Below are 134,568 nucleotides of genomic sequence, written 5' to 3' on the forward strand. Positions count from 1 at the left end.
AGGATTCTGATCATAGGGTTTGTTGCATTCATAAAGAGATGCAGGGAAAGTGCTTTAAGAAAGTGGTGAAAAATGTGTTCATGTTGCAAATACTTAAATAGATTACTAAACTGTGTTAGTAAAATGTTGAATAATATAATTTCTGTAAAATAATGACATGAAAAATCTATTGTGGAAGATGGAGGCACTGTGCTTATCACATAGTTTTTGGTAGATGTACTTTATTGAGCAGATCTTAATTTGGATTAACAAGATTGTATCATAATTGTACCATAATATTTTATTCTCAGCATTTTGCAGCAGTCTTTTGCTGCTGAGAGCGATTAGAGAGACAGAGGAGTTACACCTGTGTCGACCCCCGCTGGTTGCTAAAGGGAGTTAAGTGTGTTTGACTCAGAGTTGATCAAAGCCTGGCTGCCGGGCAGCATGCCCTTGCAGTACTCTGGTTCTTGCCTTCCATCTTGTTCATCTCGGTAGTGAAGCTGCTGCTCAGAGCAGAGCGTAGAAGACAGGAGAACTGTGGGGGGCGGGTGGGGTCTTGCTGACAGCGTCTTTATCTGCAACAGAGTGTAGTTCAACTGGAATGAGGTTTTAGATGTCAGCTGTTGAAGAGTTAATTGAAAGAAGGTAAAAATCATTACAGTTTTTTTTAAAGGGCTGGAAGACCTGTATGACTGTAGTGACTGAAAGAATAATGTTCAGTAAAACCACAGCTGTTAATTCATATTAACCTGGAAATGGTGAACAAAATATTTAATTTATACACTAGCATCATAAGTTGGAAGATAATCAAGCTTTTTCCTTTCATGTGGCCTATTTTGGGCTTTTAATGTTCTGTACATGTGGAACAATACATACCCGTATTTCCTCAAAGCTACACAAATCAATATTTTCATATTAACAGTGGCTCAAATATTTTTGTGTGATATAACAAGGGTCACTCATCATGCCAAACCCACAAAGAATTGTCACCCAAATAAGCTGTCAGAGTTACATAATGCTTCATGGAGTAGTGTAGCATCTTTCAGTTGAACGTTTTGCTTTTGTCCCAACACTCTCACCAACCTTGGTCCCATCTGCAATTATCATTATCATTATTAGTAGTAGTAGCAGTAGTCGTGGTAGTAGTAGTAGTAGTAGTGGTTAGTGGTAGTAGTATTTTTGCCCACTGCAGACTCCTGGTCAATATTTTATAGATTTCATCTTATTCTCTTTATTTAAAATTTAAACCTGTAGCAGCTTTTCTCACTTAGAATATATTTTACATGTTTTTATTGAAAATGTACTCATTTTTATATTAATTAGGACTACTTAATTTTGTGTATATTTCTGACTGCAAACCTACTTGGCATTAAAGCTGATGTGTTAAACCAGCTGTAAACTATCTGCTGAGCACCACACAGCAGACACACAAAGGTAGTGACTTGCTGGTGAACATAGTAGAGCATTTAGCAGATATTTCTCAGCTCTAAAAGCAGAGTGTCAACTGGATATATAAATAGATATCCCACATTAGCACCTTTATAAGGTGATGATATGTCAATGTTTTCAGCTTGTTGCCCTCAATTTGCCAGACACAACAATACAGATTCAAGCGTTATTAAAGTTAGAGGAAATAAAATACCTTGTCAGTGTAAAAAATTGACAAAAGTTGTTTTATTATGATATGCTATTTTTATGTATGTTCCCAAAATATTTATTTAATTTATATAGCCGTTCATGAAGTTAAGTCTACCGTGATCTAATTAATCAGGAGATGACGCAAAATTCCTTTCAAGCATGTAGAATAAACTACGGTGGCAGCGAGACTCTATCCTGGCACACCATATGGTTTGTTACAATGAACCATCTGAGAAGTCGTCCTTGGAAACTGTTTGGAAAAGGGCATGCACTTTGAAAAGCAGGTGAATGGATGAACCATCTGTCTATCACCGTCCATTACCATCTTACCTTGTGAGGTACCTGGATTTGCAAGATCACGCGAGAATCCTTATAGGACACTGATTGGTCCAAAACACCGGTGGTTCGGACACAAGCTCATACTTGAAGCCTGACAAGATGGATTCTTGCGTGATCCCATGAATCTTGCAAATCCAGCTGCTTTGCAAGGGAAGTAAACCTTGCAAAAAATGCAAAGGTCATTCTCTAGATCCAGTGTTTGGTTTGTCCGTTCTGGACGGGCTCGGTGGAAGAGAACCGACTTGCTCTGTGGAAGAGAACCGACTTCCTACGTAGATATAAAGAGCTCATTCTAAGCAAAAACACAACAATTCTTATTTTCATGTGACTATACACTGAATAAAACATACTTATGAATATTATATTCCCTTGTATTCCAATCTTACACACTGGTCCTTTAAACAAAGCAGAGAAAATATGTAACAGTCCTTCACTGAGCCCATTTATAGAGACATTACCCACCAGAGTGGTAGAGCCGGGAATAAGTACAAAATAATTAGGTGGACACAAAGATAAAAACTAAGGAGGCTAATGGTCCCATTCAGAAGGATCCATTGATGAACTTACAATACCTAATCAATGGGGTTTCTTCATATAGCCTCTATATTGTGTTGTGGTCAATAATGTAAATTGGCTATGACAATACCATCCAAATTATGTTGTCAGTCATATTGATGACTATGCTAGATGCTGTTGCCCTCAACTATAAAAGAACAAAAAGGAAGAATGTAGTAATTGCAGGTGGTCTGTTGAGACCCTTAAAAAGACTCACGGTCAATTATCCCCTGAATAGTAATCATAAAGAAAGAACGACACAACAGCAAACACTACAGTAGGTGTGTTTATCGGTGTATTCACATTTTGTAAAAGTCATTTAACCTTTCACCTCCAGGCAATTATGAATAGTGTAATCAATGCTATCGATCGCTGTCGTTAGCTCTGTATTAATTGGACTTGTCAAAAGGCATAATCCTGGTTACCGTGTGGCTGTGTCTGCCCAGGAGAGGTTATCATCAGGGATCAGAGCTGGATGGTAATGAGGGTGTATGGGCACAATAGATAATGCCAGAGAGGTGTGTGTGTGTGTGTGTGTGTGTGTGTGTGTGTGTGTGTGTGTGTGTGTGTGTGTGTGTGTGTGTGCGTGCGTGCGTGCGTGCGTGCGTGCGTGCGTGCGTGCGTGCGTGCGTGCGTGCGTGTAAGGGACACAGTTGTGTTGTGTGTGTTCATGTGTGGTGTGGAGGTACACTGGGAGTAATGTGTGTGTGTGTGTGGAATTTTAATGACGTCACCACCTACTGCAGAGTAAAGTATTGTTCTCAAACACAGTATATCCTCTTTACCCCTTCCCTTCTTTGTGTCTGTGTATGTTTGTGTGTGTGTGTGTGGGTGGGTGGTTATGCTTTTATTAATCATCTTTTAGGGATAAAAAATAAGCTTATACAGTCACATAAAGGAGCATTATGTCCAAAAGCTTGTACCCATAAGATAACACATTATTATTAACACATAGCAGCAAATCAATATTTTTTCTGCCGACACTGGATCACATGACTATTTGTGTCACAGATAATTATCACCTGACTGCAGTTCTCCTCAGTTCTTTGGAGCTTTACAGTACCTTTCAAGCTCATTATTTTGTTTTTTTGGGGCCTGCAACTTTACTGTTTTATTTCATTCCAGCGCTCTCATCAGCATTTTTTTCAGAGGCAACTGTTTTCAGCATAAAAGCACTGATAAACCCACTATACACTACATGCTCAGCACTAAATCGATGGCAGAATAAATTAGAGACTAGCTAGTGAAAACTATTATTTAGTTTAGAATATTTAGCTGCTAAAGAGAGATATTTGGACTTACATTTATCAGATGTCCAAAAGCATGACTTAAATGTTATTTATCGCAATGTTAAATTCTAATGTGTCTGTTGGATTTATAAATAGGCAACTATTTCCCAAGAAAGTCACTGTAAAGCTGTTTTGATAAAGGGCTGCATATACCTTAATGGTCTAAATATATAAAACAGGTATTTTTGAAAGTGGCTTTGTCTTATATTCTTGGTCTAGACTTTTATATGTCAATATACATTTACAACAACAGATGATACCAACAATCTGTAAAACGAGTGTTCCCTTCTTGACTGAAGCTAGCCACTGTAACTCCCAACTAGCCTACAGTGCCAGGGGGCCTAAAAGATGGAGAGTGTTCGTCTTGAATAAAGTGGCTCAAAAAAAGGCCAAATTAACCAACAACTGCTTAACGTTAACATTACAAATGTGTTCGTCAATTCGACTAGTTCATTGTCTCTCCTCTGCTCCGCTGAGCTCCATATCTGTATGAAAGGGCAGCTCCACCTTCTCTGAAACAGAAGATAGAAGAGCAACTCAGCATGGCTATAAGTGACAGCAATACTTAGAAGAGAGTCTCACACTCATTTATGGTCGTGCTGAGTCTCTCCTCCTCTCTGTGTGTGTGCTCAGCAGCTCAGAGGTAAAGTCAACTACACTTATTACATTACTTTAAGTGCAATAAAGGTTTTTCAAGTAAAAAGCAGTAAGATTGATTTAATTAAAAGGTTTTTTTTTAACATGAGTCTTGAAAAAATAGGAAGTTGTCTTATAATTGGGGTTGTCTAATATTTGGGTCAATATGATACAATCTACTCATCTATCCATCTCAATTTTTTAGTTTTGTTGTGTTTATGTTGTATATTATTATATTATTTTCTTATGTGTATATTATTTATTTTTCTGCCCCCAAATGGCCAAAAAATCAGGTATTGTAGGTTTAAGGTTGACATGAGTTTAAGGAAAGGACATGGTTGGGGTTATGGTTGAGGTTGTGGCAAGAGAACAGAGAATGAATCAAAGTGAATATAATGTCCAAAGACAGTCTACAACCCACCTCTACAGTGTTGACTGTGCGAGCTGACAGTAGTGCAACAACAGAGGAGGGAGTATCAACCACATACACATACTACACACACAGTGAGGAAAAGGGAGAAATATGTACACATAGTAATTTTCTTTTTCAGTTGCAGTCAGTTATGGATTGATACTGTAATCATATAGGCTGTCTCTTGCTGTTGTTATGTCTTATAGGCTCAAAAATCATATAATTTATTGCTTTGTGGTATTTTATTCAAGCCGTTAGATAATCCACAGGTTGAGGCACAGCTGATATAGAGTACATACTCTTCTGTCACTTTATTGAATTAACTGAGCTGAAAACCATTTCATCTTCAGGCTTTGGTGTTGCAAAGCTCTCATTTTCTGTACATACACCAACAAATATCTCTCCTTCTCTCTCTCTCTCTCTCTCTCTCTCTCTCTCTCTCTCTCTCTCTCTCTCTCTCTCTCTCTCTCTCTCTCCCCTCTCTCTCTCTCTCCCTCTCTCTATCCCCCCCCCCCTCTCTCTCTCTCTCTCTCTCTCTCTCTCTCTCTCTCTCTCTCTCTCTCTCTCCCTCTCTCCATCCCTCTCTCTCTCTCTCTCCCTCTCTCTCTCTTCTCTCTATTCTTCCTGCTCTGGCTGGTTCACACACACACACACACACACACACACACACACACACACACACACACACACACACACACACGCATACACATACACATAAAATAGCACGTACATGTCTGAAATTTGATCAGGTGTCCAACCCCAGCTTCAGCTGCGGGGTCTTAAAATCAGCTCTAACCATCCATCATGCTTTATAGCACATCATACATTATGGCCTGACAAAAGACAGAGAGAGATGGAGAGAAAGAGGGAAATTCTGAGACAGCTATGGGGGCGGGGGGAGTATTAAAAAGAGCAAAACAGAAAAGCAGAGAGACATTGGGAGGGGGGGGGAGAGAAAGAAGGAAAAAAATGAGGAGGGGGGAAAAAAAGCATCAACCTTTTCTAATCAATACCCATTTCCCGGGGCTGTCATGTTGTTGCGAGAGTGGCTGTTGCATTACCAAACAGAGAGCGTCTAATCCTAAATAAAATATCACCTTCAATCCAAACCATCCCATTCATCTTCATTTAACAAACGCTCAGCTTTTGGCAATACCTTTTATGCACCCTCTTTGCCATAGTCAGAATGAATATGTCAGCATGACAGCGCCTGGCACCTGCATACAGGAATATTTCTCTACAAAAAGACACTTGACTGTTAGTGGCGTTGTTGCTCTGCACAACTCAGATGAGTGATTCCATAGGGGTGGATTGCAATGTGTGAATTGAATTTTAGGGGTTATGAGTCATATTGGGTGGGGGGTGGTGGTGGTGCATGACTATGAAATAAATCCAAAGAAAGAAAAGTGTGTTTAGTGAGGCTTTTTACGCAGGGCTTTCCAGTGAGTGGGAGTATGCTGTCAACAGAGAAAGAAAACCGCATTGTAAGACGCACACAAATGTGTATATATGTGTGTGCGTGCTGTAAGTGTCGTAATGATGCTAAATCAGCTTAAAAATCAGTTTGTGCGTACGTCTGCGCATGTGTCTGTTCGTGCATATCCACTCCTTTAAATAAGTCTAGACTGACAGCTGACCTTATCAGCAGAAAGCAGGGCCTAATTTGCGTGATGATAACTCTGAGAAAAAATGTGAACGCACAAATTGGCTCTCTTCTGTTCCCCTCTGCTCTCCTTTCTTCCTCCTCTTTCTGTCTGTCATGAGTCTATGGACGGCATTAAGTAAATCATCTTCTGTGTATCAAATGATAAAAGAACAGTGTAATGTCATTACTGATGTGCTGCTTGTTTCCCACGGCTCTCTGTCAATGGTCTCTCAGTTGTCTTAGTGTACGAGAAAGGCTAAGGACTGCATCTAGTACATGCAGTCTTTTCTCTGTATTTTGGCCTCTGACCAAAGTTAGTCAGCTGTCAAAAACAACCTCCAGACTGGATAAATGTGAGAACACCAGCCTTGCATTTTAGTGTTCGTGGGGAAAAGAAAAACAAGTCAGCATAGCCATTCGAACAGCACAGGTGTTGTCATTAACCTTTATTTGTTTCTTCTGATTGAGGTCTTAGTGCAGCAGCAGAGGAATTACCTGGTAAGCAGGTAGCATTTATGAGCCATGATCAATGCACTAATTTATGCGCTTTCAATTTTCTGACAACAGAAACACATGTAAATAGAGCACAACTAAATCATCAGTTTAGCTTTAGTGTAATATAGGTTATTATGGAGAGCAGGAGGGGACATAACAGAGGTTTAGCCGACTGAGAGTTGGCAGAGACAGCAGGTTATGTCTGTCCCACTCTATTTTTTGCGATTTGTTGTTTACTGACTGAAAGAGGAAAGAGAAGCTACAGCGTGAATAGAGATCTTCATGAAAACAATCTGAGAATGTGAATGTGTATGCACTTGCACATTTTCATTCATAAATTCTTTTCAAATTTTAGTTCCGTGTGGATGGTCTTCAAAAGAAAGAAAGCAAGAAAGACAAGGAAAAAGAAAAAGAAGTTTCTTTCTATGGGAAAGGTCTCATGTCATCCCATTTGTCTGTCTTTGCCCTCTCCTCCTCTCGTGGCATCCTGACGCTCTGTGCTCTGATCTGTGGAGCCGTGACAGAGGTCTGATCCTCAGAGCTGCATCTCCACTTCAAACACTGAGGCAAATGACCCTCTACAGCACGCCAGGGTAGCACACAGGATTATATGCATACAGGCAGACACACACACACACACACACACACACACACACACACACACACAAACTATATGAGTGCTTGGGATGTCTTAACTCGTCCTTTGGGTCTGCCTGAGATGTCATCTCCTCCAGCAGCTGCTAACAGTCCATTTCAGCCTCTAACCCTGCCTGGGGCCAGCGCCTTACAGTGGAGTACTAATGATCTCTTTGCTTCAGTCTGTCTCTCCTCTCCTTCTCCATCCATCCATCCATCGGTCTCATTTCTCACTGCCTCTGTAACTATATATCTCCTTCATTTACTGTACTGTCTTTCCTTTTGATCGAATCTCTGTTTGTAAGCATGCCTGTCAGTACCTGCACCTGTTTAGTATTCTCATTTGTGAGCATGTCCGTAATTGTGGCTGTGCATTTGCCGCTGAGCACATCTTTGTAAACCCAATGTCCATTAACATTGTATTTACTATCTCTGTATCATTAAGAACTGCAGACATGTGTCCTAGTAAAAGACCAGGACATAAACTGAAGTGATACTGCTCTGGTCAGACTCACATTATTCTCTGTTCTATTTCCATGGCTGCCTGCGAGCCTAAAAGCCTTCATAAATTACACTGTTATTTGGGTCAAACCTCTGTTAGTACGCGTGTGGCTGATTTAGAGCCTGACTGCCTATCCTTACCTCTGTGTTTGTGCTCCGTGTGTGTGTGTGTGTGTGTGTGTGTGTGTGTGTGTGTGTATGTGTGTGTGTGTGTGTGTGTGTGTGTGTGTGTGTGTGTGTTTCCAACCATACACACACACACATGCACACACAAGTTCTGTCACAAGTGACATAAACAATATAACTTAATTCATATCACCCAGAGAATGGCAAAGATTTAGACAGACGGAAAGGCCTAAAACGTTTCTATATTTTTTGCGAATAGACCACAAGTTGAGTCAGCACACTTTTTTAGTAACCCATCTTGTGTGGTCGCACATCAGCTATCACACTGTGTGTGGCTGTGTGCTAACGGCATGGATAGCGGTCGTGAAGAGTGTGTGCATGTGCGTGCATGTGCTGGTGTGCCTCCAAAGTTGTGCTTAGTTTTCCATGACATTTTTACAAACCATATGATTGTGGTTTTACACTACAAAAACCCATCAACTGGTTTGCTCCTTAACCTGTAATTTAGATGTCCTGCTGGTTTTCCCACAATACTTCCAAAGTTTATTTTCTCTTGTTCTCCCCAAGCAAGTCTAACTACTGTGTTTGTGTGACTTTGTTTAAGTGTTTATTCAATTGAATGGAACTGAATTGCAAAACAATCTGTATACGGTTTGCAAAAATGGTTTTATCTGAAAATGTTATATTTAGTATTTCTAAAAAAAACCTAAAAATAAAACAAAAAAACCCTAGTCTGCCTATCTATCGTCATTTTTAAAAGGAACATTATTTTTTGTTACTTTTAACTTTAGTAGATGGGTCACAGATTCTTGTATCCACTCTAAAAACAATGATAAGGTGAATATTTAAAGATTTGCACCCATTTTAAACTCCTTGCCAAATTGTGTTTGTACTTATTTGAATAATCCACAGTATAAAAACCTTTCTTAACCGCACTCAAAAAACTCAGTAATTCATGGAAATCACATTTAAAAAGTGTTTTTTTCCCCATGACTCAACATACACATCCAATAAGAGATACATTACATACATTCAATCCCCAAGTGACCAATATTCATTATATATTTCAATTTGATGCAAGTACATTTTCCAAAAGGTCTTAGTCATTTTGAAATGAAAGGCAATAAGAAATGGAACAAATTTATCCAAGTATTGAAAACCAAATGAATATTTTCAAGTGCCTCATATGGTCCAATAGAGAGTGTAATGTCTTAGATAGGTTATTGACCTTTGACCACCAAAAATCGTCCTCATCAACATCAACTCATTGACCAGCCTGTCACACGTAATGGTCCATCTCTCATTTTGTACTGCTCTAATTCTTTTGTCTTTCTCAGAGAAATCAGTGCTGGCTACTTGTTATAAATAAATACTACTTCTACTATTACATCTTTCGGAGGTCTTTCCACTTCTTTGCACCTTGTGAACATTCCTTATTTGTACCATGTAATTTGAAAAACACACCCACGCTGGAATACACGCCCACCACCACCACTCACCCATCCTTTGCTTTTTCCTGTCACTGGTTATATCCCCAGAGGCCACCACCAATCAATGCCAAGTAGACATGTCCACTTGTCAATAGCAACTATTATGTAGATGACACATGGATCTGGAGGACGATGATCACGCAGTGAAGACAGGGTAGTCTTATTATAGTAAAAATGGAGCAGAAGTAGAAGTCCACACTTTTTATTATAAAGACTCTTCCTATGATTTAGAAATATGTCCTCTCAGCTTTTCTAAATCGCTCATATGGTTTAGCAATCTGTGCTCTAGTTATAGCCAGAATAATACCACAATATGGAGGCATTTCTAATTTTAACCTGCAGTACATTGGCACAGATTATCTAAGTCTTCATTCTGTTTTTGTGGGACTTTCAGTTTCAAGTCATTCCAGTCCACCACTAATATACTCTGATCTTTCCATATACATTTTAAGAGACCCCCCTTATCTTTGGAATAGAAAATAGAATTTTCACCCCCAGATATTGACAGTTGAAACCCTCCTCATGAAGTATTGTGTAATTGGAATGCTGGTATTAAATTAATATTGTCATTATACAGTACACATAGATTATGTCTTACAGAAAGATGTTTTAGTTTAATTCTTGACTTGAAAAATCAACAGTTTCTTTTTTTGTTTGTTTATTGTTTCTTTAAAAATTACATCTATGTTACAATTTATTTGGATAAACACATACATTTTGCAACAATACCTATTACAACAGGCCTCCTTGAGCGAGACACTGAACCACAGTTTCTCCTGATGGTTTGGCCTGATCCTTGGATAGTTGCACTGCTACCCTTAGTGCGAGTGTTTGTGTGTGTGTTTGTGTGTGTGTGTGTGTGTGTGTGTGTGTGTGTGTGTGTATGTGTGTGTGTGGGTGAATGTATGCATGTATGTGAATGAGAGGCACATTGTAAAGTGCACAAGACAAATTCCAAGTATATTTTCTATCTACAAAAAGATTTCTCTTACCGATAGAAGTGGCACAACTTCTGACAACACAAAATGCATTGTTTCTACTGGATCTATTGTATATTTATACAGTATATGCAACAGTTGTACTATTGCAGCCTTTTTTTTTAGATTTAAGACATGTAACCAGATTTGCTAAATAATGGACAGAAATGAGAAACAAAGCACGAGAAAAGAAAAGTAGCAGATGTTGAAAACAAAGAATAGGATGATGAAAAGACCTTGAATATGCAGACTGATGCTCAAAATAAAACCACACTGTTTTGAAGCTTTGATGTTACACAAAAACTGTGTAGATGTTAACCACAGAAAGATGTATTTTCACCAGCCAAACCACATTACTAATGGGTTACATAATGCAGATGGTTCGTTGCAGTTTCTACACCTCCATTTGGTTTTGAAAACATTTCCTATGGATCCACCAACATTAAAACATCTCCCCCTGGCCCACCATCAGCACATAGAGGGGGGTTGGTTACTGCGGTTTCTAGGCTTTTCCCCGTAACATCAAAGCTTGATTGATGGCATTTAAAGAGCTGCGTTTGATTATACCGGATAGGACACACACAAACACTTGGTGCGTACAAAAGAACACATGTACACTGCAACATGCGCAGAAAATCATGCAACATACTGCAATCAGCTGTCACACATTGTACATAAAGGGATTTCACAGAGAGGCAGAGGTAGTACATCACTGAGTAGGAAGATATTAGCAGTGTGTTTACACTTAAATAAATAAGGCTCCTATATGAGTTACTGAAAAATATACTGCGTGTTTGTGTGATTTATGGACCAGCAGATGTGGCCTTGGTATGTTACTCTAAATTTAGATCTTCATCATCTTTATTCCATCGATAGAGAGCAAGATTTGAGCAAGAGCAAGTTTGCCTTTGGTCAGAGTCCCACTTGAGTCTTCCAATAGCAGTTCAGCATGTCATGTCTGCCAGGCATTAAGCAGTGATTTCCACATCTGTAAGGGATTATGTGGTCAATAATATCTCAGTCCCAGCGACCCCTCTGAGTTTTTCTTCACCTACTTTTTTTTGGCTCAAACATTATTTATCCTTCTATCCTCTCATTCTGTTCATCCTCTATCTGCTTCTGGTTCATTTCTAAACCTGTTCCTGATTTTAAGGTGATGATAGCTGTCAAATATATGTAGTATTATTACTGGTTTTCTTTTCGTGGTTATCCATTTGACTTAGATAAAACAGTATTTGGAAATTCTTTTTAGCAGATTTTGTTGCCAATCTGAAAAGCATCTCAAGCTCTTTTTCCACTAAATTCCCTTCTCCCTTTCACGCAGATTTGAGCTGTACCGATTCAGTAAACTCTACCCAACTGGTACCAAATGCATGTTAAAACAAATGCCAAGTACTGTTTCCACATACAATCAGACCCAGGTGTTTGTTATTTTTGTCATTTCTCCATTCTTCTCTCATTTTTTTGTTATCTGTTCAGCAAAAAAATGGCACAGATCAAATCACAGTTCTGTCAACATCCATTTTCCGCTGCATTCACAAAAAAGCACACACACATACACAGACCATGATGCAGACTTATTGTACACACAGGGTGGCGTCTCATTCCTGTGGCTGATGAGAGCAGGCATGATGGGAGTGAGGCATGTAATGTGATTTATAGAGCTGGACTCACTTTTCAAATTCAATCAGGAACTTTGATTACTGATGAAAATTTGAGACAGGAAATCGCTTTGATAGCAAACTAAAACCTCATGAGACAGAAGAGCACTGATGTGTGCACGTGTGTGTGGACTGGGAAACACTGAGCCCATCTGAACTGGGACATATATTTGATTAGAAAGGACACACGCAATGCAATCAAGAGCGACAAAGCAGGAACTCCAGGAAAATTTAGCCAGTGTCTGATGAAATCTCTCCCCTGGTTCTGATGTTATCTACTTCTCTCTGTGTTTTTTTTGTCTCCATTGTTGATACTCACACCGCTCACACACTCACAGGCACAAGCATCAATTTTGGTCTCACAAGGATTATGAACACACAAACATTCACACAGTTATGGAGGCACGCACACTCACACACACATGTACACGTATGGCTGACCTTACAGAGGTCATGGTGGATCTATGGATGTTTGGTCTCTTGTGTTATTTTAATGTCTGTGTTGTTGCACATGAGGGGACACTCAAACCCACACCTGACAGCATGACAGAGGGGCCCAATTACCATTCCCATGGGAGTGCGTGTGTGTGTGTGTGTGTGTGTGTGTGTGTGTGTGTGTGTGTGTGTGTGTGTGTGTGTGTGTGTGTGTGTGTGTGTGTGTGTGTGTGTGTGTGTGTGTGTGTGTGTGTGTGTGTGTGTGTGTGTGTGTGTGTGTGAGGGAGAGAGAGTGCAGAGAGGAGGAACATAAAGAAAGGCAGATATACTGTATATAGAGGGAACGAGAGACAGGATGCTTGTGTATGTATGTGATACAAACATGACAGGCTCATCAGTCACCAATGGCCTTTTTAAGTGTTCTCCATAGGGACAACTGACCTTTTCACATGATGCCAATAGCAGCTGTATGATGAATCAATTGCCTTAGCCTTTGGCTCCCAGTAACCTCCATGTTATCCAGAGAAAATATGTGAGATGACATTCTCCCTGTTGAGACACCTAGAGACAAAAGCCCAAACTTATGGATTGGCCTTTAATAGTGAAAGAAAACCCAGTGCTGATATCAGTGAGGCAGAACAAAGTGATGGACCTCTAAGAGAGAGGCTGCATGCGGAGAACACTTTAGGGATGTGGATGGATAGATGGATGTAGGTTGGAGAAATTAGAAAGCTATGAGAAGAGGGAAAAGTAAGGGTTCGGGGAGATAATGGGGTAGTCGAGATCAGAGTACTACCACAAGCTTTCTGCCTGTCTGCACAGGATGGATAGGAGAAAAGGGGGAATGCATGAGGCCAGCAGAGATTAGGAGGAGGGCAGGAGGAGGAAGAGATACTGAAGGTACTGAGGAAATGCAGAACAGGCACTGATTTTGTGTGAGTGTGTGTGTGTGTGTGTGTGTGTGTGTGTGTGTGTGTGTGTGTGTGTGTGTGTGTGTGTGTGTGTGTGTGTGTGTGTGTGTGTGTGTGTGAAAGAGAGAGAGAGAGAGTGATAGGGGAATATGGATCCTAATATGATGGGCTAAATGAGGTGTAATGGTAGTAACATAGAGTGACAGCAACTGGGCCAGTGCATTAAGGGGTTAACCAAGGCCAGGAGTCACTGACCTTCCCCCTCCCCTGAGACAGAATTATCTCTCAGTATGGGATACACAGACCGCACACACACACACACACACACACACACACACACACACACACACACACACTGATAATGAAGATGTGGTTGCAGGATGGCCATATTTTTCCATTCAAGAATGTTATGATGGGAATTTCACATCGGCTATCACCATTCAGAGCTAGGGACAAATGAGACTACCTTTGAATTTCCCAGTTATGCAGTGCATGTCTGGTCAGACACTCACCAAAACAAAATATGATACCTTCAGGCTTTGTAACACAGCAAATAATAATTGAGGTCCTAATATTACTTTCCTGTAAAGGTTCCTTGAATTTTATACAGTCATATTCTGTAAGTCCTGTTGTAATTGTACAATGGAAGTTGAATTGTGCAAGTAAATGTGTGTGTGTGTGTGTGTGTGTGTGTGTGTGTGTGTGTGTGTGTGTGTGTGTGTGTGTGTGTGTGTGTGTGTGTGTGTGTGTGTGTGTGTGTGTGTGTGTGTGTGTGTGTGTGTGTGTGTGTGTGTGTGTGTGTGTGTGTGTGTGCGTTAGAGAATGTGTGAAAGAAAAAGACACGGCAGGCTTCAGGTGAGAAATTAGAAATATTAGCATATTTATTACAGCAACATGAAAGACATTAGAATGCCTACACCCTTTACAACAAGCAACGCAGAGGAATCTGGCATGGGGGCAAATAAGCATTGTATGGTGGCGAGAGAGAGAGAGAGAGAGAGAGAGAGAGAGAGAGAGAGAGATAGATAGAGAGAGAGAGAGAGAGAGAGAGAGAGAGAGAGAGAGAGAGAGAGAGAGAGAGAGAGAGAGAGAGAGAGAGAGAGAGAGAGAGGAGGAGAGAAAGAGACGGAGAGATGAAAGTCTTGAATGAGAATCACTCATGAACATTCACAATACAGACCTGGTGGGGAATGGAGGACAAACACTGTGTTTGAGATCAAGCAAACCAACACACATAGCTAACTTTGATAGAGTGAATAGTGACAGAAAACCTGGTATTTTGAGGGCTGGAATAAAAGTGGGGGTATGACTTCCAAACTCTTGAGTGGGAGTGTTGAACAAGCTTGTAAAAAAACCTGCAGTTTACCCATATTTTGCACGATACTTCATATTGTAACCAAATTATGCAACCAAATATATCAAATTGTAAGCCAATCCCATCCATGATATGCATATTGTTTTGATCAGTAAGTATCGTATTACTCAAATAAATAATGATAATACTGTCAATTTCCCCATTAACTTGTATGGGCCATCAGGTTTAAGAATGATTATTATACTCTCAGAACAAAATTACTTTCTGCTACCTATACTATTCAAAAGTGAAGGTGCAACTGGAGGGAGTCTCTGGGATATTACAAAACCAGGGTGTTGATGTGAGGTCATCTTAAGAACACAGATAAATACCTGTACATACACTTTACTCCTAATATCGCCTCTGTAGGGCAACAGAAAAGAATGATAGCTCAGAAAATAAGGCATCTAAAAGGCCAGCGGTCAAGGGTAGTCCGCTAGAGTGAAATCATAGAGTTAGCAAGAGTAGAATGTACTCACTTTAAGGTTCTTTTAACCTGTTAATTAAAGTCTCAATTATTCTTAAATTGTTTTCAGCATATTAGACAATATAGCAAAGTGTTTTGGCAAGGACAAATATATCTTTATCATGTTTGTTTAGCTGTGAATGTACCTGTATGCTTTCTGTGTATTGAAACATATTATTTGTCATTACTTTAGCATTTCTGAAACAATAGGACAAAAAAACCCAAGTAAAAAGGCTCATTATGCTGCCTTCTAGTGCAGTGGTATAATTTCATCCATAAGTAACAAAATGACAGAATGTACGACTATTTTGATCATGTGTTTCATACACTTTCTGTAATAAAACATTTGTTTCGGTTAAGTGTTCCTTGATGTGAAAAAGATTGAGAACCACTGTTATAGTGGTTTAAAAGTTCACCCTGGCCCCCTCCCAAATGATCTCAGTTATTATTGGTAAATCTGTCAAGCTTTCCTTTCAATGATGGCACATATTACAATTTACAATAAGAAAAGAAGATTTTCCTGTCGAAAGAACACTGGGTCTTTGATTTCAGATAGATTAAAGCTAGCCAGGACCATCAATTTTGCCAGCTATTTTACTAGCGGCACTTTAGCTAGCTAGCTAGCTAAGCCAGTTAAGCTAGTATTAACAGCATGAGTTGGTTGAAAACTTTTGTTTCCAGCTAACATGTTTTAAAATGAAAAGTGGTCTTAAAAACGCACTTGATTGGCTATACACATCTTGTGCTAAAAGATGGAGGATATAGCCTACAAGTCCCAGGCAGAAAGTTGCTGATGATCTGTGTTGAAGTCATGACAATGAACGAAACATTGTTCTTGTATAGTTGTATAGAGTTAGTCCTAGTATTATCAGAATGTTGAAGAGTATTTTTTTAACATATGATCCTATTTGGCTTAGAGCAGACAGACACTGTTAAATTAATTCCGTAAACTTTTACTCTTCTATTTTGGTTTTGGAAAAGGCATAAAAGGCTAAAAAAGTATCCCTATTACAACATGTGGGGAAATCCAAAGCTAGTGCCTAGTTACAGTTGTTATGCTATGACTGACAATCGCTATTTGGGAAACGGATTTAGCAAACTGTCAATTTGTGATGGTAGTGGATAGAAATTTGAGCTTGACATCTCTTGATAATTTATAAAAGTTGCGTTAGGGTTTGTAGTGACTTTTTATGGTGGATATTCAAAGTAAGCCAGTGTATCAATAAGGAAAGTCCATTCTACTCATTCTAACTCTATGGTAGAAACTGCAGTCACTGTCACCCATCTATCAAAGCTGAAGCTTTGCAACCATGCTACATTCCTTTGTTCAGACCAATGAATCACCTCCCTTCACTTTTATGACCCGCCCCTGAACGAGTACTCAGAAATCTCTTTTTCACAATAAAAGTACATCATAGTCATCATCATCGTTATCATTACAAACATTCTAACATTGGAAATCAACACTGTACATATTTTACACTATGATACAATCATATATACTGTACTTTATGCCACTGTTGGTCCTATAGAGTACCACATATATTAAAACTGAGTTTGGGAATACACTAAAAGCAGGTTCAGTGCCATTAATGCAGTGCACGAAAAGAGGGTCCCATCATATCTAACCTTGTAATTAATGTGATAAGTAGCAGTTTCCATCTGGCAGAGATAAACCAACAAACCAATGTATTTGCTTTTTTGCTGTAAACATTGCTTTATAAATGTATCTTATGGGTGTTGCTTTGAAATGAGGGATGCTTGAAATAGGTTGACGTGACTGATAACAAGAAAGTGAGACAGTATATGACACATAAATCATCTTTTTTTAAAGTAAAATTTACCCTCTCATAGTGACACAGCTGTAAAAATCAACACTGCTTATATTTAATCTTTCTGAAAAGTCCATTGCCATAATCCTTATTACTTTTAGAGACTATTTGGACAAAACACTGTAATTACTGTGACTGACCTTGTGTAACCATCAAGCCATGGAGACTGATGAAAGGAAAGAGTATAGGAAGAATGGTGGTATGTTGCCCAGATGAACTTTTCATGGTCACTGTACATGGCACAACACTGGAAAATCAGTAACACGTTCTTAACAGTGTCAAGTCTATCATGACCTTTGCATCACCTTTGCTCTACACAAAACACTATAACTTTCTTAACACACCTGAAACATGGGAAGGCTAACTCTTTGGCTGAAATATTCCTAACAACATCAGTCTGAATAGATAAGGTTGTTTGAAATAGACAGTCAGTTATGGAAGAGTAAAAATGTCTCTGTGCTAACTGCACCTTAAGCAGTTTCTGCTGTTTCTTTGCACATAGTTTCATCATAAGTGCAAGCAAACTAGCAAATGTGCGCTGGGTGTAGTTGCTATGGAAGTGTGTCTGAGAGCAGTGGCTAGGGAAGCCCTTGTCCTGGTCCAATACACAATTTTAAACAAATCATACTTCCATCCTACACAAGCTATCAAAATCTACACCCTTCTCTATCTCTAAAGGTCCAGTTTTTCTTTCCCACTCACCCTACACATTCATGTCATCCAGAATCTCAGCTCTTTCATTGGCTTTCTGTAAACAGAGCAATGGAAGGGGCCATACATGTACTAGGTAATAACTCCTATTACAGTTGAGCAATATAAACCTCACCACCAATACAAACATTAGGTCCATCTCTACGGTTGTGGGGCACACAGCCCCTATAAACATATATCTACACATATACATATCTTCTGATCCTTTTCTAACTCTTCAAGGTGAAAACTCAAAACAGAAGCAAGAAGACAGTAAAAACCAACTGTACACCTCACAGACAGTGATGATAATTATATTCTAATTTGTTTTTTTGTCATTCTTTTGTTAAAAATCTCTTTTTTTCTTTTGTTGAGCTGATATGATGTGAAATGGGCGGGGATGCTCTAGATGTGGCCTTGTTGCTGGACTTGTCTCTCTGTAGCTCCATAATGGTGGTTGTGCTGCTGGGACTCAGTGCTAAAGCCGGTAGTGCCCATCGAGGATGGGAAGAATGGTGAAACTGCGAGAAGGTGAAGGAGTCAAGCGTCCATGTTGTCTCCATCTCAGTGTGTCTCAAAATCAATGGAGGCCCAAGCACAGAGTATCCATTACAACTCCATTTCAGCGGGAAACTCTTCACAGGAGTATCCATTTTGGCTCTGTCTCACTGTGTGTTAATGTGGAAACTGTTATACTTGGACATGCGTCCCTTGGGTCTGCAGGCCCTGCACACTGGATAAAATCTTCTTCTGGTGGCCGGCCAGAGTGACACCCATCTTAGTCAGTTCACTACAAGGAAAACAGAAAAAAAATGCATATATTATTTATTGGTAAGAGGGGGAAAAAATCCACATTGCCCTTCAAATGCCAAGCAACTGCTGATGTTTCACGTCCTGTGTAAATTCCATTGTTTAATTTCAAATGAAACTCGAATGGGATGTAATGCGTCTTTTACTGACAATCTTGACCTTTGGAGTGTTTCGTTTAACAGGGATGAGCGGTGAGACACCAGTCCTTTGTACCTGACACTTATGTAGAGAATTGCGTCCAAGCTGACATATCCAGAACTGGAAAAGTTCTCCTTATACTGGCCCATCTTGATGGCCTCCAACCACTCATCCACTGTGCTCACATTGAACTCTGGGGTGGACGGGTCCTCCCTGCTGGAATACAAAGCACACTCACAACTCAATAAAGTTTTGGCCTGTTGAGTGGCTAAATAGCAGTATTTGACTTGTGCGTAGGTCAATTGTTTGTACTTGGAACTTGGGCATTAATAATAATTTAAAAAACTGTCAACAGTACACTTAAGGAGCCAGTTAATGCTCATTTATGGTACTGGATCTGTATTTGGACAGAATAGCTTTAATTTTATAGCAACCGCAGCATGACAGACTCAAATCCACTGTGAAAAGAAAACATAAACCCTAAACTTTAGACCTACCCATTAGTGCTAAGTATGATTGATGAATTTTCCCCTCAGTGGCCCCCCACAGCACCAGCCCACATGGCTTTACTTGCTGAACCCTTAGATTTGTGTCACCTTATATTTGCTTGCTAGCTATTGTTAGAAATGATCTCTGTGTTTATTCATTTGCATACATAATCTTAGTATACCCCTTTCATATGCAGGACTAATTCCATCTGCACCTACAAACAATGCAGTGTACGCCATGTAAAGACTCTTCTTTCTGGTCACGTCTACAGTATGTAGGCCCTTGTTAGTAATGCTTTTGAGCTTTTCTTGTCTTTTCAGTGATGGGATTTGTTTTTTTCTATCTTCTTTCTGCTCTGAAAGTGGCTGAAACATTTTATTGCACTCTTCATTATCTGGTCTGGTTCTGAACTGTAGCTACATGCCTTAAGTGTAAAATGTAAATGTAAAAATAATGATATTCTATGGATGTGCGTATTGCAATTGGCGAGGCAGGAAGTCAAGACTAAATGTGAGACTCTGGATATGCAATCTTACAACCCTATATTCAAACCTTTTCATCCACCAAAAAATATGTGAGGTTACTAAAAGAATTGTAATTGTCTACATTTCACAATTTTCTAAAATGAATATAAATCTAAAGCAGTGATTATATCTTCAATGCCAATGGATTAGATCCCATAATCTAATCCAAATATCCAAGGACTACACCCATGTGTCAGTGAATGTGTTGAAATTCACAGATTAATTTATAGCTTTCTCCCACTGACCATACTGAGCTGTTGGCCAGCTCTCTGAGGCTGGCTGGATTTCTGATGAGCTTGTCCAGGATTGTGACAATCTGTCCAAACTTTGGCCTTTCACTGCGACCCTTCTCCCAGCAATCCAACATCAGCTGGTGCAACACCACCGGACAATCCATCGGAGCAGGAAGACGGTAACCCTCCTCTATTGCTTTGATCACCTGTGGGGAGACAGGCAAATATCAGGTTCTGTCATCAGTGCAAGAAAGAGAAATACAACTTAATAGTTAAAAATTGAGCTGAAGAGTGAAAAACAGAAGGGTTTGAGATTTGCAGGCGTTGTATCTGCCATATTTTATAGCATGCACTATATCTAACAGCTCAACACTGCTTAATGCTGCAACCCCTGTTTTTTTCTCTACTTTTGTTGTTTGAGGAATGATCTTATAATCCTTGCTGATACAAGAAGACTGACTGACTTAAATGACGGTTAACACTGTGACTGAAACATCGTGCATGTGTGTGTGTGACTCACATCCTGGTTGGACATCTCCCAGTAGGGTCTCTCTCCATATGAAATCACCTCCCACATGACGATACCGTAACTCCACACATCACTGGCTGAGGTGAACTTCCTGTAGGCTATAGCCTCAGGAGCTGTCCATCTGATGGGGATCTTCCCTCCCTGTGGATGGTTCACAACACAGTCAATACATTCTTGGCATGTTGAATATGTCAGTCTGAACTTGCTGCAGTAATAGTGTAAATATTGAAAGGCTGTTTTATTAGTAGAATTCTGGCTAAGCGCTGTAATAAATCAAAATAAAAAAGTACTGCAGAGATGGCTGGTGCAGTGCCGCTATCAAGAACAGAGCACGTGAGATTACACACCAACTTGCGCTCACAAGACAGAGTTACTTTTTCCCTGGTGCTTATTCTTGCACTTCTCTTTCTTCTGCCATCAATTTCCTTCCTCTCCTTTCATGCTGCTCATTTTTATGCCTTTGTTGTTGACGCACAGATCAAACGGATTGCATAAAGTCCACTTTATTGACACACTAGGCAGTAAGATACCCTCTGCCCTCTCTCCCTCTCACACACACATACACACCATACCTCTATAGGGCTCCCTTCAGCTTTTTAACATGCGGCAGCTGCCTCTGCACTACCAAGCATTCCCCATCTCCGCTTGGTCAAAGTTAAATCAAAGACAAAGCTGCCAAGTTACTCGTCACTGTACTTTTGTTTCCCCCACCCCTCTGTCCACTGCTACCCCATCATCTTTTTTTCCCTCCCTAACTGCTCTCACTGGATCCTTCCCCCTGCCGTCCCCTATTCTCTCTCTCTCTCTCTTTCTCTCTCTCTCTCTTTCTCTCTCTCTCTCTCTCTCTCCTTCTCTCTCTGTCTCTCTCTCTCTCTCTCTCTCTCTCTCTCTCTCTCTCTCTCTCTCTCTCTCTCTCTCTCTCTCTCTCTCTCTCTCTCTCTCTCTCTCTCTCTCTCTCTCTCTCTCTCTCTCTCTCAGCCTCCCTCGATCTCAGTCTTATTTGATATCCACTCCCTTTTCTCTGTCTCTTCCCCATCTCCGCCTCGGCCTCTCCCTTTCTTCCTTTCTCCCCCCTCCTCGCATGCCTGCAGCTCTCCATCTAGGCCTCCTGACATCAGTGGGTGTGTGTGTGTGTGATTGCAATAGAGCAGTCAGCCGCTGATACACTCCTCCCAGGGCAATGATAATGCCATATTAAAAATAACATCCCCAACACTTCCTATGAATATGAATAATGCCATCTCCTCGTGGGCATTTTAGATGAATTACTCCGCAGTGGTTTAACTCATTGACGTTTGAGTTTCTTCTGTGCTGTGCGAAAGGATGGCGATGTTACCAAATACATTTAAAATTTGACTACATGTAGGCAAAATCATGAAGGGGGAGGGTTCAAATGCATTCAAATTTGAACAGTGCTTAGTTTAGTAAACTTCAACTGTTTATAGACCTACTGTACAATGTTATACAGTGTTGGAGCTTTATGCTTTTATATATCTATTGTCAACCAGTTTTTTTCCTTTCTGACACCTGAGTGGGTCCAAATGGTCTAACTTTAAGCTCTGATCACATGTGGCCATGACCCTCAAAGGAGAAACATTTAGTGAGGTGAGATCGAATGTGTGAAGTCAGAAGGTAAAATGATATGTATGGCTGCTCTTCTACTTTTTGTGGCCGCTTGTTAATTGGCACATCCCTCGATATTTCTCTCACTATTTTTGGGGTGAGTTTGGGTTGACCATATTTTGTGGAGGTTCTAATTATCCTCACGTCTGTGTCAGATTGGGTGAGGTAATGTAGAGGTTGATAAACTGTACTGTAATTGGAGAACATTTGTATGACAGCTGCAGCCTGTGTGTGTGTCTTACCCTTGTAGTGTAGGCAGCCTCAGGGTCGTCCTCTAGAACTCGACTCAGGCCAAAGTCAGACACCTTACACACGAGGTTGCTGTTGACCAGGATGTTTCGAGCTGCCAGATCTCTGTGAACGTAACTCATGTCTGACAGGTACTTCATACCTGAGGCGATGCCACGCAGCATGCCAACCAGCTGGATTACCGTGAACTGGCCGTCATGTTTCTGCAGGGAGAGACAAGGAGAAAGATTAATTAATACGCAGTACACAGTTTAAATGCTGACAGTAACCTGCATCGTGATTAGTGCCAGGTCCTTCAACAACTTCTCCTGGAAGCACAGATTCAAACCAAGAGTCAGGCATCTTTGATGGCAGCAATCCACGATTCTGAAATGTCCCTGAGCAAGACGCTGAATCCCTTCCAGCTCCTGTTAACCTTGCATTTTGACCTCTCTCTGGAGGGTGGCAGGCAAAAAGATGAATTTCTCCTCCCAGGGATCAATGGAGGATCACAAACAAATCCTGCTTGCAGAAGATTGGATCTGACAGCGCAGACAAAACTTTCCTCTCTAATACTGACCGTGTGCCCAAGCAGAGCTCACTGGATTTCAGATTTGAGCTGTCTTTGGCTGAGAGCAGAGCCTGTTGATCGATGACAGTCCAGCTCACCTTCCTCTGCCAATTATTTCTGCCCTGGGCCAACGGTCCCCGTTAAAAACCCATCCATGTTATCAGTCACCCTCTCTCCTTTATGTCATCTCTCCTTCCCTCTGTCTCTTGGTTCTCTCCATCTATCTCTGTCTCTCTCCTTAGCCTCTGCCTCTAAGAGAGAACTCTGTATTACTTTGATTCTGTCCCCATCTACCTATCTATCTTCTTTCATCTTTCTGCATCTGTGACCCCCACCCCCCTTCCTCCATCATTCTTTCTCCTCTCTCTCTCTCTCTCTCTCTCTCTCTCTCTCTCTCTCTCTCTCTCTCTCTCTCTCTCTCTCTCTCTCTCTCTCTCTCTCTCTCTCTCTCTCTATCTCTCTCTCTCTCTCTCTCTTTCTCTCTCTCTCTGTCCCTCACTCCCTCAGCAGCTGTGGAGTAAGTTAATTAGCCGGTGGTTTTGTGAGATGCTGATTGATTGGACTGTCTAACAAACCTACAGACTTCCTCTATCAATCTGCCCACCACGTAGCATTGCCAGTAAAAAGGAGGAAGGGTGGGCAGGGCAGACAAAGAGAGAGGAGACAAATGCAGGGCAGAGAGGTTAGAAAAGGAGACTAAGGGGACAAATGAAAGGGTGAAGATAAAAAATTAGAATTTTTGGAGGAGAAACTTAATTGAATAATGGAAAATAGGGAAAACTGGGGGTGAGATGGAAATGGACAGACTAAGAGAGGAAGAGCTTCCCTGAAAGACTGGTGGTTTCTTTATTTCTCAGGGATGGGTGCTTAGTAAATGGTCAGCATAATTAAAGACACATATGGATTGCAGGAGTACAGATCAGCTGTAAAAAACATAAATCAGATTCCATAATTATATTGAGGCACTGTGGACACTTGTTATGACCATCATTACAATATATACTGTAACATACAACATGCATATAACTGTGTGTGTGATTTTGTGAAAGTGTGTGTGTGGTGTGTGTGTTTCAGGACATTATGCTTTGGCCATTTTTAGCCCATCAGTTTTCATTTAATTTTGCCTCAGTGTTCCTGATGGGATTGGTGTCTATTTATCGATGGGCCCATCATCACAGGGTTAATGGCTCTGGAGCACTTCAGTGATTTTACTGGCTGACAAACAACTCTGAATATGAATCAGGGGGACTTTCAACATGAGGCACACAGGGGCCGCATCAATCCATTCATCTGGGTATGTGCCAAACCCAATTCAAGGCTCTTCAGCTAAACCAATACTTTTGCATACATTTGCAAGCTCTGCTACATATTTTTTATGAAGATAAATTGATCACAAATCACACATTTATCAAATATAACATTATATTTTTGCCTTCTGAATCTGCTTTTAAGTGAAGAACTGCATTTGTGCACATAATTGACTTTTTCATAAACGCACCAAAACCTCCTGTCAATTTAAAGAAAAGGCAGTCTATTTCTGAAATGAGCTAAATACGTCTGCAGCTTGGTAATATGTTTCAGAGGATGACCTCAATGACTAATTCTTTAAAAACATCAATGTAATGACATAGTCAGTGACAGGCCCCACTAACTCTTGTCATGTTGTCAATTTCAGTAGCAAAGCAATACCTCTCCAGCAGTCCTTTGATTTTAACATTTGTCCACTGATAATTTATTCAGCAATTACTTTGAGTAAAATCTGCTCTTCAAGACTTACTTTTATAATACTCTGGCCTGGATTTAAACTCTTTGTTTCTTCAGTAGTCTTTTATTTAATAAACTAATCCCTTTATAGAAATCTTGTTAGAAACGTGTTTCAATATTCATTCATAATGAGGGTGATTTGTTTTACAAAATAATACACTTTCTTTGTTTATCAGCTGTCTGCCGCTGTTTTCTGCTCTAGGATTATGAAAAGACCCATAATCAAACATCATGTGATGTCAAGTGTGGAGAGATCATGCATCCATAGTGCTTCTATTATTATACTTCTCTTTTTATACTTGGTGAAGCAAAGGTTCAGTGTCTAAGTATATGTCATGAATATATCAGAACTCTGAATATATCAGAACTTGCTTTCTCTGTGTATGTATATTGATGCAGGGTGCAAAATTAATTCCTACTAGTGGCAGTCCAAATTTTACCAGCCACTCAATAGATTACCATTGTTTTTTGAGTGGTAGCTGGTGCTAATTTTATGCCCTGTTGATGGCACATTTCTTTCAACTTGGATACATGTTGGACAGGACACAAACCAGTGGTGGTACCAATATATATATATCAAACTGATATATTTAAGTCAGTTTATTTTTAGGGATATTTAAGTGCTCGGTGGACTCAGTAAAATTTGTATAGATTGAATTCTCCAGCTTTGACAGATGAAAGACAGTTTCATCCAGGTGCCTTTATGTATTTTAAAAAGAATGTCCCCTCAACTACAGCAGTTTGGGGGAAATTAAATTTACAATTTCAAACACATTACAGCTGGGACACCAATTTTCACATGGCCCTTTGTAAGGAGTTATGGCCCTGACCTTGATGGGATGTGAGCATTGTGTTCTTTCCAGCTGAGCCAGGTAGCCGTGACTCACCTTGAGGAAAGTGTCCAGAGATCCGTTTTCCATGAATTCTGTTATGATCATCACTGGCTTACCTACAAAGAGACATAACAGGGCAGCTGTTAGTGGGGCAGAATTACAGGGAAGAAAGACACAAACTATAAAGCCATGAGGACAGAGTAGTGTAGTCCACAGCTGTGACCAGCAGCCTTCCTCTCTGTCTCCCTGCCTCTCTGGGGGATAACATGGCATGTCGTCATCAGTCACACTGACAGCTTCTAATCAGCCCTCTCCATAAACGCCAGGAGATAATTAGAATGGACCAATCCACCAGAATATGTGTGTGTGTGTATATGGGGGGCCTCCTGAGATCTCATGAATACTAATCAGCCTCAAGGGGAAGGGGGTTGTGGTTGGATCGCTGTGCACCTGCACCTGCAAGAGTGTGTGTTTGCGTGCATGTGTGAGATGGAGGGATGGTTGACTGACAGGCCATGCGCACTACAGTCCCCTGCATGGCATCTGGTGGGGCTTACAAATGATTAACAAAGTACATGCAATCACATGTATACATGCACACACACATGCACATGCGTGCACACATACACATGCACAAAAACAGCAGTTGTCCCTGTTTTACAGGGTTCTCCCTACACAGGGTGGTAGGTACAACCACCTACAGCTGAGCTTTGCCAATCACAGACACACTGAGAAAAAAACCTAGGAGTGAGGTTAAGACAGCATGAGAGGGGGAGAGAGAAATAGATGAGGTGGAGACAAAAGTCCATTTTCTTAAAGAATGCCCAAAATATGATTGGAGTAGACATGAACATTTTCCAAATTCCAGACTTTCTTTCCCTTTCAAGAGAAGCGTTCACTAAAAATGTCTTAATTAAATCTTTAACTTCTCTGTCATGTCTTTCTTTCTTTTGATAAGTCCAAAAATATTTTTTTTCTTTTCTTTGTTTTTAATAACTAGTTTAACTCCACATACGCTATGACCCTGTTTACACCTGGCATTAACATCTGTCTCGTGTGATCTGATTACTAGTGGACAGCCGAGACACATTGCTGTTCACACCTGTCTCTGTTAAACTGACCAATTGTGTCCAGATTTTGTTGCTGTCTATGTCACTTTTGCTGGAAGGTCAAAGGGTCCTGCTCACATGTATTACGTCAATCAGACAAGCACCAGATTTGTTTCTAGTGTGGGCTAAAGAACTATGAAAAATGTGTCAAGAGCTAATATACATGTACGGGCTACTCCAACTGTTCAGATTACTCTAGCCACGTAGATCTGTGCTCATCTCCATTCTTTCAACCCTTTTAATAACTGCCACGTCCTGCATTGATGATGTATTTCTATGTTGCATCCTTGCCAGGGGTGCATTAGCATTTACATTACAAAAGATATGTGATCAAATGTGTCCCAGACCACCTCGGCAAGTGGTTTGAGTGATTGGATCACAATGCGTTTTGGTGGTCCTTTACACATATATTTAGTGCTGTCCACTTGTGATTGGATCAACTGAGAAGCATGTTAATGCCAGGTGTAAACAGTTAGGGGATTTCTAAATGCACGATAGTTGCTTGAACGATGGCAAAAATGGCCACTAACAACCCCTACATTTTGTCAAGGACGCACCTCATCGGAAATGATGCTCTCCCCCCTCTTCTCCTCTGTGGTCAATTGCATGTCGGCGCCCCAATATAAACGTCTGCCCTAAAGACTTTGGATTGGTTTTGCAATGCAGGGTTGTTTTTTTAACTCCAATTGTTTCCACCCAGTTTTAACAATGAAACCTGGGGCATTGTCCTCAGTATCTATGAGTGTAGCAACTTGGGAGTCTAATATTTATATATTAATTGCCTTACACTATTTATAACGCATGTTTTTTGATCAAAGACATCATGACAAAAAAGTGTCCTTGGGTTGAATTGGGGGGTTATAGAGTTATAAGGGAACTAAAGGAGAGAGGGTTGAGCTTGAGGGTTTTAAGATAAGAGGGGGAGGTGTGTTGTACCAGAGGAGAAGGAAAGGAGAGAAGGGAAGATGAGGAGGGAAGGAGAGGAGAGGAAGAGGGGTCAAAAGCTTGTCAAGGAAAGGCAGGAACAACACCACGAGACCTACAGTGAGATTGTAGGTAAAGACAGCAATACATCACCTTAAATGAATTCACTATCTCACTGCAGCAAACACACACACACACACACACACACACACACACACACACACACACACACACACACACACACACACACACACACAAACAGAGTCGCCTGGTCTCTGGTGGTGGTGTCTTCTTTGACAGTAACATTAGTCTCAGGGATAAAAGTGAAAGAGAATTGGATTTTCTTCTGCTGGGGGTGAGGATTGCTGGTCGCATTTATCTCCACACGAAGCCTGTGCTGTGTGTGGTGCATTGCTCTGTGTGTGTGTGTGTGTGTGTGCGTGTGCGTGCGTGCGTGCGTGCGTGCGTGCGTGCGTGCGTGCGTGTGTGAGAGAGGGCTGGTTTTAGGGCATGGCAAGTGGGAAGGGCATGATGATGGCTGGCTGATTTCAGCTCTGATCAGAGGTGGACAACATGTGCGTGCTTTTGTGTCTGTATATGTTCTACCACAGCGACTGATAAAACAGTTGATGCGATTGATCCTGACTGAAAGGGGGTCTGACTCTTCACAGCTCTCCATCCACCTGTGAGTGCTGGCGTGTCTTATTATAGATCCTGTGAATGCATGTATGTTATTCTTAGGGTATACAGAACGAGTATGCTTACGCTCATCTAAATGTCATATTCTACAAAGTAGACAGCCATGAAATGGAAAAAAGCTCTGAAAACCAATTGTGTTTGAGCTCATCTTTAGTTGTGTGCTGTGTGTGTGTGTGTGTGTGTGTGTGTGTGTGTGTGTGTGTGTGTGTGTGTGTGTGTGTGTGTGTGTGTGTGTGTGTGTGTGTGTGTGTGTGTGTGTGTGTGTGTGTGTGCGTGAGCATAAGTCCATGTTTGTTGCCAGTGAAGGAGAATATAACCTGAAGGCTTGCATTTTTAGATGCAGTCAAGAGAGAAGCACAATGAAACACATTCATTGTGTTTCTTTGACTTAGGTGACCATATGAGCATGGCATGCACTCGCACACGCACACACACACACACACACACACACACACACACACACACACACACACACACACACACACTTCACTATAGCCATCATCTGGTCACCTGCCATACAGAATTATCCCTGTAACTCTGAAAGATAACAGAGGTTACCAATAAAACCGACCACACGCACTCAGGCGCTTTATATTAGCTCTTTCCGTCTCTTTTTTGTCAGGTGCCTGTGCAAACACACACACACACACACACACACTCACACTCACACTCAAAAACACAATGTACCCTTTTCATTTCTTGTTGCAACTTTATTGCACGCTATCCACATTGCAAACACACACGCACCCGCAGGCGGGATGATGGAGCCTCTCGAGCTCGTCATGGAGCTCCACTCCGCCAAACATCCACAAGCGCTCCTCAATTTCCTCCTGAAAGCACATAATTAACTAATCACATTCATATTCATTCAAATTTATCGCCTTTCATCGCCTTCAGAAATAACACAGCCATTCCACGGAGCTAAAAAACACCTCGCAGAGTATGGATGTGTGCGCACAGATTGGGTATTGATGTTCTGCCAGGTGGAGTGTGTTATGGAATGGATCAGAGACAAGTTTGCTCTTTTTACAGCTCTTCATTAAGTAGAGAGTAGAAAGTGTTGCCACTCTTTACCTGAGGATAAAGCTAGCATCATCAAGACCATGAATGTGTGCATGTGTGAATTTGTGTAGAATGAATTTGTATGAAAGTGACAGAGACAACGTATATACAGTGTATCTGTTAAATTACATTATGAGAGTCTGTATACATCTGGACAATTACATTATGAGTGGCTATCTGTGTTTGCGCCAGTGGGCCACATTACCACATTATTGAATGAGGCGGCATAAGGTACAAACGAGAAAATGAAATAACTGCTGTATTGATTAATGTTAAGGGTCTGAACTAAATGATACAATGCTTTTAACACAGGGCAGATCTCTGTTCTGGGAAGCGCCATGTGAGGGTGTGGGGGGGTGCGGCGAAAACTGAGAGACAGAAACTCAATAACCTTATCTCGTCTTTTCACCTCTCCTCCCCCTCTTCGCTTTCTCATCTCCTCTCATTTCCTCATGTTTGTCTCCTCGCCCCTCTTTCCTTCAAATCTCTTCACACATCTTCCCAGTCGCCCTCATTTGTTCTTAAGTCCCATCATCTCTCATTTCCTCGCTCTTGTATCCTATCGCATCCATTCCCCGCACCTTCCACCCCCAACCCCTCCATCCTTCACCCGTCGTCACCTTCCCTCTCTATACTTTCCCCTCCTGCTTCTCCTCTTCCTCGTTTGTCTCTGCGGTTGCAATCTACAGATCTGCATATGTATTCAAAACATGAATAAGTTCAAACAACATTGAAACAATTATTGTTCTGCGCACAAAGACACACAGTTAAAACTAATCACTAGTTTCTTCAAACAGAAGACGGGCCGGAAAAAGACTGTGTGCGGTTTTGCCAGTGTGAACAGCACCTTTGTGGAGCAGCTTTGTGAGTGTGTGTATGTGTGTGTGTGCGTGCGTGCGTGTGCGCGATATGGGCAGATGAGATGGAGTTTGGTAATTGAGGGTTTTCCAAATGAGCCGATTGTTGTAGCGATTGTAAAACACATAAAGGACGGATGGATAAAATGAGGGACGGGGGAGATGAAGGGAAGATAAGGGGATAGATGGGAGAAGGGGGGGGGGATTGCTTCACTTTCCTGATGTGTAGAGAGACAGATAGAGAAAAGAAAGATTTTTTGCATGTGGCGCTCTAATTAGCATGACAATAGCCACAATCAGGTGACAAACAGCAGAGTAGGTTATTAGAGTGGCACATGGCAGGGGCTGAAGGCTTATGAGGTTTTAAGCAGAGAGGACACACACAAACACTCCTACACATACCCCACACAAAATACATCTGTGAAAAATTGGAGTAAATACAACTACAACAACTGTCTTCATCGATAACCCCCATTGCTAAAACTACCAAGTTGTATCACCCTGCAGCTACTAGTAAGACTTGTATCATGTTGTGTGTTACTCTATTTGTATGACTATAGCTCTTATTATAAGTGCTACAAAAAGTAGTTTTTTTTTATCAACATCAACAAAAAACACTAATAGTACTAGATACCACAGTTATGTTGTAGGGTTGAAACAATTTGTTCATTCATTGATGTTCATTAATTTTCTGCAGCTGAGCAGTAGAAAATTAGTTGGCAACTATATTTTAATAAGCAAATATCCCCAACATTCCCCATAGTTCCAGCTGCAAAATATTGAAGATTGCTGCTTTTCTTTGTTATGTATCTTTGTGAATTAAATAGGTGAATATTTTTAGGTTTTGTCTTGTTCATTGGAAAAAAACAAGCTATTTGAAAATTCGGCTTTCCGAAATAGTAATAGGCCTTGTCACCTTTTTGACATTTTATAGACCAAATGATGAATCATTTAATTGCAGAATTAATGGCAGATTAATTGTTAATGAAAAAAAATTATTAGTTGCAGCCCTATTGCGTTTTTACGATGTGTAACACAACGTTTTTATGCAGTAGGCTTGAGTATACAACATACAATACAGCAGTATGAGAAGTAATGATACTGTCAGAATGGAGGAACTGTAGTAGTAGCACACATGTATTTTGCACACCCAGATGCCCTGGAAGCAATAAATAAAACACTACGATGTTACTATTTTAAGCTCAGAAGAAAGCATGTTGTTGTAAAGAAATAAGTGCTTCATATCAATCATTCTTATGTGTACCTGCTTACAATTATATATGAGACACTGTCTAATGTGCTTATACGTTGGACTTCCTATTGCTACAACTGATTTTAATAGTATTGCAAATGCTAATACTACCACCTCTACTACTACTACAACAGCAGAACTGTGACAACAGCAATTACTTCTAGTACTACTCCAAGAAATACTTCTCCCACCAACACTAAATTCGACTGCTACTTACACCAAAACAAGCCAATCCAGCGCACCTGAGCCCAGAGCAGGCAGGGTCAGTCTGCTGATTAGACTGAGGGCAGTGTGAAGGGACCAGCTGGTGCCAGAGTAAAAAAGGCCTGAAGGAATTATTGACCCATCTCAACTCTCACCCCCCCCCACTGACACACACACACACACCACACACACACACACCCTGGGCTGTGACCTGTGAAATTACTGCTCCGCCGGTGAGATTTGTATCTGAGGGGCTCTATCAGCTTCTCAATGTGCCGTGAAGACAGGTGAGAAGGGAGATACAAAGAAACGCATGTAAAGGTAGACAGGCACTCATTACAAGCACACTGAAAATAGAAACAACATGCATATTTTTATATTCATATAACAAAGGAAAGTAAATAATATTGTGTTAAAGGAAGTTAAGCCAATTTCTTCTATCAACTTTGCTATTGTCATCTGTCACAAAATGTCAAGAATTTGGCAGTAATTCTTGAATTTATTCTGATATTGTTTAATCAGGATAGTGCGTGCCACTGAAAAAGAAAGTGCCATAATTGCATGTCTTCTTGTCAGACTAAAAAAACACATTTGATTTAGTTTGTTGCTGTAGCACTTCTACAAACTGCCTCAATCCTGCTAACCAAAGGTCACAGTTAACATCAAGCGTTATTTAGACGAAGAGAGAGAGAGAAGAGAGAGAGAGAGAGAGAGAGAGAGAGAGAGAGAGAGAGAGAGAGAGAGAGAGAGGGGAGGGAGGGAGAGAGAGAGAGAGAGAGAGAGAGAGAAAGGAAATGAATAATAAATGCAGTGGGGTCTCATTCTTAATATGCATGCTGCTGAATATTCATGAGGCTAAAAACACATCCAATTAACTTTATGAATTATTAATATTCATGATAAAAGCCTATGCATATGCATTTGCTCCTTTGTTGTTGGCCTAAGTGCCACTGAGCACCGGTGTGTGGTGGACTGAACATCTTTTGTGTCTGTGACAGAAAGAGAGAAGGGGGGTGGCTAAGATGGGGGGGGGGGGGGGGGGGCTGCCTGCATGCATGTTTACAATTCTGTCTTTGTACTGACTGTCTCTGTCTTCCTTTTGCTTTTCTGTAGATCTCTCACAAACATCTGCATAACAAGGTGTCAGACCAGAGGAGGAACAGAGCAGCGGCACTGATAAACATGAACAGGAGGGGGTTCTGAAACTACTTCCACGCAAAGCAGGTCATTTTGAAAACCCTGTTCAGGTTTGACAATGACATGCATCCACACATGTTTTCAGGTAGCTTTTGCAAAGATCTCCGTACAAAAGCGACAGGTAAATCTGTTCTTCTCTGTTCTATTTATGTGCGTGAACTATGCGTGGTGGCTGCTGTGTCGATGCCACAGCAGAGTTACTTTGCAGTCTCAGCTGACTGAATGCTCACTCAGTCCCCTCCTACTCTCCATTACCTACTTCTTGTCCAAAACAGCCAAACTCACAGTTTAATAGTACTCATCTTCATATTTTTCAAGCAAATAACACAGATTTGATTGTAGGCCATAAATGCTACAAGTTAACCAGACACTCAAGCACTGCTTTGCTGAGACAGATCCGTATTTTATTATTGCTAAGTTGTCTCATAAAATGAACATATATACAGCTTAGTTACAATACTTATATTGAGTGATTGGCTATATTAACGATATTAAGAGTGGGTTACATTTGAGGGAACTTCATCCTATTAACATTATTGCCACACTGCCCCCATCTAGGCTAATGACATCATTTTCCACCAAATTCTGAGGCTGGTGTCAGATTCATACACTTGAGAGACCGTTTTCAAAAACCTCAATTTTTGGGTACAAAAAATGTTACATGTGACCATGAAGAAGCTTTTTCAGATGTTGCGGGCTCAATGTGGATCTACTCTGTGACTGAGTGAAAAGGGCCAAAGAAAAGAAGAGCACTAGAGGCAGAGAAGAGGAGACCAGGATTGACTGAATGAGACAGAGAAGTGAGGGAATAAGAAAGAGAGAGACGAACAGGGAGAGACTGAATGAGAAGATTGGATGGACACTGACTGAGAGAGAAAACAGGAGCGTGATATGTGGATATGAGACGAAAGAAGGATAGATGGGGAGAAAAAGAGAAAGACAGAGAGTGATGGAGAGAGCGAGGGCCAGAGATAACGAATCAGCTATCTTGTTGAACCAGGCCTGTGTCTATCTCACCTACAGCACATGAACACACACTCCCGCTCTAATTGTCTAACACAATAATGTGAAGTAAACAAGTGGACGTTTGAGAGGCAGCCAGTCGCCATTCACGTGCATATGGCTGTACGTCATCAATGCGTTACCATGGTAATGGAGCTTCTATCTGATCCAGGGTCAACTCTTATTAACATCAACAGCAGCTCTGCTGTGTGTCACACAGGTGTGTGGCAGACACAAACACACACACACACACACTCTTACTATAGTGCACATATAGAGAAGGGAAAGTGTATGATTACACAAACAATCAAACACATAATACACCCACACATGCAAAATGAAGTAAGGTTTTTACTCATCACTCACATCTTGTCACAACACCCTCCAGCCTGATAATGTTCGGATGGTCAAACTGTCCCATGATGGAGGCTTCAGACAGGAAGTCCCTCCTCTGTTTGTCAGAGTATCCCGCCTTCAGACTCTTGATGGCCACGTAGATCTCCCTCTTTCCCTGAACACGCAGCCGACCCACTGCACACCTCCCCAAACTCTCCTACACACACAAACACACAACAAAGCATGATCAAACTATTAATATGGCTGACAAAAGAGAGTATCTGTTTCGTCAGATCTAATATTGACTCTAAATTGCATCCGGATTATCTTCAATACAGTAACATTACATTTTCCAGATGTTACTTAAATGTTTAATCCATAGTTTCCAAGAAAAACAGTCCTTTCACACCTCATATGGATACTAAAATATTATTTTAGATTACATTTGAATCATTTCTATTAAGTTTATTTGTATGTAGGCGACTGCAGTTTTTATTGCCAACTCACCACCGCCGATAACTCTCTCTATGCGAATATTGGATGCATCGATCTCTTTGGCAAAGTCCCTGACAGCCTGGTTGGGGTCTTCGTAGGTGTGAGGATGAATGTATGTCCTGCTGCCGGGAAGCTTGACTGTAGGAGCAGAAATGTAGAGAAATATGGAGAGAAAGAAAAGATGAATGCCCTTACTATATTTCTTAAATGCACTTGAATGTATGAGCTAATGTAGGGTATGGGATTACAAAATCTTCAAAAAAGAAGTTCACAGTAGCAATATAATAGAAAAATGTTCTCCCATAGCTGACACTCATATCTGCAGTGTGAATGCATGTTGAAATGAGAGCTTGAGCGTGGGTGCTCTGTTTGAGTGACATTACAAAATGATTACATAATTAAACACATAACTACTTTGTTTGCAATGGTGTTAAAATGACTCATAATTTTAAAAGGAACCCATAAGGAGCCTCATTCTGCCAGCAAACATTTGTGCAAGAACTGTGAAACAATACAGTTTATTTAGATAAAAACTCTGCAAAGTTGGAGACTTGTATAGCTGCATGCTGTGAGTTCTTATCTAAAGGCATATGTAGAGTAAATAAGCGGGAATATTGTATGTGATTAAACAGTCATTTTCAGGGTGTTTGCTCCTGGCGTGTTAATATGTAATAAATCTAATATAATGTGATAAAATATTCCTCCTTCTGTGTGTTGTTTATATCTTTAAATGCTGGCAGTGAGGTGATTTATTGCATGTGGGCGTGATGTTTAGGTTTAATTTATGTGTCAAACGGGGTGCTTACATGAGCACAAACTTAACCAAGACATGCAACAAAACTTAGACCACTTAATTCTAACTAAACAAAATGCTCTACATTTGTATACATGATAATACATTTAGGAATGATGGCATAATTGCAGCTCATGATAACAAACTGACACAATCCCAGTTTTTGATTGTGACAAATTGTGTCTTAGTGTGTGTTTGTGTTTACCTCGGCCGTGCTGGAACTGCATCTTCTCTTCATCAGGGTCCTGCTTGGCTTTGATGTATCCACAATGCCTGAAAAAGAAATGCACACCTGGGTTATTATCCTATATATAAACCTAAACACGCAGCACAGACTGCTTTTCCGACACACAGACACTAGTACAGTGAATTCATAACTCGTCTGTGGAAGTCCACATTCTTTTTGTCAAGTGTTTGGTTGCTACATTGAATTTATGATATTTCCAGGAAAATCCCATACTACTTTGGGTACAGCCAATAGCTTGTGTGCATGAACAACTAGATATTTCATTTTGTCTCCACATACCCCCCTCTTATGTAAAAGACAGGCTTGCAGGAAAAAAACAAACTATTCCTCTTTTTGTCTGCTTCTAGTTGTCAGTTCCACACTTCCCTCTAAGCTGTTAAGCTGGAGGTTGAGTGAATGAGTTTGTGTGTGTCTATAGAGGCTATCGCAGAACCACACATTAATGTACCCCTTTTTACCCTTTCATGGACCCCTCTGGCCATTAACCACTGCCTCCAAATTTACTACTCACACACAAAACTACACATCTCTACCCTTTACCCAACCCCCCTGTGCACTCACTCAGATGCAGCCTGCGGCATGGGTCAGACCAACGATCAAGAGAAAATATTGATGAATTGATCAACTCAATCCTGCCGTCCAGCTGTGAGGAAGTGTTAAACTTATTCTGTTTTACAGACCTTGTGGGGCAATGACGCTAGTGTGTGTGTGTGTGTGTGTGTGTGTGTGTGTGTGTGTGTGTGTGTGTGTGTGTGTGTGTGTGTTTGCCTGTGTGAGCAGTGTTGCCATGTTTCTATCGGTGTATTTTCTCTCCACTTTGTTGTATTTCACCCTCAAACACTGCATTACAGCCCTAATCACCCATAACACTGTCTGTGACATTTACTGCTCTTTTGAATTCAGATTTTAGTCCAAAAAACATAAAATGTAAAAGCTGTTTCATATAATGAGGTACTAAACACGTCATAAATACTGCATGGCCTCCTCTCCTCTCTATGAGATTGGAATGAAAGAGTGCTGCACAGGTATAGCAGCAACCAGTCTGCCCATCATGAGGACAAATTGATCTGGGCTGAGAGCCAAGGGTAACTGGGAATCTGAAGCAGACTGTGTGTGATTTAAAGAAGCAATAGAGAGGGGGCCAGAAGGAAAAAGGAGACTGAGCAAAATAACAAGCAAATATTTGATAAAGAAAAAGAAGAGGAGAAATGAGATAAAGACAAAACATACAAAAACGATAAAAGAGATACACTAAGAAATAAATACAATTGAGCATGCGAATGAGAGACAAAGAGAGACAGAAGTGGAGAAAGGTGCTAGCCTCAGTTAATCTCAGTAATTTGGTGTTTAATCCTTGTGTTGATTTTACACAGCTGAATGCATGGTATAACCCAGACATCAATAGGCTGTCTTGGGAATACACACACAGGCACATAAGGGGTAGAGACTAGTTGCTGGTATTTGGGGATAAAGAGGAGGGGGCATAATGTTCTTATAAAAGTGGGGGCCCCACCTGGTTATCAGCTGGGCTCAAGCCAGTCAAACACCAAGGGACTATCATTACCCCATTGACACACACTCACACACTCACACACACACATAGTGCTTTGGGGCATGTGGCTAGAGCATATGGGGAATGGGGACATGGGTCACACCTTTGCTCCAACTGTGATAATCCCATGGGTCACACACACACACACACACACACACACACACACACACACACACACACACACACACACACACTGCAAAACCGGCGTTGAAAACACTTCTCCATCATTGCTGGATGCGTATCTGTATTAGTGTGTGTATGTGTCTCCACGGGTGCATGGCTGCATATGTGAGAGTGTGTGTGTCTGATGGGAAATGAACACATTTCCATAGTAATTACAGAGCAACTAATTTCTCCTCTCCAGTTAGAGGTGTCATGAATCATTAGCGCTGCAGTCTTAAACATGGCACAAAATCTGACATGGCTGTGGCTTTTGTTTTCCCCTGACAGCTGTGTCTGGTGTGTGTATTTGAGATAGATATTTTATTTAATACCTTCGACTAAATGCAACTGATCTGTAATTCGTCTATGAAAGGCACCGCAACTTGACTCAGGAGGATAATGTGAAAGCCATTTTCCAGCACCACAGGTGTTCTTTTAATAATTTGTTGTTTACTGAGTTTCCCATTTGAAAAAATGAACAAACTACATTGCATTGATTAATTAGTTGTCATGGGGTAATCAAGGATTTCATATACATAAACATACAGTATTTAATTTACAATACTGACAATCTTGAGCTAGAACAGAGTTTATAAAAAGAAAGTACACATACACTAGTTACTTCTTTACACTGCTACACTGCTGCACTGCAGCGTGAAGTTAACACTATCTGTCACTGTGAGAGAAATCATTGTTCCATTTAGCTGCCATCCAACCACACTGCGCTCTGCCATTTCACATAGTAAATACACCTCCCACACACACATTGCTGTATTTTAATGCAGATTTAAAGTGCACACACCTGCACCATTCACCTGCACCAATCACCTGCACCGTATAATGTTCGATAACATAACTGAACAGTGCCACTTACATTATCCATTCTCTTTAATCATACATAGCTTTTCACATATCCTTACTCCCCATAGCAGTATTATGCCTAACTTTCCCAGGCCCATGTTCCTTTCTTTTTTTCTCCATCTCTAACATTCTTAAGTCAGTCTTTTAGGTCTGTGAACCACACTATCCTCAGGCTTCCTGGGAGTTTTTCTTTTTTTAAATGGTGTGTCCCGAGGGCAGAACCATCTCAACCAGCTCAGCCAGCTCTACTGTGCCCTCAGTTCTGTCCCCTAGTCCTGTCTTGAATTATGACATGACTGGCACAGCCAAAAGGTGTCGTCTTTCACATCGCTGGACAATCCCCTGTTCTATCTTCACTTCATAGGACCAAGAAGATGTTTCCCTCAGTATTTCAGCCATCGAGCCCCATTCAGTCCCACTTCTCACTCTGACTATGTCATTCTCTGCTAGTGATGGCAGTAGTCTAGCAGACTCGTAGTTCCTTCTCTATTTTATCCAGTATTTTCTCCTTCCTTGCCCCAGCTTTGTGGTCCCCTCCCAATAGATTTTACTGTTGTGGTAAGGGGAGTGCTCAATTTCCTGTTCTTGAGTAGTTCTGCTGGGGACCTCCCACACTCTAGCAGTGTTGCTTTGTAGTCATATTTATCTCCTGGAAAAACAGACAGTATTCTTCACTGTCCAATTGTTTGCATTTATATATTGCCATTTTTCAAATGCTCGGAATTTCCTTGGTGCGAGGATGTTGCCATAGAAGCCACTGCTTCATAGTTGTCTTTATTGTCTTCATCCGATGTGACAGTATTGAGAACATCCAGTGCTGCACATTCTGAAATGGTTAGCAACAATGCTATCTCCCTCTTACTGGCGTGTTTGTTTGCATCGCCACCTATGCCAAACTTTGCTTAAAAACATTCCAGCTTTCGGCTACATAGTCACTCACTGCCAACTCAGCTGTTTCACGAATTGCATCCATCTTTCAACAGTTTATGTATTAGCAAAAGGACACCACTCCTTATAACGTGTTTTGAAGCAACTTTGAGAAAAATGTACTTATACACTACAGACTGGAGCGCCCTCTTCAGGCACTACATAAAACAACATATCAACACACACACACACACACACACCTTAATGGACTGCGATATCACTATCACACCCGAGCTCTCACCTTTCTCTCTGTCTCTCTCTGTTCCACTTCAGTGAGGACAACAGGCTATCCCTGTCCTCCAAAGCCACACTCTCCACATTTGCATATCAATTTACTTTTTAATATAATACTCTGTCACTCGAGACCCATTTGTCATTCTGCTAGCAAGCTTCCACCTTCATAGAGCTCCATCCATATGTTATGGCCACAGTAGCCCCTCCCCCATTTTCCTCTCTCTTCCTCTCATTCCCCCCCTTGCTGCTTTTTATCTCTCTGGAGTGTTATATTCTTTCCTAATTCTTTCTTTAAGTGAAAACATTCCCTTGTCCAATAACCTACATATCTCATTCTTTCATTTCATTTTTCCATCCATTTATCCACTCTACATAAACTCCCTCCTCTGCTCTCTTTTTCTCTGAGGTTGTGCTGTTTTTTTCTTTTTCTTTTTTTTCTTTTTTATAGAAATAGTTGACACAAGGAGCTGGAAAGAGAAATAAAGAGAGGGAGACGGAGATGGAAAAAGAGAGTGCTGACAGGCAAGAACGCACAATGGGGGTCCAAGCCTGCATACCAACTAACAAGCAATCAGATGGAGGGCAAAGGCGAGGGGAGAAGGGAAGGCATGCCATAGGAATAGAAACCCAAAGGGTAACATAAGGGATGTGGATAAAAAGAGGGGTGGGGCAGTGTTTGCACTGCAACAAGGGCAGAAGATGAAGAAGAAGAGAACAAGGAGACATTATGAAAAGGAAGAGTCCTAAGTGAGTGAGTGCATGTGCAGGAGAGAAGACCATAGAAACACAAAGGAATGGATTAAGACGGAAAGTGGAACAACAAAGTAACAGTAATATCAGCACATAGCTTCCCCTAAAAGATAAAAGACAAAGGATAAGAGAGTTGATGGACAGATTAAGAGCAGATGAAGAGAAGCGTGTCAGTCAACAGTATTGCTGCTAGACATGTCCTGAGAGAGAAAAAGAAAGTATGGCATATATATAGTATAGGATCTCAACCCTTATAACCACACTGCAAAAGTAAACTGAGGCCAGTCCAGCAAATGAGCTTTATATTCTTCTTCAAAATGTTAATGCCATCGTCTGATTTTTTTCTACGAATATATTCCTGTTCATGACCACAGGAAACCCGGAGTCTATGCCTGCGTTCATTAGCCAAAAAGAATCATGGGAACACCCCGGGCTGGTCGCCAGTCCATCACAAGACACAGATAGAAGAGATGAACACCGTCATGTTTACTCGAAGAGACAATTTGGAGTATTCAGTCAACTTGATATTGGGAGGAAACCAAGGAATCCAAAGGTCAACCTAAATGAACATGGAGTGATTACAAAATACAGATCAGCTTTCTGTCAGGTGATAGTGCTGACTGTAGATGCTGCACAAATATCACAGTTAGAGCTATTAAAATAGTGAATTTGGAATGAATATGTATAGTTTGCTTTACAGCTGTGACATACATTTTATGTCTTTATATACCAATCTGGTAATGTAAAATGCTCTACTTCGCATTGTTGTGTCTAATATGTTTTTGTACATTGTAAAAATCCTTAAAATGACATATTTTCCTTCCTAATTAAAAATTCCCAAATCTATTAATACACAAATATTGTTCATTTCAAAAGCTTAACTACTGGGCCCAAGATGTCTCCTACTTCACTGAAAACCCATTCTCAGTGTACGAGCACTGCAGGTTTCAAGTTTCCACTACATTACACTAATGTAAGTTGTTTTTTACTGTTAATCTAATTATTGCACACTTGCCTTTTTAGCTTGGCCTCAAAAGTGTGTATCCTGCATTTAATCTTGAATCTTGAGACCTAAAGATAATGGCTGTACTGTTGTCTGATAGCTACTTGGCAGGTAAAAATGTAAATGGCTCACGTCCTACATGAAAACATATTGTGAATCAGCCCACTGATCTAATCTTTATGATGAATTGTAAAATGTGCGTCAAAACGGTTCTCCTCATTTCTCTGATATTGTCACTGTTTTGCCAAGTCTTAACTTATTGGTCTATTAGCCTTGGGCTCAATTTCTGCTTCCATTTCCTGTTAAGTCTGACTCCAGGCTATACAGAGAGAGAGGGAGACAACAGCATCCACTGTGCTGATTTGTACTTCCTCTGATAATTAAATCCAGCACTCAATGATTCTCTTGTCATTTTTTGTTTTCTGAAGCTACAGCTTGCAGTGTGGAATTAGAGAATGACCCCAGTCAGATCACACATATGCCACTGTATTTTCTAATATATATAATATCTAAAGCCAGAACATCCTGCACTCCACAAAAAAGTTATCTTATCAGAACTGTCGGCTGAGTCACCGGAGTCCTGATCTTATCCAGAGATGGAAAGAGGGACAGGAAGAAACATGTATGGGAGTGAGAGGTAGATAGGCTGACAAATTGAGGGATTGTGAGAACAGCAAACAAGACTTGTATGTATATCACTGAACCATGTATGAAACATGATTGATACAGGAAGTGGCAACATGTGGTGACCAAACCCCCAGGAAGTGTACCAGACTTTGACTGAAGCCAATCGGCCGTGTTCAAAATCACATACTAAAGTACTGCCTACTACATACTCAATCAGTATGTACTGCTTACTGCCTACTAAATAAAAAATTAAGTATGCCAATACCAACAGACTGTTAACACTAAAGTATGACTCTATCAATCGCTACAACTGGTTTAACCCAGCCAGCGGCCCCTTCACGTCTCCGAAAACGTCACTACAAATTTCCAAACAGACCTAATTTGGATAAGCTGACCACATATTGGGAATCTAAATGGTTACTTTCTTGCTGCCAGTTAGTGCAAAATGCATTCTGGGATACTTAACTTCAGCGACCGATGGTATAACTTCAGTCAGTCAGTCAGTTACGGATGCATTTGTAGGGCTGGCCCTGCTGTTGAGGCCCAGCAAAAAAAGCAAGATGGAAGAGACAGGGGAAGGAGGAGGGAAAGAAGAGAAAAAACTACAGAGGGCCAGTATAGTAAAAGAAAAGGAGTAGGAGGCAAGGGGAGATCAAACGAGGGCAAACTTTGGCAGGACAGAATAAAAAGCTTGATTATGCTCTAAAGTCAGAGAGGTTAAAGAAAAGAGAGATTGGGGTGAATATGGATGGTGGGATAACCTTGAAACAGAGTGAGGCATGTGTAAATGTATAAGACGGAACAAAGACAAACAAAGGTGGGTGTGTGTGTACGCGTGTGTGGACATGATTGTGTTAGTGACAATCAGAGACAAAGAGAGACAGAGTCTGTGTGTGTGTTTGTCTTCATGTAAGTCAATAACCTTGGACTGATGTTAACCTGAGATGTGAGGAGAGCTAATAAAGTGTGTGTAGTTCTGAGCTGCGTTGTATCGCCTAGTTTGTTTTATATGACTGGCAACATTTTATAGGATTAGACGCAGGCTGCTGGCTGGAAGATGGGAGTAGAGAATGATACACTCCGGGACAAGGAAGAGTCAGAGGGGATCTGATACACACGTACAAACAACAGTCATTCCATCCTTTCCATCTTTCCCTTTGGTCTCCTTCCTTTCCTTTCCTTTCCTTTCCTTTCCTCTCCTCTCCTCTTTCATTTCCTGTCTCTCCACATTATTTTCCCACTGCTAATCAGAATGACTAGAAAAATGAAATCAGTAAATCATTAGTCACCCCTCCGGCATGACACAATGAAATGACACAACTATCCCTCTCTTTCCTCGCCTCACACATACAAACACACATACTGATAAACTCATGCACACACACACACACACACACACACCCTGCTGTGGATATCTGCGCTCGTCATTACTCATGATAATGGTGATTCCATTTAATATCAAGCTATTAAATAAAATATAATTACTGGGAATGAAATCAATGGATAAAATTCACTCTCATAATTTCTCAGCAAAATTAAGCCTTGCACACTACCTGAAAATGTGTTTACTGCCTGGGTGCTAATAAACTATGAGGTTTATAAAAACTGATGTGGATAATTAATTAAGAGTCAAAACACCATGACAAAAAACAAAGTCTAGAAGAAAAAGAAAGTCTGGGTGCTCTAACCAAGCGTTCAAATGAGTAAGATTTCCTCTTCTGGCCCTCTCTCCATCTTGTCCCGCGATTGGCATCGGCTCAGTACTCTCTGACCACGGTGTAAAAAGATTTACTCAGCTTGGGCTAATTATTAGGAAGGGGAAATGATTAGCTGAAGAGTTATGACTAATAAATCTGTCTATGTTTCATTAACACCCTGTTTGGAAACATTTCATTTAGCTGCCGCTCATTAAAGAGAGTGGTAATGGAAAGGAAAGGAAGTAAGAAGGAGAGAGGTGGGAGAGAAGCAGCATAGAGTCGAAGGAGAGGTCTGGGGCTGGGCTGCGGTAATTGGTGTAATGTAGCAGAATTTTTAACAACGTGGTGAAAAGGTCAAATGAGAGAGAGTGAGAGCAAAAGCAGAAGAGCATGTCATCTGTATTGTTAAGTTAAGTGTATCTTTATTTTTTTTTGTGGAGATCAGTGTGAAAATAATTCCCCTAATGATGTTACTACACCGACACAACTTGATTAGGCCGTGATTGTAATATGTGTGCCCATGTGTGTGTGTGCGTGTGTGTGTGTGAGTCCAACAAATGTATTGAAATGTGCTATAAATTTGAAAAACTCCATCCGAAAAACCAGTTTTTTAATTTGTCTGATGTTTATAGGACATTTGATCAATCCCACTGCAACATCTGCTCATTTGCATAATGTCTGTGTGAAATAGTTTCGCACCTGCGGCAACGAGCTGCTATTATTGCAGTGTTTGTAGCTACTTTCTAGGCATTCTGCAGACAAAGCTGTATTCGGCTGCACCCTACAGCTTAATTGCATTAAACGAAAGCACCAGCGTCCAAGCAACACACACAAATGTCTAATGACTTCACACACATACACACATCATCGTCACATATAAGTACACGTGCACCTCCTCACACTGGCCTGTTTTGTTTCAGATTGGTGTACACAGAATCTCTTGGCTGCTAAATCATTATTAGTGCTATTATCAAGCAAACAGATCAACACCACCAACAGGGAAGGGAGTGCATACAAATTCACCATAAGTACCATTTGGCAAACATGGGTCTATAATTTGTGCCTTTGTTCCTGTTTTTCCTCGACAGTATCTGTTATTGTTATTCAAAACCAAGCATTTGATTTTTTTTTATGCTTAATACCCACATCCAAGCTACAAAAAGAAAAAGAAAAAATCCTCACCAATTTTCTTACTCCTAGTCTTTGGTGTTTTTAATTTCAATTTCTCACAACTTCTTTGAAATAAAAGAAAGCACACACATACAAAAAACACAAACACACACACACACACACACACACACACACACACACACACACACAAACACACACACACAAATAACATTTTCAAGCTGTGATACAGTCAATTACTGTAGTTCTTCAGTAACAAGTCTGTTTCTCTCACCACCTCCTAACTGCACTCCTGCCTCTATCAGCGGCATGTTTTCATCAGCTTCCCCTTTTCACACTTCCTCTCCCCCTTTTGTGTCATTAAGTTTTTAAGAACAACCCTAGGCTGCACAACAGATGCTGCGGAGGTAAAAGAGCTTACGCGCACAAACATGCACATCAACAGGACCTGCTATTGTGTTAAAAAGGTAGAGCTGCTACCGCTCTCTATTAGCGAGACTGAGAGGTCTTTCTGCTAGAATCAGCCACATTATAATGACATCTCACTTTCCTCTGTGTCTTTCTGTCTACTTCTTTCACTCTTTATTATTCAAAACTGTCCTCAGAATGGCCCTTTTTCTGCTTACATTGGTTGGAGAGAAAACTAGGCTCGTAGGATCCGTCTCTGGAAAGTGAACACACAATATAGCTTTTTTTTCTCTTCTTTTTTTGTCAGGGATAAAAAAACAAAACCACCCTGCAAGATGGTGATCAAGTCGATCTTACCTCCACAACACAAAAATAACAAGATCTTTGACAAAAAGCATCAGTAAATAACTGTACATCTTCTATTCTCTAAGTATCCACTAAATAACAGCTTATTATTTTAGGATTTTGCAGACATTTTCCTTAACAGATTGCGGTCCTTGACTCCCTGCTGAATATCCCCAACTCTGACAACAGATGTACTCCATGAAGACAGACTTTAAGACTCACAGCAGATGAGACTGCTTAAAAAAAAACACAGGCATCACATAGATGAAACAACTTCACACTGACTTCTCACCACAACTCCCATATTAAAAACATGAACGTAGAAAAACACACGGGAATCTGGCACATAACCAAACCCTGTAGCTATTCAGAAAAGGAGATGGTTGTAAGGCTGGAAAATCATTAGACTGCAGACAAAACAGAAGCACGCACACACAGATGCTGGAAGGCAGAAGCTGTAACATGTTTAACAAGGAGTGAGAGAAAGTATGGACCGAAGGGGAGAGCACTTTTTGAGTGAAAGGCCATCTGCTGAATCCATGGTTATGCCAGTTGCTTGCTAGCTTCCCATCGCTCGCACCTGCCAGCCTGCCAAAGCACCCTCAGGAGTACAAAAGCACCAACTTCACACACAAACACACACTATCGCACGCATGTACACGCCGGGCAATAATGGCACGCACACAGCAATAACTGGTGTGATTTGTCAGAGCCGTGCTGCGTCTGAGGAGCTTTCAACGTTTTTCCATGTTTTCTCTCCTGCGGTAACAATAGCATAACAGCACTTTATTAAATGAGAACAGGACAGAACAGAATGGCGTGCAATTCAGCCTGTTTATGAGGCTTAGCTGTTCAGCAGCCTGCCAGCAACGGCTGCAGGCAGTGTGGGTGTGTGCAACTGTGAGCGACAGAAAGACAGTGAGACTGTACTGTCATACATTGTTATTTTATGGTTCCATGATAAACCTTCTATCCGGCTTCTATAAATGTGGTGAGGATTGGGGGATTCAATAGGTGAACTAGGTGTAAAACAAGAACAAAAAGGTACTTCTAACCAGTCAACTGATTATTGGGGAAATGATTTAAACAGCTGACATTTAGGGGGGGGCGAAAGTCTTACAAATGTCTGGTGGGAAATCATTCCAACCCTGGCTGACTCTCAGTGTCAATTTCAATTCAAATTTAATCATTCAGTCCACACTGAACTGGTCTCAGCAAATACACTGGATTCTCGATACATTACGGAGGGGGAAGGTTTCATCCAAATGTAAATTTCAAGAATGGAACAGGAAATGAAAGTCAGAGAGCCAAAGGACAGGCAAAATGAAGAGAAAAGCAGATGCAGAGAGAGTGGAATGAGAGTAGGGACTGAAAGAGGAAGAGACTTGGGGTTGATTGACAGATTAGATTGGAAGTTCAATAGATGAAAAGGAGGAGGTATGGACAACACAAGAAGAGAGCGAGCAATCCTTATTTTTAGATTCTCTCCCAATTCTTCCAAAACCTGAAGGATGACATTCCTATTGCACCTAACAGTGCAATTGCCCACCCACCACCTCTCCTACGCTTCCTCTTCCTCCTCTACCTTTTCATCTTTTGCTCCTAACCCTACTCCCTTCTTCCCATTGCACTGCTGGTTCTCCTCCTCCCTCCATCAGTCTCCTTCTCTCTCCATCTCACTCAAGCTTCCTCCTCTTTCTCTCTATCTTTCACACCATCTCCAAATGTAGCTCTCTGGTGGTGCAAACATACTTCAGATGTTCTTCCTCCCCTCCCCTCCCCTCCCCTCCTTGCTGCAGTCTGTCATTCCTACTGCCTATCTAATACGTTCTCATTTTATCCTCCACTTCTGTCTCTCCTTCACCTAACTTCTGTCCATCTTTCTCCCCCATGAGCTCTCACTCTCTCCTGCTCTTGTCTCTCTAGTGATGTAGCTCTGATCCTAGCTTCACTCCCCAGTTACAAACACGGTACACACTCCACCTATGCACACGTGCACACACTTGTTTTGACAGATGTACAGAATGCTGTTTAATAGAAAACAGTAATCAACACTACTTCCTCCCAAGCGTTCCCACTTCTAAATGGAAGAAAGATAGATAGAGACAGAGGAAGAGAGAGAGGGACCTGGAATTGATGGCGGTGCATCGACCCCTCTGTAAAACCTAGTTAACACCTCCCCAGCCTGTGAAACCTGATTAGTTGAGTGTATGTGTGAGTGTGTGTTTCTGTCATCATGTGGGTACATTACACACTATGTTTAAAAGGTTGTTTTGCTTCTTACACGCACAACCTCAGAATTCCCCTCTGATTAAAAATATGTTGATGTGAACTCATGAGCGTTTTCTCATTCACTTGCCGTGGTGTGTGTGTGTGTGTGTGTGTGTGTGTGTGTGTGTGTGTGTGTGTTTGTGTGTGTGTGTGTGTGTGTGTGTGTCTGTGTGTGTGTGTGTGTGTGTGTGTGTGTGTGTGTGTGTGTGTGTCTGTGTGTGTGTGTGTGTGTGCTAAACAGGACAGTCTCCACTGATTACATCCCTCCTAGTCAATAGTGAATAGAGCACTCAGCCTGATAAGCAATCACCTGAATCAATACTAATGTTTTTAGTGTGTGTATATTAGTGTGTGCCTGTTTGCATGTGTGTCTGTGTGTGTGTGTGTGTGTGTAGCTCTTAACATGTTGCTAATCTAGTTGGAGCTTATAGAGGATAAACATTTAGTTACAGGCACGGTAAATCACAGATGCATGTCATCCCTTTTTCTCCTATCCTGCTCCTGCTCTGGTCCCTTTCTTCTCCCCCGAAAGACCTCTCTTCTAACTCCAGTCCTTTCATCTTCTCGTCTCTCACCAATCAGCATTCTTTTATTTTTCTTTCTCCCTCTCATCTCCTTCTTCTCTTTGGTCTTCTCTGAGACAGAGCATTAACAGTTGCCTAACCTTCAAAGAGAGTGATCATAGGGAGTCCTTGCTCCTCACATACACAATAACAAAGCCATTAGTTTGGCTTTGGCAGCAGTATAAATGTCAAAGTTGAAGTAAAGTACTTCTTAGACTTGCTCTGCATGAGCTATTGCCTTCCTATTGAGACGGCGAAGACACAAACCTCGCAACAGGACAACCTTAGACGTTGCACTCAAAGCTCAGTTGGTTTCAACTTAAACCATCTTTATTGTTGCTTCTATAATGCACCACCAGTGAGATTGTCAGTGGTGTAACCTAAAAGGTGGCCAATGACAGATTAGGTTAAGGCTCGTCATATTCTATAATATTGTTACTATCAACAAATCCAGAGAAAAGACCAAAATCTATTGACTTCTCCAGCGTGTCTGTGGTGCTCAGCCACAAGCCCACTGGTTCCCACTGAAGACATAAATATTTAAAGAACTGATCACAAATGTTTCATTTAAAAAAGGCAGAAACATTTCCTAAAACAGCCTGGCACTGTAGCTTTTAAAAGTGTTACTCAAACATAAGCATATAGTGCATTTGCTGGGGATTATTTTCAGTTGCGGATTTGGTGTGCTACTGAGTATTTACAGCAGCAGGACAGAGTATGTGAGACTGACTTAAAATAAACTACAATCCCCATGTTTATAATAATAAATTAAGTAATAAAAGAAAAAGTCACCCACTGCAAATGTGTGACTCTTTTATGTGTTTTTATAGTTTATGGACAACATTGGAGATCTGTGGAACAGAGGAAAAGCTATATCAAACTTTGGCTACACAGATTTGTTGATAAAAAAATAAAATAAAAAAGATTACCAGACTTATCCATAAAAATCATACCACGATATTAGCAGGACATTAAATGCAAATCCTCCATTCTGTATTTACATAATTCCCAATCAGCCTTTGTAAGGCTCTTTGTCTATAGCCCTGCTCTGTGGTCGCCTCCCCACATTATATTATATATAGATCATACATTTGATCATGTGTAGAGGACCTTAGTATATCTTCTTTTTGACCTTACCTTCCACTGACAACGAAGCAAGTCACCAGGAAGATGAGGAGAACGATTCCCCCAGCAATGGACACAGCCAGAATGGTGGACTGGTTAGGGTCCCCAATAGCCAAAACATCTAAATAGGAGACAGAAGGAACACAGTAGATCAATAAACAGAGGAGAATGCAAAGAAGCTGTTTTCGAAGGGACAAAATGAGGGATGAAAAGTCAGCAAGACAGACAGTGTGTGTGGTGGAAGAAAGCAGAGAGAGAGAATGAAATATGATAGCAATAGAAAAGGGGATAAAAGACAGGTTGAAGGAGAGGGAAAAAGAGAGAGCGGCAAACGCGTAAAAGTGAGAGAGGGAGGTGGATGGAATAGTAAGTGAGGTCCTTGATGAAAAGCGCTCTCCCTCGCTGCATTGCCTATGAGGGTATGAGAGTGGACGTGAAAGCCATTCCCATTCGGCTGCGCTGTCCAAATTGATATGTTAACATTGCACATAACAAGGCTACTGCCGAGAACTTTCTGCAAAGATGCATCGATTTTTACGCCACACCAATCGAGCCATTACTCAAAACAAATACCCCATTTATCTGGCTTAGCTAAGCATGAGTAGACATGTGTGTCTCTGTGTGTACGTATATATAAATGTGTGTGTATGCTGGAGAGGCAAATGAATGCCCCTAGGCAGGCACAGATAAGCATTGATCCCCTATTACATTTACAGGCACACACATACACACCCTTCTTTAACAATCAATAGAATTGATCTGATTAGATAACCTTGATAAGATTACTTTTGGGTCAGCTGCTTTTGGCAAATCTTACATTTTGCAGCACTGGACTTGACTGTGAACCTCCTACATGAAGTTTCAACAGCAGCTCTATATACCAGTGAGCTCCATAATTATGAATGAGGACAACGTTTAGGCACATACATGTCATATTCCAGATGTTTGTCGCAGGATAGGAATAGAAATCCAGCTTTGAATGACATTTATTGATTTTTGAATGATTAGTAGGCTAATGTGTGCCTGTTTTATGCTACACAATCTATAGCACAGTACTATACATTAACTGATTTATCCCACTCTGCCAGCTTGTTTAGGAATCAATATTCACTTTGAAGAGCACATTATGGGGCCTCTAAAGCAGAAATCGTAGACCATAATGAAGTGATAATGAAAGTAGGTGACAGTGTACAAAGTAGAAAAGGAAGAGTGACAGAGAGTTCGAAAACATTATGCATCATAGTATGCCCAGAGCTGTCTGTGAGGCCTGGCCTCAGTGGACTGGATTGAACCTGGCATAGATTTTTGTTTTGTGCTTTCTCCTCTCCTTTCCCAATGTCTAAGTACAGAATACATTTGTAAAATAAGTGCTCACTCTCTTTTAAATAGAAAAGGTAAACAAACTCTGCTCAGCACAGATCACTTGTGTTATAGTTGAGTTGCCAGTGAGGAGAGTTAAAATCAATCTGATAATATGACGCATCCAGGCAGTAAGTAAATATAAATGAATCCACTGAACGGGTAAATAATTAACTTCAGATTTTGCTCTAGTGGTCGGTGAAGTTAAAGTTCTGTGTGTCTGGATTACCCATACAACTTCAATGTTGGGTTTCCTCTTTTATATATATATATATATATATAACATTTTAAAAAACTACTTCACAGTGAATACAAGGTTGCTGTTTCCTTTTCTTTTTTCTTCTTTGAGAAGTTAGTATTCCAGGATACTTTCAAGCAGCTGGTTGAGATACGTGGATGACAACCCATGTGGCTGCTGAGGTTTCTCTGTCTGACAACAGAAGTGAAGAAGCCATCCGGATGAAAAGTGAGCAGTTTTATAACCATCCGGTGGATTGATTCATACTGCAGGGGGGATGAATCAGACTCTTACTACACTGTGATATAATATGTCACTACTGTTTGCTCTGCAGTTAATCTTTGTCTTTCTTGATTACCTGCTCTTTTTTAATTTGGATTGATTTTAACACTGAGATTTGTGTTTGAAGTGCTGGTATGCAACTATTTTTAGTGCAGTCAGTGGATAATTTAAAGAAGAGAAAAATAGATTAAAAAATAACAATGTTGAAAAATAAAAAGAATTCTCATCTCAAGTAAACAAAAATGTATTAAAATGTCTTTACCTTCGTGGCTGGTCTCCAGTTCAATTTCTCCACCGTAGCTCCCGTAGCCCCCATCTGTTCGAGCCCTGACCCTGAACACGTAGGTGGTCCCTGGCTTCAGCCCATCCACTGTCATCATGTTGGAGCGAGTCTTTAAAACTGTGTAGTTCTGCTCCCGCTGATTCTTAAGTGGAGGAAAATGAAAGAGAAGGAAAGAAGTAAATACTAAGTTCAGTCGATAATATTACATTTCAGAGAAATAAAGTGGATAAAAAGGTTGAAAATATAGCTAAACTAGATGGGTTAATATAGAAAGCAATGGACTGTGGTATCGAGACAGAAAAAAATTGGAAAATAATAGAAACCTCAAATTGTTGAATTTATACGTCTCCAGGGGTCACATTCACCTCACTAAGTTTTCATTTGTTCATCATTGAACCATTTGGTCACATTTATACATGAGCATCTGTCAAGCCTCAAATCTTAACATCTCTACACTTTGGGACAATATGTGGTTACTACAGGCTCGCCACGCTTCGTTCCTCGACCACCTTGTAGGTGCATGTGTGTGTGTGCACGTAGACGTGTGTGTGTAGGAGGATGAATAAAAAATAAGTGTGTCTGTCAGTAAGCTGATTCCCTGCAGAGAGGCTGATACTCTACCTAATGGAAGACACTCTACAACATGGATTAACGCTATTTTACAGCTAATGCCTGCCAACAGACGCACGCACACACACACACACACACACATGGAGAGACAGAGGCTTAATTTCATCACTTTGGCTGTATTTTACGAGGTTTGTTCAACAGATGTGTGGCTAATTGGCTTGGTGTGAGCAGTAGGGGAGACATGAGGGTTATATTATAAGATAGAGAGATTGAAAGATAGCGATGTACAGACATGCCCTAGGGCTAAACCCATACATTATAAGCCCAGACAATGTGTAGATGAAGAGAAAAAGAGGAGCGGAGAGAAATGTGTTGAGTTAAAAAAAAAACTTTTAAAGGGGTACTCCACGTATTGTGCTTAATGGAATAGTAAAACATTTTGGGTAAAAAAATGCTTGTTCGCTTCCTTGTTGAGTGTGAGATGATGAGATCGATACCACTCTCATGTGTGTACCTTAAATATAAAGCTACTGTCAGCAGAAGGTTAGCTTAGCTGAGGGGAAAGTCGACCTATAAGGCTCAGCCTGAGGGTAACAAAATCTGCCTTTCAGCACCTCTAAAACTCAGTAATTAACACATTACATCTCCGTTGTGTAATCTGTTCAAAACCAAACTGTAAAAAAAGAAAACTGACTTTTAAAATAAACCATTACTTTGGCATCTTCTTATAGCAATTCATCCAGTCATTGTTAAGATATTTAAGTCTGGACCAAGGTAGTGGCGCAACCAAACAATAGACCATCAGCCACTAGCATGGCTAAAAATCAAAGCAGTGTATATCTTGACTCATAATTCTAATGTTGTGTTAAGCTCCAAATATATTGGCTCTTACACTTCCCATAATGCAACTTGATATCAGCTTTCATTAGACCTTCTGTCTTTTAAACGCTCATGTCTTTTAAACTGCTCATTTTAAACACAGTCTCCGAAAGGTTTAAAATTTGACATAACATGCCCCTTTAAAAATGAGTGATTTTAATATGTGTGTGTGTGCGTGCGTGTGTGTGTCTGTGCGTTTGTGCGTGTGTGTGTCACCTTCTCATAGTAGATGACCTCATACTCCACTATCGCTCCGTTGGGTCTCTCTGGACCCTGCCAGGCCAAAGTCACACTGTCCTTGCTCCGCCTCTCCTTCAACACTACACTCACTGTGGAAAAACAAAGAACAAGAGGGGATAGCATGAAAAACAAAGAGAGAGTAAAGTTCAACGAGATGTTAGAAATAAGGCATTGAAAGGTAGAGAGCGCGTGGGCCGTGGGAGTGAAGAGAGGAGATGGATACCTACTGTGCTATAACTAGACCTACATTTGTGCCATATCATTTTGATAATGAGAGCTAACAAGGTGTTTCATACATGTGTGATTGCAGCATTTTACAATGTGTGTGTGTGTGTATGGTGCACAATCTGCTCATGTTATCAATGTGCAAACCCCAAACCCTGCGACTTCTCACATCGGGGTGCATGCTCATGTGGGTTGAAAGTGAATGTTTGCTTGGGCTTTTGTACGTGACAGTTGAGAATAGTGTGTATGGCATGTCAAGATCTTAATGAGGTTAACAACCTCCTACACCCCTTTCACCCCCCCCCCCCCCCCCCCCCTCCTGCTATTACACACACACATCCGTAGTACAAGGCCTATTAGTCATCACCAACCTGTCACGTGCACTTCTATTGCACACATTTCCCACAGTCTCATACTGTGAAAGATGTACATATGATTATGTATGTCAGGCAGAGGTGTCATTTTGTGGTATCCGACTGATGCTGCCTGATACTACTACTCTCGTTCAGGCTGATGAATGTGTTCTTTCCTGTATGATTCTGTTTTCTTAATAGACTTAAAAAGAGAATATCCTTGAACACCTGCAGTATCCTTTCTTCTCAACTTTTTACTACAATTTACATCTGAAATTGCCCCACTTCACTCAAATATTGTGCAGTGACAGACCTTTCTCTGTCAACAAATACAGATTTATTGACTTGAATTACATGTTACATCAGATCCTGTTTTTATTGAGTCATTATTTATAACATATTCATGTATTGCTTGTGCATGGATTGGGGTGGTGTGCGGGGGGGTTGGAATGTTTTTGTGTTTTTATTATGTGAAGCACTTTGTGTTACATAGCTATGTATGAAAAGTGCTATACATATTAAGTCTGATTGATTGATTGATGTTTGGATTTAGATGTTTTTGAGCTGTGACTTTAACCACTACATGTGTGTGTTTTTATATTCATCACGACACTCACCTGTCTGTGATGTGGTGATGTTGATCACTACTGTTCCTCTGGGTGTGGGGCTTAAGTCTGACACACCATTCTGGCTCTCAATGGTAAAGCTGTAGTTGGAGTCTGGCTGCAGGTCGGTGACCAGCACCGTAGCTGATGACAGACCAAATTGTCTGGGCACAAAATGGACGCTGCTACCGCAGGGCGTGCACTTTTTGCCATCGCCTATGCACTTCCTGCAGTGGAGGCTGTAGGTGATGTCTCCCCGCCCTCCTGTGTCTCTGGGCGGTGACCACTCCAGGGTGACACAGGTCTCGTTCACTGTGGAGATGGAGTTTTCTGGAGCAGATGGAGGACCTGAGGGAAGGACAAGGCATAGTTGTGTTTGTGTGCACTGGTTGTGCTGCACAGTGCTCCCTGGATAAGTCACAGTATATCCACTACTGAACATCTGCACCACCCAAGCTCATGAAATATTGACTGACAAATATTATTTTGTCCCCCATATGTACATTTTCTGAACATGCATTGTCTTCATGTTCATTACCAAATTAATTGCAGTTTATGTTTAGAATAGAACCCACATTGATTAATTAAAAATGAATTAACTGACTCCAGCTAGAGGGTAGACACTTAGCGCTCGATTAATGAATTGCTTTATAATGGACAGTGATTAAAAGAGCCTGGCTGATAGTAAATGTAACGGTATGACAATAATATATATAATAATAGACTTCCAAAGTTTAAACCCATCTTTAAAGAGGTTTCACACAATGTTAAATAGTCGACTGCTTGACTGCAGGGAGGATTTTAGTATGTAAAGTTACTGATACTCTCTCAAGCTGCACTGCAGATGATAAATAGTGAGTGGACAATGATCTATAGAAAGTGCCTGGAGTAATTTTCTCATGAGTCAGGTATATTTCATGATTTAGAGCAGTTAATATTACTCTGAACTTGAGCTGAAATGATTAGTGTATGGCAGAGGCAGAGTCCAAAAAGCGTGTCAGTAATCAATTTCAAAGAAGCAGAGATGCAGCATATGTAGCTGTAACATACTGTAGATCTGTAAGAAGCATTATATCTCTAAATAAGCCTGAGAGGTGCTACTGTGCCCCTTTTATACCGATTCTCACTCTCTGAGACTGAATAGTTATTTCATTGTGTATGCTAATCATGAAAAGACACTAGAAAAAATAAGTGACTCCATATGACACTCCATAGTCACTAGCGTGTGTGTGTGTGTGTGTGTGTGTGTGTGTGTGTGTGTGTGTGTGTGTGTGTGTGTGTGTGTGTGTGTGTGTGTGTGTGTGTGTGTGTGTGTGTGTGAATGGTATGAATGAGGAGAACTGAGCCAACCATAAGTGAAGTAACCAGCAGTTTGGGAGCATATTTCAGGGGCCCTAATCCAAATTTTGGAATTATAACAATTTGACAGTGATCATACACCCCTCATTTCTCTACTGGCTACGTGAAACATACTCCTTCATGCGTAAGCTGTTAGCCTCACTCTCTGATTTGTTTTGATTGCTCTCCCTTACTGTTTTAGGATTTAATGAAGTCTGTTGCTTTTTAAAGCCACAGTTCATGAGAACTGAACAACTCCTGCTGTTGTTTCACATTAAAACCTTCCACCTTCACATCAGCAGACCCCTTTATATGGGCATTCAACCCATTCACCCCATTCCCAGTGACCAAAAACAATGCTAGAGTCTGTGTTGGTGGGAACATGTTGCTTCAGTGAGATTTTGAAACACAATCCAGGAAGTCCAGTTTAAGTAACAGGTTTATCAGTTTTGAAGGTTTATGAAATGCCAAAAATGTTCATAATACTATGATACTACTCTGGAAAGTTATCATGACAGCCATTATTTGACCTTTTTATAACTGTGGAGTAAACAGTAGACATTTGCCATTTAAGTGCATTGAAATGAATCTGGTAGTTTTGTTTTCTTCGTGCAGTGCTGTGGTCTTTCTGAACACAGCCTTATTGTGAAGCAGTTACAGGAAGTGCTAGCATTGTCACCAAAGTTAACAACCATCCTTTAACTACTTTTTCAACAATTAAGTGCATCATCATTCAGGTATTTTTCATATCAGTTTCAAATATTGTCAGAAAAGGACACACAAGCCTCTAAACACATATCCATGGTAAGACTTTAAATGCCATTCTTTCCTTCTTGTATGGAAGCCTCTCATATGGGAAACCACTGATTATTGTTGCTTACTTCACAGCATGGTGCTGGCATCTCAACCATATGGAAATTTAGCAGTGTGTGCTCATTCAGCCTGATATCTCATCATGTCCTGCCTGAGCTGCTAGCCCCAGGGAGCCCCTGCTAAAGCCTGAGACTTTCCTGATTAGCCTTCCCAGTGGCGAGCCTCTCAGAAGTGCAGGACGGATGGTGGAAAACTGGGCTTGGGAGGTGGAGGCCATGCTGGGGATAATTGGGGCTGTCTGTCATAAATCTGCTAAAAGGGTGTGCTGACTGATCCCACTAATTCTGCCTTTTTCTTTTCTCCATCCCCCACTTCTTTATGCTACACTTAACCATCCATCACCATCATTTTTCCTGATCGGCCTTTTATGACATTTAGATTATATGCCTCTGATAGTCCACTATTTCCCCCGCTGTTCTATTCTTTGCCTGTGTCTTAAATGTCATTCTCCATGTATCTCAATGACTAATTCTTTCACCTTTTCTCCTTATTTTCCCTCTCCACCCGCCTCAGTACTCTACACCATTCAGGAGAGGATGTGTGTGTGCGTGTCTGTCCATACATATGTGAGTGAACCGTTACTCATTTCCAGCTGATAACACCTGTCACATCTCACCTGCTACAACGATTAATGAGTGTAATCTACCATAACCTGATAGAGTCTGTGTGTGTGAGACAAGGAATGAGGAATATCATCAGATTTCTACCAGAGTATCACCCGTATCACCTGTCTCATCTGAGATATTTGAGGGCCCTAACCAGGCAGCAAACAGACATGGATTTGTGTGTGTCACATGTATGTGTATCTCTAGTGTTGTGTAAACCAATAGCAGTTGAGGAAAAGGAAAATGCACAGATGGGTTATAGATAAGAAACATAAATGAATAGAAAGCTACCATGCAAGTACTTATTAGAACAAACCAATTAAATGAAATGTAATCCAATCATTGTAGCTTAAAGCTGTTTTATAACATAAAAGTGAATATGCAACATGCTAGGAAATTGACTGATCTGCATAATTGTGTGTGTGGCAAATAAGATGTGTAAATGTTTTAATTTTTTCGCCAGTGTTTTTATCACTCACGTGTGCAGGCCATGGAACGAGGGTCAGTCTCGGCACGGTAGAAGCCTTTCTCACAAATGCACTCAATGGCTTGTTCCTGCGGGGATGAGCTGTGAGGAGGACATTTGGTGCAGTAGGCCTCCGTGGCCGAGGCCTTGTAGGTACCAGGTCTGCATGCTGGAGAGAGGACACAGATAAATTCAGTGTTAAATGAGGTATCACTGCAAGCACAGATGCTCTACATGCCGGTCAATAATCATCAATCATAAAAACTCAGCTTTTAAAAGGTTTCGGTACAAATGCTCCAGCACTTGAAGTACTATATAACGAAAAACATCATCGCGAGAACAATCAGGGTCATCATAACACATTACAACAACATTTAAATATGATCTTAACAACATTTAAAGAAGACCTTATTTAAATGTTGTAATGTGCTGTATGATTATGTTGATGAAGGCCATAAGCCCAAATGTGTCCATCTGACAAAAAAGGTATCATGAATTTGAACCCTTTCCTTCTCTACGCTCCTTAGAAGTAGGTTAAGTTGTGCCAGAAATCCCTACTCTGCTACAAATGCTTTAATGTATCAAGTCAGGTCCCAGTCATAGTTTTAGCTGTCGTTTCCGTCATTTCACTAACCAAAGGAATTCCTGAGATCTGGGAACAAGGCAACATTGCTAAAAAATAGTCAGATGGTGCCAGAAACACCTACATTGGAAGAAGAGTCTGTAATAAAAATCGATCAAAGTTTACGAACTGCGTTCAGCTCTAGCCCACCAAACCTACTTTAGTGTGTGTGCACACATGCATTTTCTGTGCAAAGAGGAAGGATCACAGACATTTCAGGTGCACTGACATTCAGTTTTATCTCCCATTAGGTGGTTTGTCTGCTTGTTTTAGCAATGTTGCCACGTTTCATAGATCTTTGCAATTAGCTTGATGAGTACATTGGTACTATAATTGATTGAACAAGATGGGCAAGACTACAAAACTAAGTCCCAGGTTGTAATAAACCAGAATTATAGCTTAACCCTGTGTGGAAATAGAGGAGAATCAGAAGAAAGTGTATTAAAAAAAACAAGACTGACACAAGGAGTTACAACAGAGGTGAACAAAACTGATAAGATGTGCCGTGCAGCACCTATGGCAAAGAACAAAAAAACAAAGTTTGATATAATACACTGTGACATTAGGTTTACGTGCAATGCTTTTACATCAGACTGTAGGCCTGTATAACCACAGGGTCATACAGTACGATAACAGTGCAACAGCAGATCAACTGTCATTTGTGTTATATAAGCATTACATCTCCAGGCAACCAGGGGAACAAAAATACACAACACAGTCACAGTAATAGTCACAACAACCTAATATGACTATTTCTACGGCTGTTACAGTGGCTGCATGTTAGTCATTATGTGGAATCATAAAACTGGGGAGGGAAAACTGCTACTGCTCAACAGGAACAGCCTGCTGAAATAGACTGGGGACTTGAATGATTTCCCTTTTGCATCCTAGGCAGTAAAATGGAATTCCTGACTTTCCCTTTGGTAATCTGAATATAGATTACGCATCTATTTATTTATACATTCATAGGCCTGGTATTCCCATCCTCGTAAGCCTTTTCTGCCACGGTGGTAAATAGCATTACAGTATACAAAACCCCATGTAAGGAAACTGAGGGTGTCTGAAATGCAATTCAATAGATGCCTCATATGTGTATTTGTGTGTGTGTGTGTGTGTGTGTGTGTGTGTGTGTGTGTGTGTGTGTGTGAATAGGTTGGATCAATGATGCGATAGAGTCCGCCAGGTCCTGATTGCATGTTCGTGTGCTGCACGCTTGTGTGTGAGAGGGTGTTAAGTATGCTGCAAGTGTGTGCGTGAGCGTTTGTGTGCGCCCGCTTGATTGCTTGTGCTGGTGGTGAAGGTCATGGATTTAATCAAGCTACACGTCACACGTCCCAGAAAAGCTGTAAATTATCACACACACGCGTGCCACACACATCCATTCAAAGACTCATATTTATATATATATTTAACGCAGTGGTTATCCCGCTGCTAGAGGAGTGGAAAAGTGGCCTAAAAGTAGTGTGATTTCTCACAGTGGAGGTAAGTTCTTCCACCTGGACGCTGTGCTTGCTTGCATACAGATAGTATTTTTAGGCAAATCATTCATCATATGGGGGCAAAGTCCACTAGCACAATCCCCAAAGGTATTGAGAGAATGGTGAAAAGGGATGTGTGTGTATGTGTGTAGGTGTGAAAGAAAGAAAAAGAAAGAAAGGGAGGGTAAGGAAAGGACAGGGAGTGATAATTCTCAAAGGGTTTCTGCTCTCTTTCCTCCTTCCTGTCAACTTCCAAGGTAATGGGTGCCCATGTACTGTGCTGGTGACTGTGTGTGTGAATGTGTATGTATGTGTGTGTTTCTGTTGGCTGGACTGTAGGAGCAGGGTGGAAAAGCAGCTTTTCTCCGGGGACATTTCATCCGGAGAGTCCTGGCTCCGGGCGCTGGCCAGCCACAGAGGCACAAAGGACCCCGGCGCTAGAGGACACACAGGGCGCCCCATGCCAGGCCTGGCGTCCCGACAATTGCCTGATCAGAAACTTAGAACAAGAATGGCGGCTTGGCCGCTTTAAGTGGAGCTTCCTTCTCCTGCTCTGCTGTTTTCTGCTCTGCTCTTCCACCTCCCGTTTTTCTTTCTCTCTCAAAGTCTCTTTTTCCCTCTCTCCAAAATGTTCTTGCCTCTTTTTTTTTTTTTTCTTGAGCTACTCCCGGTGCCTGCCCCATGGGAAACATGTGACTTGATTTGGTTCCCTTATGATTAATGCTTTACCATAGATATGAAAAAGAGACAGGCAGTAAGACAGTGCTCACATAAACATGCAGCAGACACACAGGAGAGAAAACGTTTATACACAAAAACTATGTTGCACAACTATGAACTAACTCCAAATTTGGATCATTTTCAAAGCAGCAGTTGACAATACTGTACAAAGGGTCTGTGTATATGTGTGAGATGTGTGTGTGTGTTTGTGTTTTTCTTCTAAAGACAAAGAGTGGCCTCAGATCCAGTGTCTTATTAAATATTCATCCGGTCACCAGAGAGACTCTGTGTATTTATGCCAATCGATAGCTCTTAGATATGATATAGTACTGCTACTCAAGACACACCCTCAGTCACCACGCACTGATTGAGAAGGGAACAGCCCATCTGTGTCCTCTGGGAAAAAAAACTATACACTACAGTATGAGCTGATTGAGTTCCATTCTGCTCAATTATATATTAAATTCTACTCTTTTTACGGTGGCAACTACTGATTATTTTCAGATTAATCGATTATAAAATTAAATAAGTCTGTTACACTTTCCCAAACCCCAGGAATATGACTTTAAAGCTGCACTTATCAATATATTTATATTTACAATGGGTCAAGTGATATGTTATGTAAAATGGGTCATGCATAAGTGACATATCTACAGAGAAATGTCACTTTTTTAGCATGCTTCAGCTAATTGTTTTGATTTTAAAGGTTGCAACTTTACAGTCTTGGTTCACTCTCATCCCAGTCATCAGCCACATTTCAAGCCAGAACAGGTTTTTCATTTATTTTTCAGCTAAAAGCTCTGATGAACCCATCGTACACGAGCTGTCCAGCAACGAGCTGGTTGAGACTGAAACAGGGCAAAAACGGGAGTAAATATTAAAACTTAAATTCATCAGTTGACCAGTAATGTTAACAATAAAGTTGCTCTGTGTCAGTGGGCAACAGGCAAGTGTTTGCCACCACAGGCATATGAACTATATATGGTCATAAAATGTTGTGTTTAGGGCTTTTGCTCGATAAATTACATAAAAGTGATTATAAAAGAACATTATTAACTTTCTGCCATTTGACAAATGGATTTTCACTCTTTTCAAACACTTCAGATTTACTCTATAGCATGAAATCAAAGTTATATATTCATACAAGCCTTTACAGTTCATTTTTTATTATACTATTAAGGGGTATGTAAATTACAAACCTGACTGAGCGCTAAAGTTAACTAACATACTGAACAAAAGTATGGCTCTTTTGTTAATCTTGTGATGTAAACTGTGATAAACGACACTTTAGATTTCTGTAATCAGAGAAATTTAGCCGCATTTATGTGTGAATGACGTTTAGGGGTTACTTGTGTGAGTGACAGAATTTGCTAAATGTACTGGAAAAGTTCAAGAAATGGATTCTGTTAATGTTTGAAAGGCTCTGTACAGATTTACACACAAATGCACACAAAGAAATACAACCCCAATATCTCACAGTCATAGTCATTACATTCTGATTACATTCAACCAGACAGGCGACTCGGTACGTAGGCAGAATCACATCAGCTCCACTTTTCTGAAACAAACACTTCCTCTGCCTGGCTGTGTGCCTTCTCCTCTCCTCCACTTTCCATTCTGATTTGTTCCTGCTAGTTTAACTGTTAATTGCTCTGTTCTTTTTCTTTCTGTCGCACTTGGTTCAAGTCAAACATTGGCTTCCCGCCGGCTTTACCATAAAGGACAGAAAGGACAGAAAGAGGAGAAAACTCTGTGTGTGTGTGTGTGTGTGTGTGTGTGTGTGTGTGTGTGTGTGTGTGTGTGTGTGTGTGTGTGTGTGTGTGTGTGTGTGTGTGTGTGTGTGTGTGTGTGTGTGTGTTTTTTTTTTTTGAGGGGGAAGTTGTGTAAAGCTTGCTTGGCCCACGGGAGATGAGCTCCATAATGGTCACCATGGCAACAGGCTTTCAAGATGGAACCCTTCTAGTACCCCTCGAGTGCCACAGCTCCTGGAGCACAGAGCAGCCTGTGTGTATGTATGTGTGTGTGTGTGTGTTTGTGTGTGTGTGTGTGTGTGTATGTGTGTATGTGTGTGTGTGTAGGCTATCCAGGCGTTAGTTGAGGCCAGCTACTTAAAAATTGATACATCAAGCGTCAGTGGAGAAATGTGACGAGATTGAGTCTGACGTCCTTTACGGCCACTGAGGTCGCATCTGTATGTGTGTGTTTGTGTGTGTTTGTGCTCATGTGTACATACCCGTGAAAAATGCTTACAGTCGAATTGACATGTCCTCATGCTAAACAAACTTAGGGAACAAGTTCAAACAGAGCAATATATCTTCTGTATAGAAGAAAATATGCATATTTAGGTGCAAATAATCACTGATTGATACTTTACAATAGCATGGATGTTAATGTGGACAGGTAATTTCAGTTAATTTACTTTACATTTACTGCAAGTAAAGCAAAGTGCATATTTTAAAAGCTGCAGAAGAACACGACAAACATGAGTTTATTAACTGAAACTGATTGTGTCGTCAATAATTTCCCTCATTGATGAGTGAAGTAATATGTGCAGGTGTGTTTGTGCACAGTATGATATACTATTTACGGTGCAGAGAGCATAGCAAAGTGCATCAGTGTGTGTGTGTGTGTGTGTGTGTGTGTGTGTGTGTGTGTGTGTGTGTGTGTGTGTGTGTGTGTGTGTGTGTGTGTGTGTGTGTGTGTGTGTGTGTGTGTCGGTGTGTGTCGGTGTGTGTCGGTGTGTGTCGGTGTGTGGTATTGAGGTTTGTAGGAAATAGAGATGTTAGCATCAGAATCCAGCCTCCTGCTGAGACCCTCTAATCCTTCATCAGAGTTCATAACAACACCACAATATTGTCATTACTACTAATCCTGTAAAACACACATAAACAAACAATTCCTGAGCTTGTTTGCACCTACTGTATACATCAGATCTTCTGTCTTTGTTTTCTGATCTAAAAATATGAGCATTATAGATCATTTTATAGTCAGATATAAGTCACATGTTCACAGGATACTAAATCTGCTCAACTGCAATTTCTGACTATGATGACAACAACAAGAAACACAACACAAGAAAAATACCCATACAGTACATTCTTACATAATGTACCAAATATTAGGGGAATACATTTTGATCGACTTACATACTACATAAGAAGTGGACGCAGAAATTAAAATCTTTGGTCTCTCCCAGTTGACTCCATACGCATGGATTATGTTAAGTGATGCCAAGAGACTATCATTATCTCAGCAGTCAGAAAATGACAGCCATTACAGTAAATGGTTAGTAATAAAGTTCTTTTTGTGGACGTTTGATAAAATGTACAAAAATATTGCAGAAACAAATGACCTACAGTACCAGTTATAAGTTAGGTCACAATTTCTCATATAAGTGAATGGGAAGGCATGTCCAAAATTTTAACTGATAGAATAATTTCTATACTTACAAGTCTATTTACATACAGGTTTGTGATGCAAAGTGACTAAAAAGGACAATAAATGTACTATACTGTGGCATGCCTAAATTAGACTGGTATTGACTCAAAACTGGGCACTAGCACTTTGGATGTTTGCCTCCCAGTGCTCTGTAATGCAGTGGAAGGTAAACACACCTGAACTAACTTTATTTCAAGCTTTGACAACTGATTCCAATATTTTTGTATACTCAACGCTGTTGTATTTGATCCTGTTTAGGTTAGAGTTTCAGAGATTCAATGTTTTCCCATCAGAATTGTATTCCTGGCAGGGAGGAAAAGGCTGTGAAAAGCATTTATATCAAGATATGGGTCATACTGCTGTCTGAAAAAAAGGAAAGCCTTAAGAGAAAACATAACTGCATAACTACAGTAAATTGATACATAACACATGCACAAATAAAATAATGTACGTTGTAAGCTCCTTTGATATGTGTAGACTTAAATTAGCATACACATATACAATGTTTGATGTGGGTAAGAGGAAATTCTCCCAGATGTCATAAAGTATGTAACCCTGAGGAAGAAGAAAAAAGATGTTAAATGTGCTTCAAATTTAACTCTGTATATTCTGACTGCCTTATTTGTCTCCAAGTAGACAAGTTTCATACCCATTCAAGCCATTCTCATACACTTGTGTTCATCACATACAAAAGGTAATCTTACCAATAAGACGATGTCCTGAAGATTATTATGTACCCCTTTAAAGTGCAGATACTGTATGGCAGCAATTACTTTTGCCTGCAAGGGACTTCTGTTAGAGAAAGACTACGCAGGATCACATGGTTGCAGAGCGGATGAGAGATATGAGCTGTGTCCAGACAGAAGACATAGGGCTCTGTGATTGACACCTTAGGACAGACCCTTACTGTGTTTATGGCATCTTATGAATTCTCCAACACACACACATGCGTGCGCACACACAGATACATGGTCAGGCCGGATATGAAATGGTTTGTGATGTCCAGTACATGAAGCACATGAGCACACTCAGGCTACTTTCTGATCTACTCTCTGTCCTCTGGATATCAGCCAATTACTGAGAGCGGCCATGGGGAACCACGGGATGAAGCACATCCTCTTCCTCATTCTGTCCATCACAGTCTTTCCATATTTCTCTTTCTCTGTTTTTCTCTCTCCCATATAGCTCTCTTTTTGCCCTCCTGTCTATTTCAATTTTTCTGTCTCTTTCCTGTTTCTTTTTCACCATCTTTACTTTAGTGTCTCTATTTGTGTGTGTATGTGTGTGTGTGTGTGTGTGTGTGTGTGTGTGTATGTGTGTGTGTGTGTGTGTGTGTGTGTGTGTGTGTGTGTGTGTGTGTGTTTATGTGTTTATGTTGTGTCCGTGTGTGTGTGTGTGTGTGTGTTTGTGTATGACTCTGTCTTGTATGTGTGTCTTATTTCCCAGTGGGCTGTCTGTCATACGTTGACCCTGACCTTCTCCAGAGCTCCTGCACAAATATTTACTCTCTCACTGACAGGCAGACACACACACACACACACACACACACACACACACACACACACACACACACACACACACACACACACACACACACAAGGAAAGAAAGCAAGCTCAATTTCAGTGCAATTAAAGCAAACACACATCTACACACACACTTTTCTAGTGGTAACCCAAGATGATGGCTCACTAATTTTGAGCCAGGCCTGGAGTCTAAAAACAGATTAAATAGATACCAGGTGCATGTGTGTTTCTGTATGAGGGGTCATGGGCGAGGGATAGCGCGCATTAGAGAGAGAGAGAGAAAGAGAGAGAGACAGAGAGAGAGAGAGAGCATGACAGGCCAATAGAAGGAGTCTGTTGGGAGTTAACTTCACAGTCTGAATAACTTATTCTTCTGTCTGTCTGCTTTGCTATCAAGATAAAAGGCCAGAAGAACACAAAGTATCACCTTCTTTTAAACAGAACCAGTAAGAAGCTCGCACATACACACACACACACACACACACACACACACACACACACACACACACACACACACACACACACACACACACACACACACACACACACACACAAAGGTCATGTCTACATACACAGATTAAACCATCACTAAAACTAAACACACACTCTCTTTCCAGGTACACACATAGCTTAAAAATCTTCTATAAAACCCAACACACATAGCTTGAACACACAATAAACACACATACAGCAGTAAACGTGCCCACATCGGCCGGCCCCGTGACCGGCAGAGTGTGTGTAGGAGGAGCTGTGCACCTCCTTTCCTCGCCCACGTTATTTTCAGTTCATCACTCTCAATAATTCATTCTCTCAGGCGGAGGAGGAATAGAGAGCCCCGTGCCTTATTCTCTGTGTCAGTCGCACACACACTCACACGACCATGCGCGCACACGCAGATGTACCTGTCAAGTGGGAGGCCATATTCTAGCTGTCTTTCATCTGTTAGTGGGCAGTGGCTGATTTTGTCAGCTGACTTTACAGCAAATTGGTGGTAGCAGGAAAATCTACACTTGCAAAATATGTGGTATTCTCATTTGCTGGTTAAGAGAAGAATAGTCAGGGGTTTATAAAAAAAACACTTGAGATTACTGCCTCACTCAAGGTAAAACTGAGTAAAACTAAATATGATGTGTGAGTGTTTCCATGTCTATATTGTATATTTTATGTAGTATACGCATTGTTAATGAACGTGTGTATTTACATGTGTGTAACCTCAAATGTCATCTTCCACTTGACTGACAGTTTTACCTTGTTAATAATGAAGTATTCCATAAATAGTACCTTCCCTTACACACCTCCTTGACTTTCCTGCACTCATTCAGCACAGTGCAGGAAGTCAAGTGTGTCGCACACAAAAGAATCCCCTCTCGGGAAAATTGCCACAGTGTGTCCCTTTTGTGCTCTCCATAATAAAATCTGCACAGTTCAGGACCACAGGAGCTTTTCATCTGACAAATATATATCGACGAAACAATTAGATCTATGGGCAGATCTGCTTATGATGCAGCCTTGAAAGATAACGACACTCGCAGACCTCAGTGATGCTCTGTAAGCACTGTTATTGCTGGATTTATGTTTCTATTTTTGGCTTAATTTATTTTCAGCTATAGAAAATGATCAAAAATGTTTACATACAGAGAGCTAAATCTGACTTCATTTCCTAAAATGTGCACATTTTTGTATTTTGTTTTATTGTAACTGACAGAAGAAGCAATACTTTTTCTCTCTGCTAATAATGCATCAATGAATAAAAATGGTAAAATCAACTTTCAATCTTTGTTTTCCTGAAAAGTACATTCCAGAACATATGAGCACAAAAAGCCAAATGTGCTAAAGTAAATCTTTTTAGCTAGTAGGTATATTTATCACTTTGAGTCACAGAAAATGTCCCATATATATATATATACCTGTAGTACTGCAGCAGCTTGTCTAAACAACCACATTTTCCAAATGAAACAATCTGTCACATCTCCCAACAGGTTCTGTGTAAACCTTCTTTGTTCCATCCAACACTGGAGCTGAAAAGTCTATTTGAATTCTGAATGGTTTCTCTTGGCCGTGGAACAATAGTGCAGCTGTACTGCATACGAAAGCAGCAACAAATTGGACTTCGACGGCGATCTGTACATCGTGTTTGGAGCTGAGCAATAACGCCTGTGCAACGCTGGCCCAATCAGTCTGACAGGCTGATCGTACATCTGGAAGCCATCCATAAACTAGAAAGAGAGAGGGAGGGGATAAGGGGAAGGGTCAATGGCTGCCTTCCTGTTCCTGTGTTTCCTGTTCAGCAGACCCGTCTGGCTGCCTGCATGCCTGCTCTGCTCTACACACACACACACACACACACACACACACACACACACACACACACACACACACACACACACACACACCTTTCTTGAAAGCCTTTAGATCTTAAATGGAGCAAACTCAACACTGACTCAATAAATGTGAAAATTATGAAAATCAACTTTCCCATGAGTGCACACATGTTTATCCCTGACTGGAACTCCACCACATATGGAACACGGCCAATTAATGGCAACTGTACCCTGAGGAGACACACTCCCCTCTACACCTCTCTCCTCTCTACCCCACGTCTGTAGGGAATAGTGCTATTTAAGGACGTGAGGAGTTGAAACATGCGTTAACAGTTTCTCAGTCCTTGGCCTGCTTTTCCTCTTTCTCTCTCAGGATTTGTTCACACAGCTCAACCCAATGCACCAGACTCAGCTTAGCCACTAGGTCCTGTCTCCCAAAGCCACCTTAATGTCCAGGGCTTCGTTGTGGCTAACACTTCAGGAGTGCAAAACACCGTCTTGGTGCTAAGGTGGCTTTTGGCATCTCAGCTTATGTCTGGCAAGTGATCCGCTACAGCGAGAGGAGCTGTGCTGGGAGGCTCAGTGTGAATAGACATTATCTGGGTCAGTACTGTGTGGCTATGTAGATGGGGACTATGGTGTGTAGAGGGTATAGCGAGCGCCTAAGCCTTTGTGATTTTGTGTCATTTATTCAGACACAAAGGAGAGGAGATGAGAAAGAGAAGAAGAGGGAAAGGGATGGAGTTTAGGGGGACATGTGAGCGAGAGGAGATAAAGGCGAATAAAAGCGAAATGAAGGAAAAGGTGGCTGTCATTATCCAAATAAATGAAAAGTGAAGTCAGACAGACAGACAAGTCGAACAGTGGAAGACACACACTTACACAGACAGGTAGAAGGACAGATGACTGGCCTTTAGTTGGCTCATATATCCGTTTGTCCTTTAAGAACATCTGACCAGTAATAATACCCTGCTGCCTGACACTTCAACAGCTTAATGCCTTAATGCTTGCAGCAGTGTACATACACTCACATGCATACACATTGTGTGTGCTTTATACACACAAACATCTCTTGACTTGCTGTCTAAATCCTTCTGTTAGCCGCCCACTCCCTGCCTACCCACACCTTCGTGCTCTCAAGCTCCCTAAGCTGCCACAAGGAGAAGAGCAAAGAAATGAGAGAACTGTCTGTGTATGCGTGCGAGCGTTTGTGTCTGTGTGTGTCTGTGTGTGTGAACATACTACATGCAGGAGGGAGCCCTTGACCTTCAAAAGTCTGTATGTGATCAACATAAAAATGCTCACTTTACCGACTGCCTCGACTGTCCACATCACACACACATGCGCACACAAACACTCCTGCTGTAAGGATAGAGGCAGAGATCGGTCTCTGTGTTGGAGAGGCAATAAAGAAAGGCAGGTTCCCTACTGAGCTTTCAACACACACACACACACACACACCCCTACGCGCACACACACCTACGCGCACACACTGCGCTCTGTAAATGAGCTTAATCTCTTTCACAGGTGTGAAGATTAGCCTTTCCCTACATCTGTTCCCTGCTCAAACCTTTCATTATGAACAGGGGCTGGAATCCTCTTATGAGATATAAAGTGTGAAAGTGTATTGTGTGCCGTGTTTATGTGTGTGTGTGCATGTAGTCTCTTTTAAATGTGCATGCTTGAGCTTGGTCATAGTCTTCCTTTCATTATAACCATCTGAGTGCATATCTTGATGAAGCTGTTACAACACATGTATCATATAACTTACATTTATCACTACAGAATGTACGTTTTCTCGGGGAGAACAAACAAAGGCTTCTATTTTTTTAACCGTAAATCCTTTCCTGCTGGGTTGTGGTCAGAGCCAGGTCTGATCGACTAAACGGCTGAGCAGCAGGCCTTTGATCGCTCCTCCTCGCTGGGCAGACAGAGCCGAATTCCCCTTCACAGCTTGAGCAATGTTTCCAAATATATCAAACTATTCTGAAACATTGTACAGGCCTTAGTTATCCCTCCCAAAAGTTATGATCTCATAGTCATGGTCAAACGGGGTTTAGAGTGTGTAAGGGGATAAAGCAGCGTGATGTTTGCCTGGCTTTTGTACATGGCTATGCCTTAAAGGAATAGTTCAACATTGTGGCTATTTTAAGGCGAGCAACAGTTTATCCATCTGCACACTTCTGTGCAGCATCTCCAGCTATAGCACGGGATGCCAGATATTTGTATGGTCGGTGAGCACCAGTTTTTGTTTTGGTCTCTTTCCAGGCATGATGGTACTAAACCTGGCATCCTCATTGTGATGATAAGACTTCAGGATGCTACACACTGTTGCTTTGCCTGGATATTAATTGCCAAGAAATACATACAAGCTCCCTCTAAAACCACAAACAGTCATGAGACATGTTAATAAGTCATCTTTAGAGGTATTGATGGATTTTTTTTTTTAACCTTTGACAGGGCAAGGATAACAGTTTCCCCCTGGGCTAATCATCCAGTGCCGTACTTAGCATACAGACATGAGAGTGCTCTTTTAATCTCATCCCTGAAAGAAAGCAAGTAAGTGTATTTCCCAAAAACTGCTGACCTGAACTGTTCCTTTAAACTGTTTTTTTGTTGTTGTTTTTTTCAAGTCTGGAAATCTTTGAGTTGAAGCCCATTGTGTTGGCATCAACAGTGTTCCAAATCAACACATACTGTAGTTAACAATTCCCACCGGATCAGAGGGACATTGGACTTGTTCCTAAGTGATTCACACTTGGATTCTGGTCCAATTTGAGAAGTGAAAAGAACAGCGGGAGAGCGAAGATAAATCAGTGCAAGGATGTGTGGTGTGACTTTGAAAAGTTCCTCTTGCAAACGAAGTTCTTGCTCCGTATTGGCAGCATCAAACAAACGAAATGAAGAAGAAGAAGAAAGGAGGAAGAGGACCATTAGACAGGTGTAGCCGACAGACAGACTAACATGTCATGCTGACCTATATTACTTTTGCCCGCTGAGAAAGAGAGGAGAGATGAGAGCAAGAGAACTTGTGTCGAGGTGACAGGTGTCTGTCCTTCTCAACTCCGTCTCCTCCATCTCTCAGGCATCTGAGGCAGTAATTGGTGCTGTCAGACATACAGAGAAGGAGAGAACACACACACACACACACACACACAAACTCACACAGAGTCACAGCTACACACACACACACACACACACTCCTGCCCTTCAGCATGCACCCCCAGGGTTTAAAGCAGGAGAGGTTTGAGAGGAGTATTCACTACATCCCCTACCAGCTGTGAGACAGAGAGACAGCAGGACAAGGCAAGGGAGCACGATGTGGAAATGGATGGGGTAGGAGGAGGAAACAGTGGCAGATAGAAACAGAGAAGGGAAATCAGAGATAGAATGCACAAGAGACAAAGATACGGAGAGAAAAGAAAGCATGAGAGTGAAAGAGGCGGGGGGCTTCGGATACACAGGCCGAGGCCTCTGCATGGGGTAGAAAGAGATGGAGGAGAAGTGACATGGGCGTGCAAATGTATGTGACGGAGAGGCAGGGTGGAAGAGAGAGAGGGAAGGAGAGAGTGTGTGTTTGAATAAGGGAGAGAGAGAGAGAGAGAGAGAGATTATGTAACTCCACTGGTGACAAAGCGGATGAGTATGAATTCATGTGATTGAGCAGCAAAGCCACTGTCATAGGAGCAGCAGTGTGTTTAGTGCATGCCTCAGTACACAGGAAAACAAAGTGAATGAAACAGCACTAAGACACATAAAGGAAAAAGGGAAATATGTAATATGAGGCAAGGTTAATAGGATAAGTCCGGTGATATTCAATATTTTTCTTACTGCCAACAAATTCCATTAAAAGACCAACAGCATTTGTCTGCCTTGCCAAAGCCTGATATGCTGTATTCTTCTGTGCCTTAAACCACCATGGTCAAAAACTATTAAAAAAATATATTAATAGGTCACAGTGGTGGACTGAATGATATATTCCTCATTTACAATAAACATGCATTGTAGTTTATTTTGTCAAATCTTTTGGCATCATAAACAATCATTAGTAAAGCAATTATGGCTGAAAAATGAAGCAATTATGGCTGAAAAGTGAAGCAAAAATGTCTTAATCATTTCTTAAAAATATATAAATATATATATATATGTCAGCTGAACATGCAGAAATGCAAATGTACTTTTCTGTGTAGTTGAAAATTATAGCCAAGCATACAATTAAATGTGGGGAATTAGTATTCACTTATAGGTTCACATGGACCTCTGTCATTTTTTCCAGCCATTAAGAGCAGGTCCTTTCCAATTACTTGGTTCTTCTTTAAAACACAAATATAACTTTCTTACTTGCTACGTCTTCCGTCTCAGAACATTGTCTCTATCTACTTTGTAATTAGTGTCTTCCAGGAAAAGTTCATGGAAATTATTAAACTAACTAAATTACTACCTAATTTACTTTGTCCTTTCTGAGATTGAAATATATTTATGACGTGCCTTATAAGATTTACATATTCAGAAGAAACAAATGGGTTTGGGGCTGACAGACAGGGTAGGTAGAGAAAGACTTACACATTGTTTGCTCATATAGTTGTCACTTTATAGGATTTATTGACAGTAAGAACAATTAGTTGCTTCTATCACAACCAGGTTTGTTGGTGCTTGTGTTTCTCAAAATAAGACAACATGACACACAAATCTGTTTCTCCTGTTACACATTCTGCTCCTGCTCACTCTGCTTGTACTGACAGATATTACGGCCTCTTTCTGTGTGAGCAATTCAGCAGATCTAATCCAGTGTCCAACATTAACAACATCAAAACATACACATTTTTAAACACATTTTGCACCTCACTTTAGGGAGTACGAAACGTGGGGTGGGAAAATAAAAATAGAGAAAGATGAACCCATGATCTATAAATGTTTAACGAGGGCAGACAGAGGAGATGACGGCAAGAAGGAGAAAGAGGAGAGAGACAGTAAGAAAAATGGAGAGGTGAAAACGGAAGACAGTGTCAGATGGTTGAGGAGCAAAATGGGGGGCTTGTTGGGGGAGAGAGGAGAAGAACAGTCCCATTATAGAAGCAGACACCAGAGCAAGGTTAGAAAATAGCAGAGAGGAGGGGAGAGAGTTGAAGATTGAGGGGGAAAAAGGCTGTAATTGGAGGTGTCTGGTGTTTGTCTAACACAGAAAGGCTAGTAATGATTCCATTAGCGCCTCACACCAAGAGAGAGAGAGAGAAAGAGAGATAGAGATAGAGATAGAGACGGGGACACCAAGAGAGAGACAGAGAGAGGGAGAGAGAATGGGAGTCAGAGATAGAGAACAAGGGTGACATGGAGACAAATAGAGGAGGCTAGAGGGGCAAAAACACCAGTGGAATATTCATACAGAACATTAGAACGAAACAACAATGAGAATCAGAGCAGCTTAATTGGAGAAAAGAAAGAAAACAAGCACGCACAAAAAGAACAAGAGAAAGAGAATTCAAGGTGCCCATTAAAAGGCTTGTTCACCTGCACGATGATGATAATTACAAATGCCCCTCCAGTCCTATCCCTGTCTCTCTCCCCCACCTCACCCCTTCATCTCTTTGTGTGACAGCAAACGAGAGAGGGTGATTTAAATGCATTAGCAGAGTGTGTTTTCCCTATGGAAGACCTTCAGACTGTGTCAGGGCAGGAACCTTTTGTTTGGCGCTGACGCCGAGCGCTGAGAGGACTCTTTAAAAGCCTGGCCCCTGTTCTCTCAGGGACACATTAAAGCGCAACGCACTGGGTTGTTGTACTTCTCTGTGTCCTCTCATGTCTTTGTTAAAAGCAGGCTGATTACAGATGCAGTTACATTAGCTGGCTAAGTGAAATTTTGACAAGGGAAGGGAACAATATCAGAACGGAGGCACATACAGATGAGATAGCACAGGCAGGTAATTTTAACCAAAGAAGCTGGTTTGCGGGGTATGAATTTGGCATTTTTTCACAAACAAAAAAATATGACTCGGGAAAGAAAAACGCAAATTCTCCTCCTGCATGAGGAGGAAATTTGATTGCTATGCAAATCCGTCTTGAGATCCCACAAAAATGTGTTTCTTAATACTGAGTAGGTGGCGCAGACAACCCTGCAGCAGAGAAACTTCAATTCACCACAAAGGAATTAAAATCTTTTGGAAAATGCTAGTTGATTGTTTCCAGAATAATTGCTAAATATGCCTCGAAATGAAGTGAAACCAAAAACCTGGCTTCTCTTCCTTTGTCACAGACTTTGGACACCTGTTTTTCCTGCACACACACACGCAGACACACACAAGCACATGCATCCACATTTGTACTGACCATAACTTATTGTACCAGATGAGGGACACATATATTTCCCGACCCCTGACCTCAGACTGTCAATAAGACATTATTACTTCTGCATACAACTACCGCACACATGCACTCAATCACATACACACAAGCATAGTGTTATTGAGTTAAAGCTAGCTTGTTAAACGCGCTTACATTGCTGTATTTATTCTCTGCGGAGAGATAAGACTCAGGGAGCAGACTGATAAGGTCATAGAGATCATAGAGGTCAACTGCTTTGCTGCGTCAGGCTGACTTTAAATAAAGTTTTAATACAGGGAATGTTACGGAGGCCTGCCAACTGTGGGTAGTGAAATCATTGCTGTGATGACCTGTCAAACAACTAACAACTGCGTGTCATTTTACGAGACAGACATGTAGCTCAACAGTCGGCTTTTCATGATTGAGATGCAGCCAGACTTCTGCCACAATCTGTGCATATTACCAGATTGCAAACTGCACAGTACAGCTTGTTCTTGTTCACTTCTCTTTTAGGCCCAACTGCCAAGTTTTCGAAGACAGTCTGCAGGCCTCCTCTGTGGGGACAACTCCGGTGCAGGCTCCGCTCTCAGGGCAGCTCTACTGTCAGGACAGGAAATGCCACCAAAATAAAACAAAGCGCACAAAACGATACCTCCGCTGTCAGGAAAAAAACCCACAGAACTATCGGCTGTCATGGCAAAAACATGTTGCTGTTTTAATGTGATTTTGTTAATGATGTATATAACATAATTCAACCAATGCAGTAACGTTATAGTGTCCTATGAATTATTTAAATGTAGCAATATATCTGTCAACATACAATAAAGTGATGGACTGCCAATATAACTATTCATATTGATTCAATAATTAGTTTTAGCAGTAGTATTAAAAATATCGAATGTATTGATTTATTCTTTCAACATAACACATAGTGGAAACATTATCAGAAGAAAAGAAACAGCTAGACTCAAGTGAGTTGTGCATGAAGACCAAACCATATTTAAATTAGTGACTCATGTGGGGAGATATTTCTTATGTAACTACCCATTACTTCAAAATTTAAAATAATAATTTTTAATGACATTTTATTACCTTAAATTCTGAAAATCATAATTAAGACTTTTTAAGGAAAACTTTTTCTGTAGGTAACTCAAAACAGTGTATTTCCAGTATTTAATCCATAGTAATATTGAGAAAATACTATTCTCATGTTTCCCATGAATTCTCCCATTTTCTGTAAATACTATGTGTAAGATACCAAGTGTGCAAGAGAAGTAAGAGTTGGAGTTAATGCTGAGTCACAATGCTTTACTGGCACTTAGCCTACAACTAACTCTCTGCTAACATTGATGCAGTACAGTAACTGAATGCACAGAGGCCAACTACAGAAGCCTACACAAGTCACATAGAGCACAGCTCACAACAACAATACATTACACTACTTTTAAAAAAATATTTCTTTGATGTAGTTATTAAATCAACTAAATATAAATTTAAACCAAACGGACCACAATCACGTTGTCACCGCTGTGCTATATACGGCTCTTGAAAACAACCGAGGGCATGTCTGGCATGTTTTTCTACAGTTTTTAATGTGAGGGGGGGAAAAAACGACACGTTATATCCTGTCCTATTTTCTGTCCTGACAGTGGAGCTGCTCTCAAAGCGGAGCCTGCACCAGAACCATCGCCACAGAGGAGACCTGCAGGCAGGCCCCTCTCAAGTTTTCCAGCCGTCTTGGCTGCTGCTTCTCCAAAACAACTGAAATTGCATTATGTGCACCAATTCCAAGTTTGCAGTGATGAATATCTATGATTCCATTTTCGTTTTGAGGAGGAAGTGAGCCCGTGGGGACAGGTGACGGCGTGAGTCTAATATGGCTAGCTCACTCAAATGCATGCACTCGCAGTATGTACACACACAGATAGCACACACACTGTACGCACACAATCTGTGGAGTTTTACGACTCAATAATCTGCTTCCTAAAGCATACCTTTTCCTCCTTTCCTACAACACAAACACACATCAATAAGCACTCTCTCGCACACACTCTCACACTCATACTGCTCTCCTCTACTCAGCAGGGAAAATGAGATATTCAGCTCTGTCAAACACACACACTCAAAACAAAAAAGAAAAGAAAGAGATGCCTCAAAGCAACTCCTACCCTTTTCTCTGCAAGAATTGTCCTTGCCGTGTTGGGAGCTGAATAAAAGTCACTCGAAGTGATGACACCCACACTGACACACACAAAGTCACACATACACACTCAAAAAGTGCATCAGTAACCTAAATACACAAAAGTCATACCATCCTCAGTTTCACAACAGAAACGTGGAGTGCAGAAATGCCTCTGCACATGCACATTCCAGAAAGATTCACAGGCATGGGCAGATGCACACAGACAGACACACACACACACACACACACACACACACACACACACACACACACACACACACACACACACACACACACACACACACATATCACATATCACATATTCACATCTTAGAGCAGAACAGATATATTGCTGTGTTTTGTCTAGGAGCTCTTCATTAAGCTGTCAGGGAATCTCACTGTGTACTTCTTTCACTTCAGAAGGCCAACCTTTTATGAGACCTGTGCATTACACTGATACACACTATGGAATATGCACTCAAATGTCTCTCTGTCTGTCTCTCTCTCACGCACACAAACACACATTCCCACACATACCCTGGGACCCCCACCCCACTCACATTGGCAGATGTCCTTGTTCTCCTCGAAGCCTGGTTTACACACACACCTCCCGATGGGAACCAGCCAGCCTCCATCTGCGCTGCAGTACATCTTGGGAGCCTCAAACTCCTCGGAGGCATTCACACACACACCGTGGACCTCCACCAGCGCTGTGTCTCCGCCAGTTATTGTGTCGGGAAACTCGGCCAAGTTAAGCACAGTGAAGGGACACTTCTTATAGAAGACCCTGACAGAGACCAAGGCGATGCAGGCGCCCAGGTCCTGGAAGGCCAGGTAGAAACCTTTTTTACTCAGGTTGCTGATGTCCCGCACCTCTGTGTTCAGCTTCATCACACGGTCACCAACGTCCACCTATAGCCAGGAGATGTTTTACATGTGTTAGTTTGGTTGAATAGGAGCAGCACAGATAATGTTAATATCAAGTCAGAAAAGGATTCTGGCAAAATGCTGTCAGAAATTCAGCTGCATTTAAAAAAACATAAATTATCATATCCTCAAAACAATTTTGCAAGGAATTTGAATAAGATATATAAGTTTTGTTCTGGCAATTTTGTCTTTTTAAAGAGCACAAACTCGTTCGTTGTCTTTCTGATAGTTTATTCAGTCGTCTGCAGACGGACTCCTTGCTGTCTCAAGCATAGAGATGGCACGAATGAAGTCCAGAGCAGAGGAAATTGTCATATTATATACATATATATTATATATATAAATATAACCCATATTCAAAACTTGATTTATTTTCTAAGTATAAAAAATACATTATAAGAACTAGACAGCCTGGGGAAGATTTTGACTTATTGTTCCTAATTCACTTTATTTGAGAGTAGTAGTCAGAGAGGAAACAGTCCCCAGGCTAGGAAAAAAAAGTGGATATAAGAACTGGTGACATTAATATTAATTAAATGTCAATTGGAAATGTATTAGGTTATTTTGTATTCCCTCATTCCCAGTTTTATATAATGTTTATTATGTGTGTAAGTATGCAGAGTATGTGCATGTGTTATCTCATGCTCTGTGTGTGCATGCGTATGTCCCTGTGTGTGTGCGTGCATGTGTGTCCATACCTGTGTAAAGCTCTCATCTGCAGCAATGGTGTCAATCTTGACATACTGACTTTCTTTGATGAACCACACATTGGCATTGTTGGACTCGTAGTAGTACATGTTGAATGTCTGTAAAACAAATAGTGTTCGTCAACTTCAGGACTGTTATGAAAAGCTATCAGACAGAGCACCATAACGCACAGTAAAGCAAAACACATAAAAGAGAATCCATCCAATGTAAAATTTTAACAAGGCCCCCACAGCTCTCTCACTATTCCATTGCTTCTCCTCAAATCTCAGTCCATCTGTCTCGATGGCCAGTCAGCAACACTCTCAGCAGTTCCATGAAAGCGCAGCAGCTCTATATTGGCTTATGTTATCTCCACTACTCATTCTACAGATGTAATGACAGTGAAAGGGTGCAGGGGGCAGGCAAAGTGGAGAGATATGAATACAGAAGAGCAGTGATATCAGGCTAACATGAACGACTGGGGCACAGTAAAAACTATATCAGAAGTTAAAATATACAAGAAGCCACAAAGGAAGCCTCTAGAGCATCATTTGTTTTATTCTGCAGCTTCTCTCTCATGTCAATTTTTCCCCGCCTCTTCCCTAGTTATCTCTACCACAGCCATCAACATCTCTGTATGTGTGGGTGTGCAATTGTGTTGAGTGTGTACTGAATGGAAAAGTAAAAAAAAAACCAATACATTCACTTATGTTAAAAAAAAAATGTTTCATTTGGTCTTGTAAAGGGAAAACAGCAAAAGCAAACAATAGAGCATGATTGTATCAAATAAAAAAAGGAGATCAGGCAGGTTTAATTGAAAATGTGGAGAAGCATTATTCAATTTAATTTGCTGATTTTGTTAATTAAATCATCAAATGAGCTGATTAGATAAATAATATCAGTTACTATAATCTGTACTGACTCTCTCCAGTTTCTACCTCTACCATTTAAAAAAATCAAACCTACTCCTGTGCTATTGATCTCCAAAATAAACAAATGTGTCTTTTTTACTCGCCTCCCCTTAAAAAGGAATTCAAAGAGTGCACAGCCACACAACAGCACAGATGGAGCCGGCTAGCCGTCAATGGCCTGCTCACCGGGAGGGTTTAAACATGCACACTAGTTGCAAGAACATTTGTTATGTAGCAACTACCATGCTGCCTGTGTGTTAAAAAGCTTGTGTTATCCTGTGTGGTGCAGACCTCTTTGCAGGTACCAGGGACCCCGGGCAGACTGTTACAGTCCCTCAGGGTGAACTTGATCTCGATGTAGACTCGCTGCGCTCCTTCCCGGCTGATGTGACGCGTCCTCAGCCAGTTGTTCTGGTTAGCCTCCATGACGTTACACACCTGGTAGGTCCTCATCGGGGTGTTCCTCTCATCCATCACACTAATCTCCTCCCACTGAGAATGAAAAGGAAGAGGTGGAAAAAGAAGGTTTATTGCAACATGTTTATTTTATTGTACTATTGATTTGGGATCTTCCGGCCTTTATCAGATGTCTTTTGTTTTTTTAGATGAGCAAGAAAAAGAAGTGGGACTAAAAGGAAGGAAGATGGTAGAAAGCAGGGAAGCAGATTGAGAGGGTGAGTAAAGATAGAGGAAGAGTGTAAAAAGAAAGGAGGGAAGGAATTACCTGTTTAAGAAAGTCATAAAAAAGTGGGGAGGTGCAAAAGGAGAAAATAGGTGACAGGGATGGTGGAGGAAGAGAGAGTGAAAGATGGATAGCATAAAGGACAGAGTGAGTGAAAAAAGGTGAGAAACTGAGAAATCCACATTTCAAATCAAATACCAAGTGGCTGGCTTGACAACAGCATCACTTAGCTTTAAGATAATCTTATTTCATTGCTAGTCAATGGACAAAGGAGATCTCAGTGCAAAGATTGCTTATGGGAAACTGGGCCCAGGTTCAATGAACTGTGGTCTAGCACAAACCAACCCTGAGCCTGCATGTTCTGTCTGGGTGAGTGTGAGTGATGATCTGTGTCAAGATGACTGAAGGACTGTCTTTGTCTATGCTGCACGTGTGCATAGAGTGAGCGTATTTTTCTAAAGTGAATGCACAATTTAGCGCTTAAGAGGAAGAAGTGTGTGTATATGTGTGTGTATATGGGACAGAGAGAGAGAGCGAGAAGGAGTAGGTAGGACAGAGCTACTTTGTCTCCCGTCATCTGCTACCATCTGTTTCCACTTCTGACTAAGGCAGTAATTGAGAACACTTCTCGCATGAGCAGGAAAACATTGCTATCTACATACACACACACACACACACACACACACACACACACACACACACACACACACACACACACACACACACACGCACACACACAAATAGAAAGAACATTTCTATTCTTTAAAGAAAAGGAAAATAAACCAATGTGGTTTCAGTGACTCAAGATATCTGATCCATTGAACACGAAGCTAACTGGATTTTCTTGGACACACACACACACACACACACACACACACACACACACACACACACACACACACACACACACACTAGATGAGTCCTAGTTTGTGGTGAGGGATAAGAGGACCACCATCTTTGTTCTGAGCTCCTGTCATCATCTTAAGACTGAAGCTTTAAGCTCCGTAGTGATGAGCACATATCACCTTACAGTAGTCCGATCATGCAAACACATAATGCATACACATAGTATGAACACGTGTGTATATACACACACACACCTGCATGCACTAAAACATGCATACACACACTTACACACACACACAGTGTCCTACAATTTAAATGAAAGGTGAATGGTGGATGATCTGAGAGGCAAAGACATAGACAGAGAGAGAGAGAGAAAGGCCAGACCAATAACAAGCAACAAAAGCAGTAATAAAAGGCTAAGAAACTTTCAGACAGACTCCATGCTAAGGTTTTACTCTTGAGGTTAAATTGATGTGACGGCCCAACAACCCGGCAAAAGCTTGACGCATTTCACCTCTGAGTCCTGAGCACTAAAACAGATCCACATAAAAACCCACATTCTCACACAGACTCGCGCACACTCTCCAGCTCTCTCGCACACTCAGATGCTTTTAATCTCCACAGCCTTTACTGAAATGTCAACCGTGTATGAATTGGAGCTTGAACAAAACCAACTCTCTCTTGATCCTGACCCAGCAATCCTTCAACTACAGAAACAGAGACAAAGGAGACGAAGAAATGTGAGGAGGAGAAGAAGAAGAAGGAGAAGAAGAAGAGGAGAAGAAGACGAGGAGGAGGATGCAGAAGATTGTTTAAGCTGCTACACTCAGTTGACACAAATGTCCCTGGCAGCCAGTTAAAAGTTTGAAGGGTACATATAAAGGATATATCTCTGACATTGTGCATGCAGAACTGAGAGTCATTGTGTTCAACTGCAGTCGATTCAATTAAAAGAACAAAACAAGAGACAGAAAAGGAAAGGGAGAGAGGAGGGGAGAGAGAGGAATGAATGTTGGTAAATTATAGGCACGCCTGGCAGCTAAATAGACCCATCTGTGCGGAGCTGAGACCAGTCGGACATCACAGGACGGGCACACACACACACCCCGCACACACAGAAAGCTGAGTCCCTGGGGAGTGGTGATTAAAGCCTTTATGGGAATAGTCATTGAGGGATAAAGAGGGCTTTATGATGTCTTTGTTTATTTCTTTGTAGGCAGAGTTTGGAGTGGCTGGATTACTGCCACTTCCTAGTGAGCGACTTATTTCCCTAGTTGGCGAGCCTGTTCATTGTCACTTTTTCCTGGTGTAAAGCACAGGTGTGTCTGTGAACATGAAAACAACCTGCCTGCCTCTATATTTGCTATTGATACGCTTGCCGCCTGAGGGAAAATCGACCAAAAGGCGCAACTGGGAAAATGTTTGGATAGGCTGAAGAGTTTAAGCTCTCTTTCCTGCTCTTTCAATTGTCAGCACACATGCACACACATATAAAACTGTTGCCAGTGGTGTGTTGGTTCATTCTGAACACTAATTAAAATTCAGAACGAAACCCCTCCTGCCTGAACCCTCAATCAGCACAGCCAATCAGCACAGAGCCCACTTGATTGCTTTGAAGTGAAGCAGAGATGTCAGATCAGGGTTTAAGTTCAACCATTCACCAGCTTAACATAATATCCCTCCTGCAATCATCTGATGGGTACACCTACAAGGACGTAATTGGCCTCCAAACTTTGGAACAAGCTCTGGCTTAGTGTAAGGATTCAGTGTGAGAGGAGAGGGAAAATAAGAGATGAGAAGATGAAGAAAGAGGAGGAGGAGGGGGGTGGGGGAGCAATGAAGGCTGAGGTCTTCTTTGGCAGAGAAGAGATGCTGTGGGGCCTCCCATTTTTAACCATCATTAAGACGTATCTGTTTTGTGTCCCTCAAGAGGAACACCCTCGCCCGGTGACAGAAGTGGGTCGCTCCACTCAGTCTCAGGGACATCCGGCCCTGCACGGCTTGGATTAAGCATGACCTGTGGGGGTCAAGTGTGTTTTTGGACTAATTCAGGTAGACAGTAGTTTTGGACTGGTGGGAATTGCTTCTTGCTGACACCAATCCCAAGGTTTAAAGATCAAAGGTCAACTAGATAATCCCCTTTATATGAAACATAAGACCTTCTCACAGCCCTGGCACCTTTCCTCTCTCAGTCTCAATCACTGTCCTCTCACTCTCTACCCTTGTTTTTTCTCCTTTAGATGAAATTATTGTACCATTTCCATTAATAAGCCCTTTCCGCTTTAATATTGAGACTTGTATATGTGTGTATATATATATATATATAAACAAACAAGACCAGCAGGTTCTACTGGCATTTTTTATTATGTATGCCACAAATTTGCTGGATTGTTTTTCAGCACCAGAGGAGATTCTTTATTATCACAAAACAATACTTGTTGCCTCTGTCTATCCAGGAATATCAAGTAGTAGCTTCTCTTGTGTGGCAATAGGCAATTAGCCTCATGAAGCCAAAATACATCTTACAAAATCAGAGAATAAATTCAAGAAAACAGCCAAACAATAAGAATAAGTTGTACTGGCTGAGCACATAGCGTGATTCAGCAGGCAGGAATGTGTGTAGATAATGACACAACTTTCCTCTGCTTCAATTGTTGTGAGGGTTGTGATGTTTTTTTCAAAGCAAATTCAGAAACCAATTTGGTTGATAGTTTATCTGATGTGAAACAGAGCCAAATACTATTTACCATGCTGTCAATTCTTATAGTAATTATACCAGGGTGTCACAATAAATTGGCAATGTTATATTGATTTTTAAAAACAGGTACAAATAGCAGGATCTTCTATTATTCGTGTCAGTTCACGTCTGACAGTTTGATTATGTCACTTTGAATTGCTTTGTTTTTCTTTAAGCCAGTCTGTCTTCTAGCCATTAGAAGCAGGAGCAGCTGTTTATTTCATACAATTTAGCCTTCTGTGTTTGTCTTTTAAACTGACAATGATTAGACAAAGGAAGAGTAGGGAGGTCCATGTTTATCTAAGAGAAGGTTACATCACCATCATGTACTACAAGACTAAATGACAATGACCATGAAAGCAAAGACTCCACGAGCTTTATCCAATTCCATCATTTCCTTAGATAAAGCAGTTAATGAAGCTTGTGCCAACAGTAAAGAAACTCAAAGAAAACACTTTGATACTCTGTGAACAAGACTCTATTTGTAGTATTACATGATAGACGAGTTGAGTGGAGGCACATAGAGCTGCTCTTGAAATGTCTACTTCATTATTCCAAGTGCTATTTCAAACAAAATAAGTTCTACGTTTTCTGTCTTGAATTTCTGTACACACTCAGTGAAGCCATGTCAGAACTCCACTGTGATGACAGTTCATAAAAAAGATATACAGGACAGGGACACATTTGTTTGAGGGTAAACTAACAACAAATGTTCCTTTCCGGGCCATGATTGAGTCACCATAAACTGAACCATATTTTCAATAAAAGTAATCTGTGCACTCTTTGGTTTTCAAAATTAGATTGAACCTTATGGCTCAGCCACAGATGGAACACATTCTGTTTTCTATAAGGACCTCAGCGAAGAGAGAAAAAAAACATACACAAACATACACAATATGGCCACACAATCAGTGCGTTTCAGTTAAGTGAACTTGATATCCTTGATTGCTTGAGAAAACAACCTTAGTTTGCTCTGCTCACTTCAGCTGCCTCTCTCTGCTGCGCAAAACCATGAAACCATGTGTGGCATCCTGCAATTTGACACACTGATGCTGAATAGTGGAGAGGAAGTGTGACTCAAGGGGAAATAGAATTCATTCAGTGCCATTCAACAGCTCCTGCGCTAGAGTGACATACAGAACCTGCTCCTATTTCTTTATTGAATGCACTTCATCGTTCTTCCTCTCTGCGCTCTCAACCTCTTCCTTTCCTCTCACTTCTCTGTTGTCTTTTTCTGATGCATGGTGGCTGCACTCCAGACTCCCTTGGTCCCTATACCTGCAAAAGCCTGGTTACGCAACCCTGCGCACACACATGCAAATAACACCCAACTTTGTACGCACCATCTCTTCTTACGTAAGAATATTTACCCCTCCACCCCGTCCCTTCACTCTGTACCGAAAATCACAACCCGTAATAAATGGAGGCTCCAGTGCCACAGCATTTTCAGCGCAGCGGAAATAATTTGTAAATTCCCCCTGCAGACTCCCGATTTAGCAAGGAGTACTCAAGAACCCGGTGCTCTCTAAAATACACACTCCACTGCTGCTGCTAGCTCCGAGTCCTTGCTCGTTCCCTGAATATGAAACATGTCAACAAAACCCGCTAGTTGTGATCAGATTTATATTTATAAAGAGAGGATGATTTTTGTGGGTGTGTAAGTGTGTGTTGTGCTGCATATACTCACCCCCTCATTAGGATAAGCCTCCCAGCCCAGGTCAGCCAAGGCTGACATGGAGTCCAGCAACGTAACTGCAAGAGCACAGAAGAGAGAAAAATAAACACATCAGTACACACTCACTGAAAAACCCCTTTATAATGTTTTCCATTTACAGTGTAGAAATATTGTTTTCTTGAATGCACCACATAAACCTTCCATATAAAAACTCCAAGATGTGTTCATGTTTTATACTACATGGGTGTCTTTTGTTGTGTTGGAGTACGACAGCAGTGAAATCACAAGCAGTGGTAAACCTATAATTTCAGCTTTAAGATTACTATGGTTGTGCTGCAGCTGTTATGGTTCAAGGGATAGAAAGTCAGTCAGTGAATCTGAAACTGCAACAGGCCCCCCCGAAGCAAGAGAATGTCTTAGATTTACATTATATAGCTGAAAAAAGTTTGTAGTTTGTGTTCATAAAAGATTTTTTAAAAAGCCTATAGTTAGGTTGTATTCAAGTTGGTTATGACAGCTTCCAATGCTGACAAGTTTTCATGCCACATAAAACGTATCAAAAATGTTTACAAAAACTGCAGCACAATCTTCTACATTCATCTTCAGTGTGTTCCAAACTGTCGCAAATATGGCACCGCTATTGTCTTTTCATCTCATGCACAACTCTGTCAAGCGCACAGACAGACATGCATTGGTTTGTACAAGTGTTCATCACACAGCTGTTCCATTGGTCAGAACCACTTTATCCAAACTCCGTCATGGGCTTGAAGTGGTTTATGCTCGATTATGCTGCAGGAGTGGTTAGAGAAGGATATTTTGATACTTCTCTCAAGACTTCCAGAAACCCATTATGAGTGATTTGAATCCAAGCTGAGCATATATACTGTTTTCCTTCAAAGGGTGAATTCCCCCTTATCACAAAAAACAAAAACATTTTCAGACAGGACTCATGTCAGGTTTTAACCAGTTATTTCAACATTACATGCTTTTTTTGATTGGTGTATGCTCTGGACCAGATCTGTGCATGATTTTACATTTGGCTCTTAATTAAACATTTTTTCTGTTTAATATATTTGTGTGACAGGAGGAATTGGAGGGAAGATACAGGAAGGTTTAAATGAAAGGTGAAGAGAGGAAGGTGGTAGGTTGACCAGCAAGGGGCATAATGAAAACCTGCTCAGATTCTAGAGTAAGGTTTTTCACCTGTGTGTGTGTGTGTGTGTGTGTGTGTGTGTGTGTGTGTGTGTGTGTGTGTGTGTGTGTGTGTGTGTGTGTGTGTGTGTGTGTCTTCTTGTTGAGGCTTGGCCCAGTCAGGTCCTAATCAAGCCCTCAACACCGCTGACCATCAATATTTAATCAGTATCCATCTGCAGAGACGGCTGCTTCTCTCTTTCTTCTCTCTCTCAGTCGCACATATTGTGGTTCTACCAGGTTATCCTCCCACTATCGAAATCTTTGAACCTATGCCTTCAGTCCACAGCTCAGACATCTAAGTTGCTGATCTGACACAATTTAAACTGAACGCGTCACTAAAAAGCAGCACATTTACATATTGCCTCCAGTTTTTATAAGGTAGCTGCACTGACCTACAAAAACTATTCAAAAGTAAAAAGAAAACAGTTTGTCCTCCCGAATAGAAATGAGAGTAGAAAAGTGTAGGTTTCTGTTTACAGGTCCCTCTGTGTATCCATACTGCCTGCAGGTATAACAAAGGGCCTGTAAAATTGGTCCAACCTCCACTTTTCATATCTCTCTCTTTGTCTTCCTCTCGCACCCATGCTGTTCATCAGCTCTAACTTAATCGCAGCTATTCTCCCCATCTCAGCAACCCGTGACAACAGGGAGGTATGTCATGCTGTATAAGCGCGTGTATATGCGCGTATATGCGCGCATAATGGCACACTCATCTGCGTGTAGCTGCACGCAGCATTGTGTGTCTGCGTGAGAAAACAGCTACAGAGAAAATAGTGCACATGGTATAATGAAATACAGATGGAGAGGGTCTGCTGAGCAAAGCCAAAGAGAGATAGAGAGAGACAAAAAAAGGGATGGGAAAGAAACTGTGGAGGAGAGGTGCTGAGAAGCAAAAGGTCAGAGGTAGCCTCCAGCCCGTGTGTGTATTGAGACAGACTGAAGAGGACCATTTAGACTGCTTTCCTGAGTTCACGGGCATTTGAGTGGCGTACAGAAATAGGACATAATAGTATAATAATGTGTGATTTTAGGACCCACTGGGGAGTCACGCACACTCATATCTCTGTACAGAGACAAAAGCTACCCATAAACAGGGTTTGTAGAATTTAGAAAAATTGTCTGTTGATAGTTGAATAGCTGATATTTCTGATAGAACCATGATAGGTTTAAAGGATGCACAAAAAATACTAAAAATCCCACATATTTTCTCACTTACTCCCACCATCTCTGACCATGCAGGTAGTCTTGTTCTTATTTGTCCATATTATAGTCAAATATTTGCCTCTGAGATTTCTGCCTGGACCCCAAAACAATGAGTGACATGAGTGGTATGGTTGCTGTTTAAAACATTGGAGAATTCAATTTAAATTAATTATCTGTGATATTGAAACTACTTCCTACGAAATACATTGTTTCCTTAGGGGCATGTTTTCAGTGGGTGTGCTAATGTGAAGATTTATAAATCTTCAGATTAGTACACCCACGCACAGACAAGTGATATAAATATCACTCGTCTGTGCGTGGAGGTAGCTCACCTACAGTAGCTTAGCATAAAAATTGGAATCAGGGGAAACAGCCTGGTACTGTCAAAAGTTAAGAAATACACCAACCAACACTTCAACAGCTCATAATTAAAATACTGTATCTTGTTCATTCTGTCTGATAGCAAACCGAAATCTAAAAAAGACAAATTTGAGTTTTATATGCTATAACTATTTCTTAGCTAGGCTAATCACCTCCTGTTTCCTGCTCTATAACTGATGCACAGACATGAGAATGGTATTGATCTTCCCATCTAACTCTCTGAAGGAAAATGAATAACTTTATTTCCAAAAATGTTGAATTATTCTTTTATATGGTACTTTCCAAAATTGTGAAGCCCACAAATGATATTTCATCACCCCATTGTATTGTGTTAGAGGCAGAAATCTCAGAAACAGCCACTGTGTCTGAAAACCAAAACTATTTTCATGGCTCAATACTGCTACTTTTTTGTGATACTTCTCATAACAGGGAAACATGCTTTACAGTAACCTAATTAAGACAATATGTTACCGAGGCCACTAATGTTTCTAAAGCCATTTTACAGCCCACTGGGAAAACTCACACGTACATAAACCTACACATCGATACTTTTTCTCCTTCCCTCACACCTCCTGTCAATATTACTTATCACTTCCAATCAATGACTGAACTCATCAATTATGTATTAGCTATAGCTTCCTGTCTGCTGACATAGGCAGAATGTGTGAGTGTACCTGTGTGTGCGTTTGTGTGGCAAAGATGAGGAGAACAACAGAAAAATTACGAACATATAACATTTTTCCTTAAACAACACAAAGCCACACCTCTGTCTAAACGGTCTGTTTCAAAATGCTCTCTCCCTTGCTCTTCCTCTTTATCTGTCTTTCTCCAGGGATTTGGCTAAATTGTGTGTGTGTGAAATCTAAGCCTGGGCCAGGCCTGCTTTGGTCCGGAATAAAAACACCAAGCTCATCACTCAGGCCAGGCTCATGTTCGATCTAATGACCAGTCTCGCTCTCTCTTTCCTTTCTCTCTCTCTCTCTCTCTCCCTCTCTCTCTCTCTGTCTCTCTCTCACACACACACACACACACACACATGCATAAATATTCACACGCACACCAAATATCCACACTAATCAGCTGTTAAACATGACATTTCATACTCACAGTGGAGCACCTTCCAAATTTGATCACTCAGTAACACCATGGAAACAAAACTCTACCTGCTGTCATGGCTCTCTCAAGCCTTTCTACCTAAAAATACAACTTCCATGCACACACAAACAAATCCACACACACGCAAGCTCTCTCTGATTTTCCGTAAGCTTTCATCACAATCCATACACATACACATGTGACCTGATAATTGTGAGAGTTGTTTGGTTACAGGGAGACATGCTCTCTTATTGATTTTCAGCATCAAACTGTGAGGTTTACATTCTGTGAGTGAAACATGAGGAGGAGGAGGAGGGGTGGGGAATATGTGTAGATCAGAAATTCCTGTACAAATGCAGTAAAATGCTCAAATTATAACTACTTATAAAACCCTGTACAGAAACACCAAGTATTTTTCAATCTCTTTCTCTTTGTCTTTTCATCTCCTTCTGTGTCTATTTTTCTTTTCACTTCTGTTTCCTCCCTCTGGGGTCTCTCTCTCTCTCTCTCTCTCTCTCTCTCTCTCTCTCTCTCTCTCTCTCTCTCTCTCTCTCTTTTTTTTTTCCCCCTCTTTCTCTCTCTTTCCTTTCCTGTTAACATTTCTCTGCCGCTCTTTCTCTCTGGTCTGTATCCACTGCTTCAGCAAGGCTGCAAGAAGCTGTGATCCACCTGCCAAGAATCAAACGGCGCTGCCAACAGCCAGACTGGCACACAAAGAGACCAGGATGCTTACACACACTCACACACATACACACACACACACACACAAACTGACACACATACATTAAGAGGGTTCCAGTGCCACAAAGAAAAAGACTGCACAATAAGACCACCACACAGATTCAATATAAAGTACAATATGTGAGTTTATAATGAGTTCATTAGATCATTTATGCTAAGCACACAAAATATTACACCATATTCAACGTGCTGATACTACATACAAGTCACTGTTTTTGGCTTTTATCTTTAAAAATACCCATATTCTTTAAAAGAAGCACATTCACTTAGGTTTTATTTCCCCAAACACCAAAAAGGTGTTTTTCCTGTTGCAAGAAACTGCTGATCAGCACATTTTACAGTGATCAAAGTCCTCTAGTGACAAACACGGCTTAAAATCTTCTAGTGATACTAAATGAAGAGAAAAATTCAAATAATCTTTTTTAATATTGAAAATAAATAGAAATTAATTTCTGGCAGGGGGGGGGGGGGGGGGGGGGGACTATAGTATCGAATTGTTATATACAAATTTGCCTCGTTTTGCATTTCATTCTTGAGTTTATCAGAGAGAGTCATTAATCTTTTTAAAGACAACAACAAAGACAAATAAAACTGGCGAAAAGAAAATACATAATGCAATTTTATGCTCTAGTAGGAAAAAGCTTTGCAGTTTGCTCACGATAACATACTGCACTCAAACACACCCCTCTGCAATAAATAAAACAGCTATACAACTGTATAACACACACAGACACACACAAGCACACACACACATGATATCGAAGTATTAGTGCCGCGCCACACACACACAGACCTTCCCCTGCTTCCACTCCACTGAGAGTGCAGTTCATCCAGCGAGAGTGTTGTCAGGGCAACAAACAGGCCGATGGAGAGCAGGATGAAGGAGTACGAAGAGTTGAGCTCTGAACTTTAGGAACAAACGGGCGTCGTAGCCACACTGCTACACACCCACCCATGCTATCTTTTCATCAGTCCTCCATCATCTCATCCACAACCCACCAGAGGTTCTCAATCAGTCATCTCCTCTTGTTTTCTCTCTCCATCTGCGCTCTCATCCCTTGTTCATCTCATTTTATTGAAGCTGTGTGTTATATCCTTACTATCCTTATATTACTCTCCTTATTTCCTTTCCATTATTTTTGCTTAGGCAAGCCTCCTTCCTCAGAGATGTTTTTATTAAGCATATAAACAACAGTAAGTACTCTGCTTGACTATTACATGAAGGGAGCAGCTGTGAGTGCAGCTTTTCATTGAGGTAGATGCAATACAAAACATTTCTGGCATGTAGTCAGGGAGAAGACAGTGAGCAATTTAACTTTCATTTTAAATTATTAATAGATTACTTTTTTGTTTTTTACAACATCAATTTGAGGTATGTTTTCTTTTGTAATGGAAAATATTACGTTTTAGTACATAGAACATTTTGTTTCTTAGCTGCTCCACTACTTCATACACCTACATTCACAAATATGTTTGTTAATACTTTCCTATTTTTTGCATCTTTAGCAAACATATAAATCAAAATTGGGTTTTTGTCTAATATTTGCAAGAAGTCAAACAAATTCACAGATTTTTGGTAAAAGGGCTACACTTTCTCTGGGTTCAGCGGTGAACATTCTGACCTAATGAACATATCATTACATGTAAATTATCTTTACACAAGGGAGAATGTTTGATAACATTATTCCTTTGCCATTCCTGCTACTGAAGATTGGTCCCTTTTAAGGTGTTGATTGCAATCACTTAATCAGTCAGTGATTCTCACAAGGCGCATGTCAAGGCACAGTTAAATATGTTACCACATTTCAAGCATTGTTAGTTTGCATCAAAATTGCTCAAATCTGTATTCACACTGTGCGTGGGATGTGTTTCCCCTGAAGCAGGCATATTTTCAATAAATGTAATTTTGTTTTTCAATAAGATTTTTTTGGGGGGTTTGTGGGTAGCTTGATTTCAGAGGAAAAGTGTTATTCTTCTCTGAGTCTAATAGCAGTCTGTAAACTGAATGTGTGTAGGAATAATTCAGTGGATTAAAATGGATTCAGAAACTAATTATTATTTGATTGAGTTCAATTGTTGCTGCTTTCTAACCATTATGTTCAGATAAATGTTATGTTGATCCTCCACACTTCAACAAACACAAAATTAAATTCCACATTGGGTCGGACTCAATTATATAGATTAAAATCAGTTATATTAGATGTCCTCCTATGATTAGTTTATAGCTATACAAATGAGTGACAGACATGATCAGTTCTCTGAAAGCTGATTCTGTGAAACAAATGAATAAAATTTAATTTAAGATATTAACATGCATGGATAAATGATAGTTGGGTGTCTAAATCATGAATTGTCTGCTCAAACTAATCACGATCAAATAATAACTGCATATAATTTCCTGCTAATTGAAAATCAAGGCGAATAAAGTTTCGTTGAATTGATAAATTCACTTAGGAATCTGAATTAGTTTTGACCAGAAGGATTTATACACAACAACAAGCTTGATATGATAAACAGCTTTATCTCACAACTGTGTGAGTTTGTTTTTATAAACACTTCATGTGTTGGGTTACGAACACAGAACTAAATTGGGATAATAAGGCATGTTAACATTATGTCAAGGCTTCTGATTCTTTTCATTTGCAAAAGTGATCTTCTACTTGAGGTCACATACTTATTAAGAGAAGATATAATAATATACAGCATAGTGATTAACACTGAAATGAGCTACACACTCAAGCGAAAGGGAAAGTCTGACATTGGTACCCACAGGGTAAATTGATTCTTGCTTGTTGCTTTCATCTTCCATTACTTATGATAAGATGGAGAAGGGAAAATACATCTGAGAAATACATGCAGGAACATTCAGGCAGTCAGTATGGTGACTCAGTAGAGTAGACAGGATGTTGATGGGTCAAAGAAAGACATGGGCATGTATGTATGAAACATGTAAAATGACCTGTTTACTATATAGAGGTGTAGGTGTGCAAACATGCTATACTATCTCCTTAATAAGTGAATAAAATGCTTATCAGTCAAAATAAACTGATGAGCGTTAATTGGTGCAGCTACTGACACACTGGGAATGCAGTGCAAATGTTGTGATAAATGATAAAGATGTTTAGCACATCAAGCCGGCCTTAATCTAATTATTTAAATCTTGATCAAAGCAAGTGAAAATGCAATTTGATTAACTTCACTTTTGACTTCACTTTGGTCTGATCTGTTTTTATCATTTACTTGCAACATTCTCTCAGTTGAACTAAGATGAAGAGGGGGCCTTTTGCTTCATTTAAATCCAGTAAAAACAGATCAACTGAGCCAAATGTTTGTAGGAGAAAAATAAACAAGACGAGCAGGCAAATACAAATACATCTGTATGTCTAAACTGTGAGGTTGAATTTTATGAGTAATCCAGCAGCAATGAAAAACACCAAATGTTCGTATGTACGGTCAATATTTCAAGATAACAGCTATTAGATGCCTTCTACATTGAAGTCACAAATGTGTAAGAACGCAGCTGCTTTAGGGGAGGTTTATTGAAAACCTCATTCTCCAATGCCTGACCCAAAAGGCAGATGGTGCGCAATGCTAAAAATATAAAAATGTTTATAAAAGATATTCATATGTGGATGATCTCTACTTCCTTGTAGCTGCCTTTTTGGACCCCCCCCCCCCCCCCCCCCCCCCACCCCCCCCCTTCCGCTGTACCAAAGATAATTAGCCTACTCTGCTATTTCATATACACTGGCAGCACTAGCAGAACAGAAAAGATGCCATTCTGACAGACTATGACAGGAGCACTGCCCTAGTTTGTCGCTTGAAGAGGCTCTGGAGTGTGAATGCGTGTGCACGTGTGTGTGTATGTGTGTGTAAGGGGTTTGTCTGCTGGTTGAATGCTTGCAGTGTTGAACTGTGACACCCAGTCTGATTCAGACACTTGTTTTTTTTAATATGCTTCTTCCACTAGTATGCCAACAACTCAATCAAGAGCAAAGAGCAACAAACACACATGCACGCAAATATACCGACACGCACACAAATACACACATAAGCACGCACAAACCAGAGACCTTGAGTATTCAGAAAAAACTCACAGTACAAAGCACAGACACATACGCCTCCACACGTACACCTCCACACACTCAAACTGTGACGCATCCCACCATTCATTTAAAGAACTGAAATTAAAATACCTCATGAGGAATGAAAAGAGTGAATGAGCAGCGATAGATAAAGCTTTTTTTCCTTAATAAGACACAGGACAGCTAATTATGCAGTGTGGCTTTTTTTTTTAATTCTCCATTTGTTTGTTACAATGTATGGTCTTCATCTTGACCTTTTTTGTGCTCTGTTAGTTCTTAAGACATTCCTCCTGATGGGACAAGAGCCCTGGCACCCTGTGGAGACACACATACACACACACAGTGCTGTCACACAGTGGTTGGTCACAGGAGGGTAAATTGGCCTGGAATCTCAGGAGTGAGCCACAGCGGTGGAGACGGATAGGAAATCACATGTCAAATAAAAGTGCGCTTAGACAGGTTGCCACTATACCACACGTGCACATACACCTACAGTAATTGTCTGTCTAGAAACCTGTCTGTCTGCCCTGCTGCTTCTATCAAATCAAACCTAAACTAATTTGTACTGATGTAAATACCATCAAGCAGTAAACAGAGACTGAACAAGCATCACTGGGAAAACACTGAAATGAAAAAGGGTGAGAGAGAAAGCATTTACTATAGAAATATGAGAGAAATGTACAAGTAGAAAAACAACTGAAAACAAAGAAACATTTATTGGCTTTTTTAAAATGTCTTCATTTTTGCTCAACAAACCACTAACTGGCTTGGACATCACAAAGTTGCAGGACTCAAAGTCTCACTAATATGCATGCACCAATAGCTCAAGCTTTCCTTGTCTATTGAAACGGGTGTCTGATATATATCACACACAAACAAAACACTCTCCAAATCTTGTTAGAAGGGACAAGAAGAGGAACGTTTAGCTTGTGGCGTAGTCACATCTGAGAGGCTACAGCAATATGGGTAGGCGTCCTTCAATTTAAACCACAAAATATACTTTTTATCATTGATTTCTAAAATGCTTCATATTGTCATCTTCCCCACTTTCAGCAGAACAAGTGACTCATTTTCTGGACTGCCGCCTCCTCAGTAAATGTTTGTTCAAGTTTATGCAATTAAAGCTACTTAAGGTTAGGGAAAGATTGTAGTCATAACAAATCAACGCCAACAGTGCCAAAGTTGGACACTTTCTACAACCAGCTATCCACTACTATGCTGTTAGAGCATCAGGATACTTCTGCCTGTACTTCTCGGAGAAAACAGTCATAATACAAGCTATCAGAGGAGGTAGATTGTCAAGAAAAGTGCAACAAACTGATTTTTCACTAATCATGTAATTGTTCTGTTGGATTCCTAGAGGTCCTGTATCTAACAGCTCGCAGGAATATACTGTACATCCATTTGATAAAGTTCAAGCACCAACTGAATCCTTCCTGTAAACTGCAATTAAGAGGAAGCAGTATGATTGTTTTCTGACATTTAAACTCAGGTGTTTTTTTCTCAATGATATCTTCACAGATGTTCATAAGCGGAGAAAAGATTAGAGCACCAGTCAGCAAACATTCCAAATCCTCGGATGTTTGTTTGTAATACTGGATAATGCAGCCTTTCCCAGCCGTGGCACGAGCCAAGACAGCTCAGTAAACAACGAGACAAAAGCAGAGAGAGAGAGAGAGAGAGAGAGAGAGAGAGAGAGAGAGAGAGAGAGAGAGAGAGAGAGAGGAAGAGGTGGAGGTAAGAAAACAACCCAATTGAATTTAGTCAAATTAAAGGTCAAAACAGGAGGTGGGAGGTGTGTGTGAGTGAGGAGGGGCAGTGATGGGAGAAGAATGGGAAGAAGGAAAAGAATGGGAAGAAGTAAAAAGGGAAGTGTGTGTGTGTGTGTGTGTGTGTGTGTGTGTGTGTGTGTGTGTGTGTGTGTGTGTGTGTGTGTGTGTGTGTGTGTGTGTGTGTGTGTGTGTGTGTGTGTGTGTGTGTGTGTGTGTGTGTGTTAGGGTGGCGGGTAGAATGTGGTCAAGGCCCAGCGATCAGTGATTTGACCAGCAGTTAAGGGCTAGTTCAGAGGGGGAAGGGATCAGCAGAGGTGGTAGAGGGAGGGGGAGCTCACTTATACCCAAACTTCACTCCAACCATCTGACATCAGACACTGAGGGAAGGCTTCTTCTGACATTAAAGAACTCCTCATCTAATGGGAATCATCCAAGCCTAAAAGCTGTTCATGTTCAATTCTAGTTGGTTAAGACGCACACATGTTCACCAACATGGCGCTACTGAAATAAATTCTTCAAAAAATCTTGTGTATGCACATAACAATAATTAAAAAACACATGAATTGAATATTTAATTAATAGAAAGCCTGTGCATTCTTCTTTAACAACGCAGTGTGCAGATATAAGCTTGACTGACACTTAAACGTCGATTTTGCAGAATCTATTGGAGGTTATTCCACGTTAATATCTACTAGATTTTTTTCTGACTGAAATTAATAGTTTGACATTTCGAGAAATAGACTCATTTGCTTTCTCTGCAGAGATGTAGATGAGCAAAGAGGATCAATACTGCTGTCATGTCTGCACGGTGAATACGAAGCAACAGCTAGAAGATGGTTTGGAAACGGGGAGACAGCTAGCCTGGATCGTAGCTTCCACAGTTTCCACCTGTTTCCACACTTTGTGTCAAGTTAGATTAACCAGCAGCCGGCTATATACTGTACAAATATGAGAGTAATATCTTCTCATCTCACTCTCTGCAAGAAAGCAAGTATGCGTGTTTCCTGTGAAGTCAAACTGTTGATTTAAACATGGCCAAAGGGACTTTCAAGGGTTAACAGTTTATCATGACGGATGTGAAAGAAAACACTGCTCTCCCTTCAAAACAGAAAAACAGAAAGACAAAACAAACAAAAATGAATTACATTTGAATGGGTGGGGCTGAATACAAAATCAAATTGAGCAACCACTGACTACCATTGAATACAACACAAAGGCTCTCTGGGTGCTGTTATGGGTGCTCTGCTCACTAGACCACAGAGAAATGGGATTGTTAGTCGGTCCGGTCAACATATCTCTGCTTGTCCTTTTTTCCCCCCTTTTGTTTTGTTTTGTCTCACTGATTCTCTCTTTTGAATTTGTCTCTTTCTTTCCTATTTATACTTTCATTCTCCCTCTCTCTCTCTCTCTCTCTCTCTCTCTCTCTCTCTCTCTCTCTCTCTCTCTCTCTCTCTCTCTCTCTCTCTGTCTCTCTCTCACACACACACAATGAATCCATGAGGTGAAGCCCTCACAGCAGAATCATTCTCTGTCACCGAGCTGTATTTATAACCCCATCTATCAGCCAGCCCCGGGAATACGTGACACTATTCTCTGGACCAAGACCACCAAACTGCCCCCCAGCCATACATTAGGGTAGGATGAGTGTATGTGTGTGTGTGTGTGTGTGTGTGTGTGTGTGTGTGTGTGTGTGTGTGTGTGTGTGTGTGTGTGTGTGTGTGCACCTACATCCATGTGCATGCATGTGTGTGCGCGAGACTGGGCCTGTGTTAAGCAGATATTGGAGCTCTACCTCATTACAGAAAACACACAGGCTCCTGTCCAACTGCTACTGGAGGCCAGAAAGAGACGGAGAGAGGGAAGAGAAGAAAAAGACAAAAAAGAAAAACAATCCAGGAGAGAGGGATATGGGGGGGAAAATAGAGCAGAGCAGATATGAAAGGAGGGGATTAGAGAAAAGAAAAACAGGAGGGTTCTTGCGCTTGCTGTCCCTCTCTCTGCTGCTCTCTGATGAGAGCGGAGATCTATATCCTCTTCTGTCCAAGGTCACGGTTGTTACATGGGAGCACGGCAATCTCTCGGACTCACACACAAACTCAGTGAGGTATGGCTCTGCCGATAACTACAAGCAGCCATTATAGATTAAAGCAATTAAACCAGAGGAGACCTTTGACCCAACATTATGCTACAGTCAGGATCATGGTGAATCATAAGATGTGTGTGGAAGTAGAGGGCATGCTTTACATACGCTTGCTTCTGCACTAACTGCACACCCTCATGTCAACCTTATGAAGCACCCCTTTTCCCCAGCAACCTGAGGCCGATCCAATGAAAAGCCTCAAGCATACTGTAGTTTCAAAACTGATTACAGATTAAACTACAACATAAACCAAAGGTGACTCACATTTTCCCCTGCTGTGCTGTGTTTGTTGTTTTTCCTCTCCCTCCCTGCTTTCACTTGATTACTAATTCAGTTGTATTCCCATTTGCACATAGTTTTCAGGCAGAATTTTGAATCAAGTCATCCATTTGCGTCTATTAGTATAATCACAGTCGCAGTGGAAGGTAGTATAGGGCTTCAATCTTGTGTCTGTGTTTACTAGGATTGGGGAGGTATATTTAGAGACAGAGGGAAGGCATGAAAATAGAAAGAGGTGATCGCTGCTTTCCCCGCCATGATCCTGAGCCAGAAAAAAAAAAAAGGTAAGAAACATGTCATTCCACTGTGCAAGAGTGCATCAATATAAAAAGTTAAGATGGCAGGGGGGCAGCAGGATAAGAATGAACCAAGGGAAGACCTGCGAGCATCTACCCTGCTCTTACATCAGTATGCCCTCAGGGTTCAGACAGAGGGTGTGTGGGGCTCCCTCTGCTGGTTCACAAAAACTCATCAGTTCCCGCTCATCTCGCTCTCTCATAACAAAGACCTTTAAAGGGATACTCTTCATCACAACAACTTATGAATGAACCCATTCCCACTCTGGATCGTGGAGCAGCAAATTCAAGCAATCTTTTCAATACTGCTGAAGCACCATGCTCCACCAGTCCACCCTCGCAACTGCTTTTCTTGTAAATGCCAACAATTTTGGATTAGATCAATAGCTCTGGTCGTAAACTAAGCTTGTTGACAACTTAAAGACTACTTTCTGTTAACACTATCAGTTCTATCAAAGGGACTGTGTTCTTAATTGAGCCTTGAGAGCTGCATCGTTTTATGACAGTCTTGCTTCTGCTACTAGACAGACTCAGAGGGGGGATTTCCTAGAATAACATGACTACTGAGCGTGGGTGGAAAATAGACATCCTCATAGACAAACAGAAAGTGCTCTCTCACACACACACACACACACACACACACACACACACACACACACACACATTGGCACAAAGAAGGGAGCAATCCCTCAGCTAAGCGTGCAGTCACAGCAGGCAAACTGTCAGGCCGAAAGGTAAAAGCAGAGCATAGAGCACAACAAAAATGACTTCATTGGATTACTGTCCTGTCGGGGCACACACTTGCACACACACACACACACACACACACACACACACACACACACACACACACACACACACACACACACACACACACACACACACACACACACACAGGGCTTAAAGGTGCCAATTAGGCCAATAGTATTAAGCAGCAGGACAGAGAGATGAAAGACCAAGTGAGCCACACAGAAATATACACACACACTCTGCCTGGCACACTCTTTGAAAAGTGTGTGTTCGCAATCAAATCAATCTGAGGACTCAGTCACCTCATAGACTCTCAAGTTGAGCATGATTACACACACACACACGCACACACATGCACGCATAGCAACTCAGATGCCACTGTGTGTTTATCTAAATCAACAGGAGTTTCCTTTGACTTCCAGTTGGTTTCATCATTAATGGTCCTTTCAATGAATATTTCAACAGTGTGTTAGTGTCTCACTCACATGCGTTGTCTTTTTCTGTTAAAACACTCCTCCTCCACCTTCTTTCCTCTCCCTCTCACTCGCTGCCCATCTATCCTCCTGAGCCTTTGTTCTGTGTGAACTCCTCGGGGCTGTGACATACATTCAGCGCGATGTACTGTATGTACACACGGCTTATACTGTTAAGTCAGCCAGAGACAGGAGGTCCCATCAAACCTTTGGTGTGGCCTGTCTGTCACTGTCTGTGTGTGTCTGTGTGATGTGAATCATTTGATTGTTCAGTCTATCCTTGTGTACGCTTGTGGAGTTGTGTGAGTGTAAGTGAGAAAGAGACGCAGCTCATAACAGGATGGAGAGCTTTGTTGCGCTGCAGAACAGGATTGAGTGAAGCTTTGGGGAATACAGAGGGAAATGATTCACAGAATGACAATCTGTATCTTCTCCAGTCAGACTGTCTGACAGCCACCAGGCATTACAATGCCACTTACTCTTCCCATTTTGCTTCAAACAACCTGTTTTATAAACTATTGCCTGTGTGCAAACTGTCCTCCTCTACAGCCAGTTTTTTTTTCTCTCCTCCACTTAGTGCAAGTTCAACTTCCCATTAAATAAACCAGCTCCCATGTTTCAGCCCACCAAGCAGTCAGGAGAAGTTAGTAAGTAAATGTATTGGCTAATTTCAGGCCGAGCATCGATGTTAATACAATAACTGAGAGAGGCTCAGCAGCAGCGTGTGACAAATTTAATGTAATTGCTGCTCCTCATTTGCAGACTGAGGCAGAAGGCTGTAGTCCCCAGCAGAAAAGAAACCATTTATCATTGTGTTATAATGATATCTAGATATAATTCAGAGGCATTTTAACAGATGTCAGTGTTGTTTTGGCATAATCGTTTTAAGTTAGGCCTTTTTACTGATAGAAAAAATAGTAAACGAAAAGAAAAATGTGAAGGAGCTTTAAGTGAAATGTCTACATCAGCCTCCTCTATCTTCAGCATGGCAGGGTTGCCTGTGTGTATATGTCATACAAATTTAATGTCAATATGCTCAGAAAAGAAAAACGTGACGTACAGTTTTTTCCCCGCTTTTCTTTATGCATGATTCATAACCGAGCCGAGCACTTAACGGCAGTCTCCGCCGCTCCTTCCCCGGCAAGTGGAACCACGGGATGGGGCTCTCCTATCCGTCACTACGGCGCGCAACCAACTAGGCTACACATAACCCACCAGGACACCCACCTTCATTTTCCGGGTAATTCCTTAAGGCTCGGCACGGCGACAACGCGTGAAAAAGAAGCAGGGAGCACAGGACGGAAAAGGATGGATAGATCCACAGGACGCGTGGTGGTGCCATTTTCAGGCTGCGCTGCGCCCTCGCTGCATCCCTGTTGGCGGTGTCGAGTCGGTGAGCGCAGCCCTGCGATTGAGGAGAGAGGGAGAGAGCAGAGCAGTGCAGAACTGGAGAGAAGACAGGAGGAGAGAGAGAGGAGGAGACGCTGAGAAGGAGGGTCCACAGTCAGCCAAATCCTGTCAATCAGCCGCCCGGCTGTGGGGTGGTTTGGAAGTCTTTGGACACTTTTGCACTGTAAAAAACATAAATATGAACTATTTAAGGCTGATATTGAGTCTTTAAAAATATTTTTTTCTTAATAAGAGCGTATAAGAGAGATTTTAGTTTCCATCTCAAATCAAACCAACTTTCCGTTTCCCCTGCTCCTCTGAACAAAATATTCAGCATATCTCCATAATGAAACGACCACATACTGTAGGTCCATCCTGCCTTCAATCCAGAACGATGCAGGTCTAATGGTAACAATAAATTAATAATAATAATAATAATAATAATAATAATAATAATAATAATAATTATAGCCTAATGATTTTTTTTGATGGCTTGGGTTAAATGAAACGTGGTTTTATGTCTTCATGGCAGCAGTAAATACCATGTTAAGGCTGTATTATGGTAGGTTGTCACTTTTGCTGTCACTCAACAGAAACTAAAGAGTCACAGTGACCTTTTAATACTACAGCTAATGCTTTCATTTATCTCCATGGTAACCAGACACTATCCTCTAGCTGGCTTGTTTAGTTACATTATATCATCCTGTAACAAAGACGTACAAATTATCTGAAGTTACAGACCAAAAATATCAATAAGGTAGTTCAGTGAAAACTACAATCTTCATGGCGATGTCAGGAGTACTACCCAATCACATTGATGGTGTCTGCATCATGAACGCAGTGTAACATTGACATATTTTCTTTCTTTTTTTTTAAAAACTGTAGAGAGGAGGGACATTTATCAAAAGGGCCAGTGACCTACACTTGACCTTTCATAAATTGGTCTTTACTTTTTTTCTCTTTTCTTTTTTTAAGAAAAAAGGCAGATTCATGACTGAAATGTGACATAGACCCCAAAAAAAATTTAATGATGGGCTGAAATAAGAGTTTAAACAAACTGGTTACACATAAACATCAGGTCTGCAAGTAACATATTTATTTGAAACAATATTTTAACAATATTTTCTCAGTTAATCGATTAGTAGTTTGGTTTATAAAATGTCAGATGATGGTGAAAAATGTCAATCACTGTTTTCCAAACCCAAAGTGACATCCTCAAATTTTGTACAGACCAACAGTCCACAACCCAAAGATATTTAGTTTACTGTCAAAGAGGACTAAAGCAACAAGAAAATATTTACATAATTTGAGAAGCTTGAATCAGAGAATTTTAACATTTTTGTCTTTAAGAATATCTCCAAATGATTAATTGATTATCAAAATAATTACAGATTAATGTAACATCTAACTAATTGATTAATCAGCTAATCTTTGCAGCTCCACTAAACAGCACATTTCAAAAGTTGTCAAATGTTGTATAAAAAATGTTTTGATCTTTAAATAAACTTTAAAAATTAAATGGGAAACCTGGTGACTTTTGACTTTTCTTTTCTTTTTATAGGAAACCCATTCAGGAGAAGTTATGCCTTGATTCGGGCAATACAGCCTTTTCTTGTGAATTTGCTACATTTGCCAGGGCGTTTTTTATTTTTATTTTTCTTCCAGTTTTTCTCATGTTTCTCCATTCCTCCTCTTGTCTCCTCTTATTGTAAAAGTGTATGAGCAAAACTTGATGTAACAGTTAAAAATGCAGGGGCTTCAATGACAAAACCAAGAGAGTCAGTGTGGGTCAAGCCATGGGCTTTTATTAAAACCAATTAAAAATCTATCAAGCGACAAAACACAAAACTAGAGAAAGAGGTCTGATAGACAGCCATCCTGTGAACTAGCTTCCACCAACCACAGTATGAAGGACTGGGAATTTGCTATCTGTGAAATCAAAACATAAAACAACAGAAACAAACAAAAGATCATGGTCTAAAAAAGGTGAGTGAACTCCCAGGGCACCAACCACGCCTGACAACCACCAACTTCAGACCTAGAAGGTAAAAGAAATCTTCTAAAAATAATTACAAACAGGACCTGAGCTTTATTTTCTTAACAGTAACTTGGTATTTACTGCTGCCATGATGACAACATAACATTTAACCATGTTTCATTTTAACTCAAACCCTGCTCTTTTCCTGACCCTAACCAAGTGTTTTTTGTTCCTAAACCTAATCAGACCTTAACCACAGCATTATTAACGATCAATATTTCATTTGATAACAGTGATTTGTAAGGGTTTTTGGAAGCAGCATATTAGAAAACGCTCCTATGAGTCATTGGAAATAGATCAGTTCTATCATTTCAGTATGAGGACATGTTTAAATGTATTAAATTGTCAATGCTTCAGGGACATCAACATCAATATTTGTCATTTCTTGCAAGGCTATCCTAGGCTGAAAGCCTTACACAACACAACTTCGACTATAATAGGCTGTACATGTCAAAACAAAACTATCTTATGGGAATTATGGGTTTTAACCAAAATTTCAAACAATATTAGCACATTTTAACTCAAGGGAAAAGAAAAAGGGTATAGCAAAAATGATTTATACGTATTATTTTGCTCAGCCATCAACTTATTTGCGATCAAACAGTGACAGATGTTTATCCCATCTACTTTTCAGGAGCAGTGACCCAGTTACAAAAGGGTGCAACCACTGAATATTAAAGACAAATTAATCATGATCCCAACTAAAACAATCAATATGAACCATAAGTGTTATCTTTTTTGCGACTTCATTTGCATTAGAACATTTAGGTGAGATAGTTATTCCACAATGGGAACTGTCCATGGTGTACCCGCCACCATGTACAAACCACAAAGCCAGCCATCTCATTGCTGATCCAGATTTGTTGGGATCCACGACAGACAGTGTGGGTATCACCAGGATAAACACTTCTATCTCACTGTATAAAATACTGTCAATTATTTTGATAAGCAACATGGGCACATGGCTATTACTGGATTAGTGTCAGTTCCAGCAGGCCCCTTTCTATGTTTGCCCAGTTGTTGATATGGTTCCTGTGGATGCTACCAGCAGTTGACAACATGCATGTGATTCCAATCAAACACTTTATGGAGATTTATTCAGCCTATGTTACATCTATTTGACTGTAGTATGGATGTCAGGAATGTGTGTGTGTGTGTGTGTGTGTGTGTGTGTGTGTGTGTGTGTGTGTGTGTGTGTGTGTGTGTGTGTGCGTGCGTGCGTGCGTGCGTGTGTGCGTGCGTGCGTGCGTGCGTGTGTGTGTGTGTGTGTGTGTGTTTGTTGGCTGTTGGTATGTCTCCGGCAGACTGTCTTTAAACATGAATAAATAATGTGTGCAGCCTGTCATATGAAATGTGCAAGGAGGAGCTGTGAGTTAGCGAGGTCAACCTTTCAATCTTCCACTTCTTTAACACTGACAGAGCTCATGTGGCAAAACCCCTGCCCCTGATGGGAGGAGACAACGTTTAGCAGGATGTTACTTCTCTCGCCTAACTGCTCATCTGTGTGTCTTTGTTTCCCTATACAGGATGTTGTACATTTCTTCCATTTACTGTCAGATTCTCACTGTCTGTTTTTACCAGGTTAAAGTCAACACAATATAATACAACCAGCAACAGTTTAAGGAGACATAGGATGTGTGATTTGAATTGAATTTGCTGACAATGTACGATTTCGCTTCTAACCTTGAGTCCTTTAATTTTCACTTTTAGATTTGCTTTGACTCCAGATTTTATTCCTGTGAAGATCAAATCATTAATTCTAACATCTTATATATTGTGTTGTTTGGTTTTAGATATGCATTTAGTGAAATTAGGACTTATTTATGCATCTAATTTGGCATTTTTCTCACTGTGAATGTCCAACACAGCTGAAAGAATGGGGTAAAAAGATCCCATAGGTCACCTGATGCACTGGGATTTTTCTCCCCAGAGGCAGCAGGCAAATGCGATGTGACCACGCCATGATTTATGGTAGGATCATGACCACAATTATATTTACCACGAGTAACGTTTTTCTATCACACTTCTGTCCCAAATGAGGCTCCTGAAAGAGCTATAAAACTGTCAAACGTACCCTGATTTATGCTTAAATTCTGTTTTACCCGCTTGCGGCCATGTCTGCAGCTACAGAAGTGTGTGTCAGCTCTTGTGTTTTTTTATGCGTGTGTGTGTGTGTGTGTGTGTGTGTGTGTGTGTGTGTGTGTGTGTGTGTGTGTGAAGCAGCCACCTCCACAGATTTGTTAAGGGTCCAATTATGATGATGATTTGTTCCTTACAATGGCTTTACTTGGGTGACCTAATTTCCTCATTGAGTGTGTGTGTGTGTGGGGGGGGGGGATACTATTCCTTTTTTCTTATCATTCTTTTCACTCCTTCTTCCTTTTTCTTTCTTCTACTTCTTCTTCTTCTGCTGCCATGACTCTGCATTCATCCGTACGGTGACAAAACATTGCTGTCATGCATTCCAGCAGTGACAGCGTGACACGGCCCCTTAAACCCTTGTCACTCTCTCTACCGCGCACACTTGCATGCACAGAAACATGCACACACACACCCCTGCATGCCTTGTGGAAGAGTGATCTCGCCAGTGTAAAAGGAGCGCTTTTGCATAATGACATTTCAAGGCTACACGCAGACACATTCAGTGACAATTCCCTGACAGTGCTGAGCGACTGTAGCCTAGAACAAACATTTTAAATATGTCATGTGTTTCCTTGTGGCCTTTCTTGCTGTATTTGACCCTCTTGAGTAAAGTCGGCATGTTTTATTTCCAGAAGGAAATACTGATCTCTTCCTAGTCCTTCACTGATTTTGAGAAGATTTCTTCTTTCATTCAATGTCCCTCCTCTTTCGACCTCAAGACTCTCACCCCTCACCCTGCGTGGCCTGGCTGGGTCAGCCATTCGATTTCTCTGTCTTGGTCAGCTAATCGGCCCCCCTCTTTCTTTTCATTCTAAATACACACTCACACATACTGTAAAGCTCCTGTCTAAGAAAATAAAGGACAGTTACAAAGTAGAAATAGAACTTGGATCATCGCAACGGAGTGTGTGCTAGTGTGTGAGTTGCATGCATGTGCCATTGGTGGCGATTGCTTGTTTGACAAGGGCCAGAGGTGATGACAGGGTCGTCTGCCTTGCCAGGAACTCCCCCCTGTAGCCACCACTCTCTATATACACACACACCCTTAGCCTATTCAAAGCCACTCACTCATGTGGTAATGTCTCTATTGTGATAGCCTGAACTCTTTATGGGCAACAGCTTGATGCTGGCATTTGGGCAAAGGCATGTGTGTGTGTGTGTGTGTGTGTGTGTGTGTGTGTGTGTGTGTGTGTGTGTGTGTGTGTGTGTGTGTGTGTGTGTGTGTGTGTGTGTGTGTGTGTGTGTGTGTGTGTGTGTGTGTGTGTGTCTGTGTCTGGCTCATCCATGGAATCCATCCATCTAGAGCTCAAAGCCTTGAGACCTTGAGTCCTCTGCTCCCGACCGGTGACAGGCGAGCAGGGAATTGTAGGACGGAAAGGGAAGCAGAGACATTTTCAGGCACAAAGACTAAAAGACAAGACTGTACACAAACACACGCACACAGATATACACACACATCATTCCACTTCACTCCACTCTTACTTTCCTACTGCCACCATCTCAGTTAAGCAGGCAGAGCGATTCGTCATGTCAGAGAGCCCTGGTGCTGCTTTACAACAAAAGGTGAAAGGGAGTGTGGGAAAGGGCTGGTGCACAAAGCCCTCCCTGCCCCCGCCTGTCTCCCTGTCTCGGATGCATACGCAGGCCGATAGCCCCTTCAACATCCCCCACCTTGAAGTCTCCTAGGCCCCCATCTGCAAAAACACATCCAATATCTCTAGACCTAGACATTTACTTTAATATCCCAAGCTTACTTGTTCATTTGGTGGTGCAGGATATCATAACACCTAACACCAGCAGGAATGAGGTTAAGATATTTATTGTTCAAATCTAAAGTGTCCAAGTTCATAGAAAGTGTGCATAAAATATCTCAAACATCAGGTTTTTAGAGCCTCAAAAAACCTTTAGGTCAGTCCAGACAGCCATTCAGCCAGATAAATAGAGGGAGGAAGAGACAGAAGGACAGAGGGAGGGAGAAAGAGATAAAAACAGCTATTTAGGAGGAACATTTGCCCGTCTCTGCCAGCTTTTAAGAAAGCGGGAAAGAGAAGGAGGATCTCCTTGAGACTGACGCCAGCTATGCAGACAGAGAGGCAAACACAAACAGACAGACAGACAGATAGAAGGGCTGAAAAAAAAAGATATTCACAATGTTCCAAGTGTCTTCTCATCGGAGCTGTGTTCGTGTACCTGATTTTCTCTGGTTGCTAGAGACCAAAATGCTGAAGACACACACGTACACACACAGTCTAACTGCTGACTCGTTGGAAAGTGAATGTTGTCTGGCATATAGCTTAGCCCGGACGAAGGATATTTACCGTAAGTCTGCTGGGGAAGAGCAGTCAGTGTCTTACCATATCAATTGTGTCCTTCTCAAACAGAGGAATGATTTAACAATCAATAAAAACTGACCTTGCCTTCCTGTATCACATTCCCTCTGGAGCTGACCTATTAACCAATGATGAGAAAAAATGCAGATTCACCACGGGAGGTGAGGTGAGCAACAATTTGAATAACATCTGGGAAACAAAGTAAGGTCATTTGCAGAATAATTTTCCATAAATGAGAAAATACTAAAAATCTATCTTTCATGTCCCTCATAAAATTATCTTGAATCTAAGCAAAAAATGGGAGCCGTGACATTTAAGTTGTTTGCTATGGCCAATGTCACATCATATCAATGGCGGTGAAAGAGAAGAGGAATGGACGGATAAAGAAGGATGAAGTCATCATAATGAACTGGAGTTTGCCCAAATAGTGACAGTCTGTTGGCAGAGAGAGCAGAGAGAGATACCCAATTCAGAGCACAATCATTTCCTGTTTGCTTAGTGCTTTATATCGATAGGCTGCTGGATATCAAAGAGAATATGAATAGGGATTTAGGCTTCAGAGCCATACATATGGACCACACAGAATAGTTGTCATCAAGTCTGTTGTTTTTTTAGGATCCGAGTGGCTGATGCCTCAGAGACAGTTAATCCTTAATGTCCTGCATAGTTTTGGAAAACTATGTAGGACATGGACAGAAATGTATGATAGCTGCTGAGGGAAAATTTCACATGGATCGGGTATTATGTTCTTGAATGGGAATTTTTTGTGTTAAATGACCAAGAAGAGTATAATATGGACACTGTGGCTAATGGTTTCAATCAGTTTTTTGTAAATGTTGGTCCTGAACTTGCAATCAGACAATCCCTGATACTGATACTAGAACAAACCTTGATAAGTTGGCGGAGAGGAATCCCCACTCAATGTTCCTCAAAGCTGTAAAGGAAGGGGAAGTTATTGATATTGTAAAGAATTTTAAGAATAAAAAATCTACTTATTGCAATGACATTGATATGAATACAATCAAAAGGGTCATTGAAGGGATCTCCAAACCAATAACTTACATCTGTAACTTGTCATTCCAAACTGGTTCATTTCCTAACAAAATGAAAACAGCCAAAGTCATACCTCTGTATAAATCTGGCGACAGACACAGCTTCACAAACTACCGTCCTGTTTCATTATTACCACAATTCTCAAAAATTATTGAAAGAGTCTTCAATAATCGGCTAGACGAATTCATACTTAAACACAACATACTCACTGACAGTCAGTATGGTTTTAGGAAAAATAGCACAACATGTCTGGCATTAATAGACTCAATAGAAAAAATTATGAACTCAATAGAATGAGTTTGCAGTGGGGCTGTTCATTGACCTAAAAAAGGCATTTGACACCCTGGACCTCGGTATATTATTAAATAAATTGGAACGTTATGGGATTAGGAGGGTAGTCTTGGATTTGATTCAAAGTTATTTAAGTAACAGACAGCAGTTTGTGAGTTTAGGTGACAGTTGCTCTAAATGTTTGGACATTACCTGCGGGGTCCCACAGGGGTCAGTATTGGGACCAAAAATGTTTTATCCTTTACATAAATGACATATGTCACATATCAAAGGTACTGAAGCTTGTTCTTCTAGCGGATGACACTTATTTTTTTTATTCGGGTGTTGATTTACATCAACTACAAGATATGGTAACCACAGAAATGATAAAACTAAAAACTTGGTTTGATAAAAATAAATTGTCACTAAATTTGAATAAAACAAAAGTAATGTTGTTCGGTCACCGCAGAAGAAACACACAAGTAAAAATACAGATAGATGGTGTGAATATTGAGCAGGTTACTGAAAATAGATTTCTTGGGGTCATAATTGATGAAAACCTTTGTTGGAAGGCACACATTAAACACATACATTCCAAAATATCAAGGAGCATTGCAGTATTAAGTAAAGCCAAACAAGTCCTGGATTATAATTCGCTTCACATTTTGTACTGTTCACTGGTCTCACCATACTTAAGTTACTGCGCTGAAGTTTGGGGGAAATAATTACAAATCTAATGTACAGTCAATGTTTATTCTTCAGAAAAGAGCAATTCGCAACATCCATAATGCAGGGTACAGGGATCATTCAAATCCATTATTCTTACAGTCTCATTTACTGAAGTTTGCTGATCTGGTGGAATTTCAAATAGCTCAAACAATGTACAGAGCAAAGAACAACCAACTGCCTGCAAATATCCAAAAAATGTTCACTGTAGGAGAGGAGGGCTACAATCTAAGAGGTCATACTTATTTCAAAACTGTTACCGTGTGTACGATGAGGAGGAACTTTTGTATTTCTGTTTTTGGTGTGAGGCTATGGAACAGTCTAAATTTGTAACTGAGGGAATTACCAAGCATTAAGTTTTTTTAAAAGAGGTACAAAAAAAAGATCTTCAGTAGGTAGGAATTAAGATGGTATTATTATATATGTATATTATATGTATGTATATTATATGTGATTTGGTTGTGGGTGCGGGCATGCATGAGATGTAGTGGTTCCAAAGATGAGTGGATGACATTGGACTTGGTACTTTGTGTACTATTATTTGTATTAATTTGAGTAAACTATTTTAGTATCTTTTATATAGCTAGGGTTGTGAATGAGAGAGGTCATGCTTTATTGTTGATGATATCAAGACAGAGATCCATAGGAGCTGTTTTAAGGGCAGATAATTTAAACACATATTTAAAAATATTTGGAGCTCTTAAATGATATTTCTCAAAAATGTAGATTATAATTGTCAGCTAAAAACTTGAAGGGATGCACAGATTGCTCTTAGATTTAAATACAGAAAATTCATAAAACTCAGAGGTTGCACAGGTAATTAGTATTAAAGTAAATCTAGGCCAATATTAGTCATATTGATTAAATCATAACTACATGAAATAATACAAAGTGAAAAAAATAAAAGTAACAGAATAGAATAGAACAGTAATAGAAGTAACACCCATGGCTGAAAAAGGCTGAGGTTAGTAAGATTTGAACACAAGAATCACAAAAATAACCGCACTAACACCCTTTAGAGGAAATGATCTCAGTCCAGCCACAAACAAAATCTACAGTGGTTAGATTGTGTTAGAACGTGACCTTACTGCAATCTGACCCAAACAACAAAATGTACTCTGCAAGGTTTAGCTAAATGGCTCCCATGACTGGGTGTACTTTATATACTAGGGTGCAGATGAGTGAAATCAACATTTGCTAGCCGCTACCCAGAGACACAACTGTGGCCCAACCTGGACTAGCATCATAGTATATTATCTAGACTGATATTTTGACAGATAGGACCATTTGCCTGTTATATGTTTGATCCCTCCTTCCCCAGACAAATCTGATCAGCTGAAAGTTCACTTTAATTTTTTTTGTGTGTGGAAAGAAACAGAACCAAGGGGGGGAAACACAAGTTAACCAACTCACCCATGGAACTGGACTAAAGCAAACTAACTATAGGTTTGGAAACACCCACAGACAATATATGGTCTGAGAGTAGGAAGCAGGTTTATGACATAATGACTGGCAAATAGTTTCCACAAGTGAAGAGAAACTAAACTTATCTCCATGGTGTCTCTGAGTCATTAAAGCTGCATTACTGTAAGTGCACTTCTGTCCACTGAAGGGCAGCAAGTAGCAAGAGTAGCAGGCTACAGAAAATAATTGTATTTACAGGTACACAGGCAGCTGAATTTCCAGCTGTACCAGCTTAATTCAATAATGTGAACTGGAGGTGTGGAGGAGCTCTGTCTATTGGCAAATATCTGTTTGAGTCTGGCAAACCAAAACAATTACCTCAAACTGTTCTTAGGCTGCAAAATGACATGCAGAAACTCAGTCACATTGGGTCACAGTTGATTAATTGCTAAATTTAAAAATACTGGTTAACTGTAAATAGACTCTTTCTAAGGAAGTGTGGATTCTTCTTTCACCTTTCCTTCACACACACACAAACACAATTATGTATGCTGGAGCAGATACACATGCTGGTGTGATTTGTCACCATCTCTCCTGGCACGGACAGGCCTGCACTAATGGACAGACACTCTTTGTGTGCTAAACAAATTAGCTCCATTACTAAGAGACAGACAGCAAGGGTGAGAGAGGCAGAGAGAGAAAACCAAAGGTCCAAGATAAGGGATATAGAGGGATAAATGTAGGGAAAGGTAAACATAAAAAGGAAAGGGAGCAGGGAAGAGATTTATGCATGGTATACAATGAATAAGAGAGAAGCTGCCTTATCAAACACAATTTTGTGTGTGAGTGTGTAGGTGAGAGCTTGTTGGTGTGAGCGGCGCTAGACATTTAAGCGCTTCGAGCCCTCGTGAGAGAGGGTAAATGTGCATTATCATCCATCCATCACTCACTCATTACTCATTCACTTACTTACACTCAGACACACACATACACACACACGGAGCACATACATGAATGCTGATACGCCCTAATACGTGCACTTAACACCAGACTGGATGCGAGCGAGACACATTTATCTCCATGCAACTGTGTGAAAATGATGCTGAGTGCATCTGTGAATGTGTGTATGTGTGTAGGGGAGAATGTGATCCGCCAGGTTTCAGGTCAAAGCAATTCTCTGTCAAATGATTGGTACATAATCTGATTGACAGGCAGACTCCCTCCTCTCCTCTTTCCTCTCCTCTCTTTCTCATCGTTTATCATCCATTTTCATTCTTTGTCATTATCCCTCCCTCCACTGTATACATTCCTCTGTTCCTTTCACACCCTCTCACCTCTTGTTTGGCCTGCCTTTTGCTCCTCTCTCATCCGCTCTCCATCCTGTCTCACCCTTTATGATATAAACACATCATTCTGTCTGCACTGTGATCGCATTACCTGTGGTAAGGCCGCTCATAACCACAGCATCTAAAAGTGTGCGTGAGTGCACAAGATCCTCTGTATAAACAAGTATAAGATGTTCTCAGTATGGTCGAAGTGAGTGGAAACAGAAGCACAATAACTTACCACTCAGTGATGGTAGCATTATGGTGGTCTTCAATGTTTTCTCTGGAATTACAAAAGTCAGACAGAGTTGTGTGAAGTGGAAGAGTGATGCTTTTCACTGCTGACAGGCTGTATTAGTTAAGAGTTATCATCTAGACCACCCAGTGAAAATGAAATCTTAGGCATTGTTTCAAAGGGCTTCTAGAAATTCTTATGTGGAATAATCGCTGGTTTTTCTGACACCAGTTTTATTTTTTTAAACCCCCCACTACATTTGTGTAAAAATAACCTATCCAGGAGGGCCATGTTTGCAATATTCCTGGTTCTAGCCCTGCTGAGTAATTCCCATCAGCTCTGTACTGTTCTCTAATAAAAGCTAAACATGCTCAAGAAATCTATTTACTGAGTGTAAGAGGCAGCGCACACAGTGGAGACGTCACAACTCTGTCACAAGGCAAACATATTCACACTCACACTTAAGTTGCCATGTCATCAATGAGGTTCATAACTAAATGCACGTTGCTCTAGGGATTTCAGTGTCACACGAATGCTCGGTCAGTTTGTAAACCACGTTGGTCCAGACTGAATATCTCAACAAGTATGAGACAGATTTGCACAATATTTTGGGAATGTGTGGTCTTGTGTGAGATGTTTCAACAACTATTGGATGAATTGTTAAAAATATGATAGACATGCATATCCCCTTTGGAATACATTTTAATTATGTTGGTGATACCTTAACTTTTCATTTTGTACCATCATCAGGTCAAAATTTGAATGTGTTCAACTATACTTTGGTTTATTACTAAATACCTGAAAAGCTAATAACAACTTTCATCAGCCTTACAGTAGCTATACAGCTGGAGTAGCTGTAGACTCTTTGTCTTAATGGACCTGCAGAAAACATGTAGAAATGGGAGGTCGTGTTAAGCATGCCTTTTGTCATAAGGCAGGCTTAACAACTACTCTACCATATCATACTTAAATAAAGATGACAAGGTTAATAAATGAAATGACGCAGCCCAACTTACGCTATACTCCCCTCACTGTAGCGTTTCAAAAGCCCCACCTCCGCCCTGGCATCAACCTGTAAGCTCTGAGTCCATCTTCCTGTGTTTGGGGGGAGGTTAGTAGTGTCACTCCACACTCCCCGCTGTGTGAGATCAATGTTTTGTTGTGGGGAGCGATGAGGTCAAAGCCTAGACGCCAAACACTAACGCTGTATATGTTCTACATTTAAATAATAATCTACTCCACATAAGTTGGCTGACTGAACTGTGATAAATATGGCAATGATTATAATAATCATAATAATCCTAAACTTAATTTATGTCACTTGTCTAAAATTAAAAAGTGCTTCCAAATAAGCATTCCTCAAGTTGTACTTCTGCAATTAATTACTGTACTTCTATAATGTTTGAGGCCTCATAAAAGACAGATAAATAGATAGATAGATATAGATAGATAGTAGATATAGCTTAACTTTCAAAAAACTCAATTTCCCAGAAAACAACTGATTGCATCTCTTTGTCAGTCTATCTTCACCAGGGGTTATTTTCTCCGATTTAACAAAGCTCCCTCGAAAACTGGAGGACAAAAGTTTGACTTCTTCTTGGTTTATATGCAGGAGCGACACTGAGTATGGAGATCAGAATTAATTGAGCCTCTGCACCTATAACGTCGAGGCAACTGTACCCTAATCAGATAGAGGGTGATTGATCTGATAGTCTTCAATTATGACTTGGCTTCCTTACCTCCGACCTATCAACCTCTAACCTTTGTATGGATGCATTTACAGTATAGAGTCAGCAGCCAGGTGAGAATGCATTCTGCAAGTCAATGCACACACTATTTTAATTTTGTCTTGAGGAAGAGAAAGGAATACACTTCACCAGAGTCTCCTTTAATGATATGCTATAGGCCTCATTTAAACTCTTAGCAGCTGCTTTGGATCTATAGTGCCATGTCATTCAACAATCAATATCTCTCTCTCACACAGACGCGTGCGTGTACACACACCCTTGGAGGAATCTCTCTTATCGGGAAACATCAGATCAAGCAGATACACTTGAATGGCTATTGGGGCCAGATTGACTCACTGTGAGGGGACTCAGGATCAATGTTTTTGCTTGCAAGCCAAACTCATCCTGTGTGTTTGAGTGTGTGTGACTAGGGAGTGTTTGCCTGCCCAACCAGCTGTCAGCTCATTCACAGCATATTAATATTAAGATGGTGGTGAGGATCAGACCTGCAAGACCCAGAACAGGCCAAGTGCGTCCATGGACTCGCCTGACAAGAGAGGCCCCCGGGCGAGCTCTCCCGCTGGGCTCGGGAGACAAACACAAGTGCCCGTGTTTCCAAACATGGGCCCCACTGAACACCCAGGGGTCAGGAACTTAGAATAATCTAGTTTAAACAGGACGACATGCTTTTTCATGCACACAGACACACACACACACACAAACCCACACACATTTAAGGATTAAGGCTTTGATATGACCCTGCTTAACCCAACAGAGGAATGAATGGCAGGGTGTCACAGGGGGAAAAAAGAGCTGTAGGAAAACAGGGATAAGTAGGAGAGAAAGTTTCAGGGGGGTGGACGGGTCTACGTGGGTAGAAAGACAAAAAGTGGTGGTATTGGTGTGTGTGGGGGGGTGGGGGGTTGAATAGGGCCAATCATGGGACATGTGCCTGACAGACAGAGTGCTAGCACATGCCTGCTAAAAGACATAAAGAAGAAGCAAGAGGGTGAGATATGGACTGAATGGACTGTATGATCAAAGCCGACAAATAATAAAGAGTGAGATAAAGAGAGACGGAAACCTTGCTGCAGTGAGTCATCTTGAATGAGCCTGGTGGTCTAAAAAGGACACATGCTCTTTGATCCTCTCCTAATGTTTCTAAAGCACAGCCTCATCTGAAATGCCACCAAATGGAGACAAATGACAGACGAGGAGACATGCACCTTGCACATTGCACCTACCTGCAAAAAGACACAGGCACCCCTTTTTAAAACACAATATCAAACTTGTAACCCATGTTTAAGTACTGTAGTGTCTGGAATGGGAAGTCTAAATTATTCAAAGCCAGTTGACATTTTATCTCTTTAACCTCACAACTAACTCTATTGCCATGAAGAGTAGAATAATGTCAGCTATAGCCTAGGGGTTTCAGTAGTTGTATTTTTGCCACAGTAGACTACTGGGCTAAATTTGGATGACTTTCTCAGAGCCTGTCAAGCTCAAGCTCCTTGTTCCCTCACTGTATGGAAAGTACGCCATCTAGTGCTATGGTATGAAGGTTCACAAAGGAAACTGAAAATACAGAGTAGGAAGATCAGAGGAGTAGAGTGTTAAGTGTACTATCATTTTGGACTCTGACAGTAAGCACTCTACTGTCAAATACACATTTTAGATCCCTTTCAATTTGAGTGGAGCAGCTGCATAAAGTGCCTGTTGATGACAATCTATAATGTAGGTCGTAATATTGTGTCTCATCTTTGGTAACAGGAGAGCATTTAAAAAATGGAGCCAGCTCGGGAAAATATATTAAGATTTACTCCAGATCTGAATTTCCTAAGTGAAAAACATGATCATGGTCAGATTAGTTTATTAAGGAGCTCCTGGTAAAATGTTAATGTTTGGCCCTTACTGAATCCCTCCCATCCCTTGTGCATTATGTGTCAACATCAAGTTTCTGTTAGGTCTAGTACACACAGAGATGCCAAAACTAAGTGGTACCCCTAATAACAATACCTGACCTAAAGCTTTCTGTGAGTCTTTGATTTACATAATCCTAATTTGCACCAGATGAGTACAACATATACTGCAACAACAAAGGTATTAAAACGTTTGTACAGGGACAGCTGACAAGCAGTAAAACTGGGATTTTGAGGCCCCAGTGTCTGTGGCCTTTGGTAATCCAGCCTGGGATGATATCATAAGAAAACATTCGGGATATAAAACTCATATTAAGATGTTTTCCTGTATTATACCCTTTAAAGTTTCAATACACTATAAATTGAATTAACTGCAACAAACATCCATCTTTTACAAAAGAAAGTGTAAGCTCAATCCACAGTAATAGAACAAAATAGAAACACAAAAGGAAAAAAAGTGCCCATCACCTCACTAATCGGCCCATTTTACCAAATCTAAGGAGAGGAGTAGACAATTTGCTGTCTATAATGGCATTGGCCAAAAGAGACAAGTTACTGAGGCGGTGAAAACCCACTCCATCTGAAATGATCGTGCTGGATCAGCTGTGGCATTGCGCGTCTCCCAACCGTGAAGAACTGCAGGGCGAGCGCCGCTATAATTAAAGCGCTTATTGATTAGACTTTACGCGCTCCTGCGTCCTCTGGACCGTGAGCCGGAGGCGCGGGGAGGGTCACTCCCTCTAACAGACATTCAAATCGCCTCAGAGCCACCAGAGCAATGTCTATGCTAATGTCTATGGTAATATAGCCCCCGGTTTAAGTCGATTATTGACACTCTCCCTAAATGGACGGTTGATCCACAATTGAGGTTTTGTGTACAGGGGTCAATAGCAACGAGATTGATACCGGGGCAGGAGGTCAGTTTCATTTCAACTCCACCGGCTTCAGGATATGAATTGGAAAGACTTAGTTAATTGAAATATTAATTGGAAAGTAAATGACACTTTTTCAAATCCAAGTGGGATTTCTATTCATCCCTTGGTATTCAGCAGAAATATCAGTGTATAAAGGCTCTGGGGAATGGGTCAGAGACCCTCATTTGTTGGGGATCAACCTCTCCCTGGTTTTATATAGACATTTGTGTCTTTTTTGTATGTTTGCAAAAGCAATTTGTGTGTGTATGCATGTGTGTGTGTGTGCGTGTGCGCCTGTGTGTGTGTGCCCGTGTGTGTGGGTGAGGAGAGAAGAGATCAAATGAAAAGAGTCCGTCCTGAGGTAAAATAAAAAGAATGAGGCACAAGCAAACTGACCATACCTTGCCAGTTGAAACAGAGAATAACAATGGTTGATGGTTGATGGACCTCTGGTGGGTGCTGGCTGTGGGGGCCAAGCAGAGCATCATGCAATCAGTCTGAGAAAGGTCTGTGTATTGATCGGCGTGTATGGTGTCACTGTTACATATCAGAAACATCTTTGCTCTTCCCAACACTTAAAATGACCTGAAGTGTTCTAGTCTTGACAACAGTCCATCCCCAGGCAGCTGTTCGGCCTGTCACACTGCAGCACCATCGCTGTCACACTCAAACCCAGACACATAGCTCTTTGTTACAGCATTATTGGCCTTTAAAGAATTTCTCTGTCTGTTTTTTTTAAACTTGAGATGAACTTTTCAGTGTGTGTACACAGACAGAAAGGAGAGGGAGTGAGTTAATCAGACTGTTTGATCATGATAATTCTGCAAAAAAAGAAAAAAGACAATCACGTATCTTGATCTTCCAAAAGGAATGAATAAAATTCCCTTGTGCTGGATAAAGGATCAAATTAAACCTTGATATGTCTGTAACTGATTCTTTATTGAACAGAAAGAGCAGACACAGCCAAATATATCCATCTGATGAGACTTTCCTTCAATTACTGGTCTCATTTGCGACATGACACTCACATTGTGTCTTTGCCTGTAGGTGTACGTGTGTTTGCTCTGATGATGATGATGTGTTTAATATCAAGAAGTTTCTTTCTCCCTCAGTCTGGTTTAAAAAACCTCATATCTACTGTAATACACTTGCACAAAAGATCACACGGAGGACACAACCACAATTTGCATTGTGTGAATCATACATGCGTGGGAGTGAATGCATAGCATTGCAGAAAGTTGTGGTTTGAGGCAGAGGAGTTTGGTTTTCTTTTTCTTTTTCTCACTTTGTCCATGCGTGGTGATAAAGTGGGATTGTGTGTGTGCTCTCGTGTCCATGTATAGGGGCTTGACAATGTGCTTCTCATTCCCATTTGTGGTCGATATCGGATGAGGATATGAGAGTCAGTATTGATTGTAATTTCCTGCGACGCTACGTTCCACTCTCTTGCTTTATCAGGAGACTAATTTCTATCAGCTACGCTGTCGGCCAACCAACAGCCCTGGCTGCTGCCCAGGACAACAACTAATGAATAAGAGAGCAACGAATAATCCAGCGAGGCATTTCTCTTCTGACAAACAGGTTGCCACAGGGATGGTAATGATGAGGTTGGGATATTGGGTGTGAAGAAATGTGTACATGTGTGTGTATGAGAGCCAAGTACATCAGTGCAGGAAAGTCATTATGTGTGCTTGCTTGCATGTGGGTTTGTGCATGTATGTTTGGAGAATGTTATATTTGTATGCATTTTGTGCTTTGTGAAGGTATACAGCAGCCAATCTTTTACTGATTTTAACGAGTGGACAGGCTTTGTGTGACTTGGGATTTGATGTTGTTGACTGATGGAGTCAAGGGTGCTAACATTTACCTTCCACCCTGCCTGCAGGTGGACAGCCAATCAGCTGTTTATTTTTGCTGCCATTGTAAAGCTGGCATAATGATGCACTCGCTGAGATGTACAGGACACAGATACCACAGGGTTTCTCACTTAATCCATCCTCCCTTTTTTTCTCACTTTAAGCTTTAAATTGAATCCATTATATTGTCAGTTGACCTGGCTTTATGGTTGGTTAAATGCTATGTAAAACCTGAGGATTGACGCTGCCTCCATCTGAACACACTGTTCATGCCCACTCTTTCCTCTATGTGTGCTTTGAAACTACTTTTCAATACTGTGTCTTCCTTCTTTCACCATGTTTTAGCCCTTTCTTCTTGTTTTCACTTATTATGGCTGATTAGACCTCTGTTCAGGTAGAATGTGGGCAGACATATATGCTGGGAATTATGAAAGATCACAGGACTTCATGTACTAGTTAGAACATGACAGATACTGAACTGAATTTTTAGGCTAAACTGATATTGATATTTGCGGGTTAAAAGAAGTTAATACAAATATATAAACTGATTTAATTTCAAATCAAACATATATGGTGGAGTAAAGACCTACTAAAAGGGAAAAACAGTACACCTGCACACTGTCTTCACTTGCTCAATAAAGATACTTTAATAAATGCAATGTTTTGGTCACTGACATTCTTCACTTATCAGATAAAGTTCATAATAAAAAATACTTCTGGAGATCAAACGGTTTCTAAATGACCTCAAACACATCTTTTTTGTTACTATTGACAGACATGTACAGCAATGAAACATGTGATAAACTATATTTTTACCATAAGGTGGCACAGCAAACGTCATGCAGAATGGGTGGTGGTGCTAAACACTTGCTAGCTGGTGAGCTATTGTAGTTATGAATTTAACTTATAACCCTCTAGTTTGTAGTACACTGAGCTAGCCAGTACACCTTTATGATCCAGATTATTTTAGCAGTGCAGTGGATGTATAAGTGTACATAAGTATATGGTGCAACACATTTTGGTTAAAGTTAACCTCTAGCTTGGGCCAACACAAAAGCTTTTTGTGGATTCTATTTAGGACAACAACTTCAGTAAAACAATTATTTTTCGGTTTGAAGTTTCATAGTTGTAAAAGCTGGTGTGAATGAGCTCTATAACGGGTGCAACCTAACAGGAGAGTCAGCGAGATGTCAAAAGTCTAAAGTTATATTTAGTTTAACTTGGAGCAAAAGTTTTATTTATTTTTATTTATTGTACTGATTACTAGCAAGACATTTCCAAAGACTGAGTTAAAATATGATAAATGTCAATGCACTTTTCAGCTACTGAAATATAAATACTACCATTGACTCTGAAAGTAGAAGCAATGTGTGGCTTTCAGTGTGAGTGGAGAGGAAATTGATTAGTTTTTTTGTTCTGTTTTTTGTTTTCTGTATATGTGTATGTGTGAATATACATATACGTGTTTTGAGAGGTGCTAGTTGTTGCATTGTGGGCAGAAGTGTGGTGAATAGTCCGTTTGTCATCTTTGGCTTGTGAAAGGTGAACTCGTAGTTTCCACTCCCCACAGTGGAGCCACAGACTCCAACAGACTCATCACTCGTCCCCCAATTCGTCACCATCTGGTGACGAGTTGGGGGCTGAGATGGTGGAGGGCCGGAAGGGCTTGTGTTTTATAAAAGCCAAAACCAGAGCCTCACAGAGAGATCATCAATTAGAGGAGCAGTGAACATACACACTACGGCTTCTGTGTGTATGACTTGACTCAGTGCTCTAATAATAATTCCTAAGGCAAGCAGTGAGATTGTTATCTGTGACGTATCTAGACTGTACAGGTTTGTGTTCAGATATTCTACACTCAAGCAACTGTTGACTGACGAACCCAAGGTGTCATTTTGAAGATGGGTTTCGGCGTGGTGCTAGCCACTCTTCTCTGCATCGCCACATGGATGACTTCTGTCCACACAAGTAAGTATTTCAAAAAGTCTTACAGTCTGAGTGTTTGGTGGGGCAATGTGAAAAGTATAAAAACTCTACCTTGTCTTTCTTTCTCTGTCTTGTTTAGCCCATGGTCCGATGAGAAACTGCTGTGTTGTGACGTCCACAACCAAAGTCCCACTTATACGAATTATGAGTTACACCATTCAGCAGGAAGGTGTCTGTCCCATCTCGGCCATAGTGTAAGTGGTTATACACTATACAGAATTAAGTCATATCAGACAAATGCCCAGATGTACTTCCAATTAAATCTCATTATATTTTAAAAAGGGGGGTTCACAAAAAAATGTAATAAAAAATAAAATAAAAATCTCCTACATTTCCACAGTGGTATCTAGCCATGCAGTTTTGGTTTTATTTGTCCAGGTCAGATACAGTATCTGTCGGTGAGATTTTGGCCTCCACCAGAATACAACAAGGGTGAAGGGAATTTCATTTTTTCTGTGCAGAGCAATGGAAAATTATATTAAAAAAAATTCACCAGCAGCATCTCTTTAGGGAAAGTGCACCTGTTATTCTTGATGGTCCAAAGATCTGAATTGTCAATAGTTTTCATCGGAACCGGTAAATAATAGAAAATAATCCATCTGAAAACTGTTCACAGCGATTTCTGTGGATTATTCAAAGTGACAGGGACATTTTCTGGAGACAGATGTCACTGTTCAGTTTTTTTGAAAACTGATTTTCTGTGCATTAAGATTAGACACTTCAAAACTTCAAGAATATGTGTGGCTAGTAAGTGGGAAAACATGTTTTTGTTGTAATTTGGGTGAAACTACTGCTGCAAGAAACTATTTGCCAGTTCTTAATTAAAAACAATGTTAAAACTGCATGACAGTGCCATTAACAGCAAACTTTTAATTGCAGGTTTCGGACAATCCTTGGAAAGAACATTTGCTCTGACCCCAAAACTGTCTGGGCAAAAAGAGCCATGGATAAAGTGGATAAAGAGATGAAAGCTTTGCTAAGGAAGGGACAGAATGAAGAAGGATCAACAAGTGACACCATGACACCAGCTGTTTCCATGGCATCAACGGAAGCAGGGAAGGGACAGAATGAAGAAGGATCAACAAGTGACACCATGACACCAGCTGTTTCCATGGCATCAACGGAAGCAGGGAAGGGACAGAATAAAGAAGGATCAACAAGTGGCACCGTGACACCAGCTGTTTCCAGTCCATCAACGAAAGCACCGCAAACAACAGGCAGGAATAGAATGAGACAGCAGAGGAAAAGAAGAAGGAACGGGATGAGGAAAGGGAACAGGAGAGGGAGGAAGGGCCAGAGAAAATGCCAGAATCCCTGAAGAATCACAAGATGAATCAAAATGTCCACAGTCAGCTAATCTTATTCTTTCACATTGGACTCAACCTGCTGTAGTAAACATTATTATATACCTTAATATACCTTATCCAAAAACCAGACCTTTATATATTGTTGTGTTGATTACAAACATACCTTATACTGTATATTTAAATATATGTCAAAAATGTATATGTATATCAAAGAGCTTTTATTTTGACCCTTTCTTCTGTCATTTGCCAATAAAGGCTTTTTTTAAACAAATTTTGTGTTTGTGTTGTGAACAAATGGATCATTTGTTTGTTGTTGGCATATACAAATAGTCAGACGCTAGTTCACAGTAGCTCTCAATGTTTTTTTGACACACTGGTACAAATGTACAGGAACATATATAGACATACAGCTAAACAGAGATAGTAAAAAAAGATACTCAGGCATAGCTGTTGAACATATGTACCGCAAGAAGGCAACAACAACAGCTGAACAAACAAATAGATTCTACAACTAAAATAGTTACATTATACTCTAGATAAAGGGTTGTGTTATGTTGTAACTATACTGTGCAAATAGAGCATGGCAATGTTAAGAACTATGGAATAAATTCTGTTTTATTGTTGTACAATAAATTATACATGCGTGGCTTTATGTCCTATTGCTATATCTGTTACACTGTAAGAAACACCAGTGTTTTGATATTGGACATTTGGTTTATTTTATTTAAATTATATTGGAATATCAAATGATTGGTTTACCTGTTTATGTGTGGGAAGGCATGTGTAAGAAATGTCTGGTTTCTGTTTGTTCTGACCTACAGTACTCTTGCCTAAAAGAAGGGAAAGACCTAAATTAAGGGTTTAAAGGGGTCCACAATCAAGAGTACATCAACCCCAGTGATGACCAGTCTTTGAAATCCTGTCTGTCTGTTCCAACCTTTTTTTGTGCAGCTTTGTTCCAGATCCAAACCAGACTTTGATGGATGCGCAGAGAACAGACTTGATGCTGTCATAAGCGTGATTGTTTGCCACACTTGGAAATTCGTCATACACACATACATATTTTTATTTTTAACTTAACTTGATAAAATTGAGAATCATTTATGTCTACATAGCACAACATCTGTGACGCCCCCCACAGCCCCCCCCCCCCCCCCCCCCCCCCCCCCCCCCGCCTCCTTTCCCTGGCTTGTACTGGTCAAAAGCGTCATTATATTTCTTTCAACTTTCTTTCGGCTCTTACTCTAATGGCTATCAGCTAATGGAAAACTACACATCATTGCCATCGCTTATTGTCATCAGTCAGATGAATATGACCCATACCCAAAGATGCAGATTTAACTTTTTCTTTTTTGTGTGTGTATGTTTCAGGTTTTATTTAAATTTTACCATAATACAATAATAATCAAATTTAATAACAAAATGCAGTAGTTGAGATAAAATGCTAAATTAGTTGAAACCTTTTGACCAGAAAAAAAAGATAGTACATAGCAACATAGTAAAATATTGACATTCATGAATAATATGAGAGTAGAAAATACTCTTGTGTTTGTTGTCTGATAGTGACAGATAACAGGTGTGATATTGTTGCCTCTGTGTTTCAAGGATGTGTTTGGTTTTTATTTGAAACTGGGGTGCTGTTAGGCCACAGCGACCACATCCTGAACACTCGATCGAGCATGTTTATGTGTTAGCGTATGTTTGTGGTTATCTAATGCAGCATAGGACTATCAGTAAAACAATTTCCTGTGTTCTAAGAAAATTAGACTAAATGTAACTTTCAGCAGCCAGGCAACACTGACCAAATCAACACAAAACAACACATCGATGATTTATAAGAATACTCAAAGCTACACTTATCAATATTTTTATAACAATGCAGAAAATGTCTGCAATGTGAAAGGTGCCGCTTATACATTAATGACGTTCTCCTCTGCACAGTGGAACATTTTACTGACTTTCAGCTCATTGTTTTGGTTTTATGGCCCACAACTTTACTGTTTTGGGTCAATCTCACCAGTCTCATCTACCCTATTTCCAGCTGCATCCAGCAGCTGTTCAGCTGAAAAGCTCTGATAAACCATGACCTTTCCAGCAGAAAGACAAACTTAAGCTAGTGACCATAGTTAAGCATTTAGTAGCTAAAGTGGCTATATTTTCCCTCAAGAGTTGGTGGAGACCAAAATTAAAATATGAGCTAAAAGAAGAGCTAATATTGGATTTATGTGGATGTGTAAGTAGGAATAAGGTAGTAATATGCCACTTTAAAGTGAAACTGACACCTTTCAAATGCACAAATTAGTTTTGCATTATCATTACATATGAATAATAATATCAAAAGATAATGGATAAACTGTCAGTCTTTCTAAAGAGCCTTTAAATATTTAAATCCATTCAAAGAAAGATGTATGTATGTGTGTGTGAGTGAGTGAGTTAGTGAGAGAGGTGTTTTGTGGTTAAACCATTGGAGGAAAATGCAATCTCATATGGTTTCTGTTGGCTCCACTCATCAGCCTGAATCTAACCCATAAGGCCCACTAGGGTAAGGAAAGATAATTGTCATCTTCCTACCACTTCTACTGACACATACACACACACACACGCACACACGCACACACACACACACACATACACACACACACACACACATACACACACACACACACACACACACATACACACACACTTAGGCTAGGTGTGAATGATAAACCATAGACTTGAAGAGCACTTGAAAATGGCAGTTACACAGCTCCAGGCAGAGCTGATGAGGGACCACAGTGGTGCAAACACTACTAATTACAAACAGAATAGATCTCACAACTGACATAACAGTAGAAAGCACAGAAGCCGAGGTTTGTATCACACTTAACGAATAAACAATCTCTCTCTGTCTCTCTCTTTCTGTCTCTCTGTCTCTCTCTCTCTCTCTCTCTCTCTCTCTCTCTCTCTCTACATATATATATATATATATATATATATATATATATATATATATATATATATATATATATATATATATATATATATGCATGCACACACACACACACACAAACACACACACACACACACACAAACACACACACACACACACACACCTACAGACGCACACACACACACACACGCACACACGCACACACGCACACACGCACACACGCACACGCACACGCACACACACACACACACACACACACACACACACACACACACACATACACACACACACACACACATACACACACACACACACACACACATACACACACACTTAGGCTAGGTGTGAATGATAAACCATAGACTTGAAGAGCACTTGAAAATGGCAGTTACACAGCTCCAGGCAGAGCTGATGAGGGACCACAGTGGTGCAAACACTACTAATTACAAACAGAATAGATCTCACAACTGACATAACAGTAGAAAGCACAGAAGCCGAGGTTAGTATCACACTTAACGAATAAACGATCTCTCTCTGTCTCTCTCTTTCTGTCTCTGTCTCTCTCTCTCTCTCTCTCTCTCTCTCTCTCTCTCTCTCTACATATATATATATATATATGCATGCACACACACACACACACACACACACACACACACACAAACACACACACACACACACATACAGACGCACACACACACACACACACACACATGTATATATATATATATATATATATATATATATATATGTATATGCATATGTATATGTTACATTCATTCATTACATTCATTCATATTTAATCAAAGCTTAGTTGTAAGTTGTATGCATACATTTAAGTCATACAAGTAGCAATGGTGGGCCACAAATTTAGCCGAGGGGTGGGGAAAACCCATTACACTGTGGTTCAAGCAAATGTTGCATCAACCTCAAACACTCTCCACTCTCAGCTCCTCAAACTTCCCCCACAGCTGTACTTTCTCTCTCGGCCTACGCATAGTAAACAACAGTTTGCATGATAACTTTTTTTGTCACACATTATTCTATTAGCACCAACGATGGAAACATGTTAACTGGAAGCCCCTAAATCTTCCACATGGTCAGCCTGAAGCCCACCATTTCTGACTGCAATGCTACCACAATGAGGGGAGGTGGAGCAGAGCATAGAAAAATTATTCAATTGAGTAAATTATAAATGAGTCACCCATGGTTTTGAGAACAAACTTAAAGATGACTTTTGCTGAAAGAATAGTTTGTGTTGCATCGGGTTGACATTTTATTTCTTGGGTTTAACTATGTTTCACCAGAATGATATTAAAAGGTTGCGTGGTTAGAGAACAGCTCTAAGAGTGTCACAAATTTGGCCAATCAGCTGGTAAGACTATAATATAACATCTATTCATATCAAGCATGCTCTTTTTGGTTAGTAGCAGCAACGTGGTCACAGGTTTGTAGGTGAGGTAGTAAATTACAAACAGCATAAGCAGCTAAATATCACATGCACATTTATGTATCACTGAGTATACTGTTTATGCTTGCTGTAAGAATACTGTCTAATTATCATGCATTGTTCCTTTTGAAAAATTAAATAAAAATGGCCTCTCACAAAAAAATGTCACTAGCTAGTACCACCAGCTAGTGAGATTGTGATATAGCATCTATTCTTATCCAATATACTTTTAATTATCCAACATCTACAGGGTGTATTCTCTATACCCTGTACATTCCAATAGAAATGAATACACTTTCTGATAGTCTCAATACAAAACTTCTCAGTACAAATTAAACATTCTCAGGCTTTAAAAAGAAAATTCCTCATATAGTTTATATAATAAATATTTATTATTTAAGAACTATGGTTTACAGTATTTCACACCAATGCTCTAGATATTTTGTCCACCCCTTGTATAGTATATTAGTATAATATGTAGATCAATATTTATTTAATATTGGATTTTAAAAAATGTGTTCATACACAATCAGGATTTGTTCCTGGAAATCGAACTTCTTTCCTGTAGTACAGGGTGGGGTGGACTGTGTTTTAAAATTACATGACATTATGATACAAAGAAAGACTGAACTGTTTTGGGTTGTGACCCCTGAAAATGAAACCTTTAGTATGTACGACCCTTCAACATACTGTAGGTTGCATATGTCCTAACTGTGAGATTTGCAGATTGTTTGATCTGACTCACTTTTGGAGAGTGAAGAGAAATAACTTATGCGTATTTGACAAGTTTTTTGTTTTTTTTACAGAAAAGTCAAACAAATTAACACCTTTTTCCTTTTCTTCTCCTTAGTTAATCCTCTTATGACCCCTCAGATTTATCTCGTGACCCCGAGAACAAGTTGGACCCACTGTTAGTATGCATAATATGACCATAAGTAACAGTCCCGACCCTGAATTCTCTGGACTCTCTGTGACTCAAGAACCTCAGCCAGCTTTCACTTTGCTAAGAGTGCCACTGTCCATAGACTCAACTATATTACAGCAGTAACGTAGTATTAGTAGTCTCTGTGTTTTGTGGTCTTTTATGAAATCGAAAGACATGAGGAGATCAGCATATTACACTGATATAGTGTAGCTATTCTCATAGTACACACATTTAGACTGTACTTCACCCTGTGATTCACAATCACCAGAACTTAGCCATTATATTGTGACCAATTTTATTTTCTCTCATTATCAGCATAAAATGAAAGTAAGAAATTATGTACATATTCACATTCATCAAATAGTAGTATCAAAGTAGTATAAAATAAACATTACATAATTGACAATTACGTGTATTAAAAAAAAGAAGAAAAAAGATGTCAATATAGCTTTACTAGAATGAGGTAAGGTATTAGCAATATTAAAACATTCAAAGTCATTGATACTCAAACTTCTAATTTTATTTTTAGGAGTTCTTTCTTTTTGTGTATTGATGGATATTGTGTCAGTGGCGGTTTAAGGCCCGTTGGTGTTGCCAGTTCTTCCCGTCCAGGAAGGCCATGCTGGTACTTGTCCACACCTTCTCAGGGTCAGAACAGATTCTCTTGCCTCTCATTGTGGTGAATCTATTAAAAAAAACATGTAACAGAAAACACGCTCAATAACATGTTACATTATTTTTGAAGAGAAAATAGTCAAAACTTGATCGTGGATAATTCTGAAATACATTGCATCATATAAATGTACTAGATCTGGTATAAAAAAAAAACAGATTATGTTAATAGACTATGCACACAAATACAATCTTGAATAGATTTGAATACTTACACCACTGCATGTAGAGGGCATGATGTTTTATGTTGTACATAGTAACTCTTCAGCTGCTCTCGGTGGATTTGAGTATTTGAGACTGTGCGGCAACAACTCGCTATCCCACCTATGAGTAAAGACACAAGACCCCATTAGTATCTTCATCATCATTATTACAATCTAACATGAAATAATACATCATATCATATACGATGTAAATGAACAAAATGCACATTTGTAAAAACCTTCACATTGGTCTTACCTTGAGCCGAGGCTGTGGACACGATAGCTAAGAGGAAAAGTGAGACAAAAGTGAGACTTGTCATTGTGTTATCTCTGGCTACAACAAGTATGAGGTGTATGTCTGCACTGCTAGCTGCAAGACTCGTTTAAGGCCACCAACACACTCAACTCTTTCATTTATGCTGGTTGCAAGTCAACCATGCTGCACCCACAGTTACGCACACGGCTGGAAACTAGAGTACATACAGTATTTCCTCCCACCGCAGCTCACCGGGGCTGTCATAGCCCCTCCACTCGCGCATTACTGGTGGTCTGAAGGTGTCAAGACTTTTTCCACTAAAGAATGATGTGGTCTTTGCTCATTTCACTACATTTACAATTCAAATCATTATATGGAAAATACATGTAATACCTGTACCTGTAATGCCAGGGCAACAGAGACTTGATCTTGATCATGACGGTCAGTGAAAATGATTACATCGCTGAGTGAAACACTTCAATGGACTCAATCTAAAGGGATTAATGCACATTTAATGGCACTTTTATACAAAGATCAGCATTCCAGCTATCTTTGTTATTTTTATCATGTTGATGACAAAACAGACAATAAAAATTGCTTTTGATAGTTGGTACGTATCAACTACTCCAGTTATTTTTTATTTTTTATTTTTTAAAGGCTTGGTACAATAAAAATAGATCCACTGACAACTTGTTGGACTCAGTAGAACCTGGTAAACTTGGTGAATCTTAAAACAAGATTCACATATAAAGGGAAAGTATTTCATGTAGCAGCAAAGGTTAAGGCGAATACCCAGAGCACAAGAATATAATCCGTCTCGCTTTCTAACATGGAAGCTTTCTGCTGTCAGGTTTTTGAGGTGAGTGTTTCTGTGTGCCATTGATGCTCATGTACTCATCTCTGCAACCACAGTGCATGAAGAGAGAGAAAATATATACCACCTAAAGAAGTATGACATTTTATATTGCACACACAAAGATGCACAGTATATACACCAAACTATGTTGCTCTGTTCCATGGACACCCACATGGTTTTGTGGTCACCTGTTCTTTCATGCGTGAGAGGAAAAGCATGGCAGCAGAGACACTGATGTGCAGTTCAGCTGTTTGGAAGTTTTCCCACCATGTTTGGTCATGTGGTGAATACAATTCACACATAGGTCACAAAAATCCCAGACAGGTTATACTGTTTTACGGTACAACCACTGTAACTACATCAAGAGTATGGAGATTATGTAAACTATATGTACATAACCCCATATAGATAACAACACATAAGTTATATTAAGTGCCAGGGTTGATATTGCATCAGGATTGGTGGGATAAACATAACAGATATAAAAAGTACAAACAAACATATGAGTACTTTAAAGACATAGTCTAATAATTTAGTCAGCCACAGGAAAAATGTTTGTGTTAGTTAGATAATTGGGCTGGGGCGGCAGATGATTTGTTACATAGAAACATCTGAGAAGTCGTCCCTTGGAAACTGTTTGGAAAAGGGCAGACACATTCAAGAAAAAAAAATTTGGCAGGTGATTGGATAAACCATCTATCTATCACCGTTTTAGCTTGCTGGGTAGCTCGATTCGCGAGATCGCGCGAGATTTCCTCATAGGACGCTGATTAGTCTGCACCGGTGTTTGGGACAAGGGCGCATAACTTTAAACCTGACAAGATGGATTCTCGCGTGATCTCTGTGTCTCCAAAATGCAGATGAAGAGAACCAACAATAGACCAAGTGCATGACTGTCTCTGTCTTATTGTCACGAAAGGTGCATTTATTAGGCTATGAATGACTGTATGATGACTATGCAGGTTGTGTTTGTGGGCATACTGTGGGAGCCTGAGAGCCACTGTGGAAAGCAGGAGGCCAGCTGACTACTAGGGACATGAGGGACCATACAAGGAACTGGACTTGGAATCATGGATTTGTTCTCTTTTCAGGTAAGCTGTAAAAAAATGTAAATGGTTCCTAAAATAAGCATTTAAACTAAGGTAAAAACATCTGATTTCACTGAACTGAATTGAAACAGCAGAAAACTAACAGTTACCCAGGTAGCAGCAGAAAGAAATGGACAAATGATGTACTTATGCTTTGGTGTTTGACATTTAAATGTACTGTACACTGACCACATGGAAAGTTTCATTTCGTGTAAAGGATTGTAGTTTCTTATTTTAATGAAAACAATACTGAATCTGGGGTGATTGCAGCTACAGGATTTGAGACTGCCTTCATTGTAAGAACTTTTTTCCTTTGTTCAAACGCCTATTTAAAAAAAAAAGATATTTATGTTTGCCTGACAAATACTGTATCTTCTGTTGCAATGTGAAAGATTCTTGTCTGCCAGGAACAAAGGCACAAGCTAGTAAGGATGAGGGTGGGGTCAAAGAACAGGTGACTAAACCTAAACAAACCTTTAACATAGCAGGGTCTTTTCTTCTGTTTGACAGTTCTGTTTGTGAGTCAACAACTTACAATGTGTGTCAGAGTTGTTGACTTGCTGACAAGGGAAAAGAGTGACCTTTGTTGTTATTTTCATAAAGCAGTAGTTTGTATTATACTTACATCTTTATATAAACTAGATTTCTTACAGTTTTAATGGTATTCCTTATTGAATACTATTCCTTGCTACCTTAATGAGTAGTACGTTGTATGTACAAATACAGCACTAAGAGGGTGGTTGATGACGCAAAGCTGTGGAAATTTAAGATGAGACTATTTTATATCCTAATGCAGGGCAGAAGGTGGATTATCACTCCTGAGAACTCATGAGAACTGAAATAAGATCAGGAATTGAACTCTCCTGCAGCCACCATCTCTCTTTAGTGATCTTACAGTCAATAAGCTCTGATGGAGCAGTCATTCCGTCGCTTTTAAAACAACAATGTATGTGGAATTTTTGAAGACGGGTCCATTATGTTTAATTGACTCTATCCTGTCCCTCCTTCATGACAGACTCGTTATTATGACTCAGGAATAATTTGATATAGCTGCAGAGTGCCGAGGTCTGTGGCGCGGTACCTCACTTTAAGATTGTTCTATCAAGTCTTGTAGTACATTAGTCACTTAGCAGCAAGTTGTGGCCCATAAAGATAATGGTATGAGAGAAGTCCTCATGGCACAAAATCTGCCAGGATTGTTGAATTTCACAAATCCTCACAAAATCAAACCTATTTTCATGAAATGGTGAAGACAAAAAGCTTACCTCCTAGATTAAAACTAGAGGAAAACTTGTGAATGAGATTATAAAAAAGGAGAACTTTCTTTTTTCAACCCACCATTCAGAAAGTATACCTCATTTCGCAATTTCATCTTCATTTTAGTTAAGCCGATCACACTGTTGATGCTTCCTTCCTCATTTTGAGTAATCATTTCTGCTTTCCATAGACAAGGATTTGTAATGTCTGACTAAAGACACAGAATCATGCCTGTGTAGTTCAGTATCAGCTGGTACTGCTGGTCTACTGTATATATGTTTTTATGTATCAATACAGATTTAAGAATGCAGTTTTTCAGATTGTTAAAATAATATAAATGTAAAGTCACTTATAATTTGGTTAATACTGAACATTTTAGGTCGCTCTGTTATCAGGTGAACTAAAACGCCAGTCTGCATGTCTGAGAAACCTGTTCACTAAACAAACATTATGGGGGAATCTTCCATTATTATTATTATTATTATTATTATTATTATTATTATTATTATTATTATTATTATTATTATTATTATTCGATCTTATAAACCTGATCATTTGTTATAGTGAACACTCCTGGCAGGCTTCTGGAAAAATGCTGTTGCATCTCATGAATTTGTTGAGAAATTCAGCAGAATATAAAGCTGTACTCAGAATCATAAGTTCTGCTTTTTTAATGCATTTGAATGCATTGCTAAAAGACAATCAGGGTTGTGAGTATTGTGGTGTCCTATTACTGTGAATTGACTCAATTCTTGTGGATATGCAGTTGTTTCACAGCAACCGGTTTTAACACAAAAATACAATGGGAAACTTCATTGCAACCTTTTTACACATTTATGGGAAATGATCATTGGTGGTCCTGTGACCTGGCCAATTCAGTTTATGTGATAAAATAGGCTGCATACCATTATAGTCTTACCCTTCTGCTTAACCCTCTCATTTGAGTCCTGTACAGAGGTGTGTGTGTGGGTTTAGATGAATTCCAGTAATGAATTGCAATCCATGTTGGTTATGAATAGAGGTGTATAAAGGGTACAGATGACACAATGCTCCTTTAAGACAAGTAACTTTTAATATATTATTATTTTAATATAATATTCAAAATATATTCATAAGTAGTCAAAGCAAATAAAAGCCAGACAAAGCAATTTCACTTTGTTTTCTCATACTCTTTTCTCAGGGGACAATGAATAACTGACAAAATTGTTTTACTGGCAGCAAAGAGGCCCCTCAAACAAGTTCAACAATTCAACTAAAATGACGGATCATAAGATGACAAATGACCAAATTTGGGTGGAGAATGCTCGGAATATGTGGTTTGCGATGGAAAGCCTGAGGATCTCCTTCCTTCCCCTTTTCTTTCCCCTTTACTAACCATGGCTACCAGCACCAAAGAAAAAGGAGGAATAGATGAAGAGAAAGATGACACATTTAGAAGAGTGTCCGGCACATGATATAAATGAAATGGCTGAAATCAGCAGGATTTTTACCTAATTACTTAACATTTACCCGAGTTAATATAATATGAATTCATCCATCCATTCCTCCAGTATATATATTCATTTTCATTCTTTCTATTCTGTTCAAGGTCATGGTGGGATGTATAATATATTGTGTATGTATTGTGTTAGAGGCTGGGTAGCACATATAGACACATTTACACACACATGCCCACCTGCGGGTGATTAAATGTCCAACACCACAAAACATGGTACAAATAATTAAACGGTAATATTTTACCTGTATATTAGTGGGTTCATTCCTTTACTTATGTATTTCATTTCATTATCAGTTACCTGTTATTAACACTGATAAAAACTGAAAATGAATTAAAGTGATTTTTTTATTCACATAAAGTCAGAAAGAACAACATATGAATCACCAGATATGGTGATGGGAGACTATTTGGGGGCTGATTTGTAAAAGTAATTTGCAGTGCAATCATAAATCTTGAAAAACGACTTACCTCTAAATCGTTTGATAATGATAATATAAATTCATGTTAATTTTGACCCATATGCAAATGTGCCCGTTTTCCCATTGGGAAAAAAGTTACTTTCAAAACATCATAGTCCGGGTCACAAAAGCAAAGTCTGAACGGAATGATTTCTATACTTTTTAGGTATAAGCAATTCTTAGTACCCAGGAACAAAACTTTTCTTACATAGTATAATGGATGAATTCAAGCTCAAGTTTGTGTAAATCGTTTAGTCAGCTCTGTCAATGTCATGATGAAATAGCAAAAAAGGAAATAGACAACTACAGTACGTCCATGCCCCCACCCTAATACACACACACACACACACACACAAACACACACACACACACACACACACACACTGAATACAGCCCTTGGTGACAATGCATCCTGTTAGTTGTCCCTGGTTCCTCTTTTTTGCGGTATAAAATCTGGAGGTCTGGTCAGAGGAGATCAGTCGTCTCCATCTGCCAGATCAAACGTTCAGCTTCTTCCAAGAACATCTGGACCATCTCACGCATTCACCATGCAGCTGTGCGTCAGAAGACTGGCAAGCCTGTCTATCTTTGTCTGGGTTCTGGCAATGGTAGCAGCGGCTCCTGGTAGGTCACTGTGAAAGATTCTGCACTATATTACACTGCTAGAAATTGTACAGTGTTATGCAGGTTTGAAATGGTTGAATTCTGATTTTATGCTGCAAATCAAAGAGACTGCTCATAATGGTAAATCCTTGTTTGTTTCCCATCTAACAGAGATAAAGTTAACCAAGTGCTGCACTAAGGTCGGTACGGAACCCGTTACAGCGCCCATCATTGGCTACAGGATCCAGAAAAAGGTCCTGCCATGTGTTCGTGCTGTCATGTAAGAGCCATCCTCACAAAAATATAGCACAATTGAA

General features: G+C 40.5%; 3 protein-coding genes across 3 annotated transcripts; 1 reads left to right on the forward strand and 2 right to left on the reverse strand.

Moving 5' to 3' along the window:
• Positions 1-18,760: 18,760 nt before the first annotated feature.
• Positions 18,761-100,777, reverse strand: LOC133991009 (ephrin type-A receptor 3-like). The gene is given in 20 exon segments (XM_062429458.1): positions 18,761-18,860; positions 19,094-19,234; positions 20,277-20,470; positions 20,785-20,934; positions 22,659-22,868; positions 25,867-25,928; positions 34,485-34,647; positions 34,649-34,671; positions 34,962-35,087; positions 35,948-36,015; positions 49,655-49,763; positions 51,784-51,946; positions 53,470-53,582; positions 54,689-55,024; positions 57,972-58,127; positions 77,122-77,473; positions 78,187-78,294; positions 79,378-79,578; positions 85,039-85,103; positions 100,663-100,777. Coding segments are annotated over 20 exon segments (2,955 nt in total).
• A 19,574-nt stretch (positions 100,778-120,351) lies between these two features.
• On the forward strand, positions 120,352-122,321 carry LOC133991011 (C-C motif chemokine 2-like). The gene is made up of 3 exons (XM_062429460.1): positions 120,352-120,731; positions 120,829-120,943; positions 121,629-122,321. The coding sequence occupies exons 1-3, from the start codon at positions 120,665-120,667 to the stop codon at positions 122,065-122,067; spliced, it is 621 nt and encodes a 206-aa protein (XP_062285444.1). The 5' UTR covers positions 120,352-120,664; the 3' UTR covers positions 122,068-122,321.
• A 5,355-nt stretch (positions 122,322-127,676) lies between these two features.
• LOC133991012 (monocyte chemotactic protein 1B-like) lies at positions 127,677-128,617 on the reverse strand. Its single transcript, XM_062429461.1, has 3 exons — positions 128,492-128,617; positions 128,248-128,356; positions 127,677-128,045 (listed from the first exon to the last, which is right to left on the reverse strand). The coding sequence occupies exons 1-3, from the start codon at positions 128,553-128,555 to the stop codon at positions 127,925-127,927; spliced, it is 294 nt and encodes a 97-aa protein (XP_062285445.1). The 5' UTR covers positions 128,556-128,617; the 3' UTR covers positions 127,677-127,924.
• Positions 128,618-134,568: the final 5,951 nt, after the last annotated feature.

The sequence above is a fragment of the Scomber scombrus genome, chromosome 11 (genome assembly GCF_963691925.1).
Source record: "Scomber scombrus chromosome 11, fScoSco1.1, whole genome shotgun sequence".
Lineage (NCBI taxonomy): Eukaryota > Metazoa > Chordata > Actinopteri > Scombriformes > Scombridae > Scomber > Scomber scombrus.

Excerpts from the sequence above, each read along its gene's own strand:
- LOC133991011 (XM_062429460.1), top strand. The coding sequence starts at position 120,665 with ATGGGTTTCGGCGTGGTGCTAGCCACTCTTCTCTGCATCGCCACATGG. Across the intron at positions 120,732-120,828 it reads GATGACTTCTGTCCACACAA|CCCATGGTCCGATGAGAAAC; the intron begins GTAAGTATTTCA and ends TGTCTTGTTTAG. Across the intron at positions 120,944-121,628 it reads TGTCCCATCTCGGCCATAGT|GTTTCGGACAATCCTTGGAA; the intron begins GTAAGTGGTTAT and ends TTTTAATTGCAG.
- LOC133991012 (XM_062429461.1), bottom strand. The coding sequence starts at position 128,555 with ATGACAAGTCTCACTTTTGTCTCACTTTTCCTCTTAGCTATCGTGTCC. Across the intron at positions 128,357-128,491 it reads GTCCACAGCCTCGGCTCAAG|GTGGGATAGCGAGTTGTTGC; the intron begins GTAAGACCAATG and ends CTTTACTCATAG. Across the intron at positions 128,046-128,247 it reads TGCCCTCTACATGCAGTGGT|ATTCACCACAATGAGAGGCA; the intron begins GTAAGTATTCAA and ends TTTTTTTAATAG.